Here is a 140,000-nt window from a genome sequence, read left to right as displayed (position 1 = left end):
ATCAATATATACATGACCTTATCATAGATGGAGAGGTGGAGCTTGTGCATATATTTTCATAAAAACTCTTAGGAGAGATTTGTTAGAGATTTATTGTGCGACAATCAAGGTTGCATGTGATGGTAATTGCTAAGAACCTAGTGCTTTCATGCTTGCACTATGAATATATATTTATAAAGACTCTTAGGATAGATTTTTTGGAGCATCATATTCATCGAATCGGTGTTGGATTAAGCATATATTTCACCTACAGGTGGACATTAATGGGGGGGCTCCGCTGTTGTGTTGTAACTGTGCAAGTGATGAAAAAGCTCTACTTTGTAAGGCCCCTACATGAGGAGTAGCCATTGTGGTGAGCACCCAGAGGAAGCACTAATAGTTTTCAGTTTAGATATTGGATGGTGGCCAAATATGGCTAGATGGTTAGGAGATGGCTTATATAGACTTGGCAGTCTACCAAAGTAAGATGCATGCTTGTGCCGAGTATGTGATTGCATTTGTGAGTGATGTGGACAACAAATTGAGGACACACTATTCTCAAGTTGCAAGGCTCGTTTGAGGGTCCATTCGATCTTAGATTACCATGGGAGCTATGCTAAGTCCCGTAGTCAGGTTATATGGTCCGTTGGTTATTTTGGACCAAGGCTGAAAAGGCCAATCTACGTCCATGCCGCCCCTAGCCACACTATGATCTTCGATTACCATGGGAGATATGCTAAGTCCCGTAGTCAGGTTATATGGTCCGTTGGTTATTTTGGACCAAGCGACATAGCCAATCTATGTCCATGCCGCCCCTAGCCACTATATGTAGACTAGTTTGGCAAACTTTGATTTTCATTAAGTTCATTGTGTTCAATCACTCTTGTAAGCAAGACATCCTCCGTCTAGGTTTAGACCACAATCAAAGCTTCTTACTCGGATATCAAAGTATATGGGGGGTGGGTGAGTGGATAACCATTAGTTTATAAATCAAAGTTTGTAAGAAGTAATATTGTTTACTTCTCACTTCTTTCCAATTCAGTGCTTTGTATTATGAAAACTCTACTTCCACTTTTGTTTTTTCTTGCATCCTTTTTACATTATCCTTTTTGAGCCTTCTAAAATTGGCTCTAAAGGTAAGGGCTTAATCAAGAGCTTCAGTTTGTGCAGTTGCATCGAGTTTTTGTGATTAAACATATGTATTTGCAGTTCTTCCTCTACTTCTATTTCCTCTATAGTCAGAAAGAATGCTAATGTGATTTCTTCCTTTACTTTCACTTTCTCCATATAGGAAAGAATGCTTCTCCATAGGATTGGCAAATAACTCTCCTAATCTATGGAGTGAAATTGAGATCATTCAAAGGTACTCACAAAAGTTTATCCTTGCACAAATATTATTGGGAGTGGCATAGTTTGTATCTATTCTATCTTTAACATTCATTAATCCACTGCTCATTGCTTAACCATAGTTAGTTGACTGAATTTCTTGTTTAGTTTTAGGTTATTATCCAAATACTCCCTTGGTAAAGTCTAAAAGGCTATTGGATTTTGTGGGAGAAGATATAATCCTCTCTTACTCTCCTTAATTCTTAGCGCATTCTCCATGGATTATTCCTCACTACTCATTTCAACAAATTCCAGTGATACAATCAATCAAGTGCTAGCTAAGCAAGGATATTGTTTTAAGAAAAAACAACCTCATCATAAACAACGCGTTCAAGGCAAGTCCAATAGATCAAATGACATTGAAATTGAAGCACTCGAGCATGTTCCCCATGGGCACGTTGTGTGGTGACTAGGTGATGGCCTCTACTACACCGCCAACAACAGCAGGCACATTAAAAGAAGACACAATGGCTGGGGGACACTGAAATCCAAGCTCCAAGGGCACCAATCAACCTGGCTCCTGACGTCAGCCCTCCAGCTAACTCCTCTGGACACCTCAACACCCTCCCAACCTCCTTATCTGGTCTAGGTAACTATCCCACAACCCTCGCAAGTCAACACCACTGACCTCCACCAACACCTCAAATCTTCCAACTAAAATCCTCTCTTGACTTCAACTGACATCCAGCTAACCAAAATAAGTCTCAGCTTGACACAAAACAAATCAGATTATGCCTTGTAACGTGATTGAGAAACAAACTATTCACATGTCAGAAATCTATCTGCTTGACTCAGATTTTCCTCCACCCTTAGCCCACTGCAAAACCTTTCTCTAGGTGTGAGACCCCCGCCCCCTCCGAGGGCGTTGGCGAGGTGGAAGCAGTGTCAGTCTCTCGCAGGGGGTAGGGATCCACACTCGGGGCCTCGCCCATGGATATCCGGACAAGAGACTAGCCCGTCGGCGCTGGCGGTTCCATAGAAACCGAACCCGAAAAAACTTCCCTTGCTCGGAAGGCACGTGCGATTCTGCCAGGAAATTCATCTAACGGGAGAATTGATCTAAGGAGTCAAAGTCTTAACTAACCAAACTGATCCGACCGAACCCGAAAATCACATAGTTAGATCAAGGAAGAGACTTGCACTTGGTCCATAGAATCACCGCTTTTTCCCTCCTTTAGCGAGGCACAGCCGGCGTTGATTCCCTCCCACAGAACAAAAGTCTTCCTCGGACTTACTCTAACTAAAGTAACTTAATTGTATCACAGGAAACCCCCGATCCAACCTATGGGTTAGCCAACCACCCAACCACTGTATTGGTGGGATTCCTTTATAAAAATTTGGTTATGTTTTGCCCGGGTACCAAGGAAAAGAGTTCCTAGGCTCCCTAGTCGGCACTTCAAGAAAAATTCAAGGTAGTCATACCACTTACACACCCAATATGAAATTGCCATTTTAATAGATTCGGTTGTCTTTAAAACAATCTTTCAATGAAATCATAGTATTACTGCCAATATCAAAATTTAGTTCACAAAAGTAATTCTTTTCAGTTTATCCGTATCTTTCTCGATGTACGCATGGGTGTCCTAGCAACCGCGAGCCCGTGCATCACCTGGTCAAAACCCTCTAGGATCCTACTTAGGTGTCCTATCACTTCACTCAGGGATCCCTTCGTTGGTCCTCGCCCATCGTACTGGAAGCACATCATTTTAACCATACCAAGGTTGGTCAAGACCTCGGCAGGATTTGTCGAGCGACGTCCCTAGACGACTCCCCGCCAGCTGGTTGCAACGAGTCTCTCCTTAGTTAATCACATACCAAATGCTTCCTCCAGCATTCTAGCGTAAAATAGTCCTTTAAAAGAAAACTGAGGTTCTATGCAAGTAGAATTCTCGGTTCAAGATTGGTTCCACAAAACCTTTTTCCCGTAATCTGGATTTTCTTAATGAGAATCATTGATCTCTCATCAAGGTAATCTACCCATCATTTGACTGAATTTCCAACTAGATTCTTGGTGATTTCGGTTCAGAAAAAATTACGCTAATTCAACGGTAGTCTATTCTTTGTGTCAGGAATTGGAATTGGTCTCGAGGTTTTTGCTTGATTCAGATTCGAGAAATGGGCAAGTAGTTTACTGGCCGCCATTCTCACAGTCGTGATCTAACCAAAATTATTCGGTTTGCTTCTAACTTTGATTTCAGATGAACATCTACTGAAATGGGCAAGTAGTTTACTGGCCGCCATTCTCACAGTTGTGATCTAACCAAAATTATTCGGTTTGCTTCTAACTTTGATTTCAGATGAACATCTACTGAACTTCTAACCGTAAGCAAATTCTAACTTTATGAAATTCATTCTTTCCTAACCACAATAGATCAAGAATTAGTTCTATACGAGAATATCGAGATTTTATAAAAATACTCTTCTTTCATTAATCCAATTTTGGGTAAATATTAATTTGGTGATTTATCCACATAAGAATATCTAAGAATATTCTTTCCACCAATTTAATTATCAACCCTAATTTTCTAGGTGAAATTATGATGAAAATTCCTCTTTTGTCATCAACATTAATTTAAACCTTTTTCTACTTAAAATGCCATAAAAATTCCTCTTTTAATTAATTATAAATATCTATTTTTTTAATATGCTTAAAATTTCTCTTTTTGTATTTAAATGATTGAATTCCAAATGTCATGGGAATTTCTCTTTTATCATTTAAAAATTCTTATACATAAAATAAATTTATCTAAAATTCTTTTTTAATTAAATAAAAATATTCATTATTTTTTAATATGCCAAAAATTCCTCTTTTACCATTTAATTACTTGGATCTCAATTATCATGGAAATTCCTCTTTTTGCATAATTTTTTTTATACCAAATATTTCTCTTTTCTTTTAATTAAATATTTATGCATAAATACTAAAAATTTATTTCCCACATGAATATGATGAAAATCATTCTTTTTGCATAGGATGTCCAATCCTAGAATATGGTAGGAAGTCATACCACTTACACACCCAATATGAAATTGCCATTTTAACAGATTTGCCCGTCTTTAGAACAATCTTTTAATGAAATCATAGTATTACTGATCATAATCCTCCAAAATATTAAGTCCATTGATTTACAAAATATATCACCCGGACTCTCCATTGAAGACCAGTTGGTTAACCAACGAGATCCAATATCAAAATTTAGTTCACAAAAGTAATTCTTTTCAGTTTATCCGTATCTTCCTCGACATACGCATGGGTGCCCTAGCAACCCGTGAGCCTGTGCATCACCTGGTCAGAATCTTCTAGGATCCTACTTAGGTGTCCTAGCACTTCACTCAGGGACCGCTTCGTCGGTCCTCGCCCATCGTACCGAAAGCGCACCATTTTAACCATATCGAGGTTGGTCAAGACCTCGATAGGCTTTACCACGAGTGATGTCCCAGCGACGTCCCTCGACGACTCCCCGCTAGCTGTTGCACCTTAGTGAATCACATACCAAATGCTTCCTCCAGCATTCTCGCGTAAAACAGTCCTTTAAAAGAAAACAGAGGTTCTATGCAAGTAGAATTTCCGGTTCAAGATTGGTTCCACAAAACCTTTTTCCCGTAATCTAAATTTTCTTAATGAGAATCATTGATCTCTCATCAGGGTAATCTACCCATCATTTGATTGAATTTCCAACTAGATTCTTGGTGATTTCGGTTTAGAAAAAATTACGCTAATTCAACGGTAGTCTATTCTTTGTGTCAGGAATTGGAATTGGTCTCGAGGTTTTTGCTTGATTCAGATTCGAGAAATGGGCAAGTAGTTTACTAGCCGCCATTCTCACAGTCGTGGTCTAACCAAAATTATTCGGTTTACTTCTAACTTTGATTTCTAAGGATTTTCTTCAGATAAACATCTACTGAACTTCTAACCGTAAGCGAATTCTAACTTTATGAAATTCATTCCTTCCTAACCACAATAGATTAAGAATTAGTTTTATAAGAGAATATCAAGATTTTATAAAAATACTCTTTTTTTATTAATCCAATTTTGGGTAAATATTAATTTGGTGATTTATCAACATAAGAATATTCTTTCCACCAATTTAATTATCAACCCTAATTTTCTAGGTGAAATTATGGTGAAAATTTCTCTTTTGTCATCAACATTAATTTAAACCTTTTTCTACTTAAAATGCCATAAAAATGTCTCTTTTAATTAATTACAAATATCTATTTTTTTAATATGCTTAAAATTCCTCTTTTTGTATTTAAATGATTGAATTTCAAATGTCATGGGATTCCTCTTTTATCGTTTAAAAACTATTATACATAAAATTAGTTTATCTAAAATTCTTTTTTTAAAAATTAAATAAAAATATTTATTATTTTAAATATGCCAAAAATTTCTCTTTTCGCATAAAAATAAATTTATCAAAAATTTATCTTTTTTTTAAATTAAATATTTATGCATAATACTAAAAATTTATTTTCCATGAATATGATGAAAATCATTCTTTTTGCATAGGATGTCCAATCCTAGAATATGGTAGGAAGTCTTCTTTTAGCATTATGCATAAAAATAAGATATGTATTATTTTCTAAAATTTTTGCCATAGCTTCGCTGCTATTACTGAAAATTTCTTATTTTTCTTAAAAGAATAAAACATTGTAATGAAAATATGATATAAAATCTATTTTTTAGCTTAAATCTAAACTATGATTTTTAATCATAATTTTAATCATAATCATAAACTTAATTATGATTATTCCACTAGATCAAGCTAATTCCATTATTCCTCTTTTTTCAATTTCATAGGATTATCTCTTTCTCATTTAGAATCAATTAAAATAGTTTTTAACTACTTATAAATAATCTAAAAAAATTAACCATTATTTTGTTAACATAAAATCATAAAAAATACCATTTTTTAAATCTCTAGCTTAACAAGCCTAGAGTTTGGTTTTGAAATAAGAAATTATCAATGAGAAGCATTCTTTTGCTAAAGAGTTAGTCATAGAGATGACTTTTCTTTTTGGAGAGAGAGATATACATAAGAAAGCATTCAAAATAAGCATAATGATTAATTTTCTCTTAATTGAACATAATCATTCTTAGAAAAAGCTTGATTTGAATTAAAACAACCAAATAGAAAACTTCTCAAGCTTGAGAGGGGTTGAGAAGAGTAGTCATTTGAGAAAATTAACAAAAAAACCATAAAATTAATTCTTACCTCAAAGATTAGCTTGCTTCTTTTTAGAAGGTCAGCTATAAGTATGATGGTACATTGGAGTTGTTTGTGGTAATAGAAAAAATTGCTTCTTTTTGGAAGGTCAGCTATAAGTATGATGGTACATTGGAGTTGTTTGTGGTAATAGAAAAAATCTATGCAAAAGCAAGAGCTTCAAATGATTCATGGATCATCGTCGATAGTGGAGTATCCCAACATATAATCAATAAAAAGTGTTGAGGGAGTCTATCGTGCTATAGCAATCTCGGGAACGATACTAGATGCCCAGCCATGGGTTCAAGTATCATTTCTTTTGTTTCTAGAAATGGTGATACTAAGAAGTTATCTGACGTCCTTTTTATGTTCATACATTAAGAGGAATCTACGAGTGGTGTGACTATATTAGGTAAAATTTGGACTCAAAAAGGGGTCCTCTAAGAACTGCTATGTCAAATTTTTCTTTAAAAATGGGATGACGGTTAAATTTTAGCAAATCAAACCAAAATTTATCACAGATTATAGATTGAGTAACATGACATGTCATCACCAATTTGGAAACTTCTTGAATATGAAAAATTACACATCATGCTATATATCATTGGAAAGATCTCGAATTGGTGATGACATGGCATGTTACTCAATCTACAATCTCTGACAAATTTTGGCTTGATTTGCAAAAATTTAACCATCAACCCATTTTTAAGAAAAAGTTGACATGGCAGTTCTTAGAGGGCCCCTTTTTGAGTCCAAATTTTGCCTAATGTAACTTGAAGGTTCTCTTCGGCTAGTGCAATCATCATAGATGCTAACAGTAATGTGTTGGGAAAGGAATACGATGCAACAACTTGTATGAACTATCAACTTTTATAGCTCGAGCCGATGTGGGGACAAGCAAGCTATAGTATGAGAGATTTGGGTGCCAGAGCTTTGTAGTCTTAAAAGAGATGTAAAGGTCTAGGATGGCATATCTACTAGCATTTTTAGAGATGTTAGATGTGTATGAAGCTTGTAGCATCGACATGCATTTCCACACGAAATCTAGAATCGTGCAAAGGCTCCTCTAGAGCATGTACATGTAGATATATATGGTAAAATTCTTCCTACTTCTTGTGATCGATGACTTTTCGTAGGAAGATGTGAGTGTATTTTCTTTGGGATAAGGCCGAAGCTTTTGAAAAGTTCAAAATATCACATAACCTAGTAGAGAATGAGACAAGAAATAGGTTAAAGAAGTTTCAAACAAATCGAGGAGGAGAATTCATAACAAGTGAGTTTGATGCCTATTGTAAGGAGCATGGGATCAAGAGAGATTTGATAGTTGCTCATACTTTGTATAACAAAATGGTGTTGCGGAGCACAAGAATCACATAATGGTGGAGATGGCATGCGAAGTATACCTAAAGGCAAAGGATTACATAATTCCTTTTGGGCTGAGGCAATTAACACTATAGTACATATCCTTAATAAGAGTTACATAAAGGTAGTGACGGGCATGACACCTTAAGAAGCTTATTTAGGCAAGAAACATCAATTGCATATTTTAGGACATTTAGTTATGACTATTTTGTTCCATACTCATCCAGAACTAAGTGGGGTTACAAGAGCAGAAAGTGTATCTTCTTGGAGTATGATATGGATTCAAAGGGTTATCGACTATATGACCCAGAGGTAAAGAAGATAATTGTCCACCCGTTGTGATGTGTTGTTTGAAGAATAGCCTTATTAGGTGGAGAAGAGGGCTGCATCCACACTATCCTTCAATGAAGAAGTAGACTAGTAGACACAACTCCAGAAGTGGTGGATTACCAACTCCACAAGAGGTGGATTCTTTAAATTATGAAGAAGAGAAGCTTGTAACACCTCATAAGAGGCCATATCCTAAATGGGTGAAGCATCTCTTGGATGGGAAAGTTCTATCAGAAACAACCACAAAAGAGTTTACAGATCTAAGAGAATAGAGGACCAGAAAGGGGCCTCCACTCACATTGTCAATATATCCTTGATGGCTAAGATAATAAAAGTGTAGGAGCTAGCCAACTTGGAGGACGCATTAGCAGATCTAAACTGGAGGGGGGCCATGGAGTCATAGTTTGACTCAATTTTGAGAAACCACACTTAGGATCTTGTGGATTGTCTTGCAAAACGAAAGGTTATTGGCAACAAGTGGGTTTGGAATAAGTATGATGGTACATTGGATAGGTACGGCAAGGCTCATGGCGAAGGGTTTTGCATAGGTTAAAGGGTTCAACCTTTTGAAGACATTTTCTCCCACAACTAGACATCATGTGTGAGAACTCAACATTATCAACATCAATAACATCATTTGACACCTTAAGAAATTTCTACTCCTTCCTCCCAATGCACTACAAAGCACAAGGAGGGCATTCAAGAAATATAATTCCCATCCTAACATCAAATATTTAATATAAACACATAGAACCATAAACACACATTGGGACTTCCTCCCAATGCACTGCAAAGCACAAGGAAGGCCTTCAAGAAATATATATCCCATCTCATAATCAAATAATATAAACACATAGAACCATAAATGTATAGTATCCACATGCCAATATAATAGGAAAATCCATGCTCCATTCCTACAATGATTAATCCATAGGAATACACCTACATTTTGAACACATGCAAGAGCATAGGAATATTTACATGCATTAACAGTAAGACTACCACGTGAGTATGCCAAAATAACTACAAGTTGCTTTGGAATGGGTTCCAAGAAACCACTAAGATCCCCTCTAAAAATTCCATCCTGCTCAACATAACAAAAATCAACATCATTATGAGAAACCATAGCATGGACAGGCAAAGCCTTGTCATGCATAAAAACATCCTGAAGATCATCATGGACCAAAAGAGCATCATTAAGATTAATATCATGAGAAACAATGGTAGCATCATAAGAAATAATATCATGAGGATCAGCAACATGTGAATCATCATCACATAAAAGATCACCACTGTGACAATCTGCTACATGGATAGAGTCAACAGGAACCTCCAAAGAAATAGCTGAAACATCAGGAGAGATACTCTCCACATAGCTGATCTCTTACAAAATCCTCCTCTATGCAAGAATATCATGAACAAAAATAGCAAAAATAGCATTAGGAGAAATACTCTCCAGACATCTGAGCTCTGATAAAATCCTCCTTTGTGCAAGAATATCAAGAAGCTCTCTACCACAAAAATAGCAAAGGAATATGAAACATCTCCCTTGTCAAACCCTACCTATGTGCTCCTCCTCTGCAACCTCAACCATATCCATATCTACCCCACCAAAGCACTATATCCTACACCCCGGCACCCAAGGGTGTAATAAAAAAATAAAATTTTTGTCTAATCATATGCATAAACCTTATACATTTGATTAAGCTTATGCATAAACCCTAAAACATGAAAATCTTTATGCATAAATATCCTAAAATATACAAAAACCCCCCTAAAAAAGAGTATCAACACAGTAAAGAGAGATCTCTTACCTTCAACGAGGCAAAGGAGACTCTATAAAAAGCAAAAGAAGAAAAGCAATGTTAGTAACCCTAACCCTAATTCTTGCTCTAATCCTAATCCTAAGAGACAGAAAAAACTTCAAGAGAGAGGGAAAGGAGAGGGGAAAGAGAGGGAGATGGAGAGGGAAGAGAAAGAGAAAGAGAGGGGAAGGAGAGGAGAAGAGAAGGAGAGGGAGATGGAGACGGAGAGGAAAAAGAGAGGGGAAGAGATAAAGAGGGAAAGGAGAGGGGAAGGAGAAGAGAAGAGATGGAGATGGAGATGTCCTGCGAGGGTGAAGAAACAAACCTTCTCATAAACGTGCAGCTTTCATGAAAAGATTGTGGGGGAAGTGGAGAGGAAGAGGAGGCACACCTTGCTTGGAAGTTCTTATGGAGAAGATGGAGAGGATGGTTGGCAACACCCTGCACACACAAGTCACCTCCACACAAGTTTCGGTTTTGGGCACTCTGTTTTCAAGCAGCATCGATTTAGGCACAGGTTCCTTTTTGCAAGTCAGTCGCGTTTTTTTTTCCCTGCTAATTTTGTTGATTTTAGTAGTGTAATCTCACTTCTCGCCCTACGTACTGTACTACTATTATTACCTTTTTTGTGCTCTCTTGTACTAACTAACATATCTTTTTTGTAATCACCTCTTTTTTCTCTCTTTTGTTTTATCTTCTATATGTTATTATTATTATTATCTTCTATATATTATTATTATTATTATTATTATCAAGGAGAAAATTATCAGATTCCACACATTTGTTGGATTATTGGGCATCTTAGGCATGAAAAGGGTGGTGGTCATGCTCAAGCATAATAGAGGTGATAGAAACATTACAATCATTTGTTGAGGCATTACACAAGAACAATATGAAAGTGAATTGGAGTCTGATTTCCAATGATGATGATGAATGCATAAGCTTATGCTCATGGCCTTACGCATATGTTTATATAGCTTATGCATAAAAGCATATGCACATAAAGCTCATGCTTATACTTATGCATATAAGCTTATGATTATGTATAAGCTTAAGCTTAATGCATTATGGCGTATGCTTATACATAAGCTTAACGCATAAGCATAAGCCATAAAGCTCATGCTCATGCATATGCATAAGCATAAGCTCTTACTTATGCATACTTGTTTATGCTTATAAATAAGCATAAGCTTAATGCATGAGGCTCATGTATAACTCTCATGCATTAGGCATGAGACTCATCCATGCATGATGCTAATTCTTATGCATAAAGCTTATGCTTATCATGCATAAGCATAAGTATAAGCCTTGATCTTATGTTTTGTATTATAAGTCCCACCTTTTTTTGAGCCCAACTCTTCTCAACCACACTCAAGGTAAAGCTAGTTTTACTAACTATTAAGCATGTGTCAACTAGTTCAGGACTAGGAAGCATTCTCTCAATATGTGGGAAGAATGTACGAGGTAGTTATTACCAGTTATTAAGTATGCTTAATAGCTAGTAACTAGGTGGTACCTACTTCCCAATACCTAAGATGAATGTTAACTAGTCCTTAACTAACACGTACTTTTAATAGCTACCTAATAGTTGGCAACTAGTTGGTACCTTAGATGAATGTTTACTAGTCCTTAACTAACACGTACTTTTAATAGCTACCTACTTCCCAATACCTAAGATGAATGTTTACTAGTCCTTAACTAACACGTACTTTTAAAAGCTACCTAATAGTTGGTAACTAGCTGGTACCTACTTAATAGGTGAGATGGATGCTTACTAGTCATGAACTAGTTGATAAATAATCGCATGAAGCATAAGCATAAGCATAATGCATGAGGCTGAGGCTATAATGCATGAGGCTCATTCATAAGCCTCATGCATAATGCATGAGGCTTAGGCTATAATGCATGAGGCTCATTCATAAGCCTCATGCATTAGGCATGAGACTTATGCACATGTGATGCTAATGCTTATGCATAAAGCTTCATGCATAAGCTTATGCTTATGCTTGTTATGCATAAGCATAAGCCTTAATCTCATGTCTTATTATAGGTCCCGCCTTTTTTAAGGTAAAGCCTTAATCTCATGTTTTGTATTATAAGTCTTGCCTTTTTTTAAGTCTAGCTCTTCTCAACCACTCGAGGTAAAGCTAGTTACCAACTCTTAAGCATGTGTCAACTAGTTTAGGACTAGTAAGCATTTCTCTCAATGTGTGGGAAGAATATATGAGGTAGTTATTACCAATTATTAAGTATGCTTAATAGCTAGTAACTACCCTACTGTACCTACCTCCCAAGCTAAGATGAAGTATGCTTAATAGCTAGTTACTAGCTATTAAGTATGCTTAATAGCTAGTAACTACCCTACTATACCTACCTCCCAAGCTAAGATGAAGTATGCTTAATAGCTAGTAACTAGCTATGAAGTATGCTTAATAGCTAGTAACTAGCCTACTGGTACCTACCTCCCAAGCTAAGATGAATGCTTACTAGTTCTTAACTAACACATACTTAATAGTAGCCTAATAGTTGGTAACTAGATAGTACCTACTTCTAAATAGATAGCTTAGATGAATGCTTACTAGTTATGAATTACTTGACGCATACTTAATAGCATAAAGCATAAGCATAAGGTCCTTATGGCATAAGGGGCTTATGCATAAGTCTCTTACTAGTCATGAACTAGTTGACACATAATAGTGTAAAGCATAAGCAGAAGCATAAGGTCCTTATGGCATAAGGGCGTTATGCATATGAGCCTTATGTATATGGCTTCTATATATGCATTGTGTAGGCTATGCATAGTATTCATGAGACTATGCTATAGCCTTATGTATAGAATGCATGAGGCTATGCTAAAGCCTAATGCATAGTATGCGTGAGGCTATGTTTTAGCCCTATGTATAGTATTAAGCTCTTTACATAAGGCTTCTATGCATGAAGATCTCATGCTTATTACTCTAATGATGTCTCATAAGGCTTCTATATATGCATTGTGTAGGCTATGCATAGTATTCATGAGACTATGCTATAGCCTTATGTATAGTATTCATGAGACTATGCTATAGCCTTGTGTAGGCTATGCATAGTATTCATGAGACTATGCTATAGCCTTATGTATAGAATGCATGAGGCTATGCTATAGCCTAATGCATAGTATGCGTGAGGCTATGTTATATCCCTATGTATAGTATTAAGCTCTTTACATAAGGCTTCTATGCATGAAGATCTCATGCTTATTACTCTAATGATGTCTCATAAGGCTTCTATGTATGTATTGTGTAGGCAATCTTGGACCCTTCTTAGGACCCAGATGTCATAAACCTGCTCGCCATCATCAATCAATGTTATGGGCAGCAGGCATCCCGCAGGCATAGACATAAATTTTGCATACATAGGTATGTTTTTTTTTATTGTATGCTTTATGCCTATTTATGTGTTTATGCATTGAGTAAGTCTCTTCATGCATTGGGATATGAAGGCCAACACTCCATTTAGCTAGTCTACTCCACATGGCCAGTCTACTCCATTGTATGGTGTAGACCCAAGTGGTGCAGGTCCATCACGCTATGAATCTGATGAACCTACACTGCAACTTAGTAGACCCACATCGACTAGACCCACCCTCGCTCTCTCACATCCATCTTCACCATGTTGACGTGTAGGGAGCCTAGGGGATCTAGTAGATGTAGTAGAGCGATAGGGAACCAGGGCGATTTTGCTTTGGGAGAAGCATCACTAAGTCTCCCACAACACCTCCCCAATACAACAGAAGGGATTCATCATCCCACACTTATGAGCCATCCCCGAGGAGAGCGATGCCACCACATGATCCACACGAGTTTCCATATGGCATAGATGTCGATAGGTCTCTTGTCATGAACAGTAGAGAGAAGCAAGTCATGAACCGATGGCATGTACTTGAGTACCTATAGTTCACAAACTCTTGTAAAAGATGGAAACCACAAGATGAGTTATCAAAACAATATGTCATTGATGTGCTTAAAATTGAGTTTCTAGTTCCACATCCGAGCCTTGACTTCTCGGATGACTGGATGAAGAAGAGGATGAAGCTTATGCTCTCTAATAGGAGAGAAAACATTATCAGAGCAACCGAGTCCAACTCAGATAAGCCTAGTGTTTACTCACTAGAAGAGTGGAGGTATGCACATAGCTATGTGAGGAAGCATCCAAGTGCACATCAACAACAAGCATCGGTAAGTGCTTTAATCCTACGGAAGCAAGAAAAGCTTCTTACTTTAGGTCAGGAGGGAAATCCTCCTTTATTTCATGCTTTGTAAGTGTATATTTTACTCTTCTCTCTAATTTAATCTATTTTGTACTCTTCACTTTTAATCTAATTTGATCTTTTATACTGCTTTTTTTTTAGGGAGGTTGTTAGGCGTGGCCCAACAAAAGAAGAATATGATCATGGGTATAGAGCCTCCCAAAAATAATTGCACGCTTGGATGCATGTGTGAGAGATGTTCCCTTGAACGAGTCCATTTTGGGAACTAAAGTTGATAAGGTAAGTAATACATAAGCTCTTTTCTCTTGTCTATATGTTCTCTTTTATTATTTTATAGTTATTTTAGTCTTGTATGCATGTATGTAGGATGAAGATCCGGACTATGCACAAGAGGAAGGCGAAGCAGGTGAAGATGAAGATGAGCCAGAGGATTCTAATAAGGATGATAATTAGTCATTCTTTTTGCTTTATGCTTTATTTTGTATATGGCTAGCCATATTAGTCATTCTTTTTTCTTTATGATTTATTTTGTATATGGCTAGCCATATGGCCAAAGGCCTTGTATATAAATCTTTAAATTTACCCGATGAATACAAACCATTTTGTATTCACTTGTTTCTTTTATGTTTTCAAGTTTTACTTTGTTACTATCTCTTCTATATTCTTAAAAAAATGTTGGGGTAGACTCGAAGTCCTATGATGACTCCCCAGTCTACCCCAACTTTTTTTTTTCCAGGTTTCTTGTCTCGCTCGGGCAGCAAAATATCGCTGCCAATAGTGAAATTACTTGCTGGCTATAATCACTGCTCAGTAGCAATCCCGTTGGCAGCAAAAACCACAACATTCGAAAATAGCCTCGACTTTTCCAAGACTACTTAAGGCACCAGTATGAGGTTTGTGAATCCTTTTGTATTAGGATAATGCATGGTCACAAAAACAAGGATGGTGTCCATATAGCTAGCTGGCAAGTTTGCTTAATCCAAGTTAGCTGTAGAGGATTCAAGTGTGGGCCAGATTCAAGGGTCAACTATGAAGTTCAAAGAAATTTGAAGTGCCCCATAGAGGATTCTTTTCAATTGGAAAAATTAAGAGGAAGTCATGAGCTTTAGTCCAATGGATTGAGAGTGTGGTGGTTCGAGGAGGAGAAGAGTGAAAAATGGATAGATAGTCCAATGGATGGAGAGTATGCTTTGAGGAGTAGAAGAGAATGAAAAATGGATAGATAGTAGTCCAATGGATGGAGAGTGTGCTTCGAGGAGAAGACACTGAGAAATGGATAGATAGGAAACAAGAACCTCAGAGATCATAAGAATAAAAAAACAAGGGAAAGGGAGAAATAAGCGATAAGGGAAAGAGTGGAGCTGATGAATATCCTCCCTGTAACTTAATCTCTTCCATCTTAGGCACCAACTCTTCAAATGTAGGCATCACATCTCTAGTCTGTATGTTAGTAGTAAACATTTTTTGTAGTCTTTGTCCAAGCCTTGTAAGAATGCATGTACCTTATTTTCCTCTTTAACTATCTCATATATTACTGCAAAAGAACCAACATAATCCATAATGCTGAGATTGTTCCTTTATACATTGTTGAGATGATGTAATTTTTTGGCTTTTGAAGCACTCTCATAGAGGCTTGCCAAACCATCCCATAACTCTTGTGATGTACCATAACCTTCAACATGTAGAATAATAGAAAAAGAAAGATTCATTGGTAATTACCTTCTTGTTCTTTAGCTATTCTTTGATCTCTTCTTGATAAGCTTTCTCCATGCTTGCTACTTGCTCCGGTGTAAGTCCTAAACCTGTCATCTATGGGGGTTTTGGCTTAGATTCATCTCCTTCAACTAGTGCCATTGATCCATTAACTCCAAGTAGAGATTCGTAGATCCATAGACTCCAAATAGAGCTTCATAGATCCATCAACTCCAAGTAGCAACTCTAAGTAGTGCTTCATCTTGTATTGTCATGTGTGACAGTTGTCCTTATCTAGCTTCTCCAAAGTCGTGAGATTTGCATCTCCAAGTTGCAAACTCTTCAAATTTCTTGTGACTTATATCATACTTAAAACATGTGCAAACTCCTCAAATTTCTTGTGACTTATATCATACTTAAAACATGTGCAAACTCGTCAAATTTCTTGTGGCTTCTATCATACTTAAAACGTATATATCTCACCTCTCTACTCTCATAATTAAAACATATATATCTCACCAACCCAAAGAGACTCTCAACCTCTAGATTCACTCTTCTCACACAAAACAAAAAAATTCTCATAAATAAATATCTCAACACAAGGGAGCTATAAGTTTTGCTCCGATACCATGAAAAGATTTATGGAACCCACATTCTCTCACAAGCCGATTACTCATATGAGAAAATTGAATCTTTGGGTACTCAAATAATATGAAAAATCACATCAAAATTGGAGAAATGGTGATGTAAAATTTTCTAAACATGTAGTAGAAGCTAAATAAAGTATCATATGATGATTATAGTTCGTGAGAACAAGTGAATAAATGAAAAACAAAATTTTGAGAAGTAGAGAGAGAAAAAGTGAGCAGTATACAGAGAAAATACACAACAAATAACTGCTCCAAACTGACTCTATTCACTTGGGCACACATTATACAATGATTTCTAATCACACCCCAAATCTTAGTTAAACACTTATTCCTCTCTCTTGCCTTATTTTTCTCATACTTTGCTATTTAGACTACTTTTGGGCTGGCCACTATGCACGACTTCTTTACCACTTAAATCTCCTTACTTTACTCTAAAGATACTTCAAGGATTCCCACATACTCTATGACAAATATCTCAATCATTCTCTGCTCTATGACTGCACATAGGCTCTCGGGCATGACACTCGATAGCTTCTGGAACACTATCCCAATAACAACTGGCCAACACATCAATTTGCTTCTGCATTTTCATCAATAGGTAGATCACATGTGGGAGATCTAGAGCAAGTGTCCAATCATACATATTGTGGGATAAGAGCTATATGTGATCTTGATGAGTAATGCATCAAACTGATAGGAGTTAAGCTTAGACGATTATCATCCAATGTCACATCATATACAGCTTAGACGATTATGATTGATATATAGTAATCATGTGACAATCATGTAGTAGCCATATGGACTTTACATCACATGCATATATAGTTGGCATGACTTCTTAAAAACACTTTAGACTACTATATAATAATCATGACAAAATCATGTAGTAGCCATATGGACTTTACATTGCATTCATATATAGTTGGCATGACTGTTTAAAAACACTTTAGACTACTATATAATAATAATGTATGTGTTTTACTAATATAGTGTCAATGTTTTGATGGATTTTGGACAAGATAGCTTGTCCTCACGACCATCATGCTTTGACTTGATCACCGCACTTATTTATCCCAACCATTATAACAAGCTAGTTGGACCAACCTTCATCCAACATAGATATACACAAACTTTTATTTTTGAATAGTTTTTGTAGGATTCACAATATTCATCATAGGAAATATAGGTTTCAGTGTTTTGAAAAAATTAGAGGGCACTTCAATTTCGATTTGTTCAATTTGGAGGCATTTGGATTCCTCTATTAAAATGACTTACATTTGCTCTCTAAATTCTTTTGTATACAATACAAAAGGATTTGGAGCCATTTTCATTCCTCTTAATGACTTCCAAATCCTTTAGGATATGAATAGAATACAAGGAAAATACTTGGGGATGCCATGGAAAATCTTTTTGCATTATGTAGTTCCCAACTTGCATGTTCAAGGACAAACCAAGTGCCATCTACACTATTCTTTAACTCACTCAAGCATTTCTCCACACTACTTATGATTTTGTTAGCACCTTTAATGTGGGCCCGATTCAATGTAGAAATCTTGACATCAGGAAGATTGAAGTATCTTTTGTATTCAAAGGTGAAAGCACTTTCTATTGATGCTACTCCTATTATTTACTATTACCATCTTTGATTCAATGTCTCCATGGAGTTTAACATTTCCCATGACATCTTGAGAAAAATATTCCCAATCCACGATGATAAGCTTGCACTTTATGAGGATGTGTATCTCTTCCATGCAACACTTTTGCAAATGCCTATGCCACCTCCTTGTTCGATGGCACACATCTTGATATACTTTGTAATGTAAGAGGATAAGCTCCTCATAAAAATCTTTGTGGATATCATTTTACCCTTTTCATGGTTTGGAATACTCCTCCCAATCATCCTCATCACCCCATTGATGTTATGCTCACCTCAATTGAGTCATGGGCTGACTTTGAGCTATCCCTATCATCTAAAAAGTTACTTGCATGATGGTAGAACCTAATTCTATGATGTTCTAGAAGTCCTATTGGTGGATTATTATTTCCTTGACATCTTTCACTATAATTAAGAGGGAAGGGACATGGCTGCAAGGGATGAGGGTAAGGGACAAGGGACAATGCTACAAGGAGAGAACAATAAAACTAGTTTACTCAAGGCAAGAGATCCATAAGCAACTATGTAAAAAATGTGAGGGTACCAATTTCACACACATGAAGATATGAATGGAAATGTCTTCTTAAAATTTATAGACATTTAGGGGAGGTGGTGTTTGACATGCTTACTAGTACACTATAATTCTTGAATTTTATTTTACATTATCTTCACTTAAAAACTTCTTTATAGGTGATATCTAAATATGCTAAAAATATTAAAAAGCATGCCACTTTATCATGCTTCCATCTAGCGATGATAGAACATGATGTGTTTGTTCTATATGCAAAACAAGATCATGAGAACTAGTTTGATTTAGATAATTTGGATTTAGTGTTACTTGTGTGATCTTGTCAATTTTGATGGTGATGTCCTAGGGCTCATAGAATGACATAAAAAGCTTCATCATTAATAGTTACTTCAAGAAGATGTAATTGGTGCCATTTAGATTTACCATTGTAGCCACTAAGTGTGCCCACAGTGGGTCAACTCAGAGCCAGCCAGAAGCGGGGCCAGAAGTAGCGGTGCATGTGTCAGCATTGAAGGCACCACACTGACACTCTAATGACCAAATGCCGCTGCACTATCACTCCAACAACCAAAGGCCACCAGCGCACTTTCACTCCAGCGTGGCATCTCCCAGGGATAGGAGATTCTACTTAAGGCCACCACACCAAGGGCATCTTCCAGAGATAGAGGATGCCACCGACTCAACCGCACGCATATATGCTCCCTCAACTCAACCTAAAGGACATGACTCCTGGACATTCCTTGAAATCTTTCTTCATACCTTATAGTCTATGTTTTGCAATCACTTGTCTTTGAATTAAGCTATGTGTTGTCCTCTTCACTATGAACTCTATTGAGTTTACGTGGTAGTCCACTCCATTTTGTCTTATGTGTCCATTATGAGCATCGAGGACTGGAAAATCTATCCAAAGAAGATCCCATCACTTCATGTGCCGGACATCTTTGCTAACTATATAACCAAGGTATTCCACTTCACTTCACCAAAATGTCATCGAAGACGGCCAATACAAACTTGTATAGAAAAGGTTGAAGAACTTGATTCATCAAGGCTTGAAAAGTGGCGAGTGCATTGCATAACCCAAACAACATCATCAAGTAATGATAGATACCCCTCTCATTCGTAACAGCCATCTTATACTCATCCCCACTCTTCATCCTTATTTCGTGGTAGTCAGACCTCAAGTCAATCTTTGTGAAGAAACGAACACCCTTCAATTCATCCAAAAGATCATCAACGCAGAGGATAGGGTGCCTATTCTTGATGGAAGCCTTGTTCAAATAACAATAATCTGCACACATTCTAAAGGTTCCATCCTTCTTCTTCATAAGAAGCATCGGAGATGCAAAAGGAGATTGAATTGGCTCCACCCATCCCATGTCCATCAATTCTTGCACTTATTTGACCACCTCATCTATCTCCACTTTGGATAATCTATATGGCGGCTTGTTCACAAGCCTAGTATTAGGCTCAAGCTCTATCCCATGATCAATATCCCTCTTTGGTGGCAAAATTTTAGGCACGTTGAATATATGTTGTTTTCATCCAAAAACTTTTGCATAACCTTGTGCACTTCCTTCTTGATAGCAATTGCTCTCATCCTTGCAAAGCTGTAATACATGCACATAACCCATCTTGATCAAAGTACTCCCATCAATGTAATTCTTCTTTTGCTCTCATCCTTGCAAAGTTATAATACATACACATAACCCATCTTATTAAGCTCTCTCTTAAGTTGAGTGTGGCATTGATCAAAGTACTCCCATCAATGCAATGCTTCTTTTGCCATGCAAAAACTACATAAAACCTTCGCTGCCATGCCAGAACCCTGCAATGTCTAGTGTCTACTAGATGATGGCATCTGAATTGCAACATTGAAGGATCTGGGAAGCTACAGCTAGCCAAGGGTTAGCTATGGCCAATCAAGATATGCAAACTACGGTTTTATTCTTTGAGAAAGAATGAAAATCTTAGTGCATTGGATTACACTTGAGAGTGATCAGCAGATATCAAGAGTTACTATTATGTAGATGCTCTACCAAGGTTATCAAAGCATATAGAAAGCATGGGCTCCTTAAATGATGAAGTTCACGGTGAAGAAATTCATGATGATGGTGCCTCTGCAAAGAGGTTTGAAGTGGCTCATTTCCCAACTATATAGGTGTATATGTGAATGGTGAAACCAAAGTTCTTAGCAGTGGTATTAGACTAAGAGCAAGCCAGCTCATCCATAGAGGAACTAAAGGTCCTTTTGGAAGAGTTTGAGAAAAAAAATATAGCTATGCAGGGCCTAAGAAGCCAAAGAGAAGTGCAAATGGTGAGGTGTTTTCTTTGACAAAGAAGAATTTTAGGATGTTTGGAGTCCCTCTCTGAGTGATAGGAGTTCACAAATCATCAGAAGAATTAGAGAGAGAACATATTTAGTGCACAAGAGGTTCAGTTTTCGTCAAGGATGTGTCGAGCTCTATGCTGAGAAAGTGAACAACCGTGGATTGTGCTATTACACAGGCAAAATCACTGCGATACAAGCTTTTGGGTGGGCGTGCTGCTAGCGCTAACAGCTTGAGAATCACTAGAAAAAAACTGCCTATTAGACGGCAGCAAGCAACAAGGCAGCAAAAGCACAGCGCAGAAGAGACTCCATTGCAGGTGCCTATGTGAGATTTTTTTTTAAAACAAAAAAGAGGGAGAAGCCAAACATTTATTTTCTTTACCCCAACTTTAGAATTTGTGTGTACACACATTTTGGCCACTCCACATTCCCATTATTTGGTAGGCATTTACACTTCGTCCATTCACACTCTCTCACACCTACATGGTCCATTCACACTCTCACCCCTACACATTTTTTTTACTCAGCTACCTTGCTCTTGGGTAGCAAGGGGCAGTTTACACACGCAGAGTGGTCCACATGGATTTGGGTTGTTCACATGCGATGATTGAGTTCGTTCACATGCCTTCGCAGAGTGGTCCAATCCACATTCCCATTATTTGGTAGGCATTTGCACTTGGTCCATTCACACTCTCTCACACCTACATGGTCCATTCATGACACTTTCTCACCCCTAAAACTCATCTACCTTGTTTTTAGGCAGTAAGGGGCAATTCACACTCAGAGTGGTCCACATGGATTTGGGATGTTCACTGCGATGATTGAGTTCATTCACGTGCCTTGCGCCTTGAGAAGTTTGTTCATGCATAGTTTTGAGACTTGTTCACGTGCGATGAGCCTTAAGGAGTTTATTTGCACTCATTGAGCCAATTTGGTGTATTTTGAGAGTGTTCACATGCACCCTACCCTGTGATTTGAATTTGCATGATTTTGGGCATTTGTGTGGTGATTCCTATGCGGTTTTGGATCTTGCTCACACATGAGCACATTTGTGTGAGGTGTTTACATGCTTTGAGCTTTCATTGTGGGGATTTTATGGGGCATGTTCATGTGTATTAGGTGGGATTTATTTGCATGTTTGGGTGTATAGTGTTCTTTTCACGCACATTGGCGCGGTTAGTTTGTGCGCATTCACATACGGTGTGAGTTCATTGTGCATTGTAGCCCTTGTTTATACGCTTTGAGCATCAGGTAGTGTTCGCACGTAGCCATGTTTTATTACTATTATCCCTCTGCTACTCATCATGTTCATTTACTTCTTCGATGACGACATCATCTTGTGATTCTTGATGATTGGGGACGCATGTGTGATGCTAGATTTTTAGTGGGGATTCTTTATATGCAGTACTATGGGTTACCCAACATGATCAGATTATACATCACTTTTGCTGACTTTGTGCATACATTTGGGACATCTAGACTTTGACCATCGAATCCTTCATCATCTATTTCAGGTGATGAGGAGCTAGTCCATTCATGCCATAGATAGAGGTTGAAGTTGCAGAGTTTATTGTCTATACATATTTGTCATCTATGGGATGAGAGAGATTGGCACATTTGACAATCCCTTGATTGTTGGTCATTGAGATATTTCTTAGAGGCAGATGGATTAGTTTTTCTTACTCTTATGGTCGCTTATTCGAGTGTCCAACATTCTTGAACAGTCGTAATTATGTTCCTCAGGATGTATACCGCATTGACATCAGCACAAATGATGATGATGATGATGATGTATCCCACACACATACACATGATGATATTAATGTATCGCACACATATACATATGATGATATTAATGTATTGCACACACACACACACACGCACACACACACACACACACATGATGATAGTGATACACGTGCACATGATGCCACTGACATATAAGCGCATGATGATGATGTATGTGATAGTGATATTGAGAGTGATGTGTGTGAGTTAGATCATGTGGGCATGATCTTGCTAGGAGGGATGGCAGCGAGCATACCGAGCGCACTACATGTGATGATATTCCTATGCCTATCTACGTTCCTATAGATCATTGTGATGCATTAGATGATTTTAAGGGCATTCTAGAGGATAGACCCGAGTTTCTAGTGCTACGTCTTCTGATATTTATGATTCTATCTCTATTTCTAGCTCTCATAGCATACCTGGCATCATTCACTTGGGTTTAGTGCATATATTTTGGCAGTCAATCATTACACATGAGCATAGCGATGACTTTGTTAAGGTGAGACCTCATAGGAGAGAATGGATTATGCATATGGATCTAGAGAGCTTTTCATTTGATGTAGGTATCTACTTAGATCCATTGTTATTGGAGATAGATCTGTCTTGGGATCTAGGTCATATAGGGGTGTCATAGATTTGTATAGATCATTCCTATAGGGCCAACCTTAGTGATATTGGAGATTTTGAGGATGGTGACTCTATTTACCTCTCATGTGTAGACACTCTATCCATTTCCGTTGATGAGATGATGAGGTCTATTGTGATCCTATTGATCATGTTTTGGTAGATCACACACACATAGAGGATGTAGTGCATGCTTCAGATCGTGCTTCTATTTACATCGATAAAGTGGATCGTGCCTTCAATTGTTCGAGTGATGCTTTAGTGGATGACGGCATTGGTTCACACTTGATCCTGCACGACGTCGACTTCGAGCTATGTTCTTTTGTTTCCCATGGGTGTTGACACGAGCCTATGTTCTTTAGGGTCGGGACATTTTCCTACCCGTGCATTCTATGCCACATTGGGCACATGGTTACCAACTATGTGGCACATCATTTTGATGCACCTATAGCACATCTTAGTCGTGGCATACACGATGGTTCTTCGGTGCCGTGACCATTCCACATTCCTACTAGGAGTGTTGATTCCACTTGGTGGATACCTTGGGTTTCGGATTCACATCGTGGTCATGTGGATGGGCTTACAAGCTTTCCCTTTGACCCTGGTACTACCATGACATTGATATCAAGGATCCCTAATATGTACCTTACCTATCCGTTTGATCCATATTGGATGTTATTATTACACCTATGATCGAGTTGGAGGTTTACATATTATATAAGCATTTATACTATATTTACACACACACACACACACACACACACACACACACACACACACACACACACACACACACACACACACAAACATATTCATAAGCATTTATACTATATTTACCCCCCCCCCCACACACACACACACACACATGTAATGAAAGCATTTTATTTAAAAACTTACTTTTAATTAAAATGCCATGTAAAAACAAATGATATAAGCATTTATACTCTCTCTCTCTCTCTCTCTCTATATATATATATATATATATATATCTATATATATATATATATCTATATATATATATATATCTATATATATATATATATCTATATATATGCACATCTTAATTATGTGTGTGTGTGTGTGTGTGTGTGTGTGTACATATGTACACACACACGTGTACATATGTACATATGTATAAGCGTATACATATTGAATTCATTGTGATTGAATCATTTTAAATTCAAATAACATATAAAAGAAATTATATATATATATATATATATATAATTCAAATTGATTGATAAAAACTTTCTTTTAATTTAAAGCATTTTATAAATCACATATAAAATAAACTATATATAGATAAGCATATGTACATAAAATATGCTTTTAAAATATACATGAAACTATATATACATATTGTATATATAAGCCTATATCATATATATACATACATAAGTAATATATTTACATGGTATAAAAAAAAAAGAAAAATAAACAGCTTACATGGCATGCTATGTCATGGTGTCGACATTGGCTGGGGAAATAATTGCCAGAAGAATCCTATGACTACAACAAGGATGCTGGATGTATGTGGCTAGCATAGTTGCTTTTGGGCAGTGTCACACCTATTTTTGAGCATTTTGGTCATAAAATAATTTTAAAATTCTCCTAAATAATTACACTAAAATATAAAAAAAACTTGCTATATTTCACCAAAATAATCAATTTTGAAAGGTAAGGGTGCCTATTAAAAATCAAGCATGGTGGCTAATATAGCTATAAGTAAGATACAGCCAGTGACTTGGTTAATATATGCTAGCTAGTGCTCCCTGTGAGTGGGTGTGCCGTGATCGATTGAATCAGTGTACTGTATACCACCGATTCAACTAACTTGGTTAATATATGCTAGCTAGCGCTCGCTCAGTGGGTGGGTGTGCGTGATCGATTGAATCGATGTAGACGTCTGCAAGGGTCAACAGCACACAGCTATAGAGGAGTCATGGTTGAGTACAACACACCCTAGTAAGGTTATCGACCAGATGCTACAAGCTTTGGCAAAAAATGAAAGGCTAGATATCACATAGCTAAAGAGAAGATGGGATCAAAAATAGGGACGTTCATGAAGGAGAAGATGAAAATTGCCAATGAGGTGCAGAGGATTAGGTAGGAATGTTAGGTGGATTGGTAGGCAAACCATTAATACATCTATCCACCCAAAAAATGGTCAAAGAGGTTCCTTTTTTTTTTCTTATCCTTAAAAAAAGGTTGAATGCCTAAGTGGGGTGCTAGGTTTGAGTCACTATTTGTTGAGCACACTTGAATTAAACTCCTCCTCCATCGCATAAGAAGCCATATGCAAGCTATCATCATGAAGTGCATCTTGCATGCCCTTCTTGCACACCCTTGGAGTGTCTGCTTGGTGCTCACAAGCTACCTCACAAACCTAGAGGTCAATCTCACTCCATAGCGCACCACTAAAACACCTTCTACTGCGCTTACTTCTAGTATGTAGAATGCTATACAAATCTCAACACTATGAGCAAGTTTAAAACTAGCAAAAAAATATAAGTACTTTCTTTGAGTGTTAATCCAATTCTAGGATTAACAAGAGCTACCGCCATTATCTTACATCAAGGAGTCACGGTAGATACACCAAAGAGTCATACATCATGATATGAAGCAATAGTGTCCAAAACTACAACTTGGACGAGCGCATGTAATGGTGTGACAGAGTATTTATGGAGATATCTGCTTCAAGAGTGTGTGGTAGCAAGTTAGGATGAAAGTGATGTACTTCATGGATATATTATGAGAGTAGTCATTGAGCCTAAAGTGCCTGGCCGGCCATAGTTTGAGTGTGAATACTTATGGCCATGTATATAAGTGAATTTCTCTCATAATACAACATACTCTTCCATTGTGAAATTGATTCTTGCTCTTGCTCTTGCTCTTGCTAATCTCTCTCCCTAATGTATGCTAGTGAGTGTGTGTGAGTGAAGTGAGGTGAGAGGAGGGACAAGGACCCGTAGTATATCCTCTAATTTAGACTAATTTACACAATTATTGTTAATGCACAAAGAGTAGTTTTTTCTTGCTCTATCTAATGGTGTGCTCAATTGTGTGAATTAATTAAGAATTAGTGGTTAATTAGAGTCCTTGATTAGTGTAAAAGAGAGAAAGATTAGTGAAAAAATTAATCATGGGTTAATCCTTAATCATCTTTTTACATGACTCATTAAGGCTAATAAGCATTCAATGAGAAGATGCTTATGACTTGTCAATTTGTCCATTTTGGGGGTCATTTATGAAGGGTGTAACGTGTGTCATTAAAGGGTTGACTTTTTTTATTCCACTTGACTTTTTTTATTCCACTTAACTTTTTTGGGAAAATGCCCATATCCCTTTCATTCTAAATTCAAAAAATATTCCCCCAAAAAAGAAAAATTCGTATTTCCCACTAGACTCCAAAAAAAAACCCACGTGAACGAAAATCTCACGTGAATGGAAAAGTCACGTCTCGTGGTGAATAGAAAAATAACGTGAACGAAAATCTCACATGAACGAAAAAATAACGTGAACAAAAATCTCACGTGAACGGAAAATGACGTGAATAGAAAAATCATGTGAACGAAAAAATGATGTGAACGAAAATCTCACGTGAAAACAGAAATCTAAAAAATAATAATAATAATAATTTTAAAAGGGTGTGAAACAGAAGTTCACAAGGCAAAAAATCAAAATCAAAATTTCATACCACGTGAAGTTCGGTTCACGCGTGAAAAGTGTCTCACGGCGTGTTGTTGTTAATCACTTTCTTGATTAAGCACTTAGTAGCACTTAATCACCAAAGTGATGCAAAATGTGTTACAAAAGATTATAAGAATTTGATCAATCTTGCATGTCTCCCAGAAGACTGACTAATCTTTGCTTTTCTTGCATTAATTTCAATAAGAATCCAACATTTGTGCTTTTCTTGCTCTTGAGTTTTCAATAATATTTATAAATTCTTAAAACTTGTACCAATTTGTTTTAAAGAAACACAATTGTTTGCAAGATATGATCCAGTTTAGAAAAGATTTGATCATCACTCATTATTTCAAATTTGCTTTAAGATTTGTTGATTTCTATAATCTTCAGAGTGAAATAAACTGGGTAGCACCTAATGGCTAAGTATGTGTATTGGTACTAGAAATATGTGGCTCTTGACACTAGTACATGGAGTGTTTGTGCTTCTGGGATAGGTGAATACTAATAGAAGTAGCTCTTAGGATCATGGCATGTGCATTCGTGGACGTGAGATATGCAAGCTCCTTTGGTTATCACAATGGGGCTATGAGTGATTGGGCTCAATGGTGTGTGCCATCTAACCTGTGAGGATCACAATCGTGGTGCAAGGAGATATAAGATAATGTGACACTGATGTGCTACCTTGTGTTATGCGATTGGACATACGCAATTATGTATGATATGAAAAGAATTATATGATGCCATGTTTTCTTTCATCAAAGGACTATTTTCAAAGGAGTGCATGTGTGAACTTATTTAATCGATGTTGAATAAATGGAAATTTTAATTATGGGTACATAAGTTCACACCATTAGCTCCATAGGTCCAATGGTAGGACAGAAGGCTAGACCCATGGGATTGGATGGGCTAGGCTGAGCCTATGGATCTGGTTTAAGTAGAAAAAGGATCAAATACTAGAAAGTGGGTGGCAACGTGAACCCGAGTTTGCACATACTTTCTAAAATAAGACAAAATTATATCTTAGAATGAGAAGCTTGGGATGAGTAGTTTAGACCAGCAATCATGAGACGAGGATAGAGAAATTGCCTTCATAGTCAAGGAGTGTCGAGACATCTTGTTGACTACTCGATGTGACCTCTTGCTTGTGAATTATGAAGGGAAAATATAGGATTAGGGGTTATCAGAGCTAAGCTACGTATAGATGTAAGCGTATGATGTTAGATATGATTTTATCATGTGATACATGACCTAAAAACGAAACTAATAATATTTTTTGGGTTTCTCTTTTAAATTATGGTGTAGTAGTAGATGATGAGGCCTAACATATCAAGATTCCCTAGATTACTAATAATATTTTTTGGGTTTCTCTTTTAAATTATGGTGTAGTAGTAGATGATGAGGCCTAACCTATCAAGATTCCCTAGATTATCTATTCGGGGACGATATGATAGCCTTCACCTTTGAACATCTCCTTTCTTTAGCTCATTGTGCAACACTTCGAGAACCTCTATTTTTAGATCAATGTTGTAGATTGGTGATATATGTTGGAGTATAGATCAATGTAGCAAAACACACATATATGTGTAACAAGCAAAGAGAAATAGATGAAAGAATAACACTTAAGAGAGTACCCAATGCGTACAATGGCACACTTGGCCCTCTGACAATCCTTAATGAGGACTGTTTGGAAACTTGCAAATCCTGACATTCTTGGTTTATGTAGTTCATTATGTCCTTGTATAACTCAGGTTGAAGCCATCAAAGGTGCAAGTGTTGATATGATGCTGGCTTTATCATGAGAGAAGAGCATTTCTCTGAATGAGGTTTTGAGAGATTGTTTTAATCTTGTAAGGGAATTATTGAATTCCTCACGTGCTTTCTCAAGCCTATAGTTTGTACAATCTGTCTCAAATGGCTCCTCTATAGAGAGTATGTCTTCCTCGTGAAGGGAAAGCGGTACTCCTCTAGGCTTTGTATCTTGGTTTGCTGGTGTAGGTTTGGCATTATGAGGCTCAATCACAACCGGTGACATTGTAAGACATTCAACCATGCTAAGCATGCACTCTTGAGCTCATTTTTTACGTTCTACATATGTCATGTGATCATTTGGGTGGTTGGGTGGGTTCTAGTCTCTTGATTGGTCTATGTGATGCACTGAGCGAAGAGTAAGAATGTTATATGTACATTATGTGTGCTATGTTATATACACATGCTGTGTGCATATACTAGGAGGCTAACCCACATTAGGCTTGTGAGCATGGGAGCATGGGAACAAGCTCTAGTGGAGCATGGATTAGGACTAACCTTAAGGGTTAAGGTTAGGGTCAGGCATCCAAGGGTCACACATGAGGAATGGAAAGTCAAGTCACTTGAGGGCCCTCCTATATAATAGGGGCATGGGGCACACTCAAGGGGGCTTGGAGGCTAGGGAGCTTGAGGCTTATGCTATGGTCTCTTGTGTAGAGATCCATATCTACTCATCTACCATTTCACACTTTAGCTACATGCTATTGGATTGTGTTATACCTCTTATATACACATTATGTACATATAACAAAGAACTTGTCTCATCCTCACTTAGTGATGTACTAGCACTTGTTTCATTCTTTGACTTCCTTTGGTTTGTCAGTTTTTCACTATGTTTACCCATGCGATGAGATTGAATTGTCTTTTGGGTTTTTGTGTCCTGTGTTGCACGTATGGGTGTTGTGGTTTGCGTGGTGGTCTTTGAGGTGGATGCTCTTGCATCATGTATAGCTTTTGGCTCTTTCGTGTTTATGTCTCCTTTTGGGTTTATGTCCTGCATAGATTCCTTTTCCCTGTCTTTTAATTCGACCTTGGTTTGGACAATTTTTTGTCCCTTATTTTTCTTGGGTTTAGAAGGTTTTGTTTTCTCCTTTGGGTTATGTTTTAAAGCATGTTCTTCTATCCATGTTGAGGTATTGTCTTTTGCGTTCTTTTTGACTATTTGTTGTGCCTTGGCTTGTAAACGTGTAAGCACATTCAATGGCACTGTGGCCAGTTGCCCATTATATACACTTAAGATATTAAGAGTTGTATTTTGTGAGACAAGTTGCATTGAAGCAACTCGTCTTGGGAAATCTTGGAACATGTGATCAATGCCACATCGTTCACACATGGGTCGCAAGGTGTCAGTGACTATGGGCATGGAAGTATTCCAAACTGTGCAGTCTGCCATCTTGTGAGGTCCATGACAATAGAAACACTGAAGTGTCCGATTAACTACTTCCTGAGCAGTTTCTACCCTTTGGATTGTTTTTGTTTTGTGCATGGGAGGTTTTGAGTCCATCGTAGATGAAGTGGGACACTTTTTAGTATCATGGGGTCAAAAGTTTTACAATATATGCAATATAGAAAAACAAGTGCCTTGTATGCACAATGAGGATTGGGATGGTCGTAGTGATTGCACTCATCAACACAAGGCATTTCACTCGTCTCTTTTATAGGCATTAAGGATGTCTGTTTGGGGTTTTCATCCTCTCTTAGAGATGTTAGCTATAAGGTTTTAAGCAAGGCCGCATAGAATTCAGGGAATGTCAATTCCGAGATCGATCTCTCTTTTGCCATTGCTTTTCACTTGGTTTAGATGAGGAACATCTCGTAGCATGATCATCTTCTAGCATGTTGTCATCTAAATGTATTGCTTCTTTGCAACACTGATCGAGTGTTTCCGGATTGGATACGATGATCAAGTTATGTAAGCTGTTATTCTTTAAGCCCATCATGAAACATCTCCTCAATTGAACATCGTTTAATATTTCTCATGACTCACAACGTGAGTCCAAGAGTTTTATCCTAAGGATAAAATCTCTAATGGATTCATTTGGTTAACATTCAATTGAATAGAGTTATGTTGTTGCACTCGACCGATCACCTTGTCTGGAAAAGCCATGTATAAAGGCTGATTTCAAAGTTTTGAAGTTGGTCTTGATCGGCATCAATGTGATGAACCATCGACTAGCTTTTCCCTCTAAGCATAAGTTCAACGCATATACCTTAATGGGGCAGTTGGGGTTTGCAAAGGCTTCACATCTCTGTTCAAACATTTGAATGAATTGAACAGGCCTGTTGTTCCGTCATATTTGCCCATAATTTTAGAAATTTGTACGGTCGTATTTCTGTATAAGTCATTGAGACCGTATGTGAGTGTGTTGGAAGAGACTCACTGAGTCCTTGGGCCATCCCCCTTCCTAGACTAGTCAGTATGTCCAAGGTGTGGGCATCCAAGAAAGGGTTGGTACTTATAGAATTTGCAGGAATGTTAGGCAAGGGGCCAAAGCGTGGTGGAATCGACGTGACAGGGGATGTAAAACCCATTGACACGCTTGTATAGGCATGGTCAATGGCATGGGGAGGCGAATTGGTGGCATGGATCTCAATGGCTCGAAGATGTCAGCCATTGGGTTCAGTCCTTGTGTAATTGCAGGCAATCTCTTTATTATGGCCATGTCAGAGTGTCTAAATGCTCCTTAATGAGCAATCACAGTTTTTTTTTTGTTGTTTTTTATACTTTCCCACAATCCGTTACAGCCTCAAGAGGCTTGGCGTACTCTTCATTGGATCAAACGGGTGTCCATTTGCCCTAATTAGCTTAGGCGATATATGCACCTGAACCTTAGATATTTTTTCAAAAAAAGCATATGCTAGGAACTTTCTAAATGGAAGAGGAGGTCATAAAACCTATTTTCCATCACTGTCTCAAGACGGAAAAAAATTTTGAGAATTTTTTCCATGTTTCGCAGCACGTTTTTTAGGGTGATCCAAAAGGAATTTTGAAAAACTTTGTATGAGGGAGTTGTAGTATTTTGGAGTACTACAACTTTGTTTCCTTGATTCGTGTGTGATTTTGTCGTTTAGACTCAAAAAGTAGCCCGAATATGGCTCCTCGTCGTTTTCGTGCTATTTTTTGCTATTTTTTGCTATTTTTTGGGTTGTTTTTTGTCTTGATTTTCGGATCAAATTTTGAGGCTGCTGGTTGGAGGCCAAAATGATCGATTTTGACTTCGGACAATCAGTCCAAAGTCGAAGAGCTCAATGCCAGTTTTTCGATGAGCCTTAGAGCGCCTTCATCGGATACACGGTTCAGAGGAGATACGGGCCTCCAAACAGGAGTGGTTTCGAGAGTTTTTATATTTTGGTTGCCTGTGCTACTTTTATTTTTATTTTTATTGCCGGTGTGAACTGCTGTTTCGCGTCGTGAAACACTCTTTACGCATGAACCGGACTTCATGTGGGATTAAATTTTGATTTTTTTTTTGCCCATGTGAACTGCTGTTTCACGTCGTGAAACACTCCACGCATGAACCGGACTTCACATGGGATTAAATTTTGATTTTTTTTAAACTTGCGTGAATTGCTGTTTCATGCTGTGAAACACTCTTTACACGTGAAGTGGACTTCACGTGGGATTAAATTTTGATTTTTCTTTTCGGCCACGTGAACTTCTGTTTCACGCCGTGAAACACTTTTCACGCGTGAACCGAACTTCACGTGGAATTAAATTTCAATTTTAATTTTTTGCCGCATGGAGCAATGCCTAGTTCTCTAACCATCCCCCGCGACCCATCTCCATCGCCATATTTAGTAGGTATGTCCTTGTGCCTACATTAAGGTCCATGGTTGGATCTATCCTAGGCCTTTGAGGAATTGATCCCCCCCTTCCTAGACCTCGTCCCCTTTCTGTATTGGCTCTTCTAGGTATTTCTGGTCCATGGGATGGTCTAGCCGCTATACCTTGAAGTGACTCCCCATTAGTCGCCTTCGTACGTCTTTGCATAATTAGGAGTTCCATGTCTTGTAGGAATGTAGGGTGATTCATCATCCGCTCAATATCCTTTTTAGTGTACAGATGGTCCTCTACTTCACCCACCATGCTTGCTAGGTTACCCTCCTCTTGTATGGTTGTAAACCCTTCCTCCATTCTGGATTCCTTGTTTATGGGTTCCAAGTTTGGAATTTCTCCCTCACTTCTATCCATAACTATTTCTGGTTCCTTCCCTTGTGACTGGAGTGGTTAAAATTTTCCATTTCCTTTTGCTCAGCTCTCGTCCTTCGAGTATTAAGCTCTTGTTTCCTTAAGCTCAATTCTCATAGTTGTCGTTCCACCTCACTCCATTTGAGGTCTAACTCTACTTCCTCTGTGGTGGGGAAGAATATTTGATCCATCCTGACCGCACTTTCTATGTCCCATCTTATTCAAGGGGTGCCGGTATTCGACAACCTAGAATTCGACGTTTGGATGGGCACTTGTTGTGTCGTGGACTGAGTCCAGCGTTGGTTGACGAACCCATGCCCGCAAATTGCGCTTCTTTGTCACTCATGACTGGTTTGGAGACCAAAAATCCCCATGCTATATCAATGATACCACTCGACCTAGTTGGGGAGGGTGGTTTCTCCTCTTCCCCAAACCCAGCATATCTCAGACCTTCTTCCATGGACCCTTTGCTACTAGTTTCAGCGATGATCAGGTTTCTTAAAACACTCAGGTGTGTGCTTGTTGTTTGCGGAATGTCCTTTGGTCTTGGCCGTCCGAAGTCAAAATCGATCGTTTTGGCCTCCGACCAACAGCCTCCAAATTTGACCCAAAAATCAAGGCAAAAAACAACCCAAAAAGCATAAAATCGTAAAAAACAGCGCAAAAATGACATCCAACCACATTTCGAGCTACTTTTTGAGGGTCTAAACAATAAATTCACAAACGACTCAGGGAGACAAAGTTGTAGGACTCCAAAAATACTACAACTCTCTCATACCAGAGTTTTTCAAAATTCCTTTTGGAACACCTTAAAAAAACATGCCGCGAGAAATAGGGAAAAAAATCTCAAATTTTTTTTTTTTTTTTTGTCTTGAGACAGTGATGGAAAATAGGTTTTAGGACCTCCTCTTCCATCTAGGAAGTTACTAGCATATACTTGTTTTAAAAAATGTCTCAGGTCGTTCATGTGCATATAGCGCTTAAGCTAATTAGGGCGAACGGACACTCGTTTGACCCAACGAAGAGAATGCCAAGCCTCTTGAGGCTATACTACGGGCTATGAGAAAATATAAAAAGTTTATAAAAAAAACACGTGGGCTTGCTCATTAAGGAGTAATTAGGTAATTAGACATGGCAACGATAGAGGGATTGTGAGGGATCACACAAGGACTGAACCCAATGGTTGACATATTCGAGCCATTGAGATATATGTCCCAAATGCACCTCCCAATACCATTGGCCATTCCTATAACATGCGTGTTATCGGGATTTATATCCTCTGTCACTTCAATCCCACCGAGCTTTGGTCCTTTACCTAACATCTCCACAAATCCTATGCGTACCAACCCTGTTCAACCCCTAGATGCCCACACCTTATATATACTGACTAGTCTAGAAGGGGGGTAACCCAAGGACTCAATGAGTCTCTCCCAACAAGAGCACTCACATACGGCCTTAGTGACTCATAGAAACACAACCTTATAAATTTATAAAATTATGGGCAAATACGACGGAACAACAAACCCTATTCAATTCATTCAAATGTGGAAGTGGAACGGCAATTAACCAAGTATATGAAAGAAAGGGTTTATATGCCAAGTTCTTCACCCAAGTATATGAAAGAAAGGGTTTATATGCCAAGTTCTTCACCATGTACATCACCCAAGACCGCATTTAGGACTCGTTTTGGACATTATGAGTTCCTAGTCATATTGCTCGGCTTGATGAATTCTCTAGCAACATTTATGATGCTGAGATGGACAAGATTTTACATCCATATTTGAAAAAAATCATAGTAGTTTTCCTTGATGGCATACTTATATATAGTAAGTCGAAAGAAAAACACTTACAACATTTACGCTCAATGTTCAAACTCCTTTACAAAAATACGCTATTTGGGAAGGAATCCAAGTGTAAATTTTTTGCTAAGAAGATCCACTATTTAGGCCATATTGTCTCTACAAGATGGTACACAAATGGATCTTGAAAAGGTGGATGTTATTGTCAGATAGCCTGAACCTAGAAATCTCGAGGAACTATAGATTTTTCTAGATATGCTGGCAGTATGTAAAGGACTACGTGAAGACCACAGCCCCCTTAATCAATGAGTTGAGGATAAAGGATAAAACTATTTGTTGGGGGGATGCTCAATGAACAAGTTTTGAGAAGCTCACGATGGCCATTGCAAAATGGCAACAATATTGAGCATTATGGACCGTAATGAACTGTTTGTTTTTGGAGACAAATGCTAGTGGGGAGGCCATTGGGGTGGTTTTATTGCAAAGGGGATGCCCTGTTGCATTTGAAAGCAAGAAGCTTAACTATGCCCAGCATAACTACTCGGCTCACAAGTGAGAGTTACTTGCTATTATTCATGCTTTAAAAAAGTTGACATTATTTATATAACACTATGTTTGAGGTCCAGACGAATCATGAAAGTCTCAACTGGCTTTCAAGTCAGAGTGAGTTAAAGGGTAGAAAATCTTAGTGGGGTCCGCAGAGACCCTATAGGCGTTTGACCTTACACTCTGTTTGCCAGAGAGGTAAACATTAGGGCTGGAAATATTGAAAAAAAGATCCTTATATTAGTTCTATGATTAAAGGAGGATTAGCTCTAGGCAAATAAAAAAGTTCCTTGTGTGGTCCAATGTTACATTTGACCATCAACTGCTTTTGCATGTCTATCACTAGTTTTGGTAGAAGTTGAAGAATTGGCTCCAAATTTGTCTCCAAATTTAAATTCAAAATTTCTCGCCCAAACCTTTAAAGGGATTTGTATCTTCTGTATTTGTTTATTATTCATTGTTGGTCTTGAATGCGGCCAAACTATTATTACTATTTGTTTATTATTATTCATTGTTGGTCTTGAATGCGGCCAAACTATTATTACTATTTGTTTATTATTCATTGTATCTTTTGTATTTGTTTATTATTCATTATTGGTCTTGAATGCAGCCAAACTATTATTACTATTTTAAACATTTTTCACTCTTCTTCTTTATTCTCTGCTTCACAAACAAAAGTGGTGAATTCAGGTTCTTCATCTCGTGATGTCCTTCGAACATGATACATGCCATAATAGTTCACAATAGGTTGAAAGTGGAGAATGGAAACTAAGAACATACAAGGTCCATGACTGGATGACCATGCTTCCATCCTATAAAGGTCCCCACAGAATCAAAAGATGCAAGACAAAAAATTGGAAAGGACGGATCTTAGAGTTCAAAGTAGGAGAGGATAAAAAGTGGTATGCTAATGTGCCACATGTCTACACACCAAAGGAGATGAACTTGGATACTTCAACAATTGAGTGACCAATTCCTACACATTGTAAGTATTTGAGAACTGTCAATAATGTTTCATTTGGTATGTGTAACTGATTTTAAAGTTATGGTGCAGATGTTTTTCCATCAACCAGCATCGAGTGGAATCCCGTTGAATAATTTTCAAGTTCATTCAATGTAATGCACACTGAATTCGGCAACATTCTATATCTTGATCAACCGATTGTACTTATGTAAAAAGCAAACTATATTGCTCAACCTCGGCCCACAATATATGGAAGTCTAGAGAAGAAGTTCCTGTACCAACACTTTATACTCTTATTGATTGGGAAACTCCAGACAAATTGACTGTTCATGTTTTCAGGTCAAAGATGTTGGTTGATATGTACACTCTTCAATTAAAATTGGAAGGATTTCAAAGAGGGTAAACTTTCATGGTTTCTTTCTCTTCACATCTTTGGGGCATGCTTTAGTAAAGTAGGGATGCATAGAACTAGGACAATGTGGCTTTAAAAAAATGTTGAAGCCTCAACATTTGTTGATTTGCTTAGAGAGGAATGGAAGGTTAAGGAGGAGATACACAAAGGGGATCTATTTATGTCTCGGGCATGCAATGACTCATTGATCTTGTCATACCAAATTCAGCGGCAAAAACTTTACATGGGCTTCCAATACATGCGATGGAAGAAAACACAAGGTAACTGGGTTCCATTCGATTCAGAGGAGAATATGGAACAAAAGGATTTGCAAGTATGGCTTACTTTTGGTGAACGCAAGGTCTTGTCATCAGTGACTTCAAAGTGGACATTAAAAGATGTTCGTGCAGCCTTGGAATTCATTTGGGAAAAGATGAGAGAAGGCATTTTATTGCACTGATATTTCTATATCGGCAGATGTACATTCTTCTCTCTCTGAAACATTTTGTACTCCCCTTTTTTTACAATTCAATGAGCATTGTTTTGTACTTTAAGTTCATCCAAGCAATATTTTAAAACATATCTACAATTGTGAGTTATCAATGAAAATTAATAATATCGACATAAAGACTTGTGTACATGAGTATCGTTAAGGCAAATTTTATATATGTAGTGAGTCTATACAATATGATTCAAGTGACATTCTCTTGATGCAAGTCTTGTTTCTTGGCAGCTTCTTCCTGAGTTTTGCCTTACTTAAGAGGTGCCTCCTTTTCTGATGCTTTGGGAGTTTGCTTCTTGGGAGTTTTGTCTTTTTTTGATGCTTTGGGAGTTTGCTTCTTAGGAGTTGACTCCTTTTCTGATGCCTTGGGAGTTTGCTTCTTAGGAGTCGCCTCCTTTTTTGATGCTTTGGGAGTTTTCTTCTTAGGAGTATGCTTCTTGGTAGTACCTCTTTCTCACCTACCTTTGGAGTTGCTATCTTAGAGTCCTCCTTCTTTAATGTCTCTTTAGTTATTTGCCCCTTTTTTGTTTGCTTCTTGGGAGTTGTCTCCTTCTCACTTGGCTTCTTGGGAGTTGTCTCCTTCTCACTTGGCTTTTGTAATTGCTTTCTTAGGTGACTCCTTTGAGGTCTGCTTTTTTGGAGACTTCCCCTTCTACACCTTTTGTCTTTTAGATAAGAAATGCAATTTTTGTTTTGGGATAAGCACAGGGTGTCCTTTTTTACCCAAAGAATCTACCTTCTGGTCTGTAGATTTTCTTTTCCTTAGAATGGCACACACTGGTGAGTCCTCTATGTCAGGATCAACTGGTGTGACAACATGTAGTTCAAGCATCTTTCTGATGGCAATGGCCCTCGAATAACAGATGTATGTATCTATGTAGCACTTTATAGAAAATTAAAAAAAGCATGGATTATTGACAAAACAAAATTAAAAAAAAACTTAAATACTAGCTTGGCACTGACAAACCTCCAAGCATTAGCAAAATGACCCTCCAACCACATCTAGTAGCATCATTTTGTAAAGGAACTGGGAGTGAATACATAGTTGGTTGTTTATTTTTAAGAGGAGGATGCATTGTCTCCAAATGAGCAAGTAATCTCTTAGAAAATCTGCAAATATAAAAAATGATAAGCAACAGCCATGGAAGACATTCAAAAAAAGGCTCATGAGGTAAAATTTAGGCTTATAATATTGATTCTCCATGTTGTCCATACATTGAGTTGAGAAAACAAACTTTTTTAAATCTAAGGTCAATTACTATGACACTCCAATGACAACTATAGAAAAAAATATATAATATAAGAGAAATGAAGGATGTGTAGCTAAATAGAAAAGAAAAGAAAAAGGCAACACCTTACCCCTCATGATATGGAACAACTACAAAAAAACCTTGTCAAAATTTATAGCCCTTAAAAAATGGCCAAAATGTTTTACTTCTTGCAAATGAATTCCAAAAATGAGAGGATCTACAACAAAAACTTTGTTATAGTCTTCCTCTGACATGGTACACAACAAAGACTTGCAAAATATTAAACATCAATATAGGAATGAATATCAAGCAAAATATCAAAAGGATACCAAGCTGTGCAGAACCTTACCTCAAAAGAACAAAAATCACACTATCTGTAATTTCTTTACCACCTTATCAAACAAAAAAATTTGTGTCTTCAGGGAAAATTGTGAGGTAGTAACTCCTTCCAAGAAGTCCCACATCCACAATTATTTGCCCTGGAACATCTTTGAGCTTTTCAATGTTTTCACTCTCTACCTGCAAAACAAGCCTCTCCAACCTCACCTAGGTCCTGTTCTATGACATCTTCAACTGTAACTTTAGTCTGTTTAGGAGCCTTGCTAATAGAGGAACATGTAGAATCACACTAGCCCTAAGACTTAGAGGCCCTTCAGGAGTCAGAAGCTTGTTATACCTCTATCTAATAAGCTTCAATGTCTTGAAGTCTTTATCCATAAGTACATGGCTTGCACAATGGTAGGCATCATGCATAAATTCTATCAAAAAGTCCTCAGCTGCCTCTTGAATGCATTCAAGTGCATTTGTTTGCCATCTGAATCCAAACTCGCTAAGTCTGAAAGAATTACAAATCTCTTTTATAAGTCTCAAGAATGGAGCCCTAGGAATAAGATGCTCAATATACTTTGGAGCTTTCCTTATTTCTTTAAGGGCCTTAATCTAGCAGTTGACCCTCTTCTTAACACCTCTAGAAGATAAAGCATGTAACAAAGACCCTTGTTTGCCTTTGCCAAAGTTGCCAGCTTCAGTAGGAGGTCCCTTTGAAGCTTCCTTCTTTGGATAAGACTTTTTCACTATTGTGGAGAAATAAATGTCAATTTCTCTCCTCAAAGAATTAGATGTGTTTCCCATTGTAGAGGAGAAAAGCAATGTGGAGAGTCCCCTCACTACAGACTCTATCACCTTGCCTGCATTGCCTTCCTATCCTTCTGTAAATGTATTTCTATAAGTTTATCATAAAATTTTGAATTAAAAACCCCCTTCATTTGAACTCACGTAGTATACTTACATATTTTTAGGTGAATCCCTCAAGCTCTGCTTCCTTTCTCTTCATGCAGATACAGTAGATTCTGTAGCTGTAAACGAGCAAGAATGTGACAAATATCTTGTGTTGACTGAAGTTGAGTATGAACTTGAAGTTGAAGAACTACTAGAGCCAGAGGTGGACAAAGAAATGTCAATTTCTCTCCTCAAAGAATCACATAAGTTTTCCATTGTAGAGGAGGAAAGCAATGTGGAGATTCCCCTCACTACAGATTCTATCACCTTGCCTGCATTGCCTTCCTATCCTTTGGATGGACATGATTTTGTATTCATGAACGACATACAAAAATTAATGAACCTTAGGAAGGATTATTGCCTGGGAAATATTGCAGAGGCATGTGCCATGAAGAGGAAGGTTTTATTAATGATTCAGAAGATGATTTCTCAATTCTTGATAAAGAGGCTATCAATTTCATTGAGAGAAAGGATGCACTTAAATTGTGCTTACAAAAGGCTTTAGAGTACCAACCACCTACAAAAAAGTAATTTTTGATATACAAGAAAGAGAAAAAAGTCAATCAACCTTTGGGATGAGAAAAAAGTCCAACAAGATGAGGCAGCAAAGATAAGTTATCTTGTATTTTTCCCTTTCATTCATAACAGTTGTAGTTTAGTTATTTAATTGATTTATTATTTCACAAATTGTAATCTATGATGAAGATCAATTCCTTCCAAGATCTGGAGGAAAAAGACTCAAAGTTGGAAAGGATTCTTCCCTTGTTCATTTTCTTCCAAAGCTTAAGAAGGATATCTTCAGAGTTTATCATGCAAGGTTTTCAAATGATTCTACTATTCCTCTTCTTACATTCAAAACTTTATCAAGATACACAGGATATGCTCATGTTCCAATGAATACAAAGAAAGTTCTTCTTCTTGAGAAAGGAGTTGCCATTAATTTTTTTGGATACAAACCAAGATTTTGGGAATGTAGAGCATCCTATTTTCTTTATTTCTCACCATATATTTTGGAAGCAAACACCAGTGTTCATGCTACCTTAGAGGGGTATCAAAAGTCAAAGTTTTTAAGGTCCAAAGGCAAGGTAGAAGAGAAAAAATGTATTAAAGGTGGTGAAAGCAATAGCAAGAAAAGGAAAAGGAAGCTTTTTTATCCATAAGCCTTGGGAAAGTGATTCCAAGTAGATATGTATATACAGATGTATTCACTCATATATGCATTACATACAAATATCATTCTGAACTTCTTCATTGTTTTGATGGCTCTCTCTCTCTCTTTCAATCTTCGAATCTGATTTCTATAAAATGTATTAAACATCTCACAAAATGAATTTGATTTTGTTGTTCCACCACCGTGACAAGTTGTCCAAAGTACCATGTGTGTGCTTGATAATGAGATTTTGCCATTCCTTGTGTATTCCATACTATAAGTGGTCCATAGGTCTCCACAAAAATACACTGTGGTTCAACAGGATATGCTACAAAATAAAACAAGCGGTGTCATGTTAGGTATTTAACATTTTATTAGTTGCATCATGTCAAGTATTTTACAGAATTTAGCACATATAGTTATGGCTTACCAAATAAAAGGTAATATCCTTTTTTGCCCATGCTTTCACAATGGAGTTTACAAGATCTTTGATAGCTTCTTTGAATTTTTTTGTATAATCTCCTTCGGCTTTTTATATTGTCGGAGAAGCTTGACAAATTTATTTAAATGCACCCATACTTCCATTCTGTTTGAGGCCATTGTTGGATCACTTGCCTAATTTGTCGTGCATTCAGATAACTCTTTCCAATACTCCCAAACTGCATTTAATTGTTTACCTTCAAAGTTAGACAAGAACCTCCTTGCCTTTGCTCCACCCATTGAGACATCAGCTATAACATCACGAGTTTCTCCTGATTGCTTTAAGTCTTTTTTACTCCATGGAAACCCATCTTTGATAACAAAGCCTCATATTTTTCTATACATGCATTAGACAATTCAGTTAATCCAGGATCTCCCTTGCTTTTGATTGAATAAGCATAGTCCAAGTGAAGTCTGATTAGTTTATCTATTATTCTCAGCTCTGCATGTAAAGTACATATGTGAACCCTTTCAAGGTTAATGGGTAAGACAGGATCCCAAACTGGTAATGGTTTTTGCTTACTTTTTGTTTTTTTCCGACTTCTCTTTAGCTTGCTTCTAGTCTCTTGTTTGTTGGTTTTCTATTTTTGAAGGAGGTTGGCTTGAAGCTTCTTGTATCAACATCACTCTGTCCCTTGATGGAGGTAGGCTTAGGTTCCTTGATATGTCACACCAACAGTCATCTTTTTGTCCTTTCATGCAGTATAGGTATGGGTATGCTACATTTAGACCTAACGTTAGTCCAAACATGCATTCAAGAGCTTTAAGGTCAGCACTCATGTGCCATTCTACACAGTGAATGAACCAATGTTCTCCATTATAAGAGGCTCTCCTTTATTCTGAGCATCTATGATGTCTAGAATATCAATGTGTGTGAAGAGCCATTTAAGAGTCTCATGACTCTCGTTTGGAACCTGTGCTGCACCTATCCACCATAGTTCATTTTTTGATTGAACATTGCAATATAATGTGTCTTCATTCATACCAGTTGCGTAGTTTAAGGCTCTATTCATCAAGCCAATTGTGATTCTTTCCATTTTTTGATGTTTGAGAACCTTTGCCTCGTCTAATTTCAAAACAAAAATGAGTTTACCACCTGTATTCTCCATGGACATTTCATACACCTTCACCATTGCAGTTTGGACTTTTTTAACATCAACCCAGATATTATTATACTCATCAAACTAAAATGAGTGCACATTTGTCACATTTTTGTTTTTCTTTGGAACAAGGTTCTTCAAAGGCATGCAAGCTAAAATGTGTCTATACTCACCAAGCACTTCAATAATAGCCATATTTTGATTCTGTCTTTCTACATTCTACAACTTTGTGTGGATGGGGAAGACCAAACACACGTAAACAATGTGGTATGATGCAATTTACCAATAACTTGAAAATATCACAATAACCATTTCTATTGATGGAAGTTTCATCATATACCTTCACTATCTTCTCTCGCCTTACTATACATTCTGAACTTACATCTTTAAGCATAGTTTGGCGTTCATTTTGAATGCTAGGGTCTTTAAGAATCTTAGGTATGTCATTTTTGCGCAAACTTGATTTGATTATTGAGATTCTTTGCTCCACATTCTTGCAATCCAACCACCTATTGTCCTTAAGTATTTCATTCTTCTTTTCCTACCACCCCCATCTTCTTACTATGCTGGTAATGCTCTTGAATTTTCTTTAATGCTCCCTAAGACCAAGAGGAGTACATTTGACCTTTTTCTCAGAAGCTTTTAGCTGTACCTCAAGCTCAGCTATACATTTGTTTTTCCTCTACAAGTTTGGTTTGTTCTGCGCACAAGCTTTTTCCAATGCTGAAACTTCCACTCTATGTTCCCTTTGGAGTGCTAAAAGTTGGTCTCTGCTTGCTTGCTGCTACTGCTGCAGAGCTCTTATGGTTTCATGTATATCATGTTGATGAATAAGATGATGACAATAACCTAATAGTCCATCTTTTCCATATTCGATAAACCTTACAATATCATGAAGCATGGCAAATGGAGATGGCTTACCAGTTAGCGGATCAAGTGGGCATAGTTGTCCTTGAACCCAAAGATCAATACTCTTTTTTCCTTCACTATGCAATCTTGTAGCTTCACTCGTATCTTATAAAACTCTATAATGAGAACTCCTCCATGTGGCATACTCTTCATCCAACCCCAAACGGATTTGAAACTTCCTCTTCAATGCTATTGCTCGCTCCATGATGTTGTTGGCATTTCTATTGTTGTTGCTTCATGTTGTTACTCCATGATGTTGTTGTTGGTCTCCATGGTTATGTTGTGTTGCTCCAAGGGACTCCATGGTGTTTCTCCAAGACACTCCATGGTGTTTCTCCAAGAGACTCCTCCATGGTGTTGGTGTTGTTGTTGTTGCGCCTTGGTATTGTTGTTGGCCTCCATAGTGTTGCTGTTGGTCTGCATGGTGCTGTTGTTGGTGCTGCATGGCATTATTGTAGGTGTTCCTTCACCATCTTCTTCTATCACAGTGTTGCTATTGGCTATGGTATTCACAAAAAGAAACATAAAGAGTTTGGGTACCAGTTGTTGGTGATTTTCAGGCCCAAATATTCTTATTGAAAGTCACGATAGTGTGAGTGTTGGCCATCCTAGGATACATAAGACCTATACACTAGTCAAAAGACAATTTTATTGGCCTAGTTTGTTTAATGACTTCCCCAGGACTTCGTACATAAATGCAAGAAGTGTCAGGTCAATAAGCATGAGCACCTCAAGGTTTGAGGTCTTTTGCATTCATCGGATATTTCCAAAGGGAAATGGAAAAGTATTTCCATGGTTTCATCACTGGTTTATCTAAAACAAATCGAGGGAATGATTTAGTTTGGGTAGTGGTTGACCGATTGACCAAGATGGTCAAGTTTATATCTACCAAAAAGACTGTGAAAACACGTGAGTTAGCTAGGTTGTTCATCGAACATCTTTACAAACTATATGGCCTGCTCGCAAATATAGTCTTTGATAGAGATAGGAAGTTTGATAGTCACTTTTGGAGATAACTCTTCAAAAAGTTCAACCAAGTGTTAGAAGACATGCTTTGTGCATGTCAATAAAAAAGCAATCCAATTGGGAGGAGTACTTGCTGCATTTGGAGTTTGCTTATAATAGTTCGAAACATTCTACAACTGGATTTATTCCATTCATGTTGATGTATGGCTTCCAGCTGAGATCTCCTATAGCTATAGAGCGAGAAGAAGAAGTTGCAGTCTGTTAAGGAGTTCCTTGACCTTGAATACATACAAGATATGCTACAATAATGCAGCAAAAGATAGCATACCTAATGCACAAGATCGTGCAAAGATGTATACAAACAAGGGTCGCAGAGACGCAAGCAGCAAAAGATAGCATACGGTATTGCACAAGATCGTGCAAAGATGTATGCAGACAAGGGTTGCAGAGAAGTAGCCTTTGAAGAAGGTGACTTTGTATATTTGAAGTCCTTGCAAAGTCGAAGACTTTAAAGATGGGAAAGTGTGAAAAACTTTCACCCAGATATCGTGGTCTTTTTATAAAATCCTTAAGAAGGTTGGTTGATTAGATTACAAACTTGAGTTTCCAGAGAGCTCTAGAGTTCATCCTATTTTTCACGACAGTAGACTGTGAAAAACCGTTGACCAGAAGGAGAATGTAGTTTCTCCGAGCGTTAAGTGGAAATATCTCGCGACGCGAGCATCCTCGTGGAAGTGCTTGAGTACACTAACAAAGAACTTTTCGGAGTTTGTTTTCGTCTCGCAGACAAAAACTCTTCTTAAGGGGTAAGTAATGTCGCATAGCTCGTATAGCGGCTACAGGGAGCTCGATAAACCTCCGACACCATCCACCACTAGAGCGTGGATGGCAAGCAAGCCGGGGTTCAAGAGATAGGGTTCTCGAGCGTAGTCCCGCGGGCGATCGAACATGTGTGGGCAGGCAGGCCACTATATATGTTCGACAATGAGGATTGCTATCCTCATTCCCTCTATGGCTAAGTGGTGATCTAGAGCTCTTCTCCTGAATCGTCGACATGTTTTCGCTACTGTAACAACATGACACTGCATTTGTGCACACTCGGACACGCGATATATAAATTTAATGCTAGAGAATACACACACCTATGGGATTTAATTTGTTGCATCAATGGAAACACTAACATCCTCCCCAATACTTCCAATCCTAAGCTATGTGTGCATGCACACTATACATGTGTGCATGCGCACGTGATATAAATTGAATGCTAAAGAAAAAACTCACATATGAGCTTGAATTTGTTGCATCAATGGAAACTTTTTGCTATAAAATTATCCATTGTGCATTTTCATGTGCAAGATCATGTCACACATTAGTTAGACCTTAGAATCGCTACTCTCTTGTTGGAAACAGGGTTACAGGAATGCGCGCGCGCGCGCACACACACACACACACACACACACACACACACACACACACACACACACACACACACACAAGAAGCTCAAGGGAGCACACAATGAGGTTATAGATAGATAATGAATGTTTCCTATACGAAGATAATAAGTATAGCCCAAGATGGGTGTATACTAGCACGGGGGAAAAAACCTCCTAAAGAGGGAAAACGTGACTTGGCTGGTCCTAGTGAATTCACACACATCACTACCAAATATGGCTACAAATCCTCCTTGGAGTGATGATGTGTGAGCTGGCACTAGAAGTACAGAGATATGCCACGCTCTTTCGACTCCTCTAATAGGGAGTTGAGACTAGTCCCCAAAGGGAAGTAAGTTTAAAGCTTTGCAAAAAGCTTCAAACTTCTCTCATGTGAGAGCCTTTGTGAACAAATTTGCCAAGTTATCTTGTGTTAGCACATAAGCCAAGCTGATTTCTCCTGCAGAGCGTCTCTCCCTAACATAATGATAGTGCACCTCAATGTGCTTTGTGCGAGTATGAAAAACTGGATTTCTCACAACTGCCATAGCGCTCTGACTGTCTCAGTGAAGATGGTAGTAGCTGCTGACTCGCTAATTTCCAAATCAGTAATAAGACGCCTGAGCTAAACGCACTCAATTGTCGCTGTAAACGTTATTGCTGAGCCATGATACACATGAATCACCAAGGCAAAAGCAAAAACCACTCATGGATACGCGTGTACCATAACAGCTAGCCCAATCTGAGTGTGAAAATACAAAGTTGTGAACCACCCCCCTTGGTATAGCAAGCCAAAGTGCTTGGCGTCCTTAAGGTAATGAAACACTGGTTTGACAGTCTACCAATACTTTGTACCTGGGCTATGCATAAATCTGCTCAATATTAAGACCACATACTTAATGTCAAGCTTGGTGTTACACAAAAAGATACGGTATCCAACAACTTCTTGATACAATCTAGTATCAAAAGGGTCACCTGCATCTTCAAGACTTAGTCCCGGATCTATAGGTGTAGCCACATGTTTACAGTCTTTAAGATTAAACCTCTTCAATAAAGCATCTATCCTCTGTAGCATAACAATGCGATAAATATGCTGCCAAAACCTAATGCCCAAATAATAGTGCAATGGTCTAACATCTGACATCTCAAAAAACCTCTAAATCAACTATAAAAGCTAAAATATGATCAAACATCCTTAGTCCTCTTAATATAGAGGATACTTTTAGTTGGACTATTGCAAAAACCCTGTGCAACCAAGTATGCATGTATCTTTAAAAAAACAAGCAATCCATATACTTTTGATTCTTGACCTTTTTGAACAAAACTATGAGACTGAGATACATAGACCTCCTCATACAAATCTCCATTCAAGAAAGCAGTTTTAATATCCAACTATGAGACTGAGATACATAGACCTCCTCATACAAATCTCCATTCAAGAAAGCAGTGTTAATATCCAACTGACATACATTCCAACCTTTATGTGTTGTTAACGTAATGATACTTGCATGGTAGTCATATAACATGTGGGTGCAAAGGTTTCACCACACTCAATCTCTTTCTCTTGCGCATAACCCTTTGCAACAAGCCTAGCTTTGTATTACTCAACATTGCCTTCCGCTCTACGTTTGCGCTTGTAAACCCATTTCGTACCATTGGCCTTCTTGCCAAGAGGCAAGTCAACCAAATCCCCTGTATCATGTTTTAGTATTGAATCATGATCAAATCATCCAATTTTTAAATTCCTTTACTTCATCAAAGGAGATAGGCTCCTCTTTGTTACATAAACTGGCAGTAAGAGCATAACCTACGTCAACATCAGATGAGTGATGAGAAACTGCAAGTATTCTGCTAGGCAAAGAAGTGGCCAATTTGCTATCACGTAGTATTTGCACCAGCCATTTTGGCATACTTTTTGACTCCTCAATTTTTCTTCTTTTCTCATTAAATTCATCATCCACATTTGTCTCATCAGTAAGCTGATCTGTGGACTGAAAAACATGTTGATTTGTAACCTGTGGACTAATTTTTAACATTTTTTTAAGTACCCAAATGCTCTACACCAATGTGTACTGCATTGAACAATGGAAGGAGAGTGTCGAATATGTCATGTGAACATACATTTTTATGTTTTTTACACGAAAGTAAGGGCTAAAATTGCGTCTTCCACAAATACATCTCTACTCGCAACAATCCACTTGGTAGCAGGATGATAGAGATGGTAATCTTTACTTTCCGAGCTATACCCTACAAAAATACATTTAACATCCTTATCATCAAGCTTACTACGAATTTGCTTAGGCACAAGTACATAAGCAAGACAACAAAAAATGTGTAAGTGAGCCACAAAGGGCTTTCTACCATTCCATGCTTCTAAAGGCGGAATTGTATACAAAGTCTTGTAGAAAACCGGTTCAAACTATATGTTGCACATATGACTGCTTCTAGCCAAAAACCATGTGGTAATTCTTGACTTTTGACCATACAACGTGCCAGCTCCATGAGAAACCTATTTTTGTGTTCCGCTACACTGTTTTGCTGAGGTGTATAGGACACAGCACATTCGTGTTTTATCCCATAATAAACCATGTATGCATAAAACTCCTTAGACATATACTCGTCCTTTCGTTCAATACGCAGGGTACCAATCTTACATGTAGAAACATTTTTAACCATAAAAACAAACCAATTAAAGCATAAAAAACTGTGACTTCTGTTTCAATTGATATATCCAGATATGTATGGAATAATGATCAATGAATATGACAAAATAGAGATATTCCCCAATAGATGCTGTTCTCATAGGACCACATACATCATTATATATAAGCTGTAATTTTTGGATAGCTCTCACTAAAGCATCTTTGAGAAATGATGCATGCTGCATTTATCTAAGAATACAGCCCTCAAAAACATGTTTGATAAGCTTCAAAATGTGGCAGCTCACACACTGTCATGTTTATGCAAACGCAACAAACTGTCAGAGTTCAAGTGACCAAAGCGTGCATGCCACAACTTAGCATTACCCATTGCCTTTGTGATAGAAACTATACATACAACATGCTTTTATCTTTCATATGCATCTAGCCTGTAAAGGATACCAAAAGCAACAATTGTATTGCCATCATTGCAATCATGAATAATACATATGTCATCCACAAACTGAACCACTAAGCCAGCCTTAGTAATGGAGACAAATAACAAGTTCTTCTTGATCCCTAGTACACATAATATATCTAAGAGCATGATTGTTTCACCATTTGTAGCACAGTGAGAACAATTTTACCAACTCCTTTTACATGATATGAGAAGTTGTTTGCACATGTAACGGTGTTTCCATGTAGAGAAAATTTAAGTGATGAGAACAAACTGCGATGAGAAGTAATGTGCTTACTTTATGTTCCAAAAAAAAAGTAATGTGCTTACTAGCACCATTGTCAAAATACCAGACGTATATCTGTAAGACAGCCATGCATACATCCTTATGTGAAGGATAAAAACTGCATTGCACAATGAAAGCCCAATCATCATGTGCATAGTTTACACATTTTTTGTTTGCTGCATTAGATGGTGACACATCAGCTACAACCATACTTGAGCCTTTCTTGTTCTCCTTCTCCAGCCGTTTCCTACATTAATTAATGTAGGAAACAGGTTTCTTGCAACAATAGTTGCTTTTGTGCTTTTTCTTTAGCTTGTCGCCTTCCTTGTCTGCAGGCTTGCTCGATGGATCTGATTTCGGCTTGTAACTTTCCTGAGGAAATGGTTTACCTCTGCCTTTTTTTACTGGTAGCAAAAGCCTGATCTCTTGTATGTATAACAGATCTGTTTTGTCTGGATTTCTCTTCTTACAAGAGCACAGAAACCAACTCCTTAAACTTCCAAGGCATTTGGATTTACCTTTCATCATGAGTCTCATGGTAGAAGCAAAACTTTGATACGAGTCCGACTATGCATTTAATACAGTAGGCATCAATGACAGTCAAGATATCCTTCATCAACATTGGCCAACTACTCCTTAAAACCCTTGATTTTTGTAAGAAAATTTTATCCATGGAGTCTCTCTCATTCATATACTCTAATTGCTTGGGTAGATAAGCAACACACGCTTCATTACGTACCTAGTACAATGACGCAAGTGCATCCCGAGCATGTTTAGCAGTCCTGCATAACCGGATGTAAAAAATAATACTCTTAAGCTCACAAAACAAGCAACGCATGTGCTTGCACATCTCTTCCATCCCACTTTGTTTGTTTCTATGTAGAAGATATGTTATCCTGTGGTAATATACTATGTTAAACAGAGTCCATGTCTGTAGACGTACCTTCTGCATCATGTTCATCAAAGAAACCACAATGTTCCTTATTACCAACCACAAACATTCCATGGCCTTTTGGCTACCAATACATGTTCCATTATATAGGACCATGACGAGTAGTTGGTCCTGTCAAGCTCATCCTCAGTAAACAACATCAAAGATACATCACTGTCAACCATTTTTGATGATACCAAGCAAGTAATCATGCAACCTGCAAAGTGATAATTGCTCCTTTGATGCAACCAAGGTGGTTGCCGATAAGGTTACTGGCAATGGAGACCTGCAAGATGTATGAATAAAATGCATAGTAAAGTGAGTAGAAATTTTACTCATAAAATGCAAAGATCAACGTCACTAAAGTGTAGCTCGTAGCGAGATCCAATGTAGTGTCTGTTGATGTTTTCTCGTGTATCTACACACCCGACTGTAGTAGATTTGATAATACTACTTCAGAATCTGATGAAGAACAATGCAAATCTGGACCTCGAAAATGTCTACAAAAACTAAAAACCACGCAAGCGGCCTCTGAAACGCCCAAAACAAAAATCTGACCAAAAAACTTTAGTACAAAGTACTCAAGTATCACACTCCATTCTCTCTCTTCTCCCAAAAAGGCTCCTTGATCCATTATAAGATAATAAGCGACTACGGATAAAGGATATGAAGCAACACAAGGACAAGGAGCGTATGCTCTGACACCAAATGTTGAAAACTGGGTTGCAAGAACGCACGCACGCACGCACACAATGGAGAAGATCAAGGGAGCACACAATGAGATAATAGATAGATAATGAAAGTGTGCTGAACACAGATGATAAGTATATCCCAAGATGGGTGTATACTAGCACGGAAAAAAAAAAAACCTCCTAACGAGGAAAAAAGTGCCCCGACTAGTGCTAGTGTGTTCACACACACGACTACCAAACATGGCTACATCTCTTTGACATGTTTTTCAATAGAACCAACATGATAAGACCCCAATCCCACATCAACATTAGCATCTTTTAAAGGAACTTTGGTCTTGCACACCATATGGAAATATCATTATCCTCTTAATATTAGCTTCGTGCTGTTACCCCACCTTTCTATCTAGTGGACCATGGCCAAACAAGCAATGCTGAAAAAATGCCCCAGTTACAATCAGAGAAGTGCTATCCCGAAGAGATCTCAGGGGGTGGCACTCTAACCGCATTAGACCCCGACTCGAAAAACAAAACAAATCTACCTGGACTAACACTTAAGCCTGGTTAATTTTCCCAAAATCCTAATCTACAGCCCTGCACTCTGCAATGTACAATGCCAACAATACAAATGCTGGACTACTTTTGTTTTTACTTATTGGTGGATGCAAGATTGGGTACTGAAGTTAGATGCCCTTTTGGGTACATTTGAACCCAGTACCTGCACTTACGAAGACAAGAGCACTATTGTTGGGGATAGTATGTTTCTTGTTAAGAGACCTTAGTTCAAGTCAAACTAAGCACGCCACCTTTTTATTGCCCTGTCTTGAATGACATTACAACTGACAAAAATCTTTCAGATGCACTTGCATGCCAACACATTCATAAGAAAACAATGTTGTTTCTTGAAGCCCCAATGGATGTCATGTCCAACAAATAATGGGCGAGCATACCACAACCGCATTAAGGGCTTTACTACTACCCACTGCCATCATACAACTCCAAGCACAAGACGAAGGTTTATTTACACACCCTCAAAAAACCTTACAGATCACTTCACAGGGTACATCTGTGAGACTTGCAATTCAAGGACAGGCTTCGGAGGTCCACTTCAAAGCACCTTCAGGCTTGGCTGGTGGGACTGCGACAATCTTAGCATTATCTGCTTCCTCTTCTGGGTCTTCTGGGTCTTCTGGGTCTTCTAAGGAGACTTGACATGTTGGCTTGTCAAGTACAGTCTTGGTATCTTCCGTCTTGGGTTTTACTTGAGATCCGATTTTTGAAGCCTTCCTGTCAAGCACATGAACTTGAAATCTATACATACTGGCACTTGCATTTTGTTTACTGCTATTAGACTGACTTTCGAAAGGATCACCTTCCTTTCCAACAGCTTCCTCGTTATCGTCTTTCTCTCCTTTAACTTCTGCAAGTGCCTGTAGAGTGTACTCAGACTCGTGTATGCTGCTCCCTTCCGAAGTGAACTCCTCAGTTCTAAATTCTTCATTCATTATCTCAGAAACTCGCCCTCGCCCACTTGGGAATTTCTGCAGCATGTCATCTGACACAAATTGCACCTGAAACCAAAAGAAAATGCTGCAGAGTTTATTACACTCAAATGATCCATTCGAGAACAGGGTGAAGGAGAGTGTTTTTTTTTTTTTTTGGGGGGGGGGGGGGGGGGGGGGGGGGGGGGGGGGGGGGGGGGGTGCTTTTGTTGGATGATCAAACAACCGTCAACATAAGTTAATCATCTGGCTGCCATATATAGATGACCAGATATACACATGAAAGCAAGACGGGTTTCTCTTATGCCTCAATCACATAAATCCTTCTCTTATACCTTAGCCATACTGAGGTCCGTCCCAAGATCTTCTAAAACCCTCACAAGGCCACTAAAATTCTCTTCAGTTGGATGATAGTGCCCACTGTGTGCTTCCATCAACTGTGAAATAGCGGTGTAAATTAGTTCAGCAGCTGATGCAAAAAAGGAACTGTAACATAAAGCTTAAGTCACTCCAAAGAAAAATCATGTACCTCCAATGTTCCATAGTTGACAAGCAGCCGTCCAGCGGCTTTGGTGGCACCTCCTGCCAGAAAACTGGAGTGTTGAAAAGTCCCTTTCTCCTTCTGTAAATTAAAATCGAGCCAACAAAATAAAACGATGAAACAGAATCAAAATCTACAAGAAAATTCCTAATGCTTACTTCTTAGAGCAGTTCATGTTTACACGCGCTTACAAAGGAAGGTTATTATGACAGAGACAAGGTATGCAGGTTAAGGGAAGGGAGGGGGGGTGGGTTGGGGGTGGAACTTGGAGCATCCTTAAATTTACAAGACGCGAAGATGAAAGTGATAGGATTGTGTGCCAATACAAAGATGTTCAAAAGACTGCTCATAAAATTTATGTCAAAATAAAGGCTAATGGAGTTGGGGAGGGAGATGGAGTTGATGTCAAAGGAGAGGGAGATGAGGATGATGACAAAGGGCTAATGAAAAAGAAGTCTGAACTAGAGAAGAGAAACAGAACTTAAATCAATTCGATATGCAAGGAACAACTGGTATGGGAAGTCCATTTTTGTGCATTTTCTACAATATAGTGCAAAGGCCGCAAGAGTAATAGAGTGCTCGACAAGGTAATTCTCTTCAAATTTCAAGACAAGGAGAAACCAGGTGTAGGAAGTATGCAAGTTGATGAACACAGTCACAAAATACCTTATCGATTATGAAATGCAAACTAAGTCGATGAATACAGTCACAAGTTGTTAGGCTAGAGCTTGATGGGCTAGTAAACATGTAACTAAGTGTGAAATGTAATGTTATGCAACTTTACTTGACGACAAAGATCAACATTTCACAGAACAAGCAGACAATGTCATCCTACTTCTTGCAGTTTGAAAATTAATAGATTTAAAGATATTCATACAAGAGTTTGAGTCTGAAAAGAAATATGTTCAAAAGGAGAACCTAATCTATAATTCGTACGAGATTCACCACTACTACAAAAAATTGAAGCCGCCAGACAAATTGTGAAGCACTAGAACAAGAACCTCCAGTCTCCGCATCACCTCCTTTTGCTTAGAAGGAACTGGAGGACACCACTATTTTTTCTTGGTAGTTCTAAATCACATGCCAGTCACACACTAGATGCTCTTTGAACATGAGCTTTTCGCTCTTAACTGCTCTAACAGTAGATTCAAATCTATTAATTCCCAAACAGGAAGAATGAGAGAGGGTGTTTTGTTAAATATTGTTTTTTTTGGTCGAACAAACTTGCTTTAACATTACACCACATACTGGTTGGAATGTTTACAATCCCATAAAAAACACTAGCCAAACATTATTATCATCGAAAAGGAATATTGCGGGACTTTGCTTTGTTCATCAGCTTCTTTCTTCTTTTTCCTTGTCTTGAAAATTGACAAAATTACTTCATCGAGAACTCCCTACATCACTATAATCCCCATTTAAAATTCCACTATGATCTAGAAATGCCAACAACCGACTTCTTGGTGCGCCATCAATGCCTTGCATTGAGAATTGATTAAAGGTTCGTTTCCTGGTTCAAATTACTTTTCATCAGCCTCCCCTTTGTCATCATCTTATCCCCCTCCCCTTTGACATCATCTTCATCCCCTCCCTAACTTTATCAGCCTCTTCTTTGACATCAGCTAACATTTGTACTCACACACAATCCTATCACATTCATCCTTTTGTTTTGTAAATGTAAGGATTCTAGTTTTTTTTTTAATGTGTTGTGCTGATTTTAAGAATTATGTAGAACTTAAGACCCACAACAAAACAGCACAACATTTTGTTATATGGTGATCAAAGCAAGCCAACAGATTGAATCATTTTTGTGTTCACACAAACTTTCATCATGTACTTTAACAGAAGATGGTAATGAGAGTACCTGTGCAACGTACAATCTTCCTGATGTGCTCATTACAAATATCCATTTGTCACCTTTTGGAGTGTTGACCAGTTCCCTGCTTTTTTGGTACCGAAGCTTTCCTCCCTCAACCACAACTTCATACTGTTTCCTCTCTTTCTACAAAATCAACATGTAAAATGGTACCATTGCCAAAGATATATGATCACAAGAATATTGTGCATTTGTGTGCACCTACATGCGTATGTGTGTTGAAGAAGGGGAAGAAAGAGGAAAAAGGGGAAGAGGGGGGGGGGGGGGTGGTCTTAGAAATTATGGCATTATGTATGACTACTAGCTTGATGTAAGCATTTAACAGAGAACAAACGACAACAAAAGATTGAAAACACAGATGCAAATCAAGTAACCTAATCTCTTTATTATTGTGTTAGCCAAACACCCCAAAAAAAAAAAAACACACCTGCTAACCTAAGAAAACGTGACCAATTGTAGAAAAGTTGGTGAAACACAGATGCTTCCCTAAAACACTGGAGGACTCTGCTGCTAGCTGCATTCTAATGCACACTTGAGAGCTCCTATTGAACTCCTTGATTGCTAGGGAGGCAGATTAATTGATGACCAATTTGGGAGGTGAAAGACCTATTTATAGGGCAATCACCCACACTTCACCCCCCCCCCCTCCCAAAAGAAAAAATTATATCTACTGGCAGGGTTGTGTTCCGTATGGTGTACGATGGCTTATCGTATGGACTAGTACGGATTTTTTTAGGGAAAACAAAATTTCACAAAAAAACTTTTTTTGGGGGGTAATGGTCTTTTTTTTGCTTATCAATGGCTGTTTAAGCTTCCTCTGTACTATGATGCTTCCCTCTTTTTTAAAATACTCCATATCTAGAAGGATTTCCTAGTGGTGAGCCCTGGAAGGATTTCCTCTTGGCCCGGACTTCAGCCCGCACTCCGAGTCTTGGGGGCCCTTGTCCGCAGAGTACCAGATGGATCTTCACAGAGATGTGAGCCCGTGGTTTTAGCCCGGCTGTTGAGGACAGATTTGCAGCCAGTTTGCTTCGTGCTTGGGACCATCTTAGGCCAACCCTCAGACAGGTAGCTCCAGTTGCCTCAGAGAAGCGGCTTCGGCAGCCTTTGGTCTGGAACCTCCTGATCCGTTTACCCAGTGGCCACATGTTAGGGGCCCAACCACATGTATCTTGGGGCGCATTGAGCATTGGACCAGCCAGGTCTCTAGGAGATTGGATCGCCCACAGACAGTTACCATCAGATATGCAGGAGAGAGGCTTGACTGGGATCCGGGGTAGAGATAGGCTCAGCACCGACATCGACTCAGCTACAGTGGCTGACTCCCCCCGGTGTGGCTAGGGCCTAGGCGTGTTTACCAAACATGATATCCTCGGGGCAGTTCACGGAGAAGATGATGACAGTGGTCTGAAACCTCCTGATCCGTTTACCTAGTGGCCACATGTTAGGGGCCCAACCACATGTATCTTGGGGCGCCTTGAGCATTGGACCAGCCAGGTCTCTAGGAGATTGGATCGTCCACAGACAGTTACCATCAGATATGCAGGAGAGAGGCTTGACTGGCCGGGGTAGATATAGGCTCAGCACCGACATCGACTCATCTATCCCTCAGGAGTGGCTGACTCCCCCCAGTGTGGCTAGGCGTGTTTACCAGACATGATATCCTCGGGGCAGTTCACGGAGCAAATGACGACAGTGGTCTGCTCACTTTTTCTATCAGATCCCATGGCTAACTAGAGAGATCTGAGCTTCCCTTGGAGGATTTCAGTGGTGGCTGCACCTTGCAGAGGGTGAGAATGATTGGTTTTTGGGCATGGGAATGGCACATTGATCCAACACCGGCCAAGGTAGCCAAGGAGAGATTATGGCGGCTATGCATATGGGAGTGCCGACCTCTCACGCGCCTTTAGCAGGACCCAGGAGAGTGGACTTGGCATGATCCAACGGATCGGGAGGAGACTCTGGATGCACCCTTCTTAGCATATACTGCGCAGCTAGCCCGCAGGATCCAGATGCCTGAGATAGATGGCACACCAACAGCAACAGCAAATTGCCATTCTCAAGGCCTCTCACAGCGTTTCCTTCCAAATTTCTGGAAGAGATTGTGGGTCAGCTTTTGGCCTAGAAAGATCACCCTCTTTCTTTGGTTGATGGCACACAGGAGTTTGGCAGTCGGTACTTGGTTGGCAGTTGGAGGTCGACCAACTGCTTGCCCGCGGTGCCAAGAGTCTCAAAGACATTGCCTTTGGGATTGCCCGAAGGCTCAGCAGACTTGCCAACGGATTCTCGCCATCTTCGCTATGGACAGGGCACCTACCCGGATCATTACATGGTGCACTGTCGCTTGGGCCACAGAAGCTAAAGTGGTCAGGGCTTATGAGGAGGATGGGGAAGGACTAGGGCTTCAGGTCTCTCACCATCGTATTGCAGCAGTACCAGTCACAACCCCACCTACAGGCAACTGGCGACCAGGCTCACGCCGGAGATGGGAGATTTGCAGTAGCATAGCAGCCTGGCACATTTGGCGTGCTAGATGCAGTGAAGCTATTGAGGGTACCCACACTCTGCCGGCTAAGACCATCACGAGCATATCGCTTGATATCATTCACACCCTCCGTGGTCACTGGGGGAAGCTACAGGGACGTTCAAACCGCATGCAGAAGCGGCAAGAAGCTTTCTTGAGACTTTGGAGGCCTAGCCCTTTCCTCACAGAGAGAGGCAGTGACCCCATTTGGCATATAGACTACCAGTGTGGTTGTCCCCACCCCCCCCGCCCCCTTTTCCTCCCTGTATAAGATAGCCTTCTTCTCACAGAGCAGCCAGCCGGAGGAGAAGCGTCTCTTCCCCTTATGCTCATTTGATTCCCGCCCTTAAATGAGGCGAGTTTGTATTTAGCCCTTCATGGTTGTATCTAGCCCTTCATGGTTGTATCTAGCCCTTTGTGGCTGTTTTTCTATAACTAATTGAAGGATCTTTTTCCCAGAAAAAAAAAAGAAGTGGTTTATGTAAATCAGCCCATTGGTTTTGAGATGCCTAGTCAAGAAAACAATGTAAAAAGCACTTTATGGTCTCAACCAAGCTCCCCGAGCTTGGTATGAGAAGATACGTACTTCTTTGATCAGCGAGGGATTTCGGAGTAGTCCACCAGAGAGCACCCTCTATGTGAAAGAGGATCATGGCACTTGAATAATGCTCATACTATATGTGGATGACATGTTGCTAGCTCGGAATGATGAAGAACAGATTTCAGCCTTCAAAGCTAAATTGAAAACCTCATTTGAGTTAACAGATTTGGGAATGTTGCATTACTATTTGGACGTACAATTTCTGTAGACAGATGTTGGAATATATGTACAGCAAATCAAGCTACATTCAAAAGCTATTGCACAAGTTTGGGTTTCATGATTGTACGCCCATCTTTAGTCCAATGGAACAAGGGCTCAAATTGAGCATGTACGATGTTGGAGAGCCTTTTGATATCAGTGTTTACAACCAAGCACTAGGCTGCCTCACATACTTATGCAACACACGCCCGGATATTCAGCTTGGTGTTTACCAGTGTAGCAAATTCATGCATAGCCCAGGTCCAAAGCATTGGCAAGCAGTCAAGGGCACCCTAGATTTTTCTTTGGTATATCCCAGGGGAGGCAACTTGCATGTACATGCTTACAACAATTCAAATTGGGCTACTGCAATCCACTAGTGGAAATTGTTCCTTTTTGGGGGAATTCATGCATATCACGGTTGAGCAAAAAGCAACCCGATGTTGCCACATCTACTTGTGAGGCTGAGTACAAGGCAACCTTTACAAGCACAGTAGATTGTGTATGGCTGAGGAGATTAATGCCTGATCTTCGCCAGTGTCAACACTCACTATCATACTCACTAACAGTCATAGTACTATAGCTGTGGCACGAACCCCAATGTTTCATGCACGCACTAAGCGCATAGAGATTCATTGTTATTATGCTAGCAAAAGGATACATGCAAGGGAGATCACATCATCTTACTGCTCTATACAGGATAATGTTGCAAATATGTTCACAAAGGTGTTGCCTACAGAGAAGTTTGAAGCTTTCCGCAAAGCTTTGGGCTTACTCTCCTATAGACAACGATCTACTATTGACCTTGTACAGGTTCACATTGCCACTACAAGGGGGATTTATTGGCATATATTACATGGGTGTAGTGCCTGTTGGGGATTAGGGTTTCAGAGAAACATACACACACACACACACACACACACACACACACAAAGATGGTACACAGCAGCAAGCTCTCAAGAGAGAGAGAGAGAGAGAGAGAGAGAGAGAGAGAAAGAAAGAAAGAAAGAAAGAAAGATATATTAACATCTACAAAAGGCCAAAATTGGCCTATGAGACAAACAAGTAGTATAATGATGTTCCTCTAGTCATCAAGAGGAAAATGTGGAGTGAGAATAAAATGTACAAGTATGACAACACGACCATAGGGGACTCAATGGTGGTGTACAAACGAGAGGGTGTGGATGGAGTACTAGGGCTACTAATGCATCTCTATATGCTGAAGGGGTGATACAAGTATGATATGTTATCTACTCCTAACTCCATCCAGTCCCATAGTTTGGGTACAATATGTCATACATCCGATCTGAGGATGCCGTAAATGTCTGGAACATGCGTCCTGGATCAAAGCGAAAATGTGCCAGCTGCTCCTCGACCTCCTGCTGGTGTCGAGACCGGATGGCCGCGATCTCTCTGTGGTGTAGCCGTGGTATCTGGTAGCCGGCTAGTCTGGGTCGTCGCCTAGCTCGAATCTCCTCCACTCGCTGAGATGTCACTCCCAATGTATGTGGTTGGGCTATTGGTGCCAATCTCTGGAAGAAGTCAGTCAACTCGGACTGTCTTCCTCCGCTATGATGTGCGGGTGTCTGAAGTAAGATCTCCCTGTGTCTCTGTAGTGCTAGTAGTAGTCTGCCTAGCTGTCTCTGGTCCGATCTCTCCCAGATCTGTCTAAGTGATGTGGTCCCTCTAAAAACCTCAGGATAGCATGCCCTGATCTCCTGCAAAGCACCACACTGGCAAACAAAATGCTCCTCTGTCTCTACCCCCGTCTGGCATAATCTGCAAATGCGCTCTGCTCGAGGGATGCGTGGTGCTCTCCCAGTCTCGATCTCTAGTTGGTGTGATGAGACCCTTAGTCGCCCAATGGCTACTCTGGCTCCATGTGATAAGTGGACCTCCAAGTATCGTGGTCGCTGGATGAAGCCGTCTGTGGAGGTGCTCAAGAAGTGCTCTCTGTAGTAGAGCATCTTCGTCGGGAGTGGCTGACTGGGAGATACCCAAGTCTCCTGTATGTGGCCCTGCCAAATGTCATGTCTCATGACTCTGTTCCTCTCTGTCTGAGAGAGACGTCTGTGGTGTGCAGCTAGGTCATACTGTAAGGGTGGTAATCTGTCAATATCAATCCTGTGTGATGATATCCACTGTACCACCTGGGAGTACCATGACCAGGTATGTCCCTCCTCAGCAAGCTGTCTGGATGCCTCAAAAGCAGCCCGAGATACCCGATTTAGTGGGAGCTCCCGCATCCTGTGTATAAAAGATATAGTCTAGAACATGGCCTCTACTAACATAGGTGGTACATCAAACTCCGCTTGAAGGATATCATGTGGTACTAAAGGTTTGCTGCGGATCATCCGTGAGAGCATCAAAATCTGAGGGCGCTCTATCTGTGTCCATGAGGATGTAACCAAACCTGGTGCCCATACTGTTGTTGCATACATCAATGCTGGAGTAACTAGTGTATCAAATAGCCACCCCTTAGTACGAGGCTCCTGGAAGTGTGCCTGGTGACACTGGCGTTCCAAAATTGCTAGTGCTGCGTACCGTCGTGTCACTCTGTCTCTGGCTGCCTGTGCCATAGAGAATCTCCCTGATGAGCTGGTAAATGTGACCCCAAGGTATACATATGAGCCCACCACCTCTACCTGTCCCCGGGCTAGTGTAAGGATAGTCTGGCATCTGACTGCTGTTGATGTATGAAAGACCATAACCTTGGTTTTCCCAAGGTTCACTGTGAGTCCTCGCTCCACACAGAAAGTATCCATAGCCTGTAGATGCCTTTGTAGCCCTGTCCTAGTATCCGACACAAGAATGATATCATCAGCATATAATAGAATGTGTACAGTCATACCTGAGATGTCAATCCCAGAGCCTCCTCCGTGTATGATGTAGTCTACTACCTCGTCGATGTATAAGCCAAAGAGTGTCGGCGAAAGAGGGCAGCCTTGCTTCACACCAATGGTGCTGGCAATCATATCTGATAGTCCCCCTGGGCATCTAACTCGTCCAAACACTTGCTCATATAATCTGTAAATCCCCCACATCATGTCGGGGGTATGCCCAGTGTCTGTAAGCGGTGGAAGAGGCGCTCTCTCGGGACTGTGTCGTAGGCTTTCCGGAAGTCCACAAAACAGCAATAGAGTCTCTGTCTCTGTGCCCGAGTTTGATTAATCAGGCATCTTAGGGTGAAAATGTGATCAATAGTAGAGAAGGCTCGCCGAAAACCTGCCTGACCAGGGGCACAAAGCCCCTCCCTCTCAGCGTGTGTGCTCAATTCTGCCTCCAGGATAGCCCCATAGAGTTTGGCCAAGGTATGACCAATCATGATAGTCCTGTAATTACCGGGGTCCAACATGTCACCAGCTTTGTGGATCAGTACAATAGTGTGCATCGTCCACTCAGTCGGGAAACCTTCTACCAGAGCCCTGTTAAAGAGGTAAGGAATAAAAGGAGAGAGTGTGTCAGTTGCATAAATGAAATGCTCACCCTGTAAGCCGGTGTGATCCTCAGCTCTCCCATGTTGGAATCTATGTATAGCTCGAGATACCATATCGGTAGTAAAGAAAACCGATGAGGTCAGTGGAGTCCCGGTGGGGCGAGGGATGAGTGGCTGGTGCGGAACATCATAAAGCCCTTCTGCATAACTTTGCCAGCGTTGAGGATCAGTAATCGGGGTGGGGTGGGGGGGCGTGGCTCTCTGAGTCGTCGCCAAGCAGTGGCTACATCTTTGCTCATGAGCATGTGGTAGATGTCCCAATATTGAGCCTCCTCATATGTGCGTCGCTTACAGCGTGTAACACACCGCATCTGTCTACTGGCCTGCTGTTGTGTTATTTCCCCTTTTGCTATCTGGGCTCGGAGATGTCGATGAAGCCCTCTGCACTCATTATCATACCATCTATTCTCGGGCATGTCCCCGGATCTAGGTGGCTTCCCTGTCTGGAGATGGTGTGGAAAGCTGTGGCTAGCTGCTATGTGCAGTATGTGTGAAAGCTGGGCCGTCAGTACATCGATGGGTGCTGTAGGGTCCATACCAAAGAGGCCATCATGTACTTTTGAATCATAAACGTCTGCAAGCTCCCGGGTAAAGTGGAAGATGGTACGAGATGCCTGAGTGGTCGGGGGTGACAGATCAAGAGAGCTCCTAAGAGAAAAAGCCAAATAAGTATGGTCCGCACCAATGGGGCATGTAGGGATAGTGAAAGAGTCTATCAGGTCTGTGCTCTCCCGCGAGCCCAATATGTAGTCCACAGTGTTGCTGCCTCCTGATGATGGGAAACATGTGAGTCTTCCCGATTCTAGCCATTGTGACATCCCGTTATAAATAACGAGATGGTGTCTAGCTCCCATGTCCAGAAGGTGTTGCCCATAACCTGTACTGTCTGGCCCACTGTCCTCTGACATCCTCGTGGTCCCTGCATCTACATCGTCTAGTGCCTATAGGATGAGGGGATCTGTGAAGTCGAATGATTCACACTGTCGATTCTGTGTGCGTGCATTGAAGTCCCCCATCAAGAGAACCTCCCCCATGGTCGAATAGTGTAGGATATCTGCGGATAGAGTGGCGTATGGAGACTCACTAGGAAGGGCCCCTCTCTCCTCTCCTCTCCTCCAATTTGGTCCTCCATGTGACCTGTGTTGAATCTCGACCCCTTTGGCGGGAAGTAGCATATTGCCAAGTAAACTGTTCTCACCTCTGAGAGCTGTAGGCTAATCCACATGTAGCGTGCCTCTGGGTCTCTCGACACCACCCTGATACGCTGGTGTAGTGCTCGTCTGAATAGTGTAGTGCTCGTCTGAATAGTTTAGCGATCCCACCTGAGCCTCTGGAAGTGCCCTGTCACATCCCTTGTCTATACACTGATTCCCACTGGTACCCTGCTACCCGTGGTAGGCCTCTCTCTAGGCTTTCATGTGTCTCTGTCAGAAACATGATGTCCCGGTTCTCCATAACCTTCTCTAGTCTGCCTGGATGTGTCCATAGAGCCCCATTGCAGTTCCAAACTGCTGCATATATCTTCTTGTGCTTCTTGATAATTTCCTGTGTCCCATAGGCCATATGGCGCTATGCCACCATCTTGCCCTCTATGTATACATGGCCGTCTCTGTGATGTGCCTTTTTCCCTTCAGCACGTGCTGCTTTAATTTGTGGCATGCATGATTTCCTATGTTGTCTCTGCATCCAAGTTAGGTCATCATCAAAGTAGATGGGGTCCCCTGGTAGGTTTCTTAGAATAACTCTCTGTCTCATGAAGGTTTGCCTGCTCACTTCATCTGCGAACTGTAGCACTAGGGCTTTACTTTGGGTGGGGTCCTTGGGTGGGGCTATCCTCCATATCTTGGTGAATGGAAGTGGTGCATCCTCCGCATGGCCTAATTTTATGCATAAGTTTCGGCCGTCCGCCTCAGGGGTGCACCCCTCTGTCTCTGGAATACCTGTCACTTCTCTTCATCCAGTGTGGATTGGACCATGTGCGTGTCCTCTTGTACTTCTTTCTTATTTTTTTTGACCACTTCCATCCATCCTTCTCTTACTGCTTCCATCTTGCCCTCCAGGGTTTTGGTAATCGTCTAGGTGAGCTCCTCCTTCATGGCTTCTTCGTTTGCCTCAAGGATTTTCCCTTGTTCTGGGCGTTCACGCAATGAAGCTACTTCGCCTTTAAGCTGGGCAATCTCCTCCTGCATTATTTCCTTTTCTTTCTTCCATGTTTCTGCCTCGGTCTCCAGCTTAGCAATGCGATCGAGGAGACTCTTCTGGACAGTGTTGAGGTTGCTGTCCGTGGTTTTCTTCAAATGCTTCAGTATCTTTTCGAGCTTTTCCATACGTGCCTCCATGACGTTTCTTCTGTCGTTAATCCTTGTGGGCTATGACTGTTACTTCAACAGACCAAGGTTGGTCTCAACATGGTGCTGACCTTCAAGAGAGAGAGAGAGAGAGAGATGGAGGGGACAAAGGGCGGGGTGCACGCGGGCAAGAGGGCGCACAGGTGGGAGGGGAGGGGAGGGGAGGGAGAGATGCGCAGGAGAGAGAGGCAAGGGGAGGAGAGAGAGAGAGCCAAGGTCAGGCAACATGAGGGGGGGATGCACGTAGGCAGCAGGAGGGGGGAGCGAAGGGCGGGCAACGCGAGAGAGCGCAGGCAGGCAAGCATTGGTATGGAAATCTGGTCAGAAATGCCCATGACACTATGTACTTGATTTGTATTTGAGCAAGTGTCCATCAAATCTTAGTGTATTTAAGTGTATTCATTAGCATTGTGTTAAACCAAGTTACAGGAGCAACTTACAGTTACATGCTTACAGTGATTCAGACTGGGCTGGTGATTATGATACCCGACAGTCCACCAATGGGAATTGTTTCTTTTTGGGGCATTCATGCATATCATGGCTGAGCAAAAAGCAGCCCACTATCGCCACATCTACTTGTGAGCTTAAGTACAGTAGATTGTGTATGGGCTGAGGAGATTGATGACTGATCTTCGTGAGTGTCAGCAAATACCCACCACCATATTCACTGACAGTCAGAGTGCTATAGCCGTGGCACGAAACTCAGTGTTTCATGCACGCACTAAGCACATAGAGATTCATTATCACTATGTCAGAGAGAGGATACATGCAGGGGAGATCACATAATCTTACTGCTCTACAGAGGACAATGTTGCAAATCTGTTCACAAAGGCGTTGCCTCGAGAGAAGTTTGAAGGTTTCCGCAAAGTTTTAGGCTTACTCTCCTATAGAGAGTGATTTGCTATGGACCTTGTACAGATTCACATTGCCACTACAAGGGGTTTTATTGGCATATGTGCTATGAGTATGATATTGTGGAGTCAACTCCCTTGTTCCACACATCTTGTATTCTATTCTATCTACTTTGAGTAGCAATCACCATCTCTCTCTCTCTCTCTCTAAGAGACACCACACTTATTTCATTGTATTATGATACTGTGGAGTCAACTCTCTTGTTCCACACATCTTGTATTCTATTCTATCTACTTTGAGTAGCAATCACTCTCTCTCTCTCTCTCTCTCTCTCTCTCTCTCTCTCTCTCTCTCTCTGAGAGAGAGAGAGAGAGAGAGAGTGATTGCTACTCAAAGTAGATAGAATAGAATACAAGTAGATGTAGCGACACTGGGCTGCTTTTTGCTCAGCCATGATATGCATGAATGCCCCAAAAAGAAACAATTTCCACTGGTGGACTGTCGGGTATCATAATCACCAGCCCAATCTGAATCACTGTAAGCATGTAACTATAAGTTGCTCCTATAACTTGGTTTAACACAATGCTAATCAATACACTTAAATACACTAAGATTTGATGGACACTTGCTCAAATACAAGAAGTAATTTGTTGAATTGACAAGAGACACACAATGAGCCGGAACGGCCGACCCCTCCCTCAAAAACTATTACAAAGGCTTTTTCCAAACCCTTGCCTACTCTCCGTCCCTCCCCTCCCACCCACCCACCCGCCATTTATACATACATACATATGTATGTATGTATGTATACGTATATACATATATAGATATGTATGTATGTATGTATACGTATATACATATATAGATATATACATATGTACATATGTATATATGTATATAGATATATACATATGTATATATATACATATGTATATATATACATATGTATATATATACATATGTATATATATACATATATATATATATGTGTGTGTGTGTGTATGATATATCTATCTATATGTTTAAAAGTGACCATAGCTTATCGCCCATCTCTACACATTAAAATTTAATCAAAATTAATTAAATTATGTTGATGTTTGTATTTATATTTTTAAATACATGTTGTACATGAGAGAGAGAGAGAGAGAGAGAGAGAGAGAGAGTGTGCATACGCGCGCGTGCGTGTGTGTATGTGTGTGTGTGGGAGAGAGAGAGAGAGAGAGCACTTCTATGTATGGGAGAGTATAAGAAGAGAGAGGGAGTGTGTGCATGTGTGTGTGTGTGTGAGAGAGAGAGAGAGAGAGCAGGTGTGTATATGTGTATGCATGTGAGAGAGAGAGAGTTTCAACATTTGAGAGCGTGTACGTGACAGAGAGAGGGTGTAAGATTCCTCCCCAGCCTCTCAAGATATCCAGCATCTTTCCCTATAATCAATTTCCTCTTCAGAATTATAAGAGATCTCGTCTCTGCCTGTTTTGACATAGAGAGAGAAAATATTCTAGAGAGAGAATATTTAAATTTTTAATATTTTTGGATAGAAAATTATCTCATCTTATTAAAATAAGTTCCCCTTAAACAGAAATTCAAAAAGAACTTTCCAATGTGCAATTGGAATTAATTGGAAATAGGTATAAAGAACCTTAGTCTAAGGGTCTAGATTTTCAAAAATTTCTGGATTATGGTCCAATTAAGGTTCCTATGGGCCAATAGCATCAATCCATGTGTAGGGAGGAGATAAATCCTATTTGTAAAAGAAGATACCCAAAAATGAGTAAATGCTCACGTAAGATGAAGAGTTGAAAATGTACAAGGTTTATTAGTAAAAAATCTATGAGTAATATCAAAAAAATGAGATAAATTGAGTATCCAAAAATGAGTAAATGCTCACATAAGATGAAGAGTTGAAAATGTACAAGGTTTATTAGTAAAAAAACTATGAGTAATATCAAAAAAATGAGATAAATTGAGTATCCAAAAATGAGTAAATGCTCACATAAGATGAAGAGTTGAAAATGTACAAGGTTTATTAGTAAAAAACTATGAGCAATATTAAAAATATGAGATATTTTGGGTATAATTATTCCATTTTGACACATATGTAAGGAAGGGGAGTTCTTTAAAGGAGGTGCATAATTCACATGCTTGAATGAGTTTTAAACTAAAAAATAATGTGATATTTTTATCTCTCCTCTCTCTTGAACCAAACCAAATCAAAATGGAACCAAACCGAATCAAAAAGTAACCAAACTAGGCCTAAATCTAGTCCAAATTCAACCAAATTGACTTGCAAAATTCTAAAATCAGTTTGTTTGGTTAGGAGCTTAATTTTTCCTATAAATAGAAGCCTCCCCTTGTTGAAAAAAATATAGTATCTTATGCATTGTTACTCTTCTCCACCTAAGCCAAGAACTGTGAATTCTTTAATAATTCACTAATTTTTGACACTTCTCTCTTTCTTCAATTCCCATTGGTGGCTCCATCAACATACTAAACCGATTGATTGGTTGGGGGCCTCTACCGTGAATAAAGAATCAAGCAAATTGTAAGGTAAGTATGGTGAATTTTGATCTTTCCTATAATTTCTCAATGTTTCTCTCTTCTCAACCCCTCTCAAGCTTGAGAAGCTTAGTTGGTATGGTTTTTAAATGCTATTGAAGTTAATTGATTAATGATAGTAAAGAATTACATAAATTTCCATTTATGTTTAATTCTAATGGTTTTTTCTCTCTCTCACTTAAGAAATAGTCATACTCATGACCCATTCTTAATCCAAAGGAAGCTTTTCATAAAGCTTTTCCTTAATCTATGCTTAAGAACAAATTAATGGTTTTTTTTATCTATGCTTTTAGTTTATGATTATTTTGATTTAATCCATTAAGGGTTAATGATCCTATTAGGGATCATTCTAATCATTCTCTTAAAGATAAGCCTTATCTTTTAAAATAATTGAGATTTATTAGTTATAGTAGCGGAGCTATGGCAAAATTTTATAAAAATTTACACATAAAATAATTTCATTCAAAGCATGAAAAGAGGATTTCCTACCATATTCTAAGAGTTATCATCCTAGATTAATTGAAAGAATTTCATAGTAATCATGAAAAAATAGAATTTCATAGTAATCATGGAAAAATTAAATTTTTATATTATGCATAAAAGATAAATATTTTATTATAAAAGTGTTACTTTTAGCATAATTGAAATTCATGCATAGAGGTATGCATAAGAGATGAATATTTTATTATAAAAGAGTTACTTTTAGCATAATTGAATTTCATGCATAGAGATATGCATAAGAGATTAATATTTTATTATAAAAGAGTTACTTTTAGCATAATTGAAATTCATGCATAGAGGTATGCATAAGAGATGAATATTTTATTATAAAAGAGTTACTTTTAGCATAATTGAAATTTATGCATAGAGGTATGCATAAGAGATGAATATTTTATTATAAAAGAGTTACTTTTAGCTTAATTGAAATTCATGCATAGAGATATGCATAAGAGATGAATATTTTATTATAAAAGAGTTACTTTTAGCATAATTAGAATTCATGCATAGAGGTATGCATAAGAGATGAATATTTTATTATAAAAGAGTTACTTTTAGCATAATTGAATTTCATGCATAGAGGTATGCATAAGAAATGAATATTTTATTATAAAAGAGTTACTTTTAGCATAATTGAAATTCATGCATAGAGGTATGCATAAGAGATGAATATTTTATTATAAAAGAGTTACTTTTAGCATAATTGAATTTCATGCATAAGAGATGAGTTAGGATGTGATAAGATGAGTTAAGAAGTGATAGGATGTGTATGGGATGAGGTAAGAAGTGTATGTGATGGGATAAGATGTATATGGGTTGTGATAGGGTGAGAATATGGATGTAAATGTGGATGTGTATGTATGGATGTATGCATGTAGATGTGAGTGTGAATGTGGATGTATGGATGTAAATGAGGATGTCGATGTAGATGCATGGATGGGATGTGGATGTATGCATGTAGATGTGAATGTAAGCATATAGATGTGGATGTATGGATGTGAATGTGCATGTAGATGTGGATGTATGGATGAGGATGCATGAATGTGCATGTAGATGTGGATGTGAAAATAGATGCATGGATGTAGATGTGGATGTATGGATGTGGATGTGGATATATGTATGGATGTGAATATATGATATGTGATGTGAAGGAATCTGAAGTGATGAGATGGAAAATAATGTGATGGGATGAGTACACATATAACTAGAATGTGGAATAAGTAATGTGCATTGATGAGGGATAATGTGGAAAAATGAGAGTTAATATAGAAACTGTATTTTGTGACTGTTTGTAAATGATTGTTTTATGTCAAGAATGCTGGGAAAGCATTTTGACCATCTTGTGATTAAGGCCGTGGAGACCTAACTGATAAAGTTGCAACTACTGACGCGGAGAGTCAATGGAGGACGTCTCGCGTAGCAAGGTCGGCCGAGGTCTTGACCAGCCTCGATGCGATTAAAATGGTGAGCTTCCGGTACAGTGGATGAGGGGCCAAGGAAGTGGCCTATAAGTGAAGCGCTAGGTCACCTGTGAAGGATCCTAGAGTGTGCTGACCATACGGTGCTCAGGCTCTGGGTCGCCTAGGATACCCACGCGTGCGTCGAGGAAGATATTGGAACAAGGAGTAAGAGTTGCTTTCTGAAACCGGGCATGGATCTGGTTGACTGACCTTGCTGGTCCTCAAAACGGATTAGTCCATGGCTCTTTATATGGATCTGTTGGTTGATCTTGCTGATCTTCAACGAGAGTCCATCTTGATAAGTGATTATATTGCCGAGTATTATGGGCTAGGAACTATTGAAACGGCCCCTGAGTGGACAGGTGGTATCCTAGTTGCCAATGATGCCATAGATACTCTGATGAAAGAATGATGGGAAAATTAAGAATCAACCAGATAAATTGGAACATGGTGATCAGTGATACTATGGTTTTATTAAAGGATTGTTTTAAAACTGGTTGAATCTGTGAAAAGGCAATTTCATATTGGGTGTGTAAGTGGTGTGACTAGTTTTATTTTTGCATGAACTTCCGGCTAGGGGGCCTTGGAACTCTTTTCCTTGGTACCCGGGACAAAACCTAACCAAATTCTTAATTGGATCCCATCACTACAGTGGTTGGACGGTTGGCTAACCCATGGGACTGGATGGGGTTAGGCTGGACTGATGGATCCGTATATCGAGACTCAACTTTTGTTATTACGATAGATAAAGTAAATCCCGGACAGTAATTGTTCTATGGATAGGAATCAACGGCTGTGCCTCTTGAATGGAGAAAAAAGCGTTGATCCCAATGATCCAAGTGCAAGTTCTTCCTTGATCTGATCAAGTATCTTGAAGATGCAATTGGATCAGCTTGATCAGAAATGATCTTGACTACGTTAGAGTAAAAAGTTTTCCTGGTGGAATCACCCGTGCTTTCCGGTAAAGAAAGTTTTTTCGGGTTTGGTTTTGGAACAACCGATGGATTAGTCTCTTATCCGGATATCCGTGGGTGAGGCCCCGAATGTGGGACCCCTGTCCCGCGCGAGAAGTGCTACTTCCGCTGCCAGTATCCTGAATCCATTGCTCGGTGGGAACAGGGATCTTACAGAGGGAGAGGGGCCTGTGCATGTGCATGTGCATGTGCATGTGTGTGTGTGTGTGTGTGTGTGTGTGTGTGTGTGAAAGAGAGAGAGAGAGAGAGAGAGAGAGAGATGGTTGTAGAGAGGGAATAGTTCTTTTCTGGAACCTTGGTCGGCCGCAGCAATGCGCGGGTACAATACTAGTATTGGTTAAGCAAGAATAAAAACAGCATGCAATTTCAATTGCAAGCAAGCACATAAAGATGCTATGCAATTTCAATTGCAAGCAAGCACATAAAGATACTATGCAATGCAGCATTGGGATGGACAATCCCCGTTCATGAGACTATACCAAAATAGACGTACTCCAAGCAAGTACACGAGGTACTAGACCCAATGGGACACCAATCCACCAAGCATTTCCGGGCATGTACACAGAGACAAGTCCCAACGGAAAGCCAAGTCCACAGTATCACATGAGTGGCATCAATCCCGGCATATACAAGTGCCATGGACACTGGTCCAATGTACATACATGATAAGAAAGCACGGGTGGACCAATTGGGTGGCCAAATGGTCCCCTGCGGGGATAATCAACACAAGATCTAGGGAGCCTTGAAGATAGCAGAAGATCTGCTTCACTTCTTGCCAATGCTTTGTACTTGGGAAGTGCATAAATTTGCTACACTGGGAAACCCCAAACTGAATATAAGGGCGTGTGTTGCATAACTATATGAGGCAACCCACTGCTTGGTTGTAAACACTCATATAAAAAGGCTCTCCAACATCATACATGCTCAATTTCAGCCCTGGCTCCATCGGAGTAGAGATGGGCCTTCAATCTTGAAACCCGAATTTGTGATGACCATGCAACACAAAACCAATGGGGTGATTTACATACACTTCTTCTTGCAAATCCCCATTGAGAAAAGCTGATGTCCAATTGATGCACTTTCCAACCATGCAACACATCTAGCTGTGGCCATACGAGAAGTGGGTGCGAAAGTCTCATCATAATCAATGCCTTTTTGTTGAGCATATCCTTTGGCCACTAGCTTGGTGTTGTGCCTGTCAATGGTACCATCCGACTTTCTTTTTAACTTGTAAACCCACTTTGTGCCAATGGGCTTCTTGCCAGTAGGCAAGTCTACCAAATCCCAAGTGTTGTTTTTATGGATAGAATCCATCTCATTTTGCATGGCTTGCATCCAATGCTCATCCTCATGAGCCTCTTCAAATGAATCTGGCTCATCTGCATCACAAAGTGTACTCATGCAAGTAACATCTAGGTGTTCTCTTGCATTACGTGAACCAGCCCGTGTCCTGGTACCAAGTGGAGCTGAAAGTTCTCTCCTATAAAGTACGGAGCAGCCAACGAGGCACAACTCTAGCCTCCTCCATTGCTGTCCGCTCTTGCTCCACTGCTTCCTCCACATTTTGAGGTGTGATAAGCTCATTCAAGGGCTGATTCGGAGCACCCAAATGCTGTCCATTGGGCAAAGTTGATGGCTGATTTGTAGAGTCATCAATTCCCAATGAGAGAAGTCCCTCAAACATGTTATGTGGGCCCGAAGGTGGATGTCCAAAAAATTCAGCCAATGGCTAGTCTGAATTTTCAGCAAATACAACATCTCTGCTGTCCAAAATCCTTTGTGTGGAAGGATTAAAGAGACGGTATCCTTTACTGCCACTGCTACAACCCCAAATATGCACTTAGTAGCTTTGTCATCAAGCTTACCTCTCAACTGCTGAGGTACATGTGCATATGCTATACATCCAAAAACTCTAAAGTGGTCAACTTTAGGTTTCCTTTTGTGCAGGCCTCATATGGCGTGATGGTTTTCAATGCTTTGGTAGGGCATCTGTTCAACACATGTGTAACACACATTATTGCCTCCATCTAGAATTTGTGAGGGAATCCTTTGCCTTTAACCATGCATCTAGCCATTTCCATCAAAGACCTGTTCTTTCTCTTAGCAATACCATTTTGTTGAGGAGAATATGGCATTATGCATTGATGATTTCATGCCACTTTACTTTTTCTTCTCCTTTGCAAGCCTTTTTTTGCACTCTTTCAAGTAATGACCTGGCTTCTTGCAGTAGTGACATTTGTCCTTCTTTTTGGGCTTGCCTGCATCATTTTTAACCTTTTGTGAAGGTTGTTCTGAATCAGCCTTTGGCTAAAAACTATGTTCGGCTTTTCCCTTGCCCTTGTCTTGGGCACCAAAAGCCCCATCACCATGCATGCTGGAAGATTTGTTCTTCCGATTCTATTCCTCCTGTAGCAACAAACCAACAAACCAACCAACTCTTCAAACAAGATTGGTTCACGGTTACCCCACATAGATGGAGTGAGCAATGTGTGGAAATTCAAGTAGGTTTCTGGCAAAGATGATAGTTTCTAGAAACCAACTCCTTTTTGGAAATGGCCTCATCAATGTTGGGCAGCTACTCCCAAAGATCCTAGATCTTCGTAAGACGATCAGCCATACTATCACCTTCATTCATGTCCAAGTTCTCAAGCTCTTTCTTGAGAAATGCAACCCTGGCCTCATTCTTTGCCTGATACATGGTTTCAAGTACATCCCAAGCTCGCCGTGAGGTCCTGTAAGAACAAATATGCGGTACGATTGATCGCTTTATTGACAAAGCAATCAAAGCCATCACTGGGGTATCTCAAGTATCCCATCTTTTCTGCTCCTGTAGGGGAGGAGTGGGTACTGCTGCTTGTTGAGCACCACGGCCAGGCATGTTAGGTGCTATGTCAACAGGGCGTACATCTTCACCTAACACACAACCCCATAATCCTTTGGCCACAAGAAGGTTTTGGACCATTACTACCATCCAATTTGTCCTCTTGGAACAAAACCCCGAATAGGTCGGTCGTATTTCCAACCATTTGCTCAAATCTCTTCACCAAGTGATATGCAAACACGTGCAACCAAAAATGCTGTAAAAAGCACCTGCAGGCAAAATCCAAAATGCACCGGAGTGCAATGCCAGGCAACACAACGTCCTATGCAAATGTTTTGCCCCAAATTTCAAGCTACAATGCTGAAAATCCCAAAATTTGTGAGCACCAATGGGCTAATTTATGTGTCGATTGCACATAATCGACAAAGCCCCAAAAAATTGTGTACCAATGAGCTTCAATTTTGCAATTAAGCAATGATTTCACGAAAGCCCCAATTTTCTCTGTGTCCTGTAAATGCAATTGTGCAATTTCTTAAAAATCCGCAAATTCTGAAAATCCCCAAAATCTAACAAATCCCTAGATTTTTCCTGAATCTTGCATTCTAATGCTGCCCTGCAGTGCTGCCTACACTTGAATGTTGCAATGAGGCAATAAATTCACAAAAGCCCTTTGATTTGAATCAAAGAATAGTTACCTATTTTTGAAGGGTTGCTGCAGGCACTTTTGGTGCTCACTTTCTGTCGATGGAGTCTGGCTGTGCACGGAGCGGTGGCAGCAGTCACAAACAGCCTTGCTTTGATAATGATGGGCTGCTACAGGCCAGCGAGAAGAGCACCTGCTGACGGCTCGGTGGGAGTAGGCGCCAACGTTGATGGCGAGCAGGTACCGCCGGCGACGGGTAGCGAAGGGGTAGGCACAGGCGACGGGAGTAGGTGGAGGGGCTTGCAGACAGTGAGCAGTAGGCGACAGGGAGCAAATGCAGCAGGCAAGGGGAGCAGTGGCGGGTAGCAGGAGCAGCGGACGGCGACTGGGACCGATGTGGGCGCCGGACGGATCTGCCACCAGACTGGCAAAGGCGACAGAGTATAGCCACAAAAAATTTGTTTTTCCGTCGGGTGCCACGTAAGGCACAAGGGGGGCTGAGCTCCGGCCTCTGCCGCCTCACGAGCTTTGAGCGCCGCCGACGGCGGGCGGGGCGGGGCGGGGCGGCGGTGGAGCCCTCACCACTTGCTCCACCCCTCCTGGAGGCTGAAACAAGCGACAAGAGCGTAGTGAGGTGGAAGACGGGCGGCGAGGGCCCGGACGGCCTGCATCGACGGGAAAACGCAGGGAACTCGCTGGAATTGGGTGCCAGAATCTGCACACGTGCACAGGCTGCAAGCTAGCTCTGATACTATTGTTGGGGATTAGGGTTTCAGAGAAACAAAGACACACACACACACACACACACACACACACACACACAAAGATGGTACACAGCAACAAGCTCTCAAGAGAGTGAGAGAGATGGTGATTGCTACTCAAAGTAGATAGAATAGAATACAAGATGTGTGATGCAAGGGAGTTGACTCCACAATATCATAATACAATGAAATAAGTGTGGTGTCCTTTCACACCTAATATCCAAGGGGAAAAACCCAAAGGGAGAAAAGTGCCCTTGGTTAGCCCATGCTCACATGTGGCACTACTCATAGCATATATGCCAATAAGTGCCACATGTGAACAGGGCATAACCAGGGGCAACTTTTCCCTTTGGTTTCCCCCCCCTAGCACACATGGTGTGAAAGGACACCTTTTCATTATTGTTGTTTTTTCATATTATATGTGGGTTGACTTCTCAACTCCACACACATTCCAATGCAATGCTGTGTACTTCTGTGTGTAGCTGCAACTCCCCTCTTGGGCCAACAATCAAATGCTATGAAAAACAGATGAACAGATGGAGATGATGAATCTAGATCTTAAAAGATTATGTTAGTGAGCTAAAAACATAATACAAAAGGTATAACTCTGATGTCAAAGCCCCAAATGTATCATGCAAAAAAAGGTTATTCCTCCACCAATTCAGTGCACCAACGCTATCTGCTGCTGTCAATACGTCCGGTGCACTCTAATTGCGGAGAGAGGACTATTACAGCCTTGGAAAATAAAAATCAGAATTTTTATACATCCGATGCATTCAGATTGTCAGCTAAGGGAAGCCAAATTAACGCAGAGGACTATTACAGCCCTAAATCTGTGAAAAAGACCACTTCATATCCAACTGAGAGATAATGCACATGGACTAGACCAATAATTTATGGACACGTGTTAGGATAGCCCACATCGTGGGTTAAAACACTATTAGTGTACACTCACTTATCTTTTGCAGAAGGCTGTGTGTGTTGTTCAATCATCTTACCTCTACAAATTCCAAACCCTAAAATTTCAGCACACGTTATAGGTTAATTGCTTGTTTAAGCACAAATGTCTCTGTGTTTTATCGTGGTTAATGCACACAAATGAACAGTGAAGATAATCACTCTACACATCAAATTGGCCGGGTGATTACAGCATTATAACTGAAATTCTTGATACTGAAATGAAAATAACTCAGAAGAATGTCACTGTGCAGCAAACAGTGAGAGTCTAGATTACTTACGGGTCCCAAGTACTTTATCTGTTGCTTCTGCAATTTGGACCTTTTGCACACAGACAAGTCCTCTTCCTTGCCTTCTCCAATATCTAACCTGCATGTGATCATAAAATATACAAGTTTTTTCACAGTTCCCTTCATAAACAATGCAGTTTAGCTGCTTCTAGCCATGTCAAAGGTAGTGATAAAATGTTAGCTGAAACACATAAGCATTAGTGACCTTATCTTTCTCCAGATAAAATAGACCCTTCTTAAATTACTCAAGCTAAGCCAAATTAGATTTTGACAAAAGAAAAAAAAAGGGGGGGACCGCCGTCTCTATTATCTTTCATCATGAACTTGATGATATGCAAGATCATGACTCAAATTTTGAGCGGATTTTTGATCGTTTGACTAAAGGAGAGCGAGTTGATCATTATTCTCTCAAGGAAGGATTTTTGATGATGCATGACAAATTATGTGTCACATCTCAGTTGAGGTAGAAGGTTTTGACAGAATGCCATGCTCCGCCTTATACAGGCATAGTTTCCACGAGTTTCGGAAACGGGGGTGCGGAGCACGGCGGGAAACGGAGTTTCGGAGTTTCGGCCTTCGGGAAGAAACGGGGAAACGGAGTTTCAGTTTTAGGGTTTAATACATACATATATAATTAATAAAAACATTACAAAGGCTGTTTTTCTGGTCCTGCAGGCTGCGAGCAAGGTGTGACTCCTCCTTGCTTGGTAGAGCTTAGATGGCAAAGGTGGAGGCCCCAAGTAGAGAGGTAGAGGGCGTGGTAGAGGGCTGATGTGGAGGTAGAGGAGTAGAGGGCAAGGTAGATGGGTAGAGCAGCTCCAAACAGGCGGCGGAAAGACGGCGCAAAATGCCGGCGAAAGAGAGCACGCGGGTTTCTAGACCCTGGAAAAAAAAAATCTTGGAAACGCCGTTTCCGTTTCTGGAAACGTTTCCGAAACGTTTCCACGTTTCGGTGGTCCAAAAACGCCGTTTCTGGAAACTATGTATAATACAGGCCATCGTGGTATTGAGGCTACAGTGAAAGCTTTGGAGGCATTCTTTTATTGGCCTACTATGCGCAGGGATGCTGATGCTTTTGTTCGTGATTGTATCATTTGTCAAAAGGTGAAGTATGACCGTCAAAATACTCCTGGGTTACTTCATCCTTTGCCTATTCCAGATAGACCGTAGGAGAGTATTGCTATGGATTTTATCTTTGATCTTCCTAGGACAAAGAGTGGGAATGATCACATCTAGAGTATCGTAGATCGTTTCAGCAAGCAGGCTCATTTCATTCCAATCACAAAGAAGATTAATGCAGAGCAAATGGTGAGGATATTTTTGACAAATATCTTCAAGTACCATGGGATGTCCACATCTATTGTTAGTGACTCAGATCCTCGAATGATGAATTTATTTTGGAGAGCATTGTTCAAGAACATGAAGACTTCGTTGAAGTTCTCATCGTCTTTTTATCCACAAACAGATGGGCAATCGAAAATTGCCAACTGTATTGGATCTTCTAAAGTGTTATGTTTCAGATCATAAGGAGCACTGGAAAAAGTATCTTCCTTTAGTGGAGTTTGCTTACAACAACACCATTCACACTTCAACAGGCAAGGCACCTTTCGAGATTGTGAAAGGCGGGAAGAAAGTACCTCCGATCCTGCATACAAAAGATAAGATCTTCGAGGCAGATCGTTGTCATGTGCATAAGCAATGCCATGGACCTTCTCAAGGCTAAATCCAGAAGGGGCAAACAGATAAAGACCATGAACCAGTAGAAGATAGGTAGAACCAGAATGATCAGAGCTTCAGGTGTCTCATCTGAAGTGGACGTGGAGCAGGACAAGTGGGATCCAGATAAGTGCAGTAGGCTGGCTGCAGAAGTGAGTCGGCTGCAGGACAGGAGGTGTCGGCTGCCCATAACAGGGTCGGCTGAACCAGCAGGTAAGGGGGCAGCAGCATGCACAGGAGGATATCCAGTCGGCTGGCTTAAAAAAGGCATTAATGAAGTATGAACTGGCCGACCAGCAGTCGGCCAGTTCCCCATGTAGTCCAAGGGGCTATAAATAGCCCCTCTTGCTCAAGGTTTTATTCATTCAAACCCACTAGGGGTTGGGATCACTAGAGGTCCCATAGGGGACAGGTTTTGGTGTTTTACCACCTTTTCAAGAAGGCAGCCAAGGGCTGCAAGATATGTACCTTTTTGTACCATAGTATATACTGAAATTCCAGCACTTCTCACTCTCTCTCTCTACTCTCTCTCTACCTGCGTTTTTGCATCAGATGGTGCGTTTTGCATCAGAAGGTTTTCAAGAGTGTTTAGGGCTGAAAGAAGACTACCCAGAGCTTCCGCGCGTTACATTGGTATCAGAGCATCAGGCTCAGCCAAGCTAAACACTGATTCAGTCCCAGATGATAGTGTACAGGTCCAAGGTACAGGAAAGTACACGGATTCGAAGCCCATGGCTGTACAGATTTGTACCTTTTTTTGTACATAGTATATACTGAAATTCCAGCACTTCTCACTCTCTCTCTCTACTCTCTCTCTACCTGCGTTTTTGCATCATGGTGCGTTTTTGCATCAGAAGGTCTTCAAGAGTGTTTAGGGCTGAAAGAAGACTACCCAGAGCTTCCGCGCGTTACATTGGTATCAGAGCATCAGGCTCAGCAAAGCTAAACGCTGATTCAATCCCAGATGATGGTGTACAGGTCCAAGGTACAGGAAAGTACACGGATTCGAAGCCCAAGGCGGGAACACAGATCGGGAAGAACTCCCAAGAGGTTAGTTGGTGGTGTTCCACAGTGCCAGATGGGGATGGCAGTTCCGTGAGCCAGATAGGTTCTCAGGTAACGGTCCCAAGGGAGGTTTATCCTCCAAGGGTGATGTGAGAGTGCCAGACTCAGTTCCAGGAATGAAGACCAAGACGGTGTTCAAAGTCAGGGCAGGAATGGATTGTGGACTAGAGGAAGACCAGATGCATAGATCTTCATCAGAGATAGAGTGGTTTGGAGAACAGGCCGGGTTTTCAGAGAAAAAAGGTTTGCCAGGGATGGATGATGACAGAGGGACTTCGGGACAGGATTGGGATGATGACAGTCATCCAAGAGCAGGTTGGATTCCCGTCATCAAGTTTAGCAGAGGGGGATGTCATGTGCATAAGCAATGCCATGGACCTTCTCAAGGCTAAATCCAGAAGGGGCAAACAGATAAAGACCATGAACCAGTAGAAGATAGGTAGAACCAGAATGATCAGAGCTTCAGGTGTCTCATCTGAAGTGGACGTGGAGCAGGACAAGTGGGATCCAGATAAGTGCAGTAGGCTGGCTGCAGAAGTGAGTCGGCTGCAGGACAGGAGGTGTCGGCTGCCCATAACAGGGTCGGCTGAACCAGCAGGTAAGGGGGCAGCAGCATGCACAGGAGGATATCCAGTCGGCTGGCTTAAAAAAGGCATTAATGAAGTATGAACTGGCCGACCAGCAGTCGGCCAGTTCCCCATGTAGTCCAAGGGGCTATAAATAGCCCCTCTTGCTCAAGGTTTTATTCATTCAAACCCACTAGGGGTTGGGATCACTAGAGGTCCCATAGGGGACAGGTTTTGGTGTTTTACCACCTTTTCAAGAAGGCAGCCAAGGGCTGCAAGATATGTACCTTTTTGTACCATAGTATATACTGAAATTCCAGCACTTCTCACTCTCTCTCTCTACTCTCTCTCTACCTGCGTTTTTGCATCAGATGGTGCGTTTTGCATCAGAAGGTTTTCAAGAGTGTTTAGGGCTGAAAGAAGACTACCCAGAGCTTCCGCGCGTTACAATCGTTTTGTGGAGAATATGGATGAGGCATACAAGAAGGTCAAGATGGCTCTTCAAAGGACTCAAGAGAAACAGAGGAAAGTAGCAAACCTTCACCGTCGATCAGTGGTTTTTGATTTGGGTGATTGGGTGCTTTTGAGATTGAGAAGGCTAGACTCAAGAAAATGAAGGGTAAACAGCACTTATATCCTAAACTGAGTATGCAGTACTATGGGCCTTTTCAGGTGACTGAGAAGATGAGTGATGTTTCTTATCGTCTTTAGTTACCGGATCATTGGAGGATTCATAATGCATTCCATGTGAGTCTTCTTAAACCTTTCAGAGGTGAGGTGCCTACAGATCAAGTTGATGAGACACAACCAGAAGTCGAAGAACTAGATGAGATTCTTCAACCGGAACAGATTTTGGCACATAAAGAAAGAAAAGTCAGAGGAAAAGTTTCACGTCGATATCTGGTGAAGTTTGTGAACTATTCACCTATGGATTCGAAGTGGATGGAGGAGGGTGACTTGGCAGATTCACAAGGATACAACTTTACCTCGAGGCTTTTGGTTTGGAGCCTACCTTAGAAAGTGCTTCAACATGTTCAGCTATGGATTCTCGAGTACTACGTGTTACTCAAGAGAGGGGTGACTCCGCTCCCTTGTCACAGGATGCGATCTGGAAGTTGCTTGGTATTCTTATCAGCACACCCAAGATACTGAACTGACAGTATATCTGCCTATGGGATTTCTATGATATATGTGTACTAGTCACATGGTTTGATTCATGGATATACGAATCTTTTGAGAGAATGGGGACGCCTATTCTAGACTTTCATTTTGATATGCATCAATGTTTACTCATGTTCATGATGTACTGCTGATCATGGGTCTTGTGGGATGGCCATGAGAGGAGCAGGTGTCACCATTTGGCCACCCAATTGGTCCACCTGTGCTTTCTTATCATGTATGTACATTGGACTTGTGTCCATGGTAGTTGTATATGCCGGGGATTGATGCCACTGATGTGTTACTGTGAACTTGGCTTTCCGTTGGGACTTGTGCCTCCGTGTACATGCCCAGAAATGCTTGATGGATTGGTGTTCCATTGGGTTTGGTACCTCGTGTACTTGCCTGGAGCACGTCTATTTTGGTACAGTCTCATGAACAGGGATCGCCTCCTTCATGAGGGCTGCTGGGCTGCATTTTCTGCACATTCTCCTTCCCAACTCCATTTCCAAGCTTGCTAAGGTGATTTTCAAGCTTCCAAGAGTGTTTCCGGATGCTAATCACTCTCCTACACACTCCCAATGACTGAAATTCAGCAAAACAGCTCTCTTTATTGCTGTAATTTTTGGTCTTTTTGCTGAAACCCTAATTTCAGCCCTTCTTTCTCAAGTTGAACCATAGGGGAAGCTTTCCCAAGGTTCTCTTCATCCTCTTAAAGACTTTTGTCGGGAAGAAATGCGACAAATCGAAGATCTCAACACTCCAAGGACTTCCATCGCAAAGACTTCCGTTGTCATCGACTCTACTTGCTATTGGTAAGCTTTTATGCTAAAATATGGGAGCAAGTAGCAAGAGGGAGGAACCGGATTACAAGATCACATACCCTGTGTAGTGTTCTCTGTTCAGCCAAGTTACATCGGGTAAAGCATCTAGGAAGACATGACTATTCACGAGATGGATGCTCTTGATTTATGTTATTCAGATGTTCTGTTTCAATTGGCAGGACATAGCTTTCTCGTTGCTCTCTTAGGTTCTGTTTCAGTTGGCAGATCCTTTGAATAAACAATCGAGGACGATTGCTTTGTTTTAAGAGGGGGGTATGTTACAAAACTAAGTATTTTACCTCTTTCTTAAACATTGTGATTATGTTTAAACCTGTTTAGTATTCAATGATCATGTTAATCCTGTATATGCATGTGTAAGTTTGTACACATGTGTGGATGCAGATACATGTTTGGTGTGTGTGTGTGTACATGTGTGCATGCTCATGTGTTTGTTCATGTGCATGTATATGTGTTTTTCTCTTACCTTGTTGCAGTTACAGAACTAAGTATTTTACCTCTTTTTCTTAAGCATTGTGGTTATGTTTAAACCTTTTTAGCATTCAATGATCATGTTAATCCTGTATATGCATGTGTAAGTTTGTACACGTGTGGATGCATATACATGTTTGGTGTGTGTGTGTGTACATGTGTGCAAGCTCATGTGTTTGTTCATGTGCATGTATATGTGTTTTTCTCTTACCTTGTTGCAGGTGTAGCAGTTTCCTTCTCTCTCAAGGTGGCACTGCCACGTGGCACAAGCAGCTGACGTGGTGCACCTGGCTGCTAGCACTGACGTGTGGCTGACTGCACAAGCGGTTGACTGCACAAGCGCTGACATGTGGCTGATGTAGGCACTGTCATGGCTGGGCTGCAAGCGCTGCCACTTGTCATAGGCAGCCTGTAGCAAGCAGTCCTACAGGCGCACAAGTGAAGCAAAGGCTGGCTGCAAGTGCACATGGCGCTAGCTGCCACGTAGGCGGGCAGGCGTACAAGCGAAGGAGAGAAGCGAAGCGAAAGCGCCGGGCAGCAGCAAAACGCACAAGGAAAAGCGCGATGGAGAAAAGTGCCGGGCAACCCAGTTTTCGAAAAAAAAGAAAACGCTTAAGCGCCATACTCGTTTATTTTTAATTAAAAAAAGAGAGAGGGAAAAGCTATTCGAAGAGAGTTTAATCAAATAAAAGCTCTTGAATTAGATTTTTTTTTTTACTAAGGGGGAAAAGAATAGCTTTTCACCCCTAAACTTGTATAAAAAGGGGGCCAAGGCTCTTGTATCCCACAACACAAATTGGGTGAAAGCTTCAAGGAGATCTCCTCTACGTGGAGCAAGGGGATTTCTTCTCGGGAATTGTACAAGGACTACGCCGACTTCAAGTGATAAATAAATACCTGTGGGGGCGCCACGCTTTGGGGCCAATTGGTCTTTTGTGTAGGAGCACTGTAGCTCCACTTATTCTTTTTCTTCTTCCTCCAAGTTTATTATTCTAGTTCGTAAAGAGTTTTATGTGTGATTACGTGTGCTCACCACCCGTCAAGTTTCTGAAGGCCGGTTTCAAACGGCAACACCTAAGGGGCCAGGCCTAGGTGGGCACATGCCATTAATATGCTTACTTAAGATGAGTTTCTATGTGGTGTACCTTGCTACACGACGTTTACGAGAACTCAAATTCCATAAGGTGTGCAACATTGGATTGCTATTTCTCTCAAAATTCTCTTTTGCTTTGTGCATATCTAAGATGTGTTTTTGTGATTGCGTGAAGTCCAAGTACTTGACCATCAACTTGTCTGTAAGTTGATTTATTTATTTTTTTCGAGCCATTCTTATTACATTGCAAGTGAAGCCCTAGCAGCCACTTGCAGATCAAAACTGCCACATGCCAACTAAGCTCGAGGAGTAATGTGGCTAAAGTTTGAACATGGCAAGCATGGACAGTATTCTGCATGCATCAAGCCAGGTTTAAGCAGTGCTCCTAGAAACACATCTGAATGTCAAGGTTCTTTCAAGCTCCACCCAAAGGGAAAGAGAGGGAAGACAGTACCCCCAGAGCACGATTAACGATGGGAGAAGCAATGGTCAAGGAGAAGGTACCCTCAAACCCCGAGCCAAAAGAAGCTCATGCCCAAGCTCACGTCGAGAATCTCATCAAAGAAAAGCTCTCCAGGCATCTCTTCCTTCCAAGGAGGATGGGCTTGTATTGAAATCCAAGCAGTGCTCCTAGGAGAAGCATCACAACAAATGCTGCATAAACAAACGACCAAGCTTGAAAGAAGGCTGGGAAGGAAAGACATATTAGCTATCTTATGGTTTGAGCCAACTGATCATGCATGGTCCAGGTCGGAGGTAACTTCAACTTCATTGACATCTCGTTGATCTTTTTTTGGATAGGAAATGGTCCGAAGCTTCTGAAAGATAACTTTGGCCATCGCTTGCACACCTATTTCAGCCGTTGCTTCATTTTCCGAAGATATACCTAATCTCCTTCCAAGAATTTCACATCCCTTCAATCTTTGTTGGCCTGTCGAGTGTAGGTCTCCTGCGCTTTAGCTAGCCAATCTTTGACTGATTCCAAGATCTCTTGATAAGACTCCGTCAATCTGTTCGCTTCAGGGACTAAGGACGAGGTTCTGGTCCATAGCGACTGGAATGGTCTTCCAAACGCTACTTCATAAGGAGTCCTGCCAATAGCTGAAGAAAACAAATCATTCAAAACTACTTGAACTAAAGGCAAATAAGATTCCCACTTACCTTGCTAATCGTGGACATAACATTTCTGCACGTCAAAGGCCAACCCATTGTAAATCTCTGTCTGGCCATCCGTCCATGAAAAGAATGCATTGGAAAAATTCAATTTAGTACCAAAGTTGTCAAACAATGCCCTCCACTATGGTCCTAGGAATCCCACCAATCGGATACCAATGCCGAATAAACCAATGGGCAATGTCCTCAGCGATCACATTACTGAAATGTGTAATGTAAAATATGTGAGAGTGAATCTTGGGCTTGAGTATGTGAATGCACCCTAGTGGTGCAAGATATTGTGGTAAGATAAGAATGCCACATGTGATATTGTATGGTGTGTGAGTATTGACTAAAACAGTGGAAAAGAGAGTGCCACATGGCATGATGATGTGTAAAGTGGGATAAGGCTAGAAAGCCTCTATCATTGTATGGTTCATTGAGGAAATGCAATAGAGCTTGTGTTGAGTGTGCTACTCTCTCTCTCTCTCTCATGGAGTTTTTAGTGTGGTATAATCCACCTTAATCTTATGCTTAATCTTGTGTCTATCACCATGATCAATTCCATATTAGGATTGATAACACACATTGGCCCTGCATAGAATAAGCATAACAAATTTACTAAATCTATCAACAATAGTCAAACATTTCCTATTACACTTACCCGAACTCCGAGGCAAATTTGTCACAAAATCCATAGATATATCTTGGAAAGGTCCCTCACGAATTTGTAGTGGTTGAAGCAACCCTCCGTTCTTTCCATGAGACGCTTTCATTTTCTGACAAATATCACATTGTTGCACATAAGTAAACATGTCTCACCTCATTCTTGGCCAATAAAATTGCCACTCTAACTTCTCCAAAGTCGAGTTCATGCCTCTATGACAACCAATGATGACATCATGGACAAGAAGAGCTACCCTGAACGACTTCTTGACACAAAGACGACCGTTACAGAAAAGCCAATCATCCCATATCAAAAAGTGGCATGGTCCTGTGGCGTCCAATGCATGTTTCCACTGTGTACCGAATTTCTCAAAATCCGAGTTTGTGTGATGTCTAGTCTCTAGTGGTCTAAATCATACTCATCGTTCCCTTCCTGCTCAAAGCATCGACCATTGGATTGGCCTTTCCTAGAAGATACTCAATCATGTCACCAAATTGCTAGAAATTTTGGCTCCAACGGTAATAACAATCACTTCACTGTGGACTTCACATTGTCTGAATCCAACGCAATGCCTGATGGTCAATGTTAACCTCAAAGTCTCATCCATAAAGGAAATGCTTCCAATGTTTCAAGGCCTAACTCACTATAAGGAGTTCTCGATCACAGACCGAGTAATTCTTTTCTGCGGGTAGCAACTTACGAGACATGTAAGCTACTAGATGGCCATTCTGAACGACTTCCTAACACAAAGGCATCCTTTGTAGAAAAGCCAACAATTCCATATCAAAAAGTGGCATGGTTCTGTGGCGTCCAATGCATGTTTCCACTGTGTACTGAATTCCTCGGAATCCGCGTATGTGTACTGTCTAGTCTAGTGGTCTAAATCGTAGTAGTTGTTCCCTTCCTGCTCAAAGCATCGACCACTGGATTGACCTTTCCTAGAAGGTACTCAATCATGTCACCAAATTACTAGAAAATTTGGCCACTGTGCCCTTCGCATTGTTTGAATCCAACGCAATGCCTGATGGTCAATGCGAACCTCAAAGTCTCGCCCATAAAAAAAATGCTTCCAATGTTTCAGGGTCTAAATCACTGCAAGGAGTTCTCAATCATAGACCGAGTAATTCTTTTCTACGGGTAGCAACTTACGAGACATGTAAGCTACTGGATGGCCATTCTATTGCTCCAATCGCGATGTTACTCGCATCGATGATTACCTATAATGGCTCATCCCACGAGGCTAGTGCTAGACAAGGAACCTCTAACAAGGCCACCTTGTTGTTCTTGAATGCCTCCAAAGCTCATGTAATCATTCGTATCCGTTGTCTTCTAGTCTTAACGTCCTTATACAGATCTATAAGATCTGCCGAGAGGTCAAAGATGTGGGTGGAATATACTTGGCATATACCCACAAACAACCGAATATCATAAGATGTCTATGGTATCTCCCAATTGACTCTCGATCATTTTGCTGGGTCAAGTAGGATGCCCTCGACGCTGATAATGTATCCAAGATAGTGGACCTTGAACAAATAAATCTCCGATTTTTTCTCACCAGCATAGAGTTCATTGCTTTCCAGCAACTTCAAAACATTTTCCACATCAATGTCATGCTACTCTACCATAGCCAAAAATATAAATATGTCGTCCAAAAATATGAACACACACTTGCCAATCAAGTCCCTGAATATCCACATCATCATGCAGTTGAATGTGGCTAGGACGTTTGTCAAGCCAGAAGGATGACTCAAGGAAGAAGCTGGTGTTGCTCTTGCGTCTAAAGCCACAAGAAATCTTTCGTGCTCCATGCGTCGTCTGGCGTCTCCTGTGTGGCTGCACGGGATACTACCACGCAGTCCTCCATCAATTGAATCTCCAATGCTCACGTTTGCAACTCGAGTGGCGAACTCGGCTACAGTAGTAACACTTCAAGAGGGTTACCCAGAAGAGGATCTACTATCAGGTTTTGGTAAAGAGAGAGAGAAAGAGAGAGAGAGAGAGAGAGACGGAGAAAAAGGGATTGAGTACGGGTTCTGTCTATGTCACGGTTCGTCCATCCGTCTCTCTGTGGTTAATTGGAAACCCCTAATTACCACTATATTCGTAGCATGGCAGTGTGGCACTTTGGTGATTCCGAATATTCCATGTGTAGGACATATGAAATTAGGGATAACTGGAACTAAGTGTTGGATTTAATGCTTATGTGATGTCGTGTAACTTTAACATGTGTTACTAAGGTGAATGTGTTTGAATGGACCACTTGTGTAAGTTGGTGAGATTAACGAGCCTTATGCTCGTAAGCTAGAATGGCTGGGATGTGATGGCAGTGATATGGCGTGAGTAATTACCGGAAAGGTTTTTTTTCATTTTTGATATTTGGCCGTAGTATCTACTATGAGATTTTGTATCATAGTTAGCCGCTCACTTTTGTTATATTTGAGCATGGACTTAGTGATTTTGTTGCACGTGAATTAGCCTTTGGGATTCTTTATGTATTTTTCATAAGTGGTTTAAATAGAAAAAATTTATCTTAGCTTTTGGTTAAAGTAACTCCTAGTTTTGTAAAAGGGTAAGTCCATGCATAAGCGTGCATCTATTTTTGGCATGTGGGCTAATTTTATTAACAAAAGCATAAATACCCAAGAAGTGGAAGGATGCTAACAATTCTTGGAGAGAGAGATTGGACCCAACACTGTGTACAAGGCGATGTCCGCTCTATTTTCTTATAATGTTCTATTTCTCTTGTATTATGCTATGCTATGCTCTATCATATCAATTTGATTGAAGTCTATGCTTTAATCTTTGATATATTTGTGAGTTTTTAATTATTCTTCAAAAAGTATTTCAAGATCTCGTGTCAGTGGTATCAGAGCATAGGAGTACTTTGATTTGAAGAATAAGAGAAAGCTTACTAAAATCCAGAGGGTAGAGTAGTAAAAGGTTCAAGAACTCTTCGAAAAAGGTTGAATGGTTCATGGGAATTTTGAGGACCCTTGGATGGAGATTGGAATCAAGGCATAGAGAGATTGTTACCCTTTATTCCAATACGACTTCTAAGAACCCAAAAACCACTCTCTTCTTGAAAAAGTGGTTTTCCTTAATCCTCCAATTGGTAATCCATCTATAGGGATGGAATCAGCTTGTAAAGAGGAGTAATATCCTATTCTCAGAATTGCTAAGTAATTGGTGAGCTCAAATTCCATAATCAAAGGTGGAGAATTCCTCATAAATCAATTTGAAAAAAAAGTGCATATTACTGATCACAGTAGATTAATTGGGATTGAGGTTTAAATCAAGAGTAGCAAAAGCTTTTATATCAAATCAATAAAATTAGAAATATTTGGTTCTTCCTCTCCACTCCTCAAGGCGACCGCAACAGCAATAGCGAAGTTTTTTTCCCTCCCTTTCCTTCGTTTTTCTCATAGCGCTGCACGCACGGTTTCTAGTATGAAGAGACTTGTATTTAAAAAAAAAGCTTTATAATAAAGCTTTAAAAAACAAGTTTTAATTTCTTTTAAGTTCTTTTTTTTTAGGAGAGCTTTAAGTCCTCCCTTTAAAGCGCTGCATGGTGTTGAAGCCGTGGGAGAGGCTTGTTTTGAAGCCTTGTTATTAATCTTGGTTAAAGCTTTAATTAAAAAAAGCGCTTTAATTTATTGAGTTCAAAAAAAAAAAAGAGATATGACACGCTAGCCGTGGATTCAAACCCTCCTCCCTTATGCGCTGGCCGCAGGCGGAATTCTTACAGTGAAAAAGCTTGTTTTCAATAAGCTTGTTATAAGCTTTTCGTTAAAGCTTTTTAAAAAGCTTAAAAATTTAGAGCTATCAAAAAAAAAGCCTTGTGTGCTGCGGGCGAAAATTCTATCGTGGAGAAGTATTTCTCAAAAGCTTTCAAAAGACTTTAGATTAAAGCTTTAAAAATTTTAGTTGAGCGTGAGCCGCTACCTGGTCCTTTTCTTCTTTCTTTATTTTTTATCTCCATTTTTCTCATTTTATTTTTGCTAAAATAAGCTAAAATTAGCCAACCTTCATGTAATAGCTATAAAAGCTAATAGTTAACAATATAGCTATTCTAAGCTATAGTCCCCGACTTCTAGAGTTATAAACTTAATTCATAGCTTATATTATTAAGCTTATGACCTTACATTTTGGGGTGATTCTATTCTTTTTCGGCTTATGCTGTGATTGTTGTATGCCTTTTTCATACTTAATAGAAGTCTCTTTCTTCAAAAAAAATAGTTTTAAAAAGCCCAAAAATATTATTAATAGTAAAGCTTATATTATTACAAGCTTAGTATCCCTCTTAAAGAGAAAGAAAAGCAAAAAGAAAACGAGAGAGAGAGAGAGAGAGAGAGAGAGAGCCTTGTATGTTGTGGGCAGAAATTCAGCGGTGGAGGGTTAATTTCAAGTTTTTAATAAAAAATTTGCTATAAGCTTTAGTTAAAGCTTTAATCCTTGGAGTTTTTAAAAAATAGTGAGCCTTATGCACTCCTTTCTTTGGGAAGCTTTTATAAAAGCTCAGACCAAGCTTTGATTAAGTTTAATGATTAAACTTTAATTATTATAAAAAGCTTAAAAGTTTTTAACTTAAAAGTATATATACGAGGACCAACAACTATAAAATGATTATGTTTTCTTTTCTTTTTCTTTTTTTTAAAGAGCTTTAAGCTTATTAAAGCTTATGTCTTTAGGCTTCTTTAAAATTCAAAAGCTTTGTAAGCTTATATTGAGTCGGTGCATGAAAACTTCAAACAATAATGCATATTAGAGAAAGTTCTACTCTAGTTTGACCTTGTCTCATCAATGTTTAGAATTTTCAAATCTAATTAGCAAAACAAAGACTTTAACTTAAATTTATGTTTCTTATTTAGTCAAGTTTCATATTCAATCTTTTTTAAAGTTGAGGAAAAATTTCTACACATTATTGGAAATTTCTATAAGATATCGCCATTGCCATCGCAAACCAAGGTGAACTTGCTCAAGAAGAATCGCTTGCGTGGAGATTAAAACGGGATTCGACTCGAAAGGAGAGATCGCCTGGAAGGAGAGGACAACGCAGTTCACATCCATCACCTACAATCCATCGCCATCGCCATCGCCATCACAAACCAGGAAGGTCGTTTTTCGAAACCTGCTCAAGAAGAAGAATCGCTTGCGTGGAGATTAAAACGGGATTCAAGTCGGCCGCCCACTATCGATTGGCTCTATGGCTTCTGCCACAGCCAATCTTTCATCACCCCCACAGGCCGAGAGAATCATTAATTTTTCGCAAGACGAGCTCACCTCTCTTCAACACGACATTGACATTGAGGTCCAGACCACCCTTGTTGAGTGAGGGTTTATGGCTCCCACCCCTCCCGTTCGCATGCTCCTGAATGGCTTCTAGCAGCTCTCTCTTCGAAGCTGATTGTGCATTTCCAGGATACTCGTTTGCTTAGTCGAGGCTTCTTCCAAGTGGACTTTCATTCTCTAGAAGCTACTTCTCAGGTTTTAGCTGGCAGTCTCTTCCCTCTTGGCCCTAGGAATATTTTCTCGTTTGCTTAGTCGAGGCTTCTTCCAAGTGGACTTTCATTCTCTAGAAGCTACTTCTCAGGTTTTAGCTGGCAGTCTCTTCCCTCTTGGCCCTAGGAAGATTTTCTCGTTTGCTTAGTCGAGGCTTCTTCCAAGTGGACTTTCATTCTCCAGAAGCTACTTCTGAGGTTTTAGCTAGCAGTCTCTTCCCTCTTGGCCCTAGGAAGATTTTCTTTTTTCAGTACCAGGTGAGCTTTGATTCAATGGCGGAGGAGCATCCTTTGGGCAGGTTCTAGAGGTACCAACCCTTCCGGGCTCTCCCGCCTCTACTTCCCCGGCTGTTACCGCCACTTCTGATGGTGTACCCCGGGTCCTTGTGCTTGTTCCTGATCTATCGATTACTAACGACCATATTATGCTTCAGAGACCTGACGACTCTCATTTCCACCAGAGGATGAAGATTGCAAGCAAACCTGACCAGTGTCAGATTTGTCATCTCGACAGGGCCACATTGCTAGAGATTGTCCTAGACCGAGGGGCCATGCTAGGAGGCGGCATGGTCCTACCCATCAGATGCCTTCTGCAGTTGCCCAAACTCCAAATGCCCCTATGCCACAGCAGACCACACAGCGTTGGGTTGTGGTTAGAGATGACAGACACCCTCAGATCCCCATACATGCCCCTTCACCCGCACCCCTACTGGAGCACCCCAACCAACCCTTCTGCAACTCTTGCCTCTCGGGACGTTGATCCTTCTTTAGAGGATGAGGCTCTGCAGGCACAAGATTTGGATCCCTCACAAGAGAATGTTGCATTACAGTTACAGTATGACAGCACCCTTGAGGATTAGGTAGCGCAGTCACACTGCCATGGTACCTCTCCAAATTTTAAGACCAGACCTAGCTTTTCCCCGGAGTGGGAACGAGAGATAGGGTTTTCATTGTCAAATTTTTCCTCCCTTACCTATACGAAACGTACCTCCGTCTCTAGAGGGGGTGCTTCATCAACCACAAGATCTGGTCGTTTCTACTATGAGTCTTTATGAGGATTGTCTCATGGAACATTCAAGGTCTTGGGGGCTTTTTTCCGCGCCGGCGGAAACAAATTGTCAAAACTCAGCTTCACAGGTGGACCTTTGGATGTATTGCTCTTGCAAGAGCATAAACTGGATGCTAGTCAGTGTGGGAGATCAGGCAAGCTTCTCTCGAGACACACCTTTTGGTCACCAGCTATTGGTACCAAAGGTGGTGTCTCTATCTCTCTTCCAACTTTGGTCTTGCCTTGCATTATTGGGCATGGTGTCATTTTGTCTGCGAGAGCGCAGTGGATCCTTCTTATGTAGGATATTACACGCATTGGTATTCTCAACCTCTATGCTCCTAACCATAGAGGTGAGAGGATTGTCTTTGGAAATCTCTCACTAAGTTGATGCCTCTTGCCGACCATTGGATTATTGGTGGGGATTTTAACATGGCTAAGATGCCAATGGATGATAGTGGTAGACATGAGAGCTTGGTGCATCCTCTTGAAAGAGCGTCTTGGGATAGGTTTATACTCTCCATTCATGGCAGAGACTATTGGCATGAGGATGACATTTCAAGGAGACAATCCACTCTTCTTTATTCATGCTCTAACAGGAGAAGGGATGCAGGATGTATCTATGCACGGTTAGACAGATTTTAAGTGGATGATCGGGTGCTTCACAAAGGGGGGCATACTTTTATTGCTACAAGCACCTCTAAATCGGATCATTGCCCGATGGTTTTATGCATTAGAGATCCGAGCATAGTAGTTAGGAAACGTGTTTCCTACAAGGAAAGAAACGTGGAAACGTTTCCTTGTAGGAAACGCGTTTTTTTCACACAAGTTCTATAACTTTTTTTTCACAAGAGTTCTATAACATTTTTTTTTTCCCAAAATCTCACGTCAACATCAAGCGAGTCTTTCGATAATTTGTTCTCTAGTTTCCGTGCGCCGCTTTCCCCTCATTGTCAACATCAAAGACGAGCGCTGCCCGGCCTGCCCCAAACCTGCACATTTCCTACCTTGGGTCGCGTGTCTACAACCAAGTGTGTTTTTTATCAAACCTGCTTGCTAATTTTAGCCAATTTGGGGCAAGATGGAGATGCTACAAGATGGGGGTTTTCTTCACAGAGACCCCATTAAGCCTCCAACATTTGCCTTGACTCTACCTAAGGGTCTTAAGCAGCTATGTAATCCATTACATGGCTGATTTTTGTCAATTGATGTGGTTTGAAAATTGGGGGTTTTCTCTATTGGCACACTCCTTCAACAAAATGCCTCACACAAGAGATGATATGTGGACCCATGTGATCGAATCACAAGGGTGGAGGTGCTTCTATGTGAGTGGGAGAGACCCTCTTATGCGGCCTTGCGCACACGGGATCTCAGAAGGGAGAGACAAGCTGTGGAGATGGAGGTAGAGCCTCTCAAGGAAGCATGGAAAAAATATGGATGCACTCTTCTATGTGATGGATGGTCGGATGTTAGAAAGAGGAATGTTTATAACATCCTCGTCTCATCATGCAAGGGTACAATGTTCTTGCGTGCCATAGATACATCCATGGCAAGCATAGTGGTGAAAGGTGAGTACATTTGGCGACACATTCGAGAGGCCGTCATGGAGATTGGGCCACAGAATATGAAACGAGACCCAAGCAGGGGTCACCCCTTCCTGGACTCACTTCTCCAGTTAGCACTTTAATATACACTCTTAAAAGACAATAGCACAAGACAAAGTAGCAATAAAAAGTAATTAACAACTCTGAGCATAGATAGATGACACCACACTGAGGCCGGAACGGCCGGCCCCCCCCCAAGGATTGTTATTATTACTTGGGAGAATTTGTTACAAGTACACGGGCCCAAGGCCAGATTTCCAATAAGCAATGCACGATGAAAAAAACAAAGTATCAAACCCAAACATGTTTGTTGATGCCGAGTCTGCAGTCACCAAGGGCTGCCCCGTCCATAGCACCTTCCAGAGTCACACTCTGCGTGCAATCCACCCGTCCCTGGCACTACGGATCACGCCGTGCCAGTCCTAGCGATGGGGCACCCTCACGGAGTTGACTCGGTGAATGGAAGAGGAGTCCAGACATAGGAGAGCAGGAGAATTCCTCATTCTTCGCGATGAAAATCTTCTGGAGCCACCGTACAACCAGTAGGAAGAGTGAAACAACCTGGGCCACTTGTAGGAAATGCGTATGTCCTAAATCCACGCGGATAACCCCACTGGTTTGACCTGCTGTACCTGCTGTACGACCAGAATCAGCAAATAATGATGGTACTGTACCTGCTGTACCTGCTGATGTACCTACTGTACCTGCTGTACGACCAGAATCAGCAAATAATGATGGTACTGTACCTACTGTACCTGCTGTACCTGCTGTACGACCAGAATCAGCAAAAAATGAGTGCTCCAGCCTGTTTTCTCTAAATCCCAGCAAGCAGTTGTGTTTTTCTTTCTCCAAAATGCAAGGGAAGAGGGCTGGAAGTGAGGCGCCTTCCTCCCATGCAAAGGATTGGGTGTGGTAGGTGGGGTAGGTCCACCCCACATGCTATAAAAGGGTGCCCAGGCCAAAAGAAGGTGCCCACACTTATAAAGTGTCCACCTACTTTTAATGAAGTATGAAACCTGTAAGTTATAAGACTTATAACTTAAAACTCTTATTAAAATAAGGATTTCCCACCTGTTCACACGCCACAAAACCTATCAGAAGACAAGGCATTCCACGGCTCACGGGAGGGCGTCCCCGACCCCTGAGCTAGACACACATGTCAAGCATGCAAACGAAACCAGTTCACGCGAAAACATTTCAAAGGCAGGCAAACATGAGTGCACAATGCAACATTGTTAAAGGATAATCTCCGTTCATGTACTTGCACAATACTTGACATTTCCGGGCACCAATAGGCCCACCGGAAAGTCAATTCCAGGTACACACACAGTGTACAATCCACCCGTCCCTGGCACTACGAATCACGCCGTGCCAGTCCTAGCGGTGGTAATCCAGAAACATACACCGTGTGTAATCCACCCGTCCCTGGCACTACGAATCACGCCGTGCCAGTCCTAGCGATGGAGCACCACTACGGAGTATGCTCATCCAGAGCCCAAAGCTCACACAAGAAGATAAGAGGACCATTAGATAGCTCAATGGTGACATCTCCCCGTCTTCTAAACAGTTGTCCGCAACTGAAAAGCTTCCAAATAGTCATGGAGAAGCTGCGGATAATCTTTGAAGTAGTCCTCATCAACCCACTTAGCATCAATGGAGAGATAGTTCTTGAACTTCACCAAATAGCATCTTACAAGCTTGCCTGCAGATAGCTTACGCTCTTTATGAAACACAATCTGCTCTGGTTGCAAAATCTCTTCCAACTCATCCACTTCTGGTGGATCCTCAATGATAGGAAGACTTGGTTCCGGACCCACATACTTTCGTAAGAGGCTAACATGGAAAGCATTATGTATCTTCCAATGGGATGGCAATGCTAAACGAAAAGCAACTTCATTGATCTGCTCAATGACCTTGAAAGGCCCATAATACCTGGATGAGAGCTTGGGAAACATCCCCTCCTTACCAGATCTCTTACGGAGTCTAGCTTTTTCGAATTTCAGCAATACCCAATCATTTACCTTGACATCCAAATGCTTTCTATGCTTGTCTGCAGCCTTCTTATGCTTCTCTTGAGAACGGGCTATGGCTGTCCGTACCTGTGCAAAGGCAACATCCAAGTCCCTGACAAAGTCATCAGCAGCAAAAATCTCATCCTTAGTACGTAGGATGGGAGGCAATACCACTTTGCCATAAACTATCTCAAAGGGAGCCTTCCCAGTAGAAGCATGCACCGTGTTATTGTATGCAAACTCCACAAGTGGCAAATACTTTTCCCACAAAGTCTTTTGATCAGCTACATAGCATTTGAGAAGGTCCAATACGGCTGAATTTGCTGCTTCACTTTGACCATCGGTTTGAGGATGAAAAGCGGATGAAAAATTCAGCTTTGTGCCCATATTGTCAAAAAGTGCTCTCCAGAAGAGACTGGTAGTTCGAGGATCACGGTCACCCACAATAGATTTAGGCATACCATGATGCTTGAATACCTGTAATAAGAAAACTTTTGCCATATGATCTGCCTTGATCGTTTTCTTGACCGGCAAGAAATGAGCTTGCTTGCTAAACCGGTCAACGATAGTCCATATAGCATCATTACCTTGCTGAGTGCGAGGCAAATCCATGATGAAATCCATAGCTATACTCTCCCATGGCTGCGAGGGAATAGGCAATGGTAGAAGCAATCCAGGAGACTTCTGACGATCAAACTTGACCTTTTGGCAAATGAGGCAAGCACGTACATAAGCCTCAATGTCCTTCCTCATCCCTGGCCAAAAGAAGTAGCGTTCAACCATATGAGTAGTAGGTAGAATACCTCTATGTCCTGCATACGGTGGAGCATGGCATTCTTCCAACACTTTTTGCCTCAAATCTGTGAGCACACAAAGGCAATTATCTTTAAGGAGATACCCATCTTTGATCACATATGATGCATGAGTATGACCAGCCACCAAATCAGCCCATAAATCTGAAAAATCAGCATCTATATGGTACTTATTTTGCATAGACGACAAGTCTCCATGAGAGGCAATTGAGATAGAAGCTACATACGGCCTTCGAGACAATGCATCGGCCACCACATTCTTCTTTCCCGGTGTATGCACAATCTGAAAATGAAACATAGAGAGGAAATTTGCCATCCGCATATGCTTCTCTGAGAGCTTAGTTTGTGTGAGAAAATACCGTAAGCTTTGGTTGTCGGTCTTCACCATAAACTCTGCACCCAGAAGATAGTGCTTCCAAATGGTCAATGCATGAATCACTGCCAATAGCTCCTTCTCATAGATCCCCAAAGAAAGCTCCGTATCACGCAAACGGCGGCTCTCAATTGCCACGGGGTGTCCTTCCTGGTTTAGGACAGCACCTAAACAATCTCCACATGCATCACATTCCACAAAGAATGGCTTGTGCAAGTCAGGAATGATCAACACGGGCCCAGATATGATTGCATCCTTTAGTGAATAGAAAGCTTTGCTTTCCAATGAAGTCCACTGAAAGGGGACTTTCTTCTTTGTCAACTGATGAAGAGGAGCAGCAATCAAAGCAAAATGCCATATGAACCGTCTATAGTATGAGCATAACCCAAGAAAACTACGAACCTCATGCACTGACTTGAGTTCAGGCCAATTCTTGATAGCCTCAATCTTGGCGGGATCCATTCGTATGCCATCTTGAGAAACAATATGCCCAAGATAATGAATTTCGGAGAGGAAGAACTCACTCTTCTTAGCATTGATGTGAAGTCTATGCTTTCGGAGTTCTTCAAAGACTATGGCCAAATGCTTTCTGTGCTCTTCTTCACTCTTGGAATAAACCAAGATGTCATCGAAGAAAACTCCAGTGAAAGATCGATGATCTCTAAAAATCCTGTCCATCATACGGTTAAAAGTGGCAGGAGCATTTGTAAGACCGAAAGGCATAACAAGATACTCATACAAACCAAATGCTGTCCTGAAAGCGGTCTTATGCACATCCTCTGGTACTACCCGTACTTGATGATATCCACTCTTCAAATCAATCCGGCTGAAATATGCCGAGCCATCCAATCTATCCAAAATATCATCAATGCGAGGAATAGGAAACCTATTCTTGATGGTTAGCTTATTTAGAGCCCGATAATCCACACACATACGATAAGAGAGATCCTTCTTCTGCACTAGAAGTACGGGAGAGCAATACGGTGAAGAGCTAGGGCGGATCAAACCTTTTTGCATGAGCTCATTGACTTGCTTCATGATCTCCTCCTGCTGTGATGCACTCACACGGTATGCCGGCCTATTTGGTGGAGAACTGCCAGGCACAAGGTCTATACGATGATCCTCCGGCCGTGGTGGTGGTAGCTCCCCTGGAAGTGAATCTGTAAAGCAATCTTCATATTGTTTCAAAAATTCCAGCCTATCACATGTGAGAGAATCAAGAGAATGATCAACATGGTCTACTCTATCACGAACAAAAATCATGTACGAGCAAAGACCCTTTCTCATGGCTTTATTTATTTGTATGTGGGATACAATAGGGATAGAATTCCCTTCCACACCGGCATCAATAACATGCTCTTTGCCCCTATGCATAAATGTGATCCGGTTGGTCTTGTAAGCCTTGCGAGGATCAAGACGGGAGTGCCAAGGCTTTCCAAGCAATACATCACACCCATTTAATGGTGCAATGAGGAAGTTCTCATGGTCCAAATATCCCTGAATATGCATGCGAAGCTTGCCAATAAGGGGTGTGACCTTGACTTTCTTGCCAACAAATGCACTTCCGGCCTCAATCTCCGGTCCCATGTCATCCACACTAATGCCCAATGCTGTAGCCATTTCCAATGATATGAAGTTGTCCGTGGCACAATCATCAAACATAAATAATGCGGGTTGATCTTTGAGCTGTCCCCATGCCTTGCATACCATCCTATCCAAAGCATCATGGGCTGTCCCCCCTTGTACATCGGGCACCATATGCACATTAACCTTGGTTTCCTTTGCATCCTCTTTGCCTGCTTTCTTTGGGCATTGCCGGACCATGTGATCTTTACTACCACAAGAAAAGCACTTACCGTCACGTATATATTGCACCCTTTGTTCCGGAGTAAGTCCATAGTTAGGCCTTTTGTTGGGACGCTTCTTCTCTGAGGTACTTTCAGCTTTTGGAGCTCCCTTAACTTCATTGGAGTCCCTTTTAGGTGGCTGTCCACCCTTATGCAGATTTGGGACAGCCTTGTCCTTCCCCTTTTGAGCATGTCCATCTCTATAATTTTGCTTCAGCTTTTGCTCCAATTGTTCGGTGGCCAAAGCAGCTGAAATGAGCTGTTGTAGAGTGTGGTTTGGGTACAACTCCAAGCCCGATTGATAAACCGGTTGGAGTCCCGATTCAAACTTTCTCTTGCGTTCCTCATCATTTACCTGCATAATAGGGGAAACTTCCAAGAGTGTTTTCCAAAACTTGGATACATAAGCATGAACTGACTCACCTTCATTCTGCTTAACCCAATCCCACTTCTTGCGGATGTTCTTCTTGGCATTAGGGGGTAAGAATTGGACATAGAATCTAGTTTTGAATTCAGCCCAAGTGTCCACGGGAGTGCCTGAGAGCTTTTCGGCAAGCCACCAATGAGCGGCCGTGCCCTTCAAGAACATGCTGGCATGCCTCACCTTGGACTTTTCTAAAAAATCCTCATCACTAAAAGCAATGTCAAATTGGGAAACAAATGACATAACCTTGGAAGCATCAAACTCACCATGATATGTCTCGAACTTGACGGATTTGTCCCCGGCTTTGAATTCCTTTTGCTTATGAACATGATGCTCATAATCCCCATGCGTCCTCTTGATTCCACGTTCATGTGGATCAACCCTGGCATCCATAGATGCTCCTGCATACTTAGGTGGCATACGTGGACGTGAAGCATGTGCTGTACCTGCATGCATGTGTGTAGCCCCACCTCTATCTCTTGCAGCATAAGCATAATCCGGAGAGGGTGTGGAGATGGGAGCATGAAGAAATGGCTCTTCACGGGAGAGTTCAACAGGTAAAGTAGTAGTATGGGGATGTCGGTGCTCTCTAAGCCCATGAGAAAGCTGCAAAGATGAAGAGTGAGGCTTGTAACGATCATCTCTAGAAGTAATGTTACCTTCATAGGCATGGCTATGCCTCCCATGTAAGGTAGAATCACGTCGGGATGTAATGGAAGGCTCCTCTTTGTGGACAGCAGATTTCAGCTTTGGAGAGGCTATCCCAGGCATGTCCACCAATGGAGATCTCTTTATAACAAGCTCCCCATCCTGGCCCTGCAATACATCACCCTTTTCCACTAAGAATGAAAGAGCTAGCTCACGAGGTTTCAGCCCTGATCCACGAGCCAAAGCTTCAAAGTCTTGAAAGACGGTTGCCTCCTTTTTCTTTGCATCTAGCACTTGTTGAATGTGTGGGTCCTCACGTAGGCTGGCCAATTCCATCTCCCTGGCATGGAGAAGCTCTCGCATACGCTGAATTTCAGCATTCATGGCACTTGGCTCTTGCTCTTGCTCTTGCATTTTCTCCTTGCCACGGGACGGCTGTCCCAACCATACATGATCACGGGCATAAGGCATCCGTCCACTTGCTTGTGTTCCACTGGAGTGCCCCTTTGAATTTGGCACTTCCTTGCTACTTGCTTGGCTAGCCATAATAAGAGTAAAGTCACTAATGGAGAGTGGTCAGGAAGCCTTTGGATCGTCTCCCAATGTAGAAAAAGGAAGATCCGTGCTCTGATACCACTGAAACGAGACCCAAGCAGGGGTCACCCCTTCCTGGACTCACTTCTCCAGTTAGCACTTTAATATACACTCTTAAAAGACAATAGCACAAGACAAAGTAGCAATAAAAAGTAATTAACAACTCTGAGCATAGATAGATGACACCACACTGAGGCCGGAACGGCCGGCCCCCCCCCAAGGATTGTTATTATTACTTGGGAGAATTTGTTACAAGTACACGGGCCCAAGGCCAGATTTCCAATAAGCAATGCACGATGAAAAAAACAAAGTATCAAACCCAAACATGTTTGTTGATGCCGAGTCTGCAGTCACCAAGGGCTGCCCCGTCCATAGCACCTTCCAGAGTCACACTCTGCGTGCAATCCACCCGTCCCTGGCACTACGGATCACGCCGTGCCAGTCCTAGCGATGGGGCACCCTCACGGAGTTGACTCGGTGAATGGAAGAGGAGTCCAGACATAGGAGAGCAGGAGAATTCCTCATTCTTCGCGATGAAAATCTTCTGGAGCCACCATACAGCCAGTAGGAAGAGTGAAACAACCTGGGCCACTTGTAGGAAATGCGTATGTCCTAAATCCACGCGGATAACCCCACTGGTTTGACCTGCTGTACCTGCTGCACGACCAGAATCAGCAAATAATGATGATACTGTACCTGCTGTACCTGCTGCTGTACCTGCTGTACGACCAGAATCAGCAAATAATGATGGTATTGTACCTGTTGTACCTGCTGTACCTGCAAAATCAGCAAAAAATGAGTGCTCCAGCCTGTTTTCTCTAAATCCCAGCAAGCAGTTGTGTTTTTCTTTCTCCAAAATGCAAGGGAAGAGGGCTGGAAGTGAGGCGCCTTCCTCCCATGCAAAGGATTGGGTGTGGTAGGTGGGGTAGGTGGCCAACCCCCACCCCACATGCTATAAAAGGGTGCCCAGGCCAAAAGAAGGTGCCCACACTTATAAAGTGTCCACCTACTTTTAATGAAGTATGAAACCTATAAGTTATAAGACTTATAACTTAAAACTCTTATTAAAATAAGGATTTCCCACCTGTTCACACGCCACAAAACCTATCAGAAGACAAGGCATTCCACGGCTCACGGGAGGGCGTCCCCGACCCCTGAGCTAGACACACATGTCAAGCATGCAAACGAAACCAGTTCACGCGAAAACATTTCAAAGGCAGGCAAACATGAGTGCACAATGCAACATTGTTAAAGGATAATCTCCGTTCATGTACTTGCACAATACTTGACATTTCCGGGCACCAACAGGCCCACCGGAAAGTCAATTCCAGGTACACACACAGTGTACAATCCACCCGTCCCTGGCACTACGAATCACGCCGTGCCAGTCCTAGCGGTGGTAATCCAGAAACATACACCGTGTGTAATCCACCCGTCCTCCCTGGCACTACGAATCACGCCGTGCCAGCCCTAGCGATGGAGCCCCACTACGGAGTATGCTCATCCAGAGCCCAAAGCTCACACAAGAAGATAAGAGGACCATTAGATAGCTCAATTGTTAAAACCCTAAGATCTCTCTAGATAATTGTTATGCATAAAACATGCATAAATCAGGCATAAACTCAACCACCCAACCACCCCCGAGCCCAAGGGATGCACACATGAATAATGAATGAAATACATCATACCTCTACCTTGATGTCCCATACCATCAAGAGGTATAACACAATCCAATAGCATATAGCTATAGTGTGAAATGGTAGGTGAGTAGATATGAACCTCTACAAAGAGAGCATAACATAGCCTTGGCCTCATGGAGCCCAAACCTCCAAGCCCCCAAGCCCCCTTGAGTGTGCCCCATGCCCCTATTATATAGGAGGGCCCTCAAGTGACTCTTGACTTTCCATTCCTCATGTGTGACCCTTGGATGCCTGACCCTAACCTTAAACCTTAAGGTTAGTCCTAACCCATGCTCCACTAGAGCTTGTTCCCATGCTCACAAGCCTAATGTGGGTTAGCCTCCTAGTATATGCACACATAATGTGTATATAACATAGCACACATAATGTACATATAACATACTTCCCCTCTCTCAAAACATTGCACTCTTGCAATGAAAAGAAGAAGAACTGCGCTGAACAATCTCAACCGACTCCCAAGTCGAATTCTTAATTTCCCTATCTTTCCACCTTATTTTAACCTCAGGGATTAGTCAACTACAAAGTTTCCTTTCCCTGAATTCAAGTACCTTATCAGGTTCATGTGGAACATAGGATAATTCATCGAATTCAACGAGTTCTTGAGGAGTAACTGTGTCATCCTCACCTCCCAGTTTCCCTTTCAATCTATCGATATGAAAGACTGGATGAACCCTAACAACTGGAGATAGTCTTAGTTCATACGCAACCGTGCCAATCCGATATATAACTCGAAATGGACCACAATATCTAGGAGATAAATCCGAGCATTTTCCCATTGACAAAGTCTGAAAATCTTTAAGAACATTAAAATAAACCAACGCTTCTGGTTCAAAAGACCAAGATGAGCGTCCCCTATCAGCATAAAACCGTGCCCTATCATGAGCACTCCTGATAGAATCCCGAGCTTCGGTCAGAATTTCCTGCATATCTCGCAAGAAATCCCTCGATGCATCAAGCTCGATGTCCTTAAGACTGACATCAATAGGTGCCCTGAGTTGATACCCATACATAAGTATGCACGGACTAAAATAATAGCCGTAAATTTAGAACTGTTATAAGCAAATTCCATCATTGGAAGATATTTCCCAATATGATGATTTTCTAGAGACATGCACGAAGCATATCCTCTACAATCTGATTCATACACTCTGTTTGCCCATCAGACTACTGCGGATGATCAGAACAATTCACATTCAAATTAACTTCCTCGTTGTAAATCATTCGGAATAAAGTAGGAAAGCATGGCATTATAATAGCAGAAACCAGGGATTCATCGGCGCCCCGACATACCCACATCTACATATGGAATACTCAACGTCTCGAGTTACCCATATCAACATAGAAAGTCATCAACGTCTCGATGAGTCACATATGTTCATCCGTAAACCTATCAGGTTGATTGTGTAAATCACCTAAAGTACGGAACTAGAGAAAGAAAGCCAACAAAGGAAGAATCCAAATTTCCTTATCCGAACACAACAAGATAAACTTGTTTGAACTCTAAAGAAAGAGATTTCAACAAGTGAAAATGCTGATGAGATTACCCTCATCAAAACATGCAGGCTATAGATAAAAGATGTTTATCTAGAGAATGCCCACAGTATAACTTCTAGTGAATTTAGAAAATAAGATTGTCTATGAATGTTGAGGTCAACATGCTAAGTGATGTAAGCAAAGCAACAATCTTGAGCCCAAATTATCCCATAAGATAATATATGTGAGGGATCCCTAGCGTCCCATACCACCATGATACCACCCATACATACCTTAACAATTTGAAACTCTCTAGTATGCCGTCTAGGAAATATGAATAAAATCCTGTATAAAAGGAATAAGATGGCCTTATACAGACTTTCACATACTAAACCTGTCTCTATATACTTGAGACTACATCAAGGAATAAATCCTTCTGAGTACATCATTAGAAAAGAAATTGAATTATTGGCGCCTTTCTAATGATAACTACCCAAAACACAATAAAGTTAGGGTAGAAAAATAACTCACCTAGATACATAAGCAACTAGGTATCCGAGTTAGAATATATACAAGAGTATAAGAAATATACTTCAAAATTATGTGCAAAAAATGAAGGCAAATGCTACCTTCAAAGCACATGTAATTATTCAAAAGATCAAAAGATCCTTATAAAACCATGGATAAAAGCATAGAAGCTCCTTAAATCCATAAAAACCATAGTTGATCATAAGAATCAATGCATACCATCTAATGGACATAAATCATGCCAAAAGAAGCATTAAAATTGGTGGCCAACTCATCAATCCGGAGTATATGAACATTGTGTTGTTCAAATAAAACTCCAAAGTAAGAAAGTGAAACACATGTGTGTAGCACTCAATAATAAACCCCCAGACACAAGTGATCTAGGTAGAACCTGATGAGTCCATATAAAACTTGAAAAATATCCAAAAAAAATCCACCAAAACAAACCGATCAACTAATCCATGATAGAGGCTTAAGAAATTAAGCACAAACCACACTTTAATAAGTGCCAGAATAAATTATCATGGAAAAGTGTCAAAGGTGAAACACACTTTGAACGAAAATTATAGCCATCAAAAGAAATTAAGGAACATGTCCAAAAAGAATGGCTAAACAATGGTAAAAAATCATGAATACATCGTTTAGAATTAATCCAAACATAAATATCCATTAATACGAGGTATAATCGTATTAATAAAATATGCGAATAACCCGCATCTATCTAATGTCAGCACGAGAAAACGTACTTCAACATTAAATAACCCTCGAAAATATTAAATTCTCGAGAAAAAGAATTATCATGATTTTTTTCTAATTTTCCCAAATTTATAGGGCCTCAAAATATAATAATTTTGAATTCCACCAAACCTATCTCATGGCATTCCAAACCTATATTTTTCCAGAAAATTTTTAGCAATTAAATTTGCCAAAATACCATTGATATTTTAAAAATATCAATTTTTAGGATTTCTAAATATAATATCTAGAATATTCCTAATTTTCCCTGAGAATCTCATCGTTCACGAAATTTCCAATTCCGCCCGACAATTCTCAAATCCAATGAAAATTTTTAATTTTAATGGATTTTTCTAATTTTCTGGATCAAAAAATATATTTTTAAAGGAATTTGAATGGTCACGAGCGCCCGAATGGACACACCACATGCCAAACACCAACCCCACATTTTTCCAAAATTTAAAATAACCTTTGTCTAATTTTCCACTAATTTTCAAGAATTTTTTGAAATTTTTAATCAACCCCGAACGCATTTAGAATACGAACGGTCAAAAAATTTCGGAATTCCAACGGTTTTTCCGGAATACGGAAAGCCAAAAGTTTTGGGAAAATGAAAAGACAAAAAAAATTCGGAATGTGAAAGGTCAAAGGTTTCCGGAATACGGAAGGTAAAAAGTTTTTCTGGAATTCGGAAAGCCAAAAGGTTTCGGGAAAACGGAAAGCCAAAGGTTTTCCGGAAGTTGAAAAGCCAAGAAATTTTAAGAAGAAAATTTCAGAGAATTTTCAGAGAATTGTTTTCTCAAATCCCCTATTTTTCAGTATTTTCCAAGCTTATTTTCAAGCTTTTTTCTGAAATATATTCAAAAGCTTTTTTTTTAAATAAAAAACTTATTATTTTTTTTAAAAAAAATAAAAAAAATAAACAAAAGCTTTATTAAGCTTTGGATTTGATTTTTTTTTGGGGGGGGGGCGTTTTTCCGCCGACGGCTGCTGCGCAGTCCCCCCCCTCCCGTCGCCTGCGTGAGTGAGAAAGATGGAGGGAGACTCCCTCCTCACCTTCTTCTCCCCTCTTTCCTCTCCCTCTTCTCTTCCTTCCATTCTCTTTCCACCCCTCTCTGTTAAACAGAGAGATTAACTTAATATTTCATTAAGATTTTTAATTAAACCCTTAATTATAATTAGCATTAATTATGATTAATGTTTAAAAAAATCATTTTCAAGAGAATTTTCACCCGGAAAAGAGAAAGAAAAATCAGATTTGAGAGGCGGAGAGAGTCCCACGCACACGGGAGAGCATCTCATGCATCAACACGCTGTCCCCTACTGAATTTCAGTAGAAATTGACAGAAATTTGATCGCATTCCCGCAGAAAAAACCCGCAAAAAATGTATAAAAATACATTTTTAATCATAAAAATGCTCAAAAATTTCCTAAAAAATTAGGAAAAAATTTCTAAAAAATTCTAGAAATTCAGGGAATCCATCCTACAAAAATATCCACCATAAACTTTATGGTATTTTTGTAAAAATTTCCATTAATGCTTGATTTTAATCATAAAAAATAGAGAAAATTAGCATTAACTCACGGTATTCCCCCACAACCTCGATTCGTCCATTGAATTGTAGTTACACACGTTCCAATCACCATATCGATGATCCACGTGCAATTCATCAACACAAATCAACAAAAGATAACATTTTATTAGTAAATATTAAAATTTACTAAAAAAAATCAACAATTAAATAGAGATTGCTCTGATACCACTGTTAAAACCCTAAGATCTCTCTAGATAATTGTTATGCATAAAACATGCATAAATCAGGCATAAACTCAACCACCCAACCACCCCCGAGCCCAAGGGATGCACACATGAATAATGAATGAAATACATCATACCTCTACCTTGATGTCCCATACCATCAAGAGGTATAACACAATCCAATAGCATATAGCTATAGTGTGAAATGGTAGGTGAGTAGATATGAACCTCTACAAAGAGAGCATAACATAGCCTTGGCCTCATGGAGCCCAAACCTCCAAGCCCCCAAGCCCCCTTGAGTGTGCCCCATGCCCCTATTATATAGGAGGGCCCTCAAGTGACTCTTGACTTTCCATTCCTCATGTGTGACCCTTGGATGCCTGACCCTAACCTTAAACCTTAAGGTTAGTCCTAATCCATGCTCCACTAGAGCTTGTTCCCATGCTCCCATGCTCACAAGCCTAATGTGGGTTAGCCTCCTAGTATATGCACACATAATGTGTATATAACATAGCACACATAATGTACATATAACATCAATGGTGACAGAATATAGTGCAGGTGATCACTAATAATGGCTCAAACTGTGTCTACATGGGAAGGATGCTTGAGGAGTTGTTTTCTGCCATTCTTTGGACTCCATGTACTGCTCATAGCTTGGACCTCCTCATCGACGATGTGGCAAAGATAGGTTGGGTGTCAGACATCTTTGAGACCTCTCGCATGATGGTAAAGTTTGTGACAAAGAGACCAAAGGTGCTTGCTATGTATCGGGCCCACAGTGACTTAGAGCTTCTCAAACCTTCTACCACTAGATTTGCATACACATTCATTGTAGTTGAGAGGCTGGTGAGAGTCCGCCATGGACTCCTACGCACAGTGGTTTCCAGGGAGTGCATGACTTGTGATGATCGTGATAGTCCCAAGGCTGTTGCATTTGTACATGTTGTCATGAGAGACACTTGGTGGCAAGAGGCTGAAGCTCTCATAAAAGCCATTCAGCCTATTTATAGTGTTCTTCGCATCACAGACATGGAGGGTAGCACTCTGGGACTCTTGTACGAGTTCATGGATAGAATTGGTGAAGCTTTGAACCGCTGCACTGTCTTATCAGCAGAGAGGTATGCTGCATTATGCATGCACTCTTAGTCTCTTAGTCTCTTTGATTCTTCAATCTTGTATAATATTAGGTTTATGACATTATATTGTATAGATTTCATGGCTGTTTTTTCAAGGTTCAAGACATCCGAGCCGTGTGGAACACACGATGGGATTGGTTTCATAGACCAATCCATGCAGTTGCTCACATATTGCATCCTCTTTGGAGAAATGAGGAGCAATACAATAATGAGGAGCTTGAGGATGGATGGCAACAGTACATCCAGAGATACACAGGAGGGGATGTGGACCTGCTAAGGCAACTGGAGGATGAGCTACTTATTTTTTGAAATGGTAGCTTTAAATTTGGTTCAGTGACGGCCAAAATGCGGGAGACACAGCTATAGCCAGTGTCATGGTGGGAGAAATATGGCATCAGCACCCCTCACTTGGTAAGTCTTGACTCTTGGTTCTTGAATTTTGCATAAGAATCCACTTGTAGTATACTTATAAGTTATTATTAATAAGGGCTTCAACTTCTTTTGTTGCATCATGAATTATGACAGAAATCCCTCACCATTCGAATCCTATCACAGGATTGTAGCTCGGGTCCTTGTGAGAGGAATTGGAGCCCTTGGGCCCTCTTCCATACAAAGAAGAGGAATCAGTTGTCCACTGTTCAATTAGAGAGGTTGGTATTTTGTCATTGCAACCTCCTCCTAATTGAGGAGGTAGGCAATCCCATCGAGCCTCGCCAAGTCCGCATTTCCTTACCTCTAACTTCTCTGTCTGATGAGGTCTTCTTTTAAAGGAAGGAATATGTCATGTCCCGTGAAGACATAACTAGGGTGGCACTATAGATGACATTAGACTAGGCTCAATTGTGGAAACACTGGCTTAAAATTTGGAGCATATTCAAGTGCCGCTATGAAGAAAGACTCCTGATGACAACACTAAGAAGGCTACCACTTGCAGAGTCAAATCAAATATAGTCACATATCTGTCTATTTATCACCATTTGGCCACCCAACGTGTTTTCTCATTATGTATGTACATTGGACTGATGTCCATGGCAGTTGCATATGGCGGGGATTGATGCCACTCATGTGATTTTGTGGACTTGGCTTTCCGTTGGGACTTTTGTCTGCGTGTACATGCCCGGAAATACCTGGAGGATTAGTGTTCCATTGGGTCTCGTACCTTGTGTACTTACCTGGAGCACGTCTATTTTGGTATAGTTTCATTTAACGGGGATTGTCCATACCAATGCTGCATTTGCTTGTAGTTGAAATTGCGTGCTATTTTCATGCTTGCTTGACCAATGTGTAGTTCCGGTGTTCACACACACTGATTCCCGAGGTGGACAAAACCCAATGCCCACCGCCCAGACCTTATTCCCTTTGTACAAAGGGAGCAACCAGCCATGTGTCCGTTCTAACTTGCACCACAAGGCACTCATCCTCTATACTTGACACCTAGAGTGGACAACTCACCATCTCTCTTCTCTCTCTCTAGAAGTAGACCGCCTCTTCATGAGGCCTCTTTGGATGTATTTTTTGCACTTTCTCCTTCCCAACTCCATATCCAAGCTTACCGATGTGTTTTCCAAGCTTCCAAGAGTGTTTCCAGGTAGTGTTCACTCTCCCACACACTCCCAAGGACTGAAATTCAGCAAAACAACCCTTATTTTTGCTGTAACTTATGATCTTTTTTCTGAAAACCCTAGTTTCAGCCCTCCTTTCTCAAGTTAAACCATAGGGGAAGCTTTCTCACGTTCCCTTCATCCTCTTGAAGACTTTTGTCGCAAGGATCGCGACAAATCGAAGGTTTCAACACTCCAACCGCTTCAATCGTGAAGACTTCCGCTGTCGTCAACTCTACTTGCAATTGGTAAGCTTTGATGCTTAAATATGGAAGCAAGTAGCGGAGGGAGGAACCGGACTCCATGATTACATACGCTGTGTAGTGTTCTCTTGTCCTGCATGCTCTCTTGCATATTGTTGCTACCATGTGTTGGTGGAACAATAGAGTAGATAGTAGACAACATGGGCACTTTAGAGGGTAGTGTAAGCTGCAAGTCTACACCGACAACACATTGTTTACAATACTGTATTCATATGCATTGGTATGGAAATCTAGTCAAAAATGCCCATGACACTATGTACTTGATTCTCCCAAGATCGATATACTTTATTTGAGAGAGGGGCCATTGTGCGTCTCTTGTCAATTCAGTAAATTACTTCTTGTATTGAGCATGTTGTCCATTAAGTCTTGGTGTATTTAAGTGTATTGATTAGCATTGTGTTCAACAAAGTTACACTATCTGCCTCTGTGCATGCACACAAGCCAACTTGAATGCACACGTGTGCACGCCTGGCTCTTTAGACAGAAAAACTACACCATTAAAAAAAACCACAATCATTTGCAAACATAAGCACCCACTTTCTCATTTGTTTTTGCAAACAACACCAGTAACTATAATGGGCTAAGACTAGCAAATTAGGAAAAAAAATCCAATGCACTCTATAAGGCTTCTCAACAATCTCCCTTGTAGATTGTAAAGAAGAGAAACTTGAAGAGACTTCGCATATCATCAGAAGACAATAAAGAAATGCAACATGCAATTATGAACTAAAATTTAGATGAAGCAAATTTAAAGTTACCAATAGAAAAAGGGCTCTTTTGTTGAGCTTTTCTCCCAAACATCATAGTAGAAGTGAAGGTTATGCCCATAACGGTGCCTAGGATCAATCTGCCCATAACAAACATAAAGCATCTCACATAAACAATATTTGAAGAAATTTAAGTTGAAGCATCAAATTTCTTTTAAAACTTGATACAAAAGCAGGAACAATACACATAGCCATACATGTGTACACAGTTTTCATTGAAAAGCAAATGAGTAACTATCACATTGTAATAGATAACATCATGCAGAACTGAAGAGTCACGTGCACTCACTGCACTTGGGTGGCATGGTGGCATGGCAGAGCAAGTTTTGGGTGACATGATGTGAACTATGTATCTTTGTGAGTTCTAGTCCACAGACAAGTTGCCAAATGCCAAGCACTTGTAAGTGTGAAAACCCCACACATTTTTGTAACCCATATGAACTTGACGTTTGTACAGTTGTCCTGGCAGCAGAGTTGACTATACTAGAAGTAGAACCCAGTTCATACACAACACTATGGCTGGGTCTTTATGGACAGGACCTTTGGTGGGCTCTTCCCTCATCTTTCTTCCCTCGAAGAAAAGGAATAATCCCAAGTTGATCTGCCTCGTGTGGAATGTACTCAAACAAATCCTTTACCAAACTAATTCCTCATGGGAAATGGCACAAAAGACTGGATAAACACAGCCCCAAGGCAGTGCCATGGCTAATTCCAGCATTTAAGCCCTAATCCAAGCAATAGTATTAGGTGCATACATGCATCTTCATCAAGTTAGCATCCTGTCAGCAGCAGATTTCAGCATATATCTGTCAGTCAGCAACAGTAGATGCCAGTCGGCAGCATCAGCCAGGGTCAGCAGCATTTATCAGTATTTATGGTGAAGGGTTTGGCATTTTATGTCACACATTTCATGTCAGAGGACACATAAGCTAGCTGCAGCCTACCTTTCTGCTCGTGTAATAAATCATGGGCACCTTTCATTTAAATGTTGTGTATCCCAGATGATAACAATACATGGGCGTGGAAGGAACTTAGCTTGGTTGCCTAATGTGTGGTGCTGCCATACATAAACTCAGCTTGTGTTGAATCGCAAAAGAGAGCAGATATGTTAAGTCCACACCCACCCAGCTATCAAAATCTACAACCCATACAATAATGACCAGAATCACACCCTATCAAATCATGTGGGCATATACTACAAATGTTCTTGGGATCACATACCAACAAAAAAACTTCTATTAACTTGCAAATTGCACCTAGAAATGAGAAAAAAAGATGACAAGGCTGCTTATAGCAAAAACTCACAGCTTCAAGCCAGTGTTGAATAGCCAATTTGCGAGCATTCTCATCCTTGGATAAGCCTTTGCCCACCTGCATATGCACTCATGGGGTGAAAGGCTGCTTCGATACCTAGTGTACAAACAAGATCTGGCTCAAACATGTTAAAACTGGAATATGTGAAGAACAAAACCAGAACATTTGGTTACTTTGGCAGCCTTTTTCTTCAGTCTTGACCAGCGGCTTGCAGCAGTATCCTGGCTTTCATAAGCATAGAATGTCTCGGAACTTTGTCGAAGTAAGGCCCCTTCAAGTACATTCCACCTGAGGTGTAAAAGAGACAATTCTCATTGGATACAGGCTAAAAAAACATGACAAAAATTTGAAGCACGGTACTCTCATGAAATGGTATAGCCTCTGTAACACTTGAAAAGGCGTACAACTGAATTACCCACATGATCATCAAAAACATTGTCCCTATAACTCAACACTTTCACAACGAGATCTTCTCTTCTTCACCCCAACGTCTTGTCACATGCACTCTGCACTCAGTGCATGGTGACAAGATGGCTCATCATCAGAAGTGCGGCAGTTGTACAGTTTTAGAACCCAATAGGATGATATTTGTCGTACGCCGTGACCCCATTGTACATCCTCAGTCCAAGATAAGTCAGGCACGAGCTACGTAGGTCATTCCTTAGCCTTAGTGGGTCAGTCAGTCAGTCAAGTCCCTTAACCCACTTGGAGAGAATCATTCACGCGTGTAGACTCAGTAGAAGCCTTAGGGTTTGCATCAGAAAGCACTCTGCATCCTGCATAATATGCATTCATATGCTTGTGCATCATTTAGAACATCCCCAAAGCCTTAGGGAATTTACTGTGATTTATCTGGTATTTTTCCCATATTTATTAGTATTTATTTATCATTATTTGCATTATTGGGCATTTATAAATATTAACTTTATTAAATGACCAACCTCCAGTTAGTATAAATAGGCTAGCATAGAGCCTCTTTTCCTCATTCAGTCTTCATTGTGCTAAGAGCTCTCCTCTTTCTTGCTTTCAGCCCAAGACTAACCCAGCCCTAGAGCCCATAAGCTTGCTTCTCCAGCCCTTGAGAAACCCTAGCTGCATTCAGCCCTAGGCGCCTGCATTCAGCCCTGTTTCAGCCTCAGTTCAGGCCCAGATTCAGCATACTATTCATCCTCAGTTCAACACCAGATTCAGCAGTTTGCAGCCTGCATATACCTGCGTTTTTGTCTAGCAATCAGCAGTTTTCTCTGCGTTTTTGCACAGCCGTACAGCAGCAGCTCCTCCAGCCCCTGTTTTCTCATGCGTTACAATCCTCAGCCCTCTCTACACCTCAGCGTTTCTGTCCACAGCAGATTCCAGCCCTGAAAGTTCAGTCTACAGCAGTTTCCAGCCCTGAATCTGCTGTTTGCATCAGTGTCCAGCATTCTGTGCATCATCCACACATTCAGCAGTCATCTGGTAAAGGTAACACAGCATTCATATGTGTTTTCAGCATTCTAACAGTGTGTAGAACAGTCCACCTTCTTCTTCTCTCAGCCTCAGGTGTGCAGCCCTTCCTCATGCCCTTGGGAAGAGTGCATAGGCTCGAGATCAAGTCATTGAGGTGTTTCTACAGCAGTGTACATATCAGCCGCTCTCCGATCCTCCGAGATCTTGCGTTTGGCTTATCTACAGTCCAAAGTCATTCTCTCTAAAGTAATAAAGCAAATACTATCTCGTTATCGGGATAGGGGGCCCTTCAGTGGGTAATTCGGGACCCAATCTGGTGTACAGTTCTCATATCTCTCTCTCTCATCTCTTTAAAGTTTGAAGTAATGAAATGGATTGCTAAACTCACGAAACTCAGGATACAGAAGACGGTGTGAGCATTTGTGTGATAGGATCAACCAATACAAAGACTTCCGCTGCATATCACACGTCTGCTGCGTGCCCAAATCTTGTTTTCAAAATTGAATGGCCACATTCAGCTTCCTCGTCCCATCATCGTTGCTCCCAATCTTAAAAGCTACTATGTCATCAAGAAAGATTTCCTACCTTCACAATATAAAGCTAAAGCTCGACAAAGATGGTCTATATTCAGATAGCCTGACAAAGAGAATATATCATCTTCTGTGGATAGGTTTTGGCAAACTTTATTACAAATGCAAGTAATCGAGAAGGTCCACACCAAGGATAGCAGGTTTAAAACCTACAATTCGATCAGAGGTAAATATGTTTTGATCGCATTCTCTTAGCTTAGCTATTTCATTAGCCTTAAATTGTGAAAAGAAAAATGGTTTTTCTAAGAAACCAATGGCACACCAAACCTCGATATCAACATTTTTTAAGCCTAAACCCTCTCTGAAATCAATTGATACATCTCTTAATGACCATAACATAGGTATTAACACTCAGGGTGTTTCCCGAAGCTAAGATCTGGAAACACCTTCTTCATCCAATTAAAAGGATGAGAAGGAGCTCCCATGCATTCTCCGTGAGCAGCACCCCCCCTGCCCTGCTTCGCCTCCCCTACCCTGCCGCCCTCCCTACCCTATGCATCCTGTGGTCCTGCCCTCCCCGCCTTTCCTTCGCGCTCCTAGCCCCGCCCCCCACCCTCCCCCGCCCCCAAAAAAACAAAAACAAAAGCCCCTTACCTTTGCACCGCGAATTCGCAATTCCCTTTGCCGGACTTGCCTTCTCTTTTCCGCGCTGCTGCTCCCCCACCTCCTTATCTCTTGTCTCTCCCCCACACCCTCTCAACACCACCACCCCCCCGCACCCCCCCAAGGTAGTCTCCTTATCTTTTCACTCTCTGCCTTCCTGAGCACATCCGCCCTCCTATTTTCCAGCCTCCTCCCTCTGCCTCCTGTCTGCTCCCAGGATCCTCTTCATTCGGCTGTGGACTGATGTTTCTGGTTCTACCCCTTTTGGAGGACTCCATGGCAACCGCTCCATCTCCCCTACCAAGACCGCTATCTATTGCCAATTTTCCGATGTGGATCTCCTGCTGCTATCAACCAATGTCACTTCTTTGAAAGCCTCCTCCCTGGTCTGCAAGATTGTCGGTAGCGGACCAGCTAGCAGCTCAATTCAGGCCCTGCTGCAAGCCACTTTGATCGGCAAGAAAACACACATTTCCTGGGGAGGAACGGCTACATTCAGGTGGAGTGAGACTCTGCCGCCTTGGAAAACAGATCTTCCTGCAGAGCCCCATTGCGTTGCACAATGCTGAAGCGCATTTCTTTCAATGGCACCATGGCTTCTCACCCCGACTCAGATCCCCTCGCTGCCGCATTAGGCTTCCCACTGACAGTTTGCTTTAAGGAGTACCGTAACTCGTGCATGCATTAGAACCCTTGCCCAAGTTATTGAGACCCCCCAGATGGCAACAGCAAGTGTCACGGGGCACGCGGCCCTCCCTTCCATCAAGGAGCTCGTAGCCTCGGCAGAGTACCTCCCTCGGTTCATTTCCATCCCTTGCCTCAACGATTCTTGGCTTCTATAGCAAGTGGAGTTCTCCTGCCTTCCCACACAATGTTTCATCTGCCAGAAGATGGGGCACCTCGCGAGAACCTGCTGGCACCAGCGATCTCTTGGCAGCCAGCCAACTCTCACACCTGGTGAAACCACTGCTCGGACCACGGGGTCAGTCAGGAGCTCGTCCACGCCTGGCGACTAGCGAGGGATCCCACCTCCTCTGACAGTTGGCAAGGGGCCGCCTCCTTGGCAGGATCAGTAGTAGCTGCAGCCTGCCGGCCACAAGGCCGGGGTGGCAAACCCCCGGCAACACAGGCACCCCAAGCATTGTGGGCAGTAATTCCTAGGCAAGGGCCCCAGTGTGGGTCATCCGGACATAATGATTCCCACTACACACCGTTACTCGCACTTACAATAGGATCCTGGAAATAGAGACATTAGGAGATTCGGCAAGCCAGTCGACCACCAGCACAACTCCAATAGGGTCTTCTTCTTGAGACAGCATGCCGAGAACACTAAGGGGTCAGTTGCCCCGGCCTTCCTCATCTCCCCTCCACATCAGCCCTCCACTCTTAACACCCCCCCCCCCCTTGCAAAGCAATGATGAGATCATATCCATTGGGTTGGTGAAATGCTAGACTAGTCGCCGGACCCAGCCTGGGTACGGCTCGGCTAGAGGATGGTGGGCGTGGAAGGCGAGGCCGGGAGGATAGGGGGGTGACGGAGAAGGAAGAGGGATAGCAGCCCTCTCACCGGAGTCCATGCATATATGTATGTCAATGGCCTCATGATGCTGTGGGTCCCTCTAAACTGGCAGCTTGGCCCACTCCCAGACAATTTCAAGCCGCCAGACACCCAAAAAACCAAAAAAAAAAAAAAACCGGTCTAAAAAAATGTCTAATTCCTTAAGGAGGACAGTTTAAATAGATGCTTTTTTGGGCTGGCTGCCAACAAGTCCAAAACATGTCTGAATGCTTAAGGACAATTCAAGTAGATGTGCTTAACATGGCCAATCATTCATAATTCCATGCATAGTTTTTTTCATACTCGTATGGAAAATATTCTATACTTCCATACCCGTATGCGTATGGTCACGTATGGAAAAACTTTTTATACTTGAGCCAAAAAAGAAAATGTTTTGCATCTTTTCTAGACACTGGCAAGGTCCGCATTTGTAATTGATATGCTTAACAAAGAAAAAGATGAGGAGCACTTGATTGCCTTGCAAGATTTGCAAGAGGCAGATAAGGCTTTGGAACCTCTTTCGATTGCTCCACCCTCTACAAATGGCCAGCCATCCTCTAGCCATGTTGGGACATCATGCTCAGTTGCTACTATGGCTTATGAGTTTGATGATGAGGAGGAGGAGGAGTTTGCAAATGAGGATGAGGAGCCCATTGATCATGCTGAGGATGAGGGGAGCTTTGATGAGACTTAGGGTTACTTAGTATTCTTCCCCTCTCTACGTATGTTCTATCCACTTCCTACTTATGTTTTTCCTCCCTGCTCAGGAGTCAGTCTACAGGTTTTGCAGCTTGCCCACTGAGCAGTGACACTCCATCATGATTCATCCATGTTTTTGCCCACTGTGCAGTGACACTCCATCATGATTCATCCATGTTTTTGCTCGCTTCCACTCATGTTTTATTCAGCTTCTTTAGGCTTGGACCTCCTCATGTTTGTCCACATGGCACAACCTACAGGTGACAGGTTTTGGCATTTGCCCACTCCACACTCCCTAGTCCCTACTTATATAACATGTTACATGATACATCATTGATCATACATGCATGATGTAAACAAGTTACAGTAATATACAATCGAGTTTGGATTATGGCTCTACATCATTTATGTTTTTTCTAATCCCAAAATCTTTGCAGTTTCAAGTTTCTTTGGTTTTTCGTGTCATATGTAGCATGTTTTTCCTTAAATTTAGGGTCGTATGGAATTTATTGGGGGTGTGAACCGTACTTTTTTCGTACTTTCATACCCGTATGCGTTTGCCGTATGGTTCCCGTACGGAAAAACTATGATTCCTTGAATGCGGCTGGACAAAAAGAGAGAGAGAGAGCGAGAGAGAGACAGACCAGGCGTGGTTCTTGTTCATCACAGCACAATCAGCGAGCTGGCGTCTTGTCCGATAACTGCGATAGACCTTCTGCACAGTGACAGCAGCTGCTGCTTCCGACAGCCCTTCAGAGTTGGCTCCAGAAAGGCCCTCAGTTTCTGCAGTCCCACCTGCAACGGTAACCTTTGCGGATTCCTCCTGATGTTTGTACGGAGGAGCTTGTACTCGTTCCCCGGCTTCAATTACAACACAGTCTGGGAGGATCCGATCCGAAGCGCAACAACTCTGCTTTTCCGAGACCATGGTTAAGTTGGAAAAATTAAGGAGGTTCCCCTCGCGAGTCAGTTGACTTGCTAAAAACAGACCCTGTCAGCACTGCATTTGAGGCCACCCAGTCTCGACAGAAGTCGGTGAAAAAGTCTGTGATGTAAATAGAACGTACCAAAACCCTGTGTGCTGTTGTTGTTACCTCTTTGACACACGGAAGGGTCGATGTTATAAGAGGACGAAGATCCAATGCTGATGGTGATACGTAGCACCCACGTGCAGCATGCCTCTAACTCCTTCGTGGCATGCCACGTGTAAGCTGCCTTTCACACACCCGCGTTTGTGGCCGAGGCGTTTGTTGAGGAGTCCTTGACCGTGGCGTTTGTTGAGACAATGATAACACTACAATGATCCTCTTTTCGTAAAGTTGTTCATATCTAGACCTCTGCCAATCTGTTGAACCTTTGCTTCCTAAGGCTTGACAAAGAGCTATCCATGAAGTGACGGTTTGAAAAACTGTGAAGGAAGTGGTGGTTCGGCAATAACATTAAGGACAATAACATCAAGAAAGGAGATTTAGTCCTAATGTACAAAGCACAAGCTAAAGTATAAAGACTTGGTTTTTTTAGAGTCACTCCACAAGGATCAGCCAAAATTGAGACCTTACATGGAGTAGGGATGCAAGGACGAGTCTTTGAGCTTACTCCACAAGGCTTAACTAAAATTGAGACCTTATATGGAGTAGAGATACAAGGACATTTCAACAGAAGCAAGATGAAGGTTTTAGGAGCCACTAGCATGGAAATTCTTATAAGAACCAAGGATGAGCAAGAAAACATAGAACCAACTAGGCTAAGAAAGGACTTCCTATTCATGACAATGTGATGCATTGTTGTGCTTTAATTGACACACGAGCCACTCATAACATGACGTCTTACGAAATGTGGGAGTTAATGCTTAAACGAAAACTTGCATATTCAAATGCCATGGTCAAAGGTGTTAATGGACAAAGTATGCATGTTGTTGGTTTCTTGAACCTCGAAATACACATTTCTTCTGCTCTAAAGTACCCTACTATGTCTATGGTAACTAGGGGATATATGGGGTAATTCCTTCTTTTAGTGTGGTTGTCTATTTCCTAGCACGCTTGAATGTCCCAATGGCACATCCCCAATGACTATCATCTTATCTTTGTTTATAGGCTAGTGTAATAACTTGAAAGCAAGAGGCCTCCCTTGGCCTAACAAGATTTGCAAAATGGCTTATAGCCCTAATTTGTAGCCCTATGAACTGATTTGGGTAGAATCTCCCCAATGAGTCTTATACCTCAACCAACCTTGCAAGAATCAATCACTATAACATGCAATCCACTATGCCTTAGGCACACTCTCAACTACAGTGGGAGAGAGCACTGCACAAGCATGTTATGGCTCACCCTAACTCTCCTTGAAACACATCTAACAAGAGATTACCTGGTGAACCGCAACTATTGTGAGGATCTTTCCAATGGCTGAGCTCATAACTCTTAAAGTCTCTAAGCTCTACAACTCCTTGAGAAGCAATTCCACTGTGCCTCCCGCGAGTGTTGTCACACCATCGCGTTGCACTACAGGTACTCGTCCCTCCTCTCACCTCACTTCACTCACACACACCCACTAACATGCATTAGGGAGAGAGATTAGCAAGAGGATTAGTAAGAGCAAGACTCAATTGCACAATGGGAGAGTATGTTGTATTATGAGAGGTTCACTTATATACATGGCCATAAGTGTTCACACTCACTTAAACTGTGGTCGAGCAGGCACTTTAAGCTCATAAGAGGCCTAATGCTATTACAATGACTACTCTCATAATATATTCATGAAGTACATCACTTAGGACTTCATCCTAACTTGCTACCACATGCTCTTAAAGCGAGAATCGCCATAAATACTCCATCACACCATTACAGGTGCCCGTCCAAGTTGTAGCTTTGGACACCATTACTTCATATCTTGAATGTATGACCCTTTGGTGTATCTATTGTGACGCCTTGATGTAAGATAATGGCAGTAGGTCTTGTTAACCCTAGGAATGGGTTAACATCCCCCCCTTCCTGATGGCGATTGTGTCCTCTCGTGATCACGTTGAAGACCTTTATGTGGGGAGAATGGACAAATTTTGTCGATGGCTTTGATGTTGAGTGACTTTCAATGGTCTTTATTTCTCCGGAAGGAATAATAAAAGCTAGTTAGTGAATGAAAAGGTTAGTGGTTTATTGGGAGTTTCTAACGAGGTCGGGGGGTGGGGTTTTTTGTTACGAGTGATTGCATTTTTATATTTGTGTGAGCATGTTTCTTTTAAGGGTTTGTTGCTCATATCGTTTTTGGCAATCATAAGCAAGGTTACATGTGATTTGTGTTAGTGGGGATCCTAAGAGATGTTAATAATGGGAGAGAAGAGAGGGAAGGATTTGGAGGAACGTAGACATAATCATCAGGAACGAGATGGTGATTCTTAGTTCCTCATTTGATTCATTGAAGTGACATTCATTATTTGAAGTAATTGGCCTTTGATGATGTCCCTTTGTGTGGCAAGATTCTTGTCAAATGTTGTTAAGTAGGACCTATTCCTGCATGCTTCTTTCCATGTGCTTTTTTTTGTTTTTATGTTTATTTAAGTTCACTTATGAAGTAGATATACATGAAGTACAAGAAGTCAGTCATATAGACTCTTATTAAACTGCTCTGTGTTGAAATAGCCACTTGTTGAGGATTAAAAGAATTACGTCAACTTGCAAGGCTAATATAGATATCTTCACTAAGGATTGAAGATCATTGGTTTGTGAAGATGGTAGTGTCGTTTGGAGAGGTTTGTAATTTAAAGGATAATTCCAGGTGATGGGTTATACCATTGACCATGCTTTCGCCCACCATGGCCCCCCCATCCAAAGATGTACTTGGAAGTTGTCGATAGTGAGGCTTTGGTGCAAACGTTCTCCAGTGCATGAGTATGGATATGTCCTCATGGAGTAGCTGCTACACTAATTTAGCCAAAAAAATAGTAAGCTATAAGCTTAACAATTATATAATGGCTATTGGAGATCGTTGGGAAAGTGTTAATGTGTGAGATGGCTTAATCCATGATATGACTTAAATCGTGAAAGTGCAGGTTCTTAAGCCGTGAGACTGTTAATTCGTGAGAGGATTTAGCCTATGAACAAGCTTAACTTGTGAAAGTGCAGGGTCTTAAGCTGTGAGACTCTTAACTCGTAAGAAACCAGAACTCGTGAGATTACAGGTTTTTTGGCCATGAAGGGTTATTTCGTGAAATGGCCTAAACCCGTGAAAGGTACTCCCGTGAAATGGTGTCTCCGTGAAAGTGCAGGTTTTTAGGCTGTGAAGGATTATTTTGTGAAATGGTGTCTCTGTGAAAGTGCGGGTTTTTAGGCCGTACAGGTTATTCCATGAAATGGCCTAAACCCATGAAAGATAACCCCGTGAAATGGTGTCTCCGTGTGAAAGTGCAGGTTTTTAGGCCGTGAAGGGTTATTCTGTGAAATGGCCTAAACCCGTGATGAAAGGTAATCCCATGAAATGGCCTAAACCCGTGATGAAAGGTAATCCCGTGAAATGGTGTCTCCGTGAAAGTGCAGGTTTTTAGGCCGTGAAGGGTTATTCCATTGAAATGCCCTAAACCCGAAAGATAATCTCGTGAAATGGTGTCTCTATGAAAGTGCAAGTTTTAGGCTGTGAAGTTGCAAGTTTTGACCCCATTGGTTTTTGATTTAAAATGATTTTATGGGTCAGCTAGGGCAGGATGTGCGAGCAACAGGTTCTTGTGCATTTATTTCACATCCAGAGGGGTGACAAGAGTACTGTTATTGTCTTTGATGCGCTTGTAAGTCTCTATTTTCAGATGTGGGTATTGATTCTTGAATTTGTTGCTCAAATGTTATCGAGGCAGTAGGTAGACTGCTGGTTGGTTACCGTTGAGGTTGCTTGAACACACAAGCTTTTGTGTAGGTGTTGAATGCATGAGAGTGGTTAAGTGACTTGCTTGGTGTTTCTTGGGCCTCCATTCTTGTCGAAGTTTAGGTGAAGCTGTTGGGGTTGAAGTCGACGGTGAGGCTTTTTTCACATTGTTCAATTTTGGTAACCATATGATGGCATTACCATCATAGTATCCTTGTTATTGAAGCACATGCACAGGCACCCATCTTTGATGAACATTATAAATTGGTGTGGCTGATGTGCTTGGTGCTGAGGTTTCCTTCTTTATGCAAGCTTATGGGGCTTTGTGATGTGCTTGGGATTCCAAGTTTTGGTATTACTTTGGTAGTACCCTTTTGGTAGTACCCTTGTGCTTGTAGTAAATCTTTTGGTACCCACACTTGTTGACTTAGTGGAGTTCTTTTAGGAACTCGCATAGGCTTTTGTGAATGGTGTTGTGGAGTACTTTTCTTTTTCCTTGACCTTTGAGTGTTGCGTTGAGGAAGAGACATTGACTATCGAGGTACCCAAATTTGATTGGCTCCTTCATAGTAGCCTTGAGCAACAAGTAGCTGCTTCTCTACAGACATTTTGATACCATTAAGATACCTTGATTTTGGTTGTCTTGGCGGAGTTTTCTTTTTGATTGATGGATGCGGAAGGTTTGGGGCCCTTTTTGACATTGGTTTACGCTGAGAATGCAGGTTTAAGACTCATGGCAATTTTTGATGATGATGAGGCTAGAGTCTCTTGTGCAGTGGATGTCGAAGATGAGGCTTTCGAGCATGCGATTGTCTCCTTTGGTGAGGTTTGTTGATGTGAAGAGGCATAGGCTCTAGGGCTTTTCCTTTGAGTTCCTTGTTGTTAGAGATAGATGTTGCGTGGGGGGAACTTCTTCACAAATGGCTGTTGATTTGCAAGGTTTTGGCATTGCACTTCGTTGTTGGTGAGAATGGGGTTGAAGGAGTAGATGCTTTATCGGAGTCGGTTGTTTACGCAGATAGTAGGTCATTGTGTAGAGGGGCTTCTATGGTGGAAGAGGTTTGTAACCTTTTACGTTCAGCGTCATAGAAATCCATTAAGGTTGTATCCTCTTCCTTGATGTATGGTATTGTCAACTTTGTGTCATTGACCATCATGATGACCATATTGCTCAAAGCACAGTGGTGCTTGGGTAGCAATAGTCCATTTATGCCTTGACATCAAATCTGCTTCCAACACATACTCAACCACAAAAAAGTTACACGTAAGGGGGTTAGTTTCAATATACATTGTATGTTCAAAGTACCCCAAACATGGCATGTTCAAGTCTCATGTAAAGGGAATTCTTTCAAGATGAGCCATGAGTGTTGGTTGACCTAACAAATCCCAAACTCAAGGGTTGTCGTGAGATTGTGTTCTCATGTCGGATAAAGTTGTGCTTGAGCTGTGGTGATTTTATTGAAAGTCTCATGTTGGATAAAGCTGTGCTTGAGCTGTGGTGATTTTATTGGAAAGTTCCAATCCAACCAGAATCCTAGGAATCTTTTCAACCAGAATCCTAGGGATCTTTTCAGTAAGATATGTTGGAAGTTCCAGCTCCTCCAAGGTCTCTTCCTCCCGAAATAGCAATTGTACATTGCCTGTAGGAGTGTTCAAGGTGACTTTGCGTGAATTCATTTATTGAATACAATGAGTCACGTATCCAAGTTCCACCAAGGATGACATCATATTCAAGAGAATCTAGGGTAACATGGAATGTAAATTCCACATCTCCACCACTGATGGTTTGAGTAGCATAGCTAAAGTAACCTGGTAAGTTTAGGTTGTCCCAATGACACTCAAGTGTCTATCGTCTCATGATGTTATGACCAGTTCAAGGGCTAATCAATGCGCATTTGCACTTAACATCCTTGCCTGGAGGGAAATCCAACCATATTATGATAGAATCTTCAAGAGGAACCATGGATGTTTCAGTTTTTATTTCAACTTCAGATCTTGTTTCTGTTTCATATTTCCATTCACTTTCATCCTCATTTTGGCTCTTAGCTTTTTCAAGACCCAATGTGTACATTGGCACACTTGGCCCTCTGACAATTCTTAATGAGGTCTGTTTGGAAACTTGCGAATCTTCATAGTCCTATTCTATGGAGTTCTTTATGTTTTGGTATAACTCATGTTGAGCCCTTAAAGGTGCAAGTGCTGATGTTATGTTGGCTTCACCCCATGAGAGAAGAGCATTCCTCCAAATGAGGTTTTGAGAGACTGCTTTAATTTTGTAAGGGAATTATCAAATTCCTCACGTGCTTTCTCAATTGTATAATTCGTGTAATCTGTCTCAATGACTCTTCTTCTGTAGAGAGTATGCCTTCCTCTTAAAAGGGGAAGTGGAACTCCTCTGGGCTTTGTATTTTGGATGCTTTTTTAGGATTGGCATTATGAGGCTCAATCACAACCGGTGATCCTCTAAGACACTCAACCAAGCTAAGCATGCTCTCTTGAGCTTGCTTTTTGCATTCCGCATATGTCATGTGATCATGATTTTCAATTTGGGATGGTTGGGTGGGTTCTAGTTTCTTGATTGGTCTATGAGGTGCACTGAGTGAAGTTAGAACTTGTTTCATCCTCACTAAGTGACGTACTAGAACTTGTTTCATCTTCGGACTTTCTTTGGATCGTCAGGTTTTCTTTATGTTTGCCCATGCGACGAGATTGAATTTTCTTTTGGGCTTTTGTATCTTGTGTCATACATATGGGTTTTGTGGTTTTTGTGTTGGCTTTTGATGTGGATGCTTCTACATCATGTGTAGCTTTTGGCTCTTTTGGGTTTATGTCTTCCATAGGCTCCTTTTTTCCCTGTCCTTTAATTCAACCTTTGTTTCGATAGTTTGTTGTCCCTTGTTTTTCTTGGGTTTAGAAGGTTTTGTTTTCTCTTTTGGGTTTTGGTTTAAAGCATATTCTTCTACCCATGTTGAGGTATTGTCTTTTGCATTCTTTTTGATTGTTTCTCGTGCCTTGGCTTGTAAACGTGTAAGCACATTCAAGGGTATCGTGACAATTGCCCGTTTTGTACACTTAAGATATTAAGAGTTGTATTTTGTGAGACAAGTTGCATTGAAGTAACTCGTAATGGACAATCTTAGAACATGTGATCAATGCCACATTGTTCACACATGGGTTGCAAAGTGTTAGTGACTATGGGCATGGAAGTATTCCAAAATGTGCAGTTTGCCACTTGTGAGGTCCACGACAATAGAAAAATTAAAGTGTTCGATTAATTGCTTCTTCCTCCTGAGCAGTTTCTACCCCTTGGACTGTTTCTGTTCGATTAATTGCTTCTTCCTCCTGATCAGTTTCTACCCCTTAGACTGTTTCTATTTGGTACATAAGAGATGGGGGCTTTGAGTCAATTGTTGATGAATTGGGACACTTTTTAGTATCATGATCAAAGGATTTACAATATATGCAGTACAGAAAAACAAGTGCCTTGTATGCACAATGGGGATGGGGATGGTTGTAGTGATTGCACTTAACACAAGAAATTTCACTTCTCACTTTGTTAATCCCATTTTGGATTAACAAACATGATCCTCAATTGAGGACATTAATAAGTGTCATGAAACAGCATTATAAAATTTGTACATTATGAGATATTGGCCACCCAAGGCCTCATAAGTAAGTTTTGGGCGCCCAAGTGTGAATAAGGGCCAATTGTATATAAGGCATTTTCTCATAATGAAGAGACCCAATCCTCTTTGTGCTATTGAGAGTTCTCCCTTTGTGTCTTAAGAGAGATTGAAGGAGTGAGAGCATTCTAGCATTGTGCCTCTTTTATGCTTGTATGATTCATGCTTGTGTGAGAGAGTGAGAGAGAGAGAGTGATTGTCCTATGCAACGGTGTGAGCGACTCCATGGTGATAGTGTGGAGGTGGAGCTTGGAGTTTGGAGCTTAACGAAGCGAGCTTGGAGGCCTCAAGGGACTTAAGATCAAAGCATTGGTAAGTACCCTACGATGGTTGTGATCTATTGCTCACCCATTAGGTGAATGTGTAGAGTTCTCTCTTGGAGGTGTGGTAGCCCATAACATTTTTGGCGCCATTGCCAGGGAAACACCTTTGTTTCTTTCAACCTCTTAGAGTTTCATCTCCCATTGCATAGGATTCATTATTGCCCTTGCATTCTGGTAGTGCATTGTGTGGAAAATTAATGGATAAAATGTGTGTGGTAAGAAAAATTGTAAGAAATTGGTTGTGATGTTGTGTGTGTTTGTAGTGGAGTGTTTCTAAGATAAGGCTTCACTGTTTGTTCTTGTTAATTTTTATATTTGCATCTTTTAAACCACCAACGCATGAATGAGTAGGTTGGTGTGTTATTTTCTTTCTGTTTTAAAAAAATCATAAAAATAAAAAACATAAGGGACCATTGAATGTGCTAAGAACTTGCATTTCGTTCTTTAGGAGTGGCATTGTCGATTTGCTATCAATTGGATAAGTATTACGCACCCAAAGTCACCAAATTCGACAACGCGAGAAGTTTCACGTGAAAGTGCAGAAAAGTTGTTCACGTCGTGAAACGATTTCTTGCAGTTTCATGCCGCGAATCGCTCATGAAATTAGTGCCGTAATTAACGCTGAAAATCACGGGATTCCCCTTTCAAAAATAGAAAACCTTATCCTGACATCTCTGACACCTTGCAATCTACCAAAATTTTTGAGCACGTGAAAGTTCAAGAAGGCGTTCACGACGTGAAATGATCTAAGGCTTTCACGGTGTGAAACCGGTACTGTTTCACGACATGAAGTGACCTAAAGCTGCTCACAGTGTGAAACCGATACTGTTTCATGATGTGAAACGATCTAAAATTGTTCACGGCATGAAACCGATACTGTTTCACGATGTGAAATGATTTTTCGTTAATTCACGGGTAGGTCAAAACCAATGATTGGACAGACCGAGTCCACAAGGATCAGCTAAGGAAGGAGTATTATACCAAAAAGAGGGAATCCGACCTTAAGGGTGTACAAATTTTTGAGCACGTGAAAGTGTAGGAGAACGTTCACGACGTGAACCAGTTCTAGCAGTTTCACGACGTGAACCACTATCTGCAGTTTCACGACATCTGAAACAGAGCGATAAAATCAAAAGTAAAATGAAATTGGGTTGACAAATAGCTTATTAAATCATATATACATGCACTTAAGATCCGGAAAACTCGTTGGAGACGATCTTACACCTGATGATAGTGCATTGAATCACCTAAGAACTTTCTACCAAAGAAGTGTGAGATCAAGACATTCCGCAAGCACACACCTGAGTGTCTTAAGAAACCTAACTACTACTAAAACTAGTAGTGAAGAGTCCATGAAGAAGGGTTGAGATATGTTGGGTTTGGGGAAGAGGAGAAACCACCCTCCCCAACCAGGTCCAGTGGTATCATTGATATCGCTCGGGGATTTTTTGGTCTCCAAACCAACCATGAGGAAGAAGTGCAATCTGCGGGAATGGGTACGCCAACCAGCGATGGACTTGGTCCATGACAAGAAGTGCCATTCCAACTGTCGAATACTGGTACCCCTTGAATAAGATGGGACATGGAAACTGTGGCTAGGACGGGTCAAATATTCTTCCCCATTACCGAGGAAGTAGAGTTAAACCTCAATCGGAGTGAGGTGGAATGACAACTACGAGAGTTGAGCTTAAGGAAATAAGAGCTCGACACTCGTAGAGCAAGAGCTGAGAAGAAGGAAACGAGAAGTCTTAACCCACTTTTAGTCACGGGTGAAGGAACCAGAAATAGCTATGGGTAGAAGCGAGGGAGAAATTCCAAACTTGGAACCCATAAACGAGGAATCTAGAACGGAGGAAGGATTTACAACCATAGAAGAAGAAGGTAACCTGGCTGGCAGGGTAGTTGAAGTAGAGGACCGACTCTACACCAAAAGGGATATAGAGTAGATGATCAATAATCCTACATTCCTACAAGACATGGAACTCCTGATTCTACAAAGACGTACGGAGGCGACGAATGGGGGTCATTCCAAGATACCGCGACGGCGGCTGGACCATCCCATGGACCCGAAATACCTAGAAGAGTCAATATAGGTAGGGGACGTGGCCTAGGAAGGGGGGAGCAATTCCCCAAGTACCTATGAGAGATCCAATCCCGGACCTTAATGTAGCCACAAGGGCAGATCTGCTATAATGGCGACAGAGATGGGCCGCAGGATGGTCAAAGAACTAGGTACTACTCTAGAATCCCGACCTTCCCATATGAAACCATATATCATTCAAAACTTGTTCAAAAGTTCTCTGGAAATGGGGATCCTATCCAACATGTAGAGATTTTTGAATCCACATGTGAAACCTACGGGCCGGTCAATGATGTGACAATGATACATGCCTTCTCACTGACCTTGGAAGGAAAAGCTCATCAATGGTTCCAAACTCTTAAGCTTGAGGATAAGGTTAACTTCACAAGGCTAAAGAATGTTTTTGTGCCCAGTTTTGCCCGTAGTGGTGACAGGTGGAGCCCTGTGGCACAATTACATAATATTAAACAAAAGGAAGAAGAGTCGATGAGGGACTATGTTTCTCGTGTGAAGCACTTAAATTCAAGATGTAAACTTTGAGAAAGGTTAACTGATGATCAGTTGTTGCCTTGTTTCCGGAGGGGGATTAGAGACCATAAAATGCATGATTATCTAGTATTAGTCTAACCTGCTACTCTTGATGCATGTTGCAAATTGGCAATCGAATATGAAGACAATATGTTAGAATTGCCACAGCCAAAAGATGTTAAAACATCTTCAGCAACTACGACTTCGCATGTCTCGAGCCACTAAGAAATTGGAACCCGAAGCAAGCAAGTCAGAAACATGACGGTGGATGAGCTCAGTAATGCCATACTAGAAAAATTGAAAGTCAAGGAGGGAAGAGAAACATCTCGGCATGGGCATAATCACCTTTACCCCCGTTCCCGTAGTAGGGAATTGGTGTGGTGCTCTATGTGCATATTAAATCACACCACCCACTGAGTGTCCAGAGTTAAGAGCGAGACCATTACTCTATTGTGCTCACTGTGTAAAATTAGGAAATCATGACACCTCAATGTGTAGATATCCAAGGTTTCAAAATGTTACACAACTACCAATACTTAGAGCCCAATTGGCTTTACCGGCACCACATGTACAGATCACCGCTACGGCGGGACAACCCAACTCTTGTTACTTGCCTAGGGGAATGTTCCGAGCACAAGACGCTTCACCCTTGCCGCCGCCACTAGTTCTACCGCCACAATCACCACAGGCTAAGATCAATTAAGTGTGCTGATGATTGAAGAGCCATCAGAAGATGTCAATATGGTGCGGGAAATAGAACTTAGCGGAGAGTATTACGAGGATACAACTGAGGTTACGCCAGAAGACTACGTCCTACATAGAATAACACACCAGTACCTGTGTTTCAAACCACGGTACAATGGAAAGCCAAGGACATGAACTCGAATTTGAGAAGGGAACCGCTATAATGCTTTGGCTATGGAGGGCCACATCAAGTAGCCGATTGCCCAAACAAGAATATGAGTCATACACATCAACCACAACAAGTGGCGGTTTCGCCCAATGACATGCTTGTGCTCACCTGTACTAAATGTGGAGTTGATCGTTTGATCAAAGACTGTCCATATCGAGCAAGTAGCCCTGCTTCTACTACCAATCAAACCGCCATCCGGACCATTAGTATAAAACTTAGGAAGATCACACCACTCAATGTCCTGAACAAGAGCTCAAGCTCAACTAGAAGACAAGGAAAGAAATCGATCGGATGCAACTATTCCCAGAACTGGCCAAAGGAGGAGTTAAAAAAGTGGGTAAGGATGAGACATGAATCATAATCCAAGACAGATCTGAAGAAGATACAGTTGATACCGGATCCACCTAATTGAAGGATGAAGGGGATCAAGAGATTAATCATATAGGATCAGATCAAGGGAAGTAAGGAGAGCAATCGACGACTCTGAAGGGGGTCGGTGAATATCCCAATGCTGCCGACGAAGAAATAAGAAAGCTTGAAGATGCCATGGCCTTATTCAAAGAATACCAACGGCTTGAAGATGCCATGGCCTTAGTCGAAGAATACCAATGGCTTCATGATGCTAAGCTAAAGGGCAACAGGGTAAGGGATACAAAAGGGTATTGGATGTGCCAACCCCAATTCCAAAAGGAACAGAAGAGGAGTCCCAAGCAGACACAATGTCCATAATGTTTGAAGAAAATGGGTTAGGGGAGTTCGTCCATTCCTTCTCTGTGTGGTAGAATATGAGACACCTACATGGGAAGAGCCCTCTGTCTCCAAAGAACCTAGAGATATAGGGAGTCTCGCGGCTATGCTATCCACGCCTGTCCAAATGCCATTGGGGCAACTGTTGCGCAATTCACCAACCCTATGGATAGACGTAAAGGAATGGGTAGAGGGTGGTCTAAGGCAGCCAATACTATAGATGAGACTCTGCCACCCCTGGTAGAAAGAACCTTGAAGCATACAAGGGAAACCAACCCGAGTCGTTAAGATACTAGTTAACCAACTGCGACGCTACTATGAAAGCCGTTAAAATGGCTGATGGAACATCTTCAAGACCCATTGGGCTCTTGGAAAATGTTAAATTCAGACTTTTTACGTTTTGCTACCGTCATACATTTGTGGTCATGGACTTCCTGCGCCAACCTGATACATATGACATAATATTGGGGAGACCCTTCATGAGGGAATCCAAATTGTGCATGATTGGGCCTTGGATCACGTGTATGTGTGTAGGGATTCACAAATCTTAAAAATTGATCTAAGAGCATGGAAAGCACACCCCATGGAAGGGCAGTTATTTGGTAACGATTCAGTCACCCACAACGGAACGAACCACATCCATACAGATATGCCAACTTGCAGAGGGGGAATCCAAGAATGAGGAGGAAACGAAATTGTATGCGTCACTACCTCCTTGGGACTTCAATGAAAACTGGATGCATGTGTTGGCTACCATTGATATAATACAGCCCAGGGGAACCCAGTATTTGGAATCTGGAATCGTCCCTACTACGACCTCTATCTGCATGATTAATTGGTAGACCATGGATGAGGAATCAGGAGGGTAAACATCAAGTACAAAAGGTACTGTGGCACAAAGCCGTTTATTACCAGTGCTCAACGCTTCAGACGATGGCGGAGACAGAAACGATATATAGCTCGATGAAATGCCCTATTACAAAACAGATCTACAGACGCCCAGTGGCTGAGATACCTTGAGGCTACTAAGGTACACAATGAATTCTCAAAGGATTTGGGCGAGGAGTTAGAGTAAGATATCGTTGGAGGAGGGGAGGCATAAAGAGAAGGTCGTCCTTCAAGACGCACCCAAGCTTACAAAAGTAGGATGCCAAAAATGCAATAAAGCCCTAGTAGAAGCAAAACGTGAGGCAAAAAAGATCATGGTTAAAGTGAAGAGTGACAATGAGGACAAGCCAGACTTGCTTTCTGTACTCGACCATTTCAAGAACTACATTGTTGACGAACGGAGGGTGGTACGACTGACAGCTACTAGGGTGAAAGAGGATGGGCTGTCCGCATCATACGATGGCCCAACAGAAGTCAAGGAGGTGGATATTGCGAGACCGGGGAAAGAAGCTCGGTCCGTATTCATTGCTAAAGATTTGACTTCGGCTGAAGAGGAAGAGCTCATTACTCTCCTTAAGCAATTTAAAGATTGTTTCGTTTGGAATTACAAGGAGATGAAAGGGGTACCACTTGAGGTGGTATAGCATACGATTCCAATCATGGAAGGTTCGAAACCAACTAGGCAGAAACCATACCAGATGAATCCTAAGTATGTGGCAATTGTAAGGAGGAACTTGATAAGCTTATTGCTGTGGATTTCATCTATGAAATCGAACATACGGATTGGTTGTCACCAAGCCTAAAAATAATGGAAAACTTAGGTTGTGTGTTGATCTTAAAAAGGTTAATGCAGCCAATAGGAAAGACCAACACCCTTTACCTTATATAGAACACATTTTGGAAAGAGTGGCTAGGAGAGAAGCGTAGAGCTTCTTGGACTGTTTCTCTCCGGCTACAATCAGGTGTCCATAGCACCAGAGGATCAACACAAGATAGCTTTCAACACAATGTGGGGGATATATGCATACAAAGTTATGCCATTCGGCCTCACAAATGCCCCAGCAACCTTTCAACGGTTGATGTGCACATCTTTCAAGGACTACTTACAAAAGTGGTTGGAAGTATTCATTGATGATCTATGTGCACACTCTCGATGGGTAGACCATTTTACTTGCTTAAGGAAAGTGTTCGAGCCATGTCGATTATATTGTATTTCGCTGAACCCCTTGAAGTGTCAGTTTTGGGTCAAGCATGGTGTGATATTGGGACACATTGTCTCAAAGAATGGTATATCCAATGACGATAGTAAGGTCAAACTAATATTGGAGCTGCCACCACTTGCTAATTACAAAGGAGTGCAAAGGTTTATGGGTCATGTGGGGTATTATCGACTCTTCATAAATTTTTATGCTCAATAGCCAGACCTTTATACAAGCTTCTCATTGTTTTTGTGGACTTAGGAGTGTCAGGAAGCTTATGATCATCTAAAGCAAGCGTTGGCTCTAGCGCACCAATTCTATGACCCCCCAATTGGGATCTCGTATTTCACGTGCATATTGATGCATCAAATTTTACAATTGGTTGTGTATTAGCCCAACTTGGTGAATTCAAATTGGACTATCCAATTTGCTTCGCTAGTCATCAATTGAACGATGCAGAAGTGAATTACACTACCACAAAGAGAGAAGGATTGGCCATGGTTTACGCCATCATCAAGAAATATCGACATTACCTCTTAGTCAACAAATTTATATTTTTTGTGGACCATCAAGCCTTATTATACCTTGTAAATAAATAGACCTTGTACCATGGGGAGAATCACACGATGGTTGCTATAGTTGTTGGAATTCGACTTTACAGTCACGGTGGTGAGAAGGGGAACACAACATGTGCTAGTCGATCACATGTCAAGAGTTCCAAATGGGGAGCTAGCAACTAGTATTGATGATGATCTTCGTGATGCCTGTTTATTTAAGTTAGACATGGTACTCGAATGGAGTGAAGAAATCTCAGAGTATCTAGCTTATGGGTTTCCATAGGAAATACCTTTGAACAAGGACAAAATGCGACAGCTTATCAAGCTTGCTGCACCTTATCAATTGATTGCAGGAGAGCTATATAAGCAATGAAAAGATAACATACTCACAGAAGATGCGTTAGAGAGGATGAGTTCGTCACCATATTGGAAGAAGCTCATTTAGGGATAGCGGGCGGGCATTTTGCTGGAGAAATCACATCTCAAAAAGTTCTTCAAGCAAGACTATGTTGGCCTACGTTATTTGGAGATGCCATTGAATTTGTCAAAAGATGCGAAGAATGTCAACGTTTTGCTATCCCACAACAAAGGGACAAGATGCCGTTAACCCCCATCATTATAAGACAACCATTTGAGAAATGGGGGATAGATTTTGTGGGACCGATTAGTTCAGCAGCACATCTATCCCAAGCCCGATATGTAATCGTAGTAGCCACTGATTATTTCACAGAGTTGGTAGAAGCCAGAGCCTCAAAGAGAGTTGATGCACGAACAATAGCAAGATTTATATACAAGCAAATCATCTCGAGGTTCGGATGTCCGTTTAGAATTAGTCAATGATCTCGTGGCTCACATTTTATCAATGAGGTGATTGATCATTTACTTGTTGCAGGGTTCTTAGTAATCCATCGAAAATCATCACCTTATAACCATAGGCCAATGGTCAAGTAGAGAGTACAAACAAGATTTTGTGTACTATCTTGACAAAGATATTGGAAGCAAATCAAACAGACTAGGAGCATAAATTGACAGTAACCCTTTGGGCCTATCACACATCATATAAGGTAGTGACGGGATATACTCCCTTTCATCTAGCTTATGGGGTTGAAGCAGTTATGCCCATGGAATACCTAGTCCCAAGCTTAAGGATTGTCGTACAAGAGTGTCTAACGGAGACCAGGTTGATGGCATCACATGGGCTCATGGTTGAAAAACTATGTAGGAAACATTTGTTCGACAAAAACCTTAAGCAAAAAGAACTAGAAACAGGGGATCTTGTCCTCATGTATGATGTCGGTAGCACCAAGAAAAAGAAACTTAAGCTCGCCCACACAGTACCCAATATCTAAGGGTATGCAGAAGTGGGTGCCTAAGAACCTACTTAGGGGTCAGCTAGTCAGAGAGAAGGACACCATAAATAGTATAAAAACCCAAAGAAGAACCTGCACATAATTCAAAAGTCTCACCTTGCCAACACAAACCAAGTGGAAGGACTCCAAGTACCCGAAGAAAATCCAAGGATTCCATAAGCAATGGGTCCGGAGGACTTATTGCAAGCACAAGGCTACTATCGAGGCAATGCAGCAGCAATATGGGTACCTAAACCCAATCCAGTGGTCAATACCATGAACAGTTCGAATCATCAACAAATGGATGGTAAGGGTGTGCAACATCAACTCCCAGCCCAAGCTAGCACCATGCCAACTCTTGTGTGGAGGAAGAAGAAAAATCAGCCAATTGGGATGAGGAGGGCCAAAGTAACATAAGTACCCACCCTAGCTACAGAGCCGAACAAGGAATCCAAAGATAAAGCCAAGGACATTGATCAAGGCGATGCAGATAGGAGCCCAGAAGTTCAGAAGGGAGATGTAGACAGAAGCCCTCCACAACCAGAAATAATGAAAACATTGTTCAGTGTTGGGTGGAAGGAATAATAAAAAACTCCCACATGGAACTAAAAAGATTGCATCATCGAATGCCCAACAGAGCCCAGGTGAACCCTTGCTTCTCATGGCAATAAACAAACAGGTATCCATTTTTTGCATAAATAGGTATAAGGTGAGCTCTATATCATTCACTCATCATGTGCATGATTGATTGCTTGAGCATAACGAAAAAATGAGAATAATTCGATCTTATGCACTTCGACATGAAACTATAGAAAATGGTTTCATGCCGTGAAACCGACTTGAAACTACAGAAAATGGTTTCACGTCGTGAAAAATTCCAAAATAATTCACATCGTGAAACGATAATTTTCACGCAACCACTCATGCAGCGCCACGTGGCTTCCTTCATTAAGGTAGCCACCCTGTCGGTTGCATTATAAAATTGAATTCTCTTTCTTCTTTCGTCACGTAGCGCCACGTGGCTTCCTTCATTAAGGTAGCCACCCTGTCGGTTGCATTATAAAATTGAATTCTCTTTCTTCTTTCGTCATTTCATCGTTTTTGCGATTATCGATCTTTGTATTCGCTTGTGTGTGCATTGTGCTCCCATCCTCCTTACAATCTTCTCGACCATTCCCTTCAAGGTGGGAGCTTGACTCTTATTTTCTTTTCTTTTCTTTTTTGTTTTTGTTTGCGAAGAATCGCGAAAAGGCCTCTCAAAGAGCCCGAACCAGAAGAACAACTATAGTTAGCACTATTATAGGACTAGCCGAAGGTAACAACTGGAACTGAAGAAGAAGGACAAGCCATTTTGATGGAGACCCAGGACATCTTAAAGCAGATCAAGAAAGATCGCAAAAAAGAAGACAGATAAAAAGATGTGGGGGTCCTCACCGATGTTGCAGCAGAATCATAAAGAATAGAGGAGGAAGTTGCAACCGAGATTCGAACTTACTAGGAGGCAATACAGGAAACCATCTTCACACTCAGATAACACAGGAACCCTAGCAACACCTTACTCCCCTAGCAAGCCCTACCCAGCATATATTTATTGCCTTATCTCCTCTCAAGGATTCTACACTAGTAGACACACTAATTGAAATAGCTCCAGAACCAGCCACACTCATGCAAGCTGAAGAAACAAGAAGTGAAGAAGCAGCCACGGCCCAAACACCAGCAGAGCAGCTGAGGGACCCATGGAAGCAAGTAAACGCCAAAGATCTCCAGAGCCTTCAAGTCCAAGCAAGAAAAGACGATTGGCAAATGAAGAAGGACTACCACAGCTTGCATCCTTGCACAACATCGACTACCAACAATTCTTGCAAGAGACTATCGAGGGACTGGATGAGCTCCTCAATCAACCACTAACTAGGCTGGAAAAAGAATCGGGGACCGATACACTAAGGGAGCAGGAACAAAAAGTTTGGTGATGCCATCTCCTCACCACTCATATGCTCCATGACTGTAACAGTGCAACTAGAAACAGGTCAAGAATACATCAGCACAAGTGCAAAAGTTACAGGCATGCAACAGAGTCAATACACATGGAGGTTATTATGAAAAGTTTGAAGGTTGCAGAAGAGCAAGAAAAGTACACATCCCTAGAAAATAATAACCTTGTGTTAATCCAAACCATAGTCCAAAAGATAAAAGGGAATTTTGATCTCAATGCCAAGCTGGAACAAGCAAAGGAACAACTCCAGAAAGAGGTAAACCACACAAAAGAAATCACAGCATTACATGAGCAACAAACACGTCTTCCAGGAAAATGCAAGGGCTAAGGAAGAGGTGCTACAAAACCAAATTTGCAATGTGGCCAGATCAGTATGCATGGAATTGATACGATGATGTACATATTGCATGATGCATAGAGTAGAGGATACAAAACATTTGGTGATCAGCTAGAGAATTGAAGTTGAGAGGGATTGGTGTGACTGCTACTTTTGGTTACAAGTCAAGGGTATTAGTGAGATAAGAGAAATTGCTAAGGCCATGAGGTCTTAAGGATCTATTGTATAGGTTCAACTAGATCGAAGAGGATGAGAGGGGTTTTGCCATATGGCCTAGCATGCATGCTATAAACTCTATGGGGATGCCCATTATTTTATTTCGAGATATTTTATTTTGGATATGCCTTTTATTTATATCTTCTACGAGGATTAATGTGTTTAATGAAGTGTGCGCTGGTATGATGTCTACCACGATTAAATTGTTTAATCAGTTGTGTGTGCGCTGGTATGATATGGCCAAGATTAATGTGTTTAATCAGCTGGGTGCATTGACTAACATTATTTTGGATGAAGGCAATGATTGAGTGGCGGATTTTGTGTTAACCACACGGGTGGAACATGTGTTAAACCACTATGGGATATTTTGGAAGACATGTGAATACCTTTTATGGTTCTGAATATTCAGGCATCAATATATTTTTGTAAGGCTAGGGCCTCATACCTTTGTACATGCCACATAGTAATTTATACTTTTGGTAGGCCCAAGACTTTGTATTAATGCTTGTTAATTTTTGTAGAGCTTGCATGCTCATAAATTCAAAAGCATTTGTGCTTTGTTTTTGGAATTTCTTTTTGGAAAGCAAGCGCTTTTTCTAATACATATAAATATGGGTGAGTGGTACAAGGGCCACACTCATGCCAGGGGAGATTTAACCCACTCATGTTGATAGTGATCTTTACTCTATTCTCCATCTCTCTCTTGTTTATTTAATTTTGTTTATTAAGGTTTATGCTTTTAATTTATAAATATATGTTGCTCTAATTTTTATGTTAAGGAATTAGAATTCCTTCTCCAAGGGTCTTAAAGGTCCTGACAGTGGTATCATAGCTTTGGGGACCTCTCAAGAAGGATTTTTTGAAGAAAAATTCAAAAATCAATATTTACGCAGTTTATTTGATGCAAAGAAGGCTAAAGGTTTGATTTTTGGGAAATACTAAAGCTTCATCAAATCAAAGGAGAATTATTACGAGAAACAAACTTGGCCTGCAAAAGTATAGTACTCAAGAAATGGTAGTTTGTGTTGGGCCATTGCTCTATAATAGTCTGCAATACTTCTCGAATATAACTAAGAGAAATCTTGCCATTTTATTATTGTTTTTATGTGCTGCTCTCTACACTATGTGGATTACGTGTGCAGTGTCTCTGTTTTACTGAACATGCTATCTATGTATGAGAGAGTGAGTGAGATAGTTAGAGGAGAGATGATGAGGAGTGAGAACTGAGAGAGTGAGAGTGAAGGTTTTCTTAGTAGAGTGGTGTCCTGTGTGTCCTTGTGACCATTTGAGAGTTGGCGTTCGTACTTGGAAACTTTGGTGAGTGACTGCATGTCTCCCACGGCATTGCCTGACCGGTCTATCACCACAGACTATTGTCTTGCCATTCCAATGAAAATCCCAATGTGCACACACAAAAATTGCAATGTGCACACATATAAATCGCAATTGCACATATGCAAAAATCGCAATGTGCACACATATAAATTGCAAAATGTGCACACATGTAAAATAAAAAATATAGGCTTGGATTTCAAATTAAAAAAGATATAGAATAACACTAGAATTATTGTTGAAATCACGTTACAAAGGATGGCTTCTACTTTCCACCTATGTACCCATCTGAAGGGAACTTCCTTGGGTAGATGAAAACTAATGATGGATTCTGCTTCCCACTCATGTGCTCATGAGAGTAGGGAGCTTCCATGGGTGAATGAAAACTAATGATGACTACTTCTTTCCACCTATGTGCTTGTGTGAGGGGAACTTCCATGGGTGACTAAAAACTTAATGAGATATAGACTATATCTATGGGTGAATTAAAGCTAATGAGATATAGACTATATCTATGGGTGAATTAAAGCTAATGAGATATAGACTATATACTAGGGATATAAGGGTGCAACATGAAATAAAGGTTTATGAGTGAATGGAAGCTAATGAGATATAGACTATATACTAGGGATATAAGGGTTCACATGAAATAAAGGTTTACGAGTGAATGAAAGCTAATGAGATATAGACCATATACTAAGGATATAAGGGTGAACGTGAAATAAAGGTTTATGAGTGATTTATTGAACATTGGGTTATGCCAAGAATCCATATACAAGCATGAAAGGTGGGCTAGTAGGTCCAAGTCAACCGACATCTAGATAAATTGCCTCAACTAAGCATACCCAGTATATTAGGATAATATTATATCAAACTAAAATTATTCATCTTTATTTAACTTCTAGGCTGATTTGGACCCATCTTAGCCATACTATTTGATCCCCATAACCTAAGAACAAGCACAAAAACTAGGTGTTGTGATAAGATCTCCATTAGCTCGTTGTATGGCCTTATTTTTACGAGAATATCATTCACCCTTTTCATGTAGAATACTTGGTAGTGTGATAAACCTATATAAGCTATCTTGCTTCTCTAATCTGATGTCAAAATTTCCTCCTAATGATGAGTGATTGGGCTACTTAAACATGGTGTGTTATGTATTGGGTACCTTACAAAAACATGAGAGTACCTATGTAATAATGAGTAGAATGTGGAGCATTGATTTCCATTATGAAGTAATGAAAGTTAATGGTATTACATCTTTCTTGAGATTATTTTACATTGAGTTCCCAAATTTATAAAAAGGAACACTATTCTATTGATTTCCATTGGTATTACATCTTTCTTGAGATTATTTTACATTGAGTTCCCAAATTTATAAAAAGGAACACTATTCCATCCAAAACCAAATGCTATCAAATGGGACTTAACTAGAGATGCAATGGACACCTCACAAAATTCTAGAGAGCATGTGTTAATCATGCTACACCCATAATTTAGAGGGTGGAAATGAGAGGACATAGGAGAACTAGCATAGTAAGGACCCACAATTATAGATGTGGATCTCAAATCTCTTAAATAGTGAAACATATGAGGGCATTTTCTACAACATAATTCATCATACTATGTTCATAATCTAGATGGTGGTGACAAAGGCATCACTTCTAAAGAAGAACCAAGATAATAAGGGCTTAGAATTACTAATATGGATTTCAAACCTTTTTAGCATCTACAAATGAGGTTCTATGGTTTGACCCTAATAAGAATAGATTTCCTCAATAATATATGTAACTTAAATTTTGAATAAAGTGTGAGTGTGTACCTTGAGTACAATAGCATAATCCAAGATCTTAATGGCGCCACTAAACAACATACTTGGTTCCATCCTTATTTAACATAAGCAGGAGAGGTCCAATATGTAGAAATCCTATATAACGTGTTTGTTCAAGAGATAATTTAAATACCCATTATCTACAAAGCCTTAAAGATTAGAATCACCCTTTTAAAAATTTTGAGATGATTAAAGCATCCTTTTTAATAGATTTTTTGCTTATTTATATAACTTCACCAAGAAATGAAATCTCCTTTGTTTATCTCACAAGCTATCTTACATAATTTTTAATGACCAAAGTTTTCCTTTTGCTAAAACTTTGGTTGATATTAAACCTATGCAATGTCTTATTATAGTGTTGATCTAGGTAAGCCAACTATCAAGAATTCATGATTCAAGTGGAGCATTATTTTAAATTGAATAGGTAACATTAACTATTTAGGAGAAATGTTTGGCATCTTTGAAAGATTCTCCCAAAAAAGATGCATTTTGAAAGCAAATTTTAAAAACTCTTTACTCAAGACTAAAGGTTTTTTTTCCAAAATGACACAAAAATTAGGCTTTTTGAAATTTTTTGAGAATAATAATCTAAGAAGCGGCCCTAAAACTAAGGGTATGAATTCTTAAACAAAGATTTAAAAATCTATACTTTCATAATTTCAATAAAAAATTAATGATGCAAACTATCACTTGATAATACAAAAATATTCAAACACAAATTGACATGAGAAAAGGGACAATAGGTATAAACCATGACGATTTAACAACATTATCATCTATTTTAGCTATTCTTTATCACTATCTAAAATAACACTCACCTCACCATCATCAATTGCATCTTTAATTAATGTAGTTGATGTATCTTTCTCTTTACTACTATCAATGACAGACAGTATTACCTTCATCAACAAGTGAAGACCTAATTATTTGATAAGCTTTGAGTCTAGTACTTGAATCTCCATTTATTTTATCTTAGCAATTTTCTCATCTAAAACATTTTTAGCTAACCAAATTTTGTAAAATTAGAGACAAGCATATCTACCCTGTAAAGAAGTAAAGTATTCCTATTAAGTGTTCTTTTTTTTTATCTTTTTGCCTCTTGCTTGACAAAGCTCCTCATTTTTAAGTTATGTTTTTCCATGAAGGAATTCAGATGGTTTGTACTAATGGATTATGATAAATAATATTTTGTATCCATTTTCTGTGTGTTGAGAATCATCCTTTTTGCCCAAAAGAGTATCTCCACTTTATATTTCTTCTGGTTTTTGCTTTGTATCTTCTATACCCTAGGTAAATCTTTCTTTGTACCTTCTCCCATCTTGCTATGTATCTTAAAAACCTAGGTAAGGCTTTCTTGGGTTGCTATAGAAGATTTATTGTCACTCACAATTGAATAGGCAAGAAATTTATGTTGAATAGCAATTTAAGAACCCACATGAATATCAATGCACTGTTGTATCAAACATTATATTTCAAAAA

The 140,000-nt window shown here is 40.8% G+C and overlaps 2 protein-coding genes, 1 long non-coding RNA gene and 1 pseudogene across 4 annotated transcripts; all 4 read right to left on the bottom strand.

Annotated features, from left to right (window-relative positions):
• Positions 1–9,444: 9,444 nt before the first annotated feature.
• Positions 9,445–10,517, bottom strand: LOC147604978 (uncharacterized). Its single transcript, XR_015265252.1, has 2 exons — positions 10,461–10,517; positions 9,445–10,100 (listed from the first exon to the last, which is right to left on the bottom strand). It is a non-coding gene; the product is annotated as an uncharacterized LOC147604978 (long non-coding RNA).
• Positions 10,518–51,914: 41,397 nt separating this feature from the next.
• LOC147604975 (IQ domain-containing protein IQM1-like) lies at positions 51,915–116,798 on the bottom strand. Of its 2 annotated transcripts, XM_086794011.1 has the most exons (10): positions 116,345–116,798; positions 110,978–111,092; positions 110,796–110,861; positions 109,482–109,570; positions 75,927–76,014; positions 54,945–55,082; positions 53,069–53,161; positions 52,875–52,976; positions 52,410–52,608; positions 51,915–52,324 (listed from the first exon to the last, which is right to left on the bottom strand). In XM_086794011.1, the coding sequence occupies exons 1-10, from the start codon at positions 116,626–116,628 to the stop codon at positions 52,296–52,298; spliced, it is 1,203 nt and encodes a 400-aa protein (XP_086650137.1). In that variant the 5' UTR covers positions 116,629–116,798; the 3' UTR covers positions 51,915–52,295. The 2 variants fall into 2 exon arrangements, with proteins under 2 accessions (XP_086650137.1, XP_086650136.1); XM_086794010.1 differs by having other exon boundaries at positions 51,915–52,608.
• Positions 59,298–62,922, bottom strand: LOC147604977 (uncharacterized; annotated as a pseudogene).
• On the bottom strand, positions 94,692–100,277 carry LOC147604976 (uncharacterized). The gene is made up of 4 exons (XM_086793894.1): positions 100,222–100,277; positions 96,415–100,179; positions 95,289–96,306; positions 94,692–94,747 (listed from the first exon to the last, which is right to left on the bottom strand). Exons 2-4 carry the CDS (start codon positions 99,475–99,477, stop codon positions 94,692–94,694), a joined length of 4,137 nt encoding a protein of 1,378 aa, XP_086650020.1. The 5' UTR covers positions 99,478–100,179; positions 100,222–100,277.
• Positions 116,799–140,000: the final 23,202 nt, after the last annotated feature.

The sequence above is a fragment of the Cibotium barometz genome, chromosome 60 (genome assembly GCF_041138505.1).
Source record: "Cibotium barometz isolate CiBa-2024 chromosome 60, ASM4113850v1, whole genome shotgun sequence".
NCBI lineage: Eukaryota > Viridiplantae > Streptophyta > Polypodiopsida > Cyatheales > Cibotiaceae > Cibotium > Cibotium barometz.
This window is presented reverse-complemented; position numbering and strand designations above follow the sequence as displayed.

What these genes read in the sequence shown, in the direction of transcription:
- LOC147604976 (XM_086793894.1), bottom strand. Translation starts at nt 99,477, where the DNA reads ATGGCTAGCCAAGCAAGTAGCAAGGAAGTGCCAAATTCAAAGGGGCAC. An exon ending in AACTCAAGTCAGTGCATGAG is followed by an intron (nt 96,307 to 96,414) that starts GTTCGTAGTTTT and finishes GTCCCCTTTCAG; the next exon opens with TGGACTTCATTGGAAAGCAA. An exon ending in ACAGGTATTCAAGCATCATG is followed by an intron (nt 94,748 to 95,288) that starts GTATGCCTAAAT and finishes GCTCTCATCCAG; the next exon opens with GTATTATGGGCCTTTCAAGG.
- LOC147604975 (XM_086794010.1), bottom strand. Translation starts at nt 116,628, where the DNA reads ATGGTCTCGGAAAAGCAGAGTTGTTGCGCTTCGGATCGGATCCTCCCA. An exon ending in TCAACTATGGAACATTGGAG is followed by an intron (nt 52,977 to 53,068) that starts GTACATGATTTT and finishes GCTATTTCACAG; the next exon opens with TTGATGGAAGCACACAGTGG. An exon ending in CGGACCTCAGTATGGCTAAG is followed by an intron (nt 52,609 to 52,874) that starts GTATAAGAGAAG and finishes TTTTGGTTTCAG; the next exon opens with GTGCAATTTGTGTCAGATGA.